At 44.7% G+C, this 143,512-nt stretch overlaps 5 protein-coding genes across 9 annotated transcripts; 3 read left to right on the top strand and 2 right to left on the bottom strand.

The window, feature by feature from the left end:
- Positions 1 to 22,948: 22,948 nt before the first annotated feature.
- Gpr83 (G protein-coupled receptor 83) lies at positions 22,949 to 31,970 on the bottom strand. 2 transcript variants are annotated; one of them, XM_038324512.1, is made up of 4 exons: positions 31,587 to 31,970; positions 27,098 to 27,223; positions 25,121 to 25,254; positions 22,949 to 23,573 (listed from the first exon to the last, which is right to left on the bottom strand). In XM_038324512.1, exons 1-4 carry the CDS (start codon positions 31,968 to 31,970, stop codon positions 22,949 to 22,951), a joined length of 1,269 nt encoding a protein of 422 aa, XP_038180440.1. The 2 variants fall into 2 exon arrangements, with proteins under 2 accessions (XP_038180440.1, XP_038180441.1); XM_038324513.1 differs by lacking the exon at positions 27,098 to 27,223.
- Positions 31,971 to 50,761: 18,791 nt separating this feature from the next.
- On the bottom strand, positions 50,762 to 100,767 carry Mre11 (MRE11 homolog, double strand break repair nuclease). 3 transcript variants are annotated; one of them, XM_038323752.1, is made up of 20 exons: positions 100,622 to 100,767; positions 99,887 to 99,999; positions 98,369 to 98,501; positions 96,108 to 96,268; positions 91,044 to 91,131; positions 89,694 to 89,835; positions 86,865 to 86,979; positions 83,941 to 84,126; positions 82,648 to 82,819; positions 79,211 to 79,291; positions 78,486 to 78,612; positions 76,390 to 76,493; positions 75,107 to 75,280; positions 71,607 to 71,669; positions 64,773 to 65,007; positions 63,480 to 63,545; positions 60,792 to 60,850; positions 59,522 to 59,586; positions 56,806 to 56,881; positions 50,762 to 53,740 (listed from the first exon to the last, which is right to left on the bottom strand). In XM_038323752.1, the coding sequence occupies exons 2-20, from the start codon at positions 99,904 to 99,906 to the stop codon at positions 53,684 to 53,686; spliced, it is 2,124 nt and encodes a 707-aa protein (XP_038179680.1). In that variant the 5' UTR covers positions 99,907 to 99,999; positions 100,622 to 100,767; the 3' UTR covers positions 50,762 to 53,683. The 3 variants fall into 3 exon arrangements, with proteins under 3 accessions (XP_038179680.1, XP_038179679.1, XP_038179681.1); XM_038323751.1 differs by having other exon boundaries at positions 100,628 to 100,767; XM_038323753.1 differs by lacking the exons at positions 99,887 to 99,999; positions 100,622 to 100,767 and having other exon boundaries at positions 96,108 to 96,249.
- Positions 100,768 to 100,794: 27 nt separating this feature from the next.
- Positions 100,795 to 104,870, top strand: Ankrd49 (ankyrin repeat domain 49). Of its 2 annotated transcripts, none has more exons than XM_038322984.1 (3): positions 100,795 to 100,908; positions 102,745 to 103,091; positions 104,100 to 104,870. In XM_038322984.1, exons 2-3 carry the CDS (start codon positions 102,834 to 102,836, stop codon positions 104,559 to 104,561), a joined length of 720 nt encoding a protein of 239 aa, XP_038178912.1. In that variant the 5' UTR covers positions 100,795 to 100,908; positions 102,745 to 102,833; the 3' UTR covers positions 104,562 to 104,870. The 2 variants fall into 2 exon arrangements, with proteins under 2 accessions (XP_038178912.1, XP_038178914.1); XM_038322986.1 differs by lacking the exon at positions 100,795 to 100,908 and adding an exon at positions 100,919 to 101,337.
- A 10,053-nt stretch (positions 104,871 to 114,923) lies between these two features.
- Positions 114,924 to 132,201, top strand: C3H11orf97 (chromosome 3 C11orf97 homolog). The gene is made up of 4 exons (XM_038321094.1): positions 114,924 to 115,067; positions 118,007 to 118,111; positions 129,889 to 130,014; positions 132,106 to 132,201. Exons 1-4 carry the CDS (start codon positions 114,944 to 114,946, stop codon positions 132,108 to 132,110), a joined length of 360 nt encoding a protein of 119 aa, XP_038177022.1. The 5' UTR covers positions 114,924 to 114,943; the 3' UTR covers positions 132,111 to 132,201.
- Positions 132,202 to 141,853: 9,652 nt separating this feature from the next.
- Positions 141,854 to 143,155, top strand: Fut4 (fucosyltransferase 4). Its single transcript, XM_038321098.1, has one exon. The coding sequence runs from the start codon at positions 141,854 to 141,856 to the stop codon at positions 143,153 to 143,155; it is 1,302 nt and encodes a 433-aa protein (XP_038177026.1).
- The last annotated feature ends 357 nt before the right edge of the window (positions 143,156 to 143,512 follow it).

Below are 143,512 nucleotides of genomic sequence, written 5' to 3'. Positions count from 1 at the left end.
GAGTATTAATTACTCAGCTGTTAAAAACAATGACATCATGAAATTTGAAGGCAAATGGATGGAACTAGAATAAAAACATCCTGAGCAAGGTAACCCAGACCCAGAAAGACAAACATGGTATGTACTCACTTATAAGTGGACATTAGCTGTTAAGTAAAGGATAACCAGGTTACAATCCACAGACCCAGAGAGGCTAAGTTACAAGGATGGCATAGGAGGAGACACATGGATCTCCTTGGGAAAGGGAAATAGGATCTATTTTGTGGGTGGACTGGGGTTGGCTGGGGATGGGAACAGGAGGAATCAGGGTGGGGAGGGATGGCGGGAGAGTGTACTAGGAGAGACGACTAGAATTGGAGGACCATGTGGAAACCTAGACAGTAGAAACTGCCTGGAGTCTACGAGGGTGACCCTAGAGAGAACTCCTAGTAATGGGGATATGGAGCCTGATCCAGCCATCTTCTATAGCCAGGAAAGGCTGCTGCATGACTGCAACACCAACCCAGCCACAAAACCTTTGACCAACAATCTCTCCTGCCTGCAAGATGTGCTGGGGTAATTAATGGTGGCTCAGAGCCAAACACTAGGCTGAACTAGGGAAACCCCAAGGAAGAGGGAGAACAAGGATTATAGGAGCCAGAGAGGTGGAGGACACCACAAGACAACACACAGTATCAACCAAGCTTGGCTCAGAGGGACTTAGAGACTGAAGTGACAATCATGGACCCTGTAAGGGTCTGAACTAGGTCCCCTGAATATGCCTTATGCTTGTGTACCTGGGGGTTCATGTGGGACTCCTAACAGCAGGAGTGGGGTGTCTCTGACTCTTTTACCCACTCTTGGAATCCTTTTCCTCCTACTGGGTTGCCTCATCCAACCTTGATAGGAGGGTTTGTACCTAGTCTCATTGTAACTTATCTGCTATGTTCAGTTGATACCTCTGGGAGGCCTCTTCTTCTTCTTCTTCTTCTTCTTCTTCTCCTCCTCCTCCTCCTCCTCCTCCTCCTCCTCCTCCTCCTCCTCCTCCTCCTCCTCCTCCTCCTCCTCCTCTTCTTCTTCTTCTTCTTCTTCTTCTTCTTCTTCTTCTTCTTCTTCTTCTGGATGGTAGTCTCCACAGGCCTTGGCCAGCATGGGAGACAGAATGGTGCTTTTGCTTCTGATGTGTGTGTGTGTGTTGGGGGGGGGTAATCAAAACAGATCTTGGCTCCTCAGCATGTGACCAAGAGATGGGATTTGAACTTAACTTTAGGAGCCATCAGGTCAAGGACAGCATCCGTCCATGCCCACTGCACAGGTCAGGGTCTATGCTTCTTAGCATTACCAGCATGCTCTGTAGGAATGGTCATCACCCCTAGTTGACTTGGCTGCTCTCTAAACCAACAAGCTCCAAGCTTGAAAAAAAAAAAGCCCTAAGAATTTCCACACAAAGAGAAAATTAAATACTTGAGAAAAATAAAGCCTCCTGGGGTTGTGAAAAATGATTGCATTTTGAGTGTGCAATGCTTGTCTCTCAGCTGGTGATACTGTTTTGGAAAGGCTGTGCAGCTTTTTGGAGGTGGGGCCGAGCTAGGGAAGGGTGGAGCGGTTCAGTGTACAGCCACACTCTGTCTGGCCTCTCTCTTCTTCCTGGCTGCTGATGACATCAACCAGTCATCTCAACCTGCTGCTGCACTCACTGCACCATCAGTCTGCTCCTGCACCATGGTGGATCCTCTCCCCTCAAACCATGAGCCAAAATAATCCCTTTCTCTCTTAAGCTCCTTCTTGTCCAGTGTTTGGCACGATAATGAAGCCTAATAACCAGTATAGAGTGGGGAACCCTTTGGCACTACGCTGGGCACAGCTGGCTTCCTCAGTTTATTTGGGTTTATTTGCCTTCTCCTTTTATGAACAAAGTCAACGGTCTTCTATCGATAAAGACCACATCTATGACACAACTCCCGCCATAGTGCAAGCACTTCTGTTTGCTTTAGTCCTTCAGCAGCTCCGGGGTGCAGAGAGCGACATCGAGGAATCCATCTGGCTGCACACAGACTAGAGCAGGTTGTGATGAAGGCGAGCCTCCTCTTGTCTGGTCCTAGCAGAGCAGGATGCCCACCCTGCCATCTCCTGCCTCTCCTGATTCCTTGAGACACAGGAAGAGACACATGGCTAGCTGTTGCTTCTCCAAGGAGGACTACTCCCAGAGGAGCACACCCAAGGACAAAGAGGCTCACTGTCCCTGAGGAAGCAATTCCAGGCCTTCAGACTTTACCCAGGGACTGCTCTGAGCAGCCTCCTCTCTGCAGAATAGAATTGCTTCTTGCTGTATTTTCCATTCACTGCTTCCTGTTGAGTTTAGTTGGAAAATTAAAACAAATGAAATTAAAGTGTTATTTTAAAATCTTACATCTCCATCCTTCATCAAAAACAATCCCCCTTTCTCTCAACCCTGGCAACAGAAATTCATTTCTTCCCTCCAAGAGAATCCCCAATTGGTAGAAATAAAATGTACTTTTGAATAACAAAATAAAATTTATTCATTGCTCAAAAACCATTTTTTTTCCTCAGGGATAATTCATGGAAAATGGTCTATCATGCTTTCCTGGTGGCTGGCTCCCTGTGTGTATGGTTTTTGCATTGCTGTTTCTATTTTCCCACATGCTAAAGTTGGAGGGTATTGCCACATTCAATGGCCCCCCCAGATATGTTTTTTTCTAGTTCTGGGGTGATCTACAGCCAACTAGTCACAAATAAATTTTCAGTATGAATTTTTCGTTATTTTACTTTCAAAGACAAGAAAAACAAACTGCCCTGTCTCACTGACATTAGGCAGTAGATCCTTGACATTTTTTAAAGGCTGCTGCCAAGCCTTTGACAAACCTCTGCCGCTAATACGTAAAAACATCCACACTGCTTCCTGATTGCCCTCCAAATCATACTCGATCAAAGGGCACGCTTCCTGTCTGCAAGCCCCTCATGAATTCTCATTCTGCCTAAATTGAATGCCTTGTCAACGTCACAAATTAGAGACCTTTCTGGCGTTCCCCACTTTAACTTGGGCTTCTAGTCTCTGGCCAGGCAAGTTGACTTCCTCTTGGAAGTCAGCACAGATGCTGCTTGCCCACGTTCTCAAAAAGGGTCCATCGAAACAAATGGTGGGAATGTGATGAATGAAAGGGGAACATTAGACAAATTGTTCATGAGACTACCCATTACCAGACAAATTGTGATGCTCACAAATTCATCTGTTGGAGCCCTCTCTTCCAGAGTGACTGATGATGGGCCTTTAGGGAGGTTAATTATGCTGAAGTCATGAGGTAAACCATAGACAGAAAGGACTAGCGTCCTAATAGGAAGAGGCAGAGGCACAGGTTCTGTTGAGGAATGTCATATGAGGACACAGACACATGCCTACAAGCCAGGAAGAGAGGCCTCATCAGACACCAGCTCTTATAGCTTCCTCTTGGACTTCTGGCCCCCAAAACCATAAAAAAAAACTTCCATTGCTCGAGCCCTTTGGTGTCTCATCAGCCAGAGCAGGCTAATCTAATATCACTAAACTTTTTACCAAGATCACTTAACCAACAGAAATGAGAAGTAGAGAAAGTTTGAGAAACAGGTTTTAAAAAAATGAGGAAATGGAGGAGGAGCTATTAGCAAGCTAGCTCAGGATTTCTTTTCCAGAACAATTTCAGATTTTAGTAAAATTGGGTGGAAAATATGAAGATCTCTTATGCACCACTGTACACACACACACACACACACACACACACACACACACACGAGTCCACCATCATCAGCATCCCAGTCTACATAGTTCTTTTGCTCCAGTTGATGAGCCTGCATAGACATGTCATTACCTGCTAAATCCATAGGTTTTATTCTTGGTGGTGTACATTCTATGGGTTTGGACAAGTGTATACTGTTATAGTATCCTGTACATCTTGATTCAAGCATGGAAATAAGACAGCCTCTGAGCAATGTAAAAATCTAAGCCAACCTTATCATTAGAAATGAGGCCAAATGCATGGTGGTCCAGTATGCACAGCCCAAGTGAAAATAATCTTAAAGCTTCATTCAAATCGATGAATAAAGGAAGGTTTGGGTCAGATAAATCCTTCCAAGGTAATGAGTAAAAGTCAGGGAAACAGGCAACAGAGGGAGCTAATCTGATTATAGCCGATTACTGCTCACTAGAGCAGTGGTTCTCAACCTGTGGGTCCCCATCCCACAGGGGTCTAATGATCTTTTCACAGGGGTCACACATCAGATATCCTACATATCAAATATTTATATTATAATTCATAGCAGTAGCAAAATTGCAGTTATGAAGTAGCAATAAAAATAATTTTACAGTTGGGGGTCAGTACATCATGAGGAACTGTATAAAAGGGTCGCAGCATTAAGAAGGTTGAGAACCACTGCTATAGAGAAATGCCAGGCAACAGAAGCCACCCTGAGATGACCTACCCACTGCAATTAGCAGAAGAGCAAAAAGGCCACTATTATAAATACTCAAATAATTTAAAGGAAATGTGTTTATTAACAGATGGATGATTCTGCAGCAAAGCAGAAATTAATTTGAAATCTCAAATGGGAAAAGTGGGATTTACATAATGGTGACTTAGAGCCGTCAGGCCATTCCTCTAGAGAAACGATGACTTGCAGAGCACAGCTGAGTGACCAACAGAGGGTTGGGCTGGGTGCGGTGGGGCAGGATTGCAGACCCAACACTCAGCAGGGTAAGGCTGGGGTGCTGATGGAGCTATTGGAGAGAGCCTGGGCCCAGGCAGTGCTCACATCCCCAGTAGGCCAATTAAAGCTACAAGTAACACCAGATAAAGGAGATTTATTCAGTCGGGCCAGATAGTTGAAAGGGAAATTTCAGAAGACAGAAGATTGCAGAAGGACCCAAACCCTCAGCTTACCATTAAAATGTGCCAACAGCAGAAACCTCCAGGGGCCAGGCTCGACGGAGGAGGAGCTAGGAGCTGAAAATTTTAAGCAGAGAAGTCTCAGTGTTGATGGAGGATTCCCATTGGCTAATAAAGAAACTGCCTGGCCCATTTGATTGGCCAGCCCTTAGGTGGGTGGAGTAGACAGAACAGGAAGAAGGAAGTGAGGTAGATGGCTCAGTCAGATGCCACACCTCTCCTAAGTTAGGCAGACCACCGTGCCTCTCCTGAGAGAGAGATGCCAGATGCGATGAAGCTCCAGCCCAAGATGGACACACGCTAGAATCTACCTGGTAAGGCACCACTTTGTGGTGCTACACAGATTATTAGATATGGGTTAGTCAAGATGTGAGTAAGAGGCTGGAAGTAATGGGCCAGGCAGTATTTAAAAGAATACAATTTGTGTGATGTTATTTCGCGTGTAAAGCTAACCATGCGGAAGCCGAGCTGGGCGAAAAGCAGGCCCGCAGATATCCACTACAGAATGGCACCCAACGTGGATAACTGAATCCACAGAAAACCTGAGAAAGCTTGGGAAAGAATAGAGTAAAGCATGTTTTCTTGATAGCAGCAATTTCTCGGATCTGAGCAAGCTCTCTTATCTAAGAGAGGCTTCCTGACTCAGCTTTAGCTGCAAAACCCTGCAGCTCTTTTAAGAGGTCCTGCTACAAAACACTTAAATGCTGTTGATGAAAATCAACTGCATGCTTTTCGGTTTTCAGCCATAGCAGGAAAAAAGCTGTGTCGTTTTAAAATGCCGGCTTTCTGGGCCGTCCTGCCAGGGCAAACTCTGACTCTTTCAAGCAGGCGGTCCTGACTATGGAGCTTTTGAGTGTTGTTTAACACTGTTGCAGCTTGCTTGCTGGCAGGGACCTTGAACCGCCAAAGAGTTGTGGTACCTCTGCCATGAGGCTGGAAAGCTAGGGAATGGGCTGGATCTAGCCGCCAAAGTCACGGCTTTAGTCCTACTGATATTGTTTGGTAAAGTAAAGACTCATGTAGTCAGAAAGAGAGATATACAGTAAAAGAAAAATTCAAAGTCGAAGAAAATGGAAGTAGTTTGTTGTGGTATACACCTTTAATCCCAACACTTGGGAGGCAGAAGTGGATTGACCTCTGTGACTTCAAGGTGTGGTGCATACACCTTTAATCTGAATGCCTGGGAGGCAGAGACAGACAGATCTCTGTGAGTTCAAGGTGTGGTAGCAGACACCTTTAATCCCAGCACTTGGGAAGCAGAGACGTGGATCTCTGTGAGTTCAAGGACAGCCTGGTCTAAAGAGTTATTCCAGGACAAAGATATGCAGAGAACGTGTCTCAAAAAATAAAAGTAAAAATAAACGAAATAGAGGTTAAAATAAAGCCGCACAAAGATGGAAAATACACAGAGAATCTTGATACTGTATGCTATTATGCTCTTTTGAATTGTTTGAATGCTGAGGAAGGAGCAACAGCTGCTAAAAGATATTTGTTTACAAATGCTGCTGAACTAATCCAAGAAAGATATCTTGAAAATACCTTGACTTTAGAATTTGGATCTAAGGATATGATACTTTGGAAAAGAGATTCTTCTTTTATTTTTACAGAAAATGAGACCCGTTGGATTGCTTATATCCCAATATGGTATGATAGACCACGTCCTCCTGAAAGGTTGCAGTGAACACCTTCAGAAAATTACTTCACCCAACTGATGACTGAGATGAACCTGGCACACGTTACACCATGAAGATCTGATTAACAGCGCCCCCATTCAGCAGGAAGCAGTTTGGAGAGAAATAACTGCGCCCATGTTCCCAAATATTGTTTATAAATGTTTTTTTTTACATTTAAAGGGGGATATGATATGGAGATGAATAATTTGCATTGATATGGATTTTGCTTTAGTGATTTAAATTTAAGGTAAATTTGTCATATGTATGTGTATTTCTGATACTGATTAATGTATTGTGATTGTGTAGTTCATTTAAAAATGTAATGTATATAGGTTGTTAATGGATAGTTATCAATAATATTAAAACCTGTAGTTATGTTAGTTAGATTTTCTAGCTATATAGAGATATTTTAAGTTACATAGGCATTCTTCATATCTTTCAAAGACTACAGAATATCATATTTTAGATGTTTTAATAACTTAGGACTGTTCATGACAATGAGACATGTCTGCTCCTGGCAGCACCAATCTACTTCAAGAAGATGATGGGCATCGAAGAGGATCCTTATGGAGTTTGATAGCCACTTGGGCAAGAAACTGCTCTTGCCTGGACTGTTGGCATAAACTGGACACGAAGAACCCACAGAGAGAGGACTAAATATGAGATGATCTTTTGGGGTTCCTGATTCAAGAAAGAGTCTGCGAGACATTCTGAAGGACACAGCAGATAGTGAATGAACTGCCTTCGAAAATTCCTGCTGCATAGAAATGTCTGATGGATATTTATGGGCCTGTAGGCCGAAGATTGATGCCCCAACAGTACAAAAGAACTTTGGGTGACTGTCCAGGCAGCGAGATGTCTCTGTCATTTCTAGAGTTTGGAAGTTGCTTATTTCTTGTTTACTTAGGTAATATTATATCCTTCTGGAGTCTTTGATGGAGTTGAAAAATAGATAGATAGTTATAGTTTTCCTTAGTTATGATAAAAGATAAAGTAGATATAAATATTATAACTAATTCTTACTTGATAACTGTTTTGTTATATGTAATTTTACTATGTTAAAGTTAAAGCCTTTTTTTTTTTAAACAGAAAAAGGGGAAATGATGGAGGATTCCCATTGGCTAATAAAGAAACTGCCTGGCCCATTTGATTGGCCAGCCCTTAGGTGGGTGGAGTAGACAGAACAGGAAGAAGGAAGTGAGGTAGATGGCTCAGTCAGATGCCACACCTCTCCTAAGTTAGGCAGACCACCGTGCCTCTCCTGAGAGAGAGATGCCAGATGCGATGAAGCTCCAGCCCAAGATGGACACACGCTAGAATCTACCTGGTAAGGCACCACTTTGTGGTGCTACACAGATTATTAGATATGGGTTAGTCAAGATGTGAGTAAGAGGCTGGAAGTAATGGGCCAGGCAGTATTTAAAAGAATACAATTTGTGTGATGTTATTTCGCGTGTAAAGCTAACCATGCGGAAGCCGAGCTGGGCGAAAAGCAGGCCCGCAGATATCCACTACACAGTGTCCTAAGGCAGCAGAACTCCACTGAATCCTGTCTCTTCTGCAGATAGCAATTACTATTCATGGTACCATATTAGTTAATTATCCTTTTTACAGAAAGAGAGAAAAAGAGATGCCAGCCAAGAATTAGGTATGTTCCACCACAACAAATCATGCTTTGGTCCTTGTGGCCGCAAACAGGGTTCATCTCAAAACATGTCCTTATCATTCTTAAACCACAGTGAATGTGGTGAATCATGTCCATAGAACAAAGGAGAAAATCAAACAGGTGTGGCCACTGACAAAAGCCATTTAACACAATTCATGACCCAGAAGAAATGAAGGGGACACCCTTAGTGAGAGAGAAGGTGTCTAGGACAATATCAGGCTCAGTAGTGAAAGACGGAATCCTTTGGCCACACATAAGAAACAACTCAGGAAAACCCATGATAGGGCCACTGTGAGTGCGTGTCTAATTCTGGTCCAGAGAGCATAGGAGGTTGAGTGAATTCTGACCCATTGCTTTGGTGATGAAACAAGAAGAAAGTCATCTCAGTGAAGATTGTCCAATTAGGGTCTATCAGTAAACATCGGTTCCATGGACAGAGAGCAGAGCCCAAACTGGATTGGGGTAAAGTCTAGGGGATCTTGTTTGTGGAAAGGATTCCTAGTGAACCAGAGGCTGAGGAACAGTGTTCCAGGGACCCAAATGTTTCTTTTCTGCCTGTGCATAAAGAGGCCTCTGCAGGAGTCTCTAAAGAGTCACCCAAAATATCCACAAAATATCTATCTGCCCACAGCAGAGAGGATGAAGTCACCCCATCACATAAGAGCCCTATCTCTCTTCCCCCTCTTTGACTCATTTTTGATTAGGGATCCAAGAGGGAACAGTCAAGAGTATGCTGAAGAGTGTAAGAGGAGAAACCAATTACATCCATGATCCAGAGGGTGGGAGGCCTCTGCTGCAGGCATCAGCAAGGGAAGGACACTTGGCTGAGGATGAGAATCACAGAGTTGCTTCTTACCCTCAGCGTTTTAATTTCTGAACTTCAACATTTGAAACTATATATTTGCCTTACTATTTACTTAAGAATAAGAATAGCAACCGTGCTTACAACATGAAAAATACTGTGCATTAAAGAAAATATTGATAAGTCAGACTTTGTTAGGAGCTAACATTTCTGCTTTGCAAAGGCCGTTAACGGAATGATCGTCTGATAATGGGTCAGAGCTGAGAACCTCAGGATGAGCTCATGTGAGACATGGGTGCAGAAATGCTCATAGCTAGTGCTGTGCCAGCTAGAGGCCTTAGAAGCAATGACATCCTAGTAGGAAAGGGCACACCTAGCATGTCAATAATTGATGCCTACAATTTTCTTCCAATCAATGGAGCCAGTCCTCCTAGGAAAATAGATAATTCTAGGCAAAGGCAAGAAACATGCAAGATGAGTCATGAGCATACCGCAGTTTCAGAGATCAGCAAAATTCTAAAGCTGATCCGAAAAGCCACATCCCAACCTAGACCAATGGAAGCATGCCAAGCCGACCTGGGGCCTAGGAGAAGAGTTCTAGAAAAGTCTACAGCTACTTAAAATGAATGAAGCAGCATTGCTACAACCAAACAGAAAACAGCTGCACTGTCTCTGGAGAGGCAGCGATGAGGACGTAGAAGAGATGACTCTTCCAGGAAGCGGAGTTGTAACTAATGCTGCAGCTGCTTTATCTTCTAGGAGGAGGAGGGTAACTGGTGCTACTTCCTGTGCACTGTGCCTAGTAATTCCCTTAAAGAGACACTGTAGGACGGATGGGACAGAACGAACACTGCTGTCTCAGTCACTGTTGTTCTGCTGGGAAAACACACGACAGCTTCTATAAAGGAAAGCATTTACTTGGGGTCTTGCCTACAATTCCGGAAGGTTAGTCTGTTATCATCATGGCAGGGAGCTGGCGGGCAGAAGGGCAGAGTGCTGGAGCAGTAGCTGAAAGTCACACGTCCCCATCCTCAGGCAGTGGGCGGGGTGGGTGGGGGCTGGAGTGGAAGTTTGAAACAAGGATGTGTCCTCCTCCAACAAGGCTACACTTCCTATATTATGGTGTTTTCTTTGAATTTTTGACTGTGAAGGGGCTAAGTTCAGAGAGATATTTCATTGTATAGGCTGCTAAGCTAAACTAGCATGTATATTATAAAGGTATCTTGTTTTCAAAATTTGGGTCTAAGGATATGTTGCTTTGGAAAAGAGGTTCTTCTTTGTTTACACAGAAGATGAGAACTTGTGGATTTCTTCCAAATTAATGTGGTGTGATGGACCAAAACCCCCTGAAGGTCGCCTTGTGTTGTAAGGAGAGGGCCACTTGTTCATTCCGGCTGCCCAGCTAGCTTAGCCCTGAAATAACAACACAGAAACTGTATTAATTAAATCACTGTTTGGCCCATTATCTCTAGCCTCTTATTGGCTAATTCTCACCCCTTGATTTAACCCATATCTATTAATCTGTATATTGCCACATGGCAGTGGCTTACTGAGAGAGATTCTAACCAGCATCCATCTGAGGCAGAGGATCCACGGCTTCTCCATGACTCTGATTTCTTTCTCCCAGCATTCAGTTCTGCCTCCCTGCCTACCTAAGTTCTGTCCTATCACCAGGCCACAACCTCATGGTGATGCACATATTAATAGAAATGGGTAAATTAATATGTAAGAGCTAGCCAATAAGACGCTAGAGCTAGCAGGCCAAGCAATGATTTATTTAACACAATTTCTGTGTGATTATTTTGGAGCTAAGCGACCAGGAACTAACTAGCAGCCTCCTCCAACATGACTAAGCTGTTGCAAGAAATAAAGGGGGGAAATATGATCATTAATCAAGGAAAGGAAAGCGAAAGTATAGACATAGTTCACAAATGAACTGTGTAGCAAGGGGCTGAAGATGGTACAGCAGGTAGAGAGCACTTGCTGCTCTTGTACAGGCCCAGAGTCCAGTTCCCAGCACCCATACTGGGCATCTTATCACAGCCTGTAAATCCAACTCCAGAGAGCTATGATGCCTCTGGCCTCAGTACCTCTCCTCTTACACACACGCACATAGCACATACATGCAGGCACATGCATACACATAGGCACATACACAAAAATCTTAAATAGATATGTAGCTATACTAGGAATATGAAAAATTATTTAAATTTTAAAAAACAAATAAGGGGACTGGAATCAGGTAAAGAAACTGAATTAAAATATTATTAAAAATTACAGAGGATGCAACATGGAAACAAACAAAAATGGAAAGCATGACGAAGAAGCAAGACATCAGAGAGGATCTGGCTGTGCTAGTGAACCAGCACCTGGAGGGAGGGAGGCAGGAGGATCGTGAGTTCAAGGTTATCCCAGGCTGCAAATGGAGTCTGAGGCTAGCTTGGGGTATATGAGTCTCTGCCTTTGAAAACTAAAGAACAATAAAACAAACAAGAAAAGAAACGATGAAGATCTAATACAATACAGAAAATAACAAGAGCTACAGAAAAAGAAAAAAACAAGAAGAGCTAATATTTGAGGTGATGTTATCAAGTGAGTTTGAAGAATTTATTAGAAAAGACAAATCCTCAGCGTGGAGGATTAAACAGAGTTCTAAACCAAATAAACTGAAGCAAATAACATACTTAGCAGCAGAAGTCCAAAATGCCAAAGATAAAGAGATAAATAAATAAATAGAAGAAGAGCTGCCTGCGAGGAAGCTGGCAGACATGGTGCATGAAATAAGCCTGGCACAGAAGTAAAGCTACAGCTTGCTGTCCCTCATATGTGGCATCTAAACACTGGACTCACAGCTGCAGGGCACCGAGTGGTGACTGGTGAGGGACACAGGGATGTGAGAGAAATGTGATGTCCATTAAAGGGGGCAGAAGTCCATGCCAGGGTGAAAACACCTGGAGACCTGTCACACAGCATGGTGACGACAGTTAGTACCAGCATACTATGGCCCTACGGACCCGAGACCTGTTAAAACAGTAGACAGTAAAGAAAGACTCACCACACACAACTGATATCTGTGTGAGGCCGTATCTACATTTTGGTCGATTATCTTCAAATAAGACTGGAAAATTTAAAAAACAAAGTAACATAAAACACTCCTACAAACGAAGACCCCTCAAGCAGCAGACCCTTGTCACAAACACCTAGCAGCCAGAAGCAGCACTATCAAGTCCTCTCAGTGATAAGGATAAGTAACATTCAGCCTCACTGTGATTCCTGTGTGGCAGATTTCCGCTGTTATAACAAAGTCCCTGAGATGGTCAGCTTACAGGAACAAACTCATTTTAACTGAGTTCAGTCCATTGCTGGCTGGCCTGTGGCCGTCAGCCTGTAGTGAAGCTGTACATCAAGTTAGGGGTGGGACACGGTGTGGAGCAGAGCAAAGGGAGAGCAAGAGAAGGAAGGGACCGGGTGCCCCATGTTCCCAATGACCTAACTTCTGTCCGCTAGGCCCTACCTCCTAAAGGTCCCACTTCCAGAGAGTTACCTGAATCACTAGGGTCAACCCTTTGACACATGATCTGGAGACACGGATGGAAACTATAGCATATTAAACTGTCGTTCCAGAATGAAAAGCTCTCCTCCTTCTGGAGCAAGGGTCTTGCTATGACCTGAGGTAGCCTTGAGCTCTCTTTGCAGCCCAGGTTTGCCTTGAAATAAAAACCTTTCTACCTCCCTTTCCCAAATGCTAGGATTCCAGGCATCTGTTACTGTGCCCGCTAAGTCTTAAGCTCCCAAAGAAATTACTTTCTATCTATCTCTGTCCTGTCAAATGTATCAGACCAGTTTATCTGATGCTCAGTCCCACTTCTTTCTTATTCTATAGAAGCCAGAACTACAAAACAAAGCAAAATCCCAGACCCTGTGTTCTGACTCGTCATACGCATGCCGTGTTCTGGAATGGGGACAGTCATGAGGTTTAGAGGGCAAAGTGAGATGTAGAAAGGCAATGCTGTGTTCAGGTCAGTGAGTTCTTCCTGCAGACGGAACCTGCATCACGCACGGCAGCTGTGACAGAGGCTCGCTCTCCAAGAGCTGAGTGTTGGTCAAGCAACGCAGTAACCGAGCACATCTCCGCAAGATGCTTCTGCCTGTGTAGCTTCCAAACCTCATTTTCCCATAATCCCGGAAGTCCTGTGACTTCTCTGAGACCCTGTGACAAATAGCTTTCAGATTTCAACTTTCAAGAGCATTGTGTTATAGCTTTCCCGTGCTGTGATAAAATACCCATGAAAGATAATTTAAGGAGAAAATATTTTGGCTTATGCTTGCAGTGCCTCTCCCCAGACCTCCACCATGGCCACTTGGTTCTGTTGCTTTGTAACATGTAGTGGGGCTGAACCAGGAGCCCATCGTAGAGAGAGCTGCTCCCCTCTTGCTATCTGAAGCTAACAGTACATGTACAGCCCACACTCTTCAAGACTGTGCCCTTAGTGGCATTCTTTGTCCAAATGCCCCCCCCCCCCAGTGTCTTCTGCCTCCCTGTGTTACATTCAGTTGTGGACACACTGCAGGCTTAATCCATCATAAGATCTGAGCACTCATAACCTAGTGTAACCTGGAGACATCGCTGCCCAGAGGACCAAACCTCCACCACAAGTCAGTCTTCAGGGCCAACGCACCCAAGGGGTGTGTGTGTGTGTGTGTGTGTGTGTGTGTGTGTGTCCCACAGCAAAACCACTGGTCACAACAGATTTGTTTCCCAGGTGGAAACAGCCTATAAACTTTCAAGAAAATGCATCTGCAGTTGCTTTCTTTCATGGTTTAGAAGATTGAGGAACAGGATGGTACTGCTGGATGAGAAGGCACTGGTACCCACGGCACAAAGAGTAAGCAGCATTCCTTCTGACTGATTGTATTTCTGAGGTCATGGGAGCAGGAGAACTGGGCTCCCATGTACTCCCTGTGTGCCCATGAGTCTGTTCTGGGATCGGCTTCCAAGCTGCCCAGAATAACTGAAATACTAAACAACTGATTCCAAGCGTGAGAGCAGTTGGCACCAGGTTGAAGTCCTTGAAGTCCCTGCTTTCTTGAAAACAATGAGCCAATGCCACAACACATCCTTGAAGAACCACAGAAGCTAGTTAGTGCCAATATCCGTTTTTGAGTAGCGTAGAGAGAAAGGAAAGCATCAGGTTTTGCAGCAGGAGCTAATGGAACCCTATACTGGTAGGCAGGACTATGGTCCTCCCCCAAATGCCCACCTTTCAATGTCTAGGTCCTGAGTGCATGTCAGGATGAGGGGAGTTATATTCGTAAATAGATTTAAGATTTGGAGTGTCCTGGATTGCCCAGGTGGGTGGAATACAATCACACAACCCTGAAAACTGGTGAGGGGGGATCTCAAAAAGAGTCCAAGGGAAATGTGGTCACAGAAACAGCTCAGACGCAATGCTGTTGGCTTCAAAGTTGGAGGAAGGAAGTCAAGGGCAATGCATGTGGCCCCTTGAAGCTCTCAAGCCCAGGAGGCCTCGCCCAGGACCAGCAGAAAACAGCGTTCCATGCAGCCCTGGAAAGCAATTTTGTTGTGTAAGCCACTAAGACTGTGGTGACTTGTTATAGCAGTAATCTAAAACTAATTCAAATGCCTTCAAAATTGCAAGAGAAAATGATTTTAATGCATTACCTAAATTCAGACACACTACTGATTATGAATTTGAGCCCATTTTCAGACAAATAAGGTCTGAAAAAATATGAGCTCCTAAGCACCTTTTCTTGGGGGAAGATGTAGCCTTTCGAAATAAGGGAACAGACCAAGAGAGAGGACCCTAGAAGCTGTTGGGCTTACCTGGTAGCAGGTAGCAAAGCGGCCCTCAAGAGCAGATGAGGGTGTAGAGAATAAGCCTGTCAGGGTGGGGACTTGAAGATGCCATGGGAGGTCTGATGGCACAACATAGGCCAGGGGGAGAGTTGGTATAACTTTCATGAAGCTCACATCACACAGTGCGATTTTAATACTGTGAAAGATGGGGGAGAGTTAGGCACAGAAGTCAAGAGCAGAGGCCAACTTCAACTCCAAGTGAGAAGAAAAAGATGATTGCCTGTCCTTTCGTCATGACAGTGAGCTCTCCTTGCCTATCAAAAACAGTTGTACTAATTCTTTGAGAATTCCATACCTCCCTACACCTCCCTCTAACTTTTTCTGTAAATCATCGAATCCAGTTTGTACTGCCCATGTACTCCTGGACGTGGGGCCATGCCTGGAGCAGGGTCGACCAACCAGGGCTCACACTCTTTAAGAAAGTCAGTCCTCACTCTCCCTCACCAGCTGTCAGTCACTAACAACTCCTCAGCTAGGGGCGGGACTTCCTGACTCCCTCCCCCTCCACATGGGGATTCTGTCAGGCCAGCTCCTGCACAAGGATTTCATCTGAACAGCTGCCCCACTGAGCCTGGGAAACCCCTGTTCCTATGCAGTCTGCCACCTCCGGGTCTCCCAACCTCTCAGGCTCCTCTTCTGAGAAGATCCCTGGGCTTTAGGAGAAAGGGTGAGGTTGATCTAAATATTATAATGATCCAGATACTGGTGTAACCTGATTGGAAAGAACAGGGTAGAAAAGTGAAGGCCTGGGCTGTTGAAGGAGGAGGCTGCTTGTTGGTTCCCGGCCACCCAGCTAGCTTAGATCTGAAATAATCACACAGAAACTGTATTAATTAAATCACTGCTTAGCCCATTAGCTCTAACTTCTTATTGGCTAACTCTTACATATTAATTTAACCCGTTTCTATTAATCTATGTATTGCCACGTGGCAGTGGCTTACCGGGGAAAGTTTCGGCATGTCTGTCTCCTGCAGCTCCATGGCGTCTCCCTGGCTCCACCCTCTTTCTCCCAGCATACAGCCTAGCTTTCCCTGCCTAGTTCTGTTCATCCCTGCCATAGGCTCAAAGAAGTTCTTTATTCATTAACCAATAAAAGCAACACATAGACAGAAGGACCTCACACAACACTGGGCCTCTGGCTCTCTGTCTTCACTGTCTTGCTGTTTGGGCCTTTTATTGTGGGTTTAATGGTGTGCAAGACACAGGGTCCTAACTAGATTAATTGCTGTTCTTGGTCTTCACACTGTAAGCAGGAGTCCAGTGTGACCTGCTCTTTGCTATCTGGTTAGTGACTTAATTAATTACTTTTAATACTATGATACCCGACTGCCCTAAACCAAAGCAAACACCTAGAGGAGAGCCCATATCTAATGCTGTGGTCCATGTCCTGTCCTGAGACCAGCTCTTCACCCCAACTATGATACTCAATGTGACGATACTCTGGTGCCTTTACTGTCTCCTCATATGCAAACTGAGCATCTTAATTCTTGACCAATCTGACAGCGTTCCCTGCTGGACTGGAAGCAGGCATATTGTAGAGGTTGTTGAAACCAACCACTTTGCCCCTTCATAGCTGTCTGTGAGACTGTTTGCAACAACTCAGGAAGAGACTCAGCCCAGGCTTTTCTCACATTAAATACCACTGCTTTGTACCATTTTTTTTCCTCTCTTCCCTTGCTACAACTTGAAATTGGCCCCAGAGGGTACGTGGAGATGCTAAAGATGTTAATGACTGGTCTCTGGCAGCATGATTCTGCTACCTTCAGGCTCCACTCTGAGACAAGCCTGCATCCTCAGTAAGCCTTCTCAGATTCCTGAGGCCAGGCAGCCATGGTGGGCTCTGCATTAGTTAGTTAGTTACTTTGCTTGTTGATGTTGCTGGATGCTTGACACAGTAGCTTGAGGTTTGTTTGGGCTCATGATTTCAGGATATAGCCCATTATGTAGAGAAGGCAGAGCGGCACATCGCTCCATGGTGGTGAGAGCGGCTTACTCATATCTCAGTGGATTGGGAAGCAGAGAAGCGAATGCTGGCCCTCCACTAGCTTCTCCTTTCCTCTCTTCAATCAGTCCAGCCACCCTCTCCGGCCTGATGGAGGAGTGTCTATGTGTTACTTTCATTATTAATAAAGATACTGCCTTGGCCCTTTGAGAGACAGAAAATTAGGTAGGCAGAGTAGACAAAATAGAATTGTGGGAAAAAGGAAGCAGAGTTGGGGAGACACTTCAGGCAGTCGCCATGCTTCTCCTCTCTGAGATGGATGCAGGTTAAGACCTCTCCTGGTAAGCCACCCCTCGTGGTGCTATATCAATTACTAAATATGGGTTAGAGCAAGATATGAGAATCAACCAATAAGAAACTACAGATAACGGGCCAGGGGCCAGGCAGTATTTAAATGAATACAGTTTCCGTGTAATTATTTTGGGTAAAGCTAGCCGGGTGGCAGGACACAGCCCGCCGCTCCTTCTACAGATTGGCGCTCCAATGTGGTGACTAAATCCACTTAAAAACCTGATAGGGCTTTAAATAAAGGAGAGAGAAAGTTTAACACAGCTTTTTGCTGTTTGCTGGCGTGCCACAGAGAAATTTCCCTGACTCAGCCGCCATAACAGGAAAAAACCTGTGCAGTTTTAAAAACGCAGCTTCCTGCACTGTGCCGCCAGCACGAACTCTGGCTATAAAGCATTTCAATGGCTTTTATGGGACTGAATGTTTGTGTTCCCGCGTGGGATCGGAAGGAGAGTGCGCTGAGTGGCTCAGAGCTCCCCGCCTGCACCTGGGCAGATGGCGGAATCAGGCTTAGGCAAGCAGGAGAGCATGGCGGATTTCTGCCACCATACAGAGAGATGTTTCCAGGCTGTGCGGTGCTCTGCATGTCAGATTTTATTGTAACTTGGATGAAAAGAATTTCTGTGCTGCACGATCAGTCTCAGAGTTAAAATGCTGAGTGCGGCTCCTACCTGGTGGCCCCAGAGCTAGCACAAAATGGTACATCCTCCATTTTGAAATTGGAGAGAGGTGGAGCCAACATTCAGAGCAGCCCTCGGCTCTGCAGCTCAGAGGCACAAGTGGCTCCACCATGTTGGACTGGGCGTAGCAAACCTGCAGTTCCTGTTTTTGACCCAGGAATGTCACAGCTTAGATTCTTAAGTGCTTAGTGATTTAAAGGTGCAAATCAAAAGTGCTCCTGGATAGTAAAAAAATTACAGATTCACAATAGGACAGATTCAGATATAAAAGACATTTAAATGGATCACAATGTTGGATGAATGTACGTAGGCTTGAGAGAGAGAAGAAAAAATATAAAGAATAAAGTTAATGCCTTTAAAAAAAGGTAAAGTCTTTAAAGAGACAGAATAAAGTAAAGTGATAGAGTAAAAATAAGCCACGTAAAAATGGAAAATTCACAGAGAGTCTGGATTATGTATTTTATTGTGTTTTCTTTGAAATTTTTGACTGTAAAGGAGCTAAATACAGAGAGACATTTCATTATATGGGCTGCCAGGCTAGACCAGAATGGACATCTTAACGGTATGACTTCAGAATTTGGATCTAAGAACATGATGCTTTGGAAAAGAGGGTCTTCTTTTGTTTTCACAGAGGACGACACAGTGTGGATTGCTTCTATCTCAATATGGTATGATAGACCACACCCTCCTGAAAGGTTGCTGTGAACATCTTCAAAAAATTACTTCACTCTACTGCCGACTGAGATGAACCTGGCACACAGGTTACACCATGAAAGATCTGATTAACAGCGCCCCCACTCAGCAGGAAGCAGTTTGGAAAGAATAAACTGCGCCCATATTCCCAAATATTGTTTATAAATGTTCTTTTACATTTAAAGGGGGAGATGATATAGATATGAATAATTTGCATTGGTATAGATTTTTAGGTCAATTTTGTTATATGTATATGCATTTCTGCTCTTGATTAAGGTATTGTGATTATGTAGTTCATTTAAGAATGTAATGTATAATTAGGAAATATAGGTTGTTAATGGATAATCATCGATAATAGTCAAGCTTATAGTCATGTTAGTTAGATTTTCTAGACATATAGAGATATATTTTAGTTAAATAGACATTCAAAGGCTACAGAATATGGCATTTAATGTTTTAATAACTTAAGGTTTTCATGATGAGACACATCTGCTCCTGGCAGCACCATCTACTTCAAGAGGAAGATGGGCATCGAAGAGGCTATTTATGGAGTTTGTTAGCCATTTGGGCAAGAAACTGCTCTTGCCTGGATTATTGCATAAACTGGACACAGAGAACCCTCAGAGAGAGGACTGCTGAACTCGCCTAAAGGTGAGATGATCTTTCTGGGTTCCTGATTCATTAAAGAGTCTGCGAGACATTCTACAGGACACAGCAGAAAATGACTGAACTGTCTTTGGAATTTCCTGCTTCATGGAAATGTCTGCTGGACACTATGGGCCTGTAGGCTGAAGATGGATGCCCCAACGGTACAGAGGAACTTTGGGTGACTGTCCAGGCAGGGAATTGTCTCTGTCATTTCTAGAATTTGAAAGTTGCATATTTCTTGTTTACTTAGGTAATATTATATCCTTCTGGAGTCTTTGATGGACTTGAAGAATAAATAGATAGTTATAGCTTTCCTTAGTTATGATAAAAGATAAAATAGATTTAGATATTGTAACTGTAATTCTTGCTTGATGACTCTTTTGTTACATGTAATTTTACTATGTTAAAGTTAAAGCCTTTCTTTTTTGTTTAAACAGAAAAAGGGGAAATGATGGAGGAGTGTCTATGTGTTACTTTCATTATTAATAAAGATACTGCCTTGGCCCTTTAAGAGACAGAAAATTAGGTAGGCAGAGTAGACAGAACAGAATTGTGGGAAAAAGGAAGCAGAGTTGGGGAGAAGCTTCAGGCAGTCGCCATAGTGAGTCGCCATGCTTCTCCTCTCTGAGATGGACGCAGGTTAAGACCTCTCCTGGTAAGCCACCCCTCGTGGTGCTATATAAATTACTAAATATGGGTTAAAGCAAGATATGAGAATCAACCAATAAGAAGCTACAGATAACGGGCCAGGGGCCACGCAGTATTTAAATGAATACAGTTTCCGTGTAATTATTTTGGGTAAAGCTAGCCGGGTGGCAGGACACAGCCTGCCACTCCTTCTACACCGGCCCACACAATGTATTATGCTGCTCACCTCAGAGTGGGTCTTCCTTCCATGGTAAATTCTCTCTGGAAGACCCTCATTGATACACCCAGAGACCCAAGATGGTTATTGACCTTGGCAGCTTGCCAGGGTCTTATGGGTACCAGCAGCATTGGGATGACTCTTGCCAGGTCTATGCCCTGGAGACAGTGGTGCCATGCTGCCTGACCCCTTACTCAAGTATTTCCCAAACTATGTAAATCAAGCCCTAGTTTTTAGGGTTGCTAATGTATTTCGCCCCCCCCCCATAAAACCTTGCTATTAAAATAACTGGAGAATATGAGATCAAAATGAAAACACGGGCTTCTTTTCTAAAGTTTCACAGAACTTGACCTCCTAGATGGTGATACTTTTCAGTTTAGATTGTTGTCTTCAGAAAGTTATCTACGTTTGCTGAGCCTCAGTTTCCTTCTCTGAGACACAGAAATACTGATATCCATCCACCCCATAGATTGCAGGGAGCGAGTGACCATGAGCTTGAAGCCCCTGCCATCCGCTGCCTGAGGAAGGGTCCACACATCCGAGTTCCTATCTCTTTCGTCTTTGGCTTTTCTCTTCTAGGTCATCAGGTCCCCGTCATTGACCTCTGTCTTTAAAACTGACCATAACCGTCACATGAGGCGGCACCAGGGTGTTTCTCTGTAGTGGAACCCCAGGCCTTGTACAGCGTCAGTCACAGCATGCCCAGGGGAAGCTGTCTCCTGGTGCTGCCACTGCGAGCAGGCTCCTGCCGCAGCTCTGTATCCTTCTCAGTCACCAGAGACAAACGTTGCTTGGGGTCCAAGCATACATCACAGATGTACCACCCCCAAAGAGGGCAGGGCAGCTCCTGCCAAAGAGTCAAGAGTCTCTCTACTCTTTCCGCTATCTCCGCGCCCAGGCTTCCTAAGCTAAAGGTCTGCGCTTTGCATTGAAATCTCCTTGTACTCTTCATGTAATCCATGCCAATCCCCGTTTTTAAGGTAACCAACTGTGACACGGTCACCCATCCAAGAAACACAGCCGGCACACGGAGGAGAGATTTTACTGAGCTAAGAGAGATTTACAATGAAGCACACTTTACAGCAGATTGGAAAAACTCAGGCTTCACAAAGATAGCGCTCACGATTACCAGGCACGTTTGCTCAGAAGCACACAGGGACCCAGGACATGGAGCAGATGGGTGCCAACAGGAGACCCAGACACAAGGGCTGACTCTGTGATGTGGCGCTATCTTGAACTGCCCGCAGGGAGGTATGACTAAAGTTTTTCCCACAGTTCCCAGGGAAAGACACTCTGTAAGTCCCTGTGGTCTGTCCTCGGGCTCGAACATATCCTGACTCTCTCCAGCTCTTGGAAATTTTCTAGCATTCTCATGAATAGACTAGTTTAAGAAATTCCCCTCACTCACTACAGGGAAGCAGCTACAACCAAGTTGTGCTTGGGTTAGCAACTGAGATTTCTAAATGAGTCTTGGATGAGACCTTCCTCTCTCAGACCTCAGTCCCCCACTCAGCTCCACAAAGGTGGAGCATTCGCTTGTCTCTGAGACCTCTCTGCGACGAGATGGGAATCCGAACTAAGCACAACAGCCACAGAGCTGCCCTGGGTCTGGGGGGTAGATTCTGTCCCACCTGACACGTCACTCTCTGGGTGACACTGAGCCACTGAAAACACATGCAAGATGATGAGAAAACTGGCTATCTGGAATGAGATTTCTCTGACAAATGGGCCCTTAAGGAATAGAGCTGCTTTAAGAAGCCCGTAGGTTTTTGGAAAATGACACATGAATTTTTCAGGTGCTGTTGACAGGGAATCTTGTTTCAGGAATTGGTGTGAAAAAAAATTTCATCTTTCAGACAACAAAGAGAAATGTCCTGTCTAGACGGCTCAGGCAGATGAGGTGTCAAAGCACAATTATTCCAGCTCATTGGAAAGCAAGTTCCCTCATTGCCCGTGAAAGCAGAACCCTCTCTCATTTCCGGGGGCTGGGGGAAGGGGTCCTACCTCCCAGGTCCTTGTACTGCTCCTTTTGATGGTTACCGCCTAGTTGAGGGCCAGGCCCCACCCACCATTGGCTGCAAGATGGAGCCAGCCTTTAGCTTGCCCTCCCCTCTTCTCTTCAGTTATGCTAAGGGACCCCACTCATCATGTTCAGGAGTACTGTGACGTACCTCCGTTTCTTGCTAATTATTAAAGTCTAAATGGACACATGGAGTTCATAATTTTAAAGCTACACACACAGAGGGCAAAGTTACAAATTCACAGCACACCAATAGGCATTTTTTACAAATTGATAGGCTAACAGGGTGGTCTTAATTCATTTCTGTACTTCTCTGAACTTTGAAAAATGGTAATAATAAATAATTTCTCTTTATTTTAAGAAGCCAAATGGGTCCTGTCTGGTCATGGATCTAGTCACGGCCATTGAAGAAATGATATTACGCTTGGTCCAGTGACTTCCTGAAAGCTTTTGTGCCATTCTTCCTGGCTAGTGAAGCTGTTTCCTGGACACGTGGATCAAGCCCACCAATAGCTCAGGTCTCCCGTGGGTGTTCAGTAATGGGAGGGCAAGGTGGCAGGTGCTGGGCGACTGGGGGTGGACTGAGTCAGCTCCTGTTGGAGCTGAGGGGGCTTTCAGAGCTCTCTGTCAAAGATCTGGGCACAATACCTGTGGCACCTTCTAGGTGGTTTGCACATCAGATTGCGTGGAGTGAGGGGGGGTGCTGGACAGGTTTCTAGGAACCCAAGCATCTCACTGCTTCTGTGGGACTTTCCAACACTGAGTATCGAGTCATTTGTGAGCGGACAGAGCCCTCCCCCACCTCGCCCTGCTTCCCCTAACTCATGGCCACAATGGGCTCCATGGAGGACAGATCTGTCTTCCCAGACTGGATCTGGGTAGAGGGCAGGTGGTGACTGGCTAGCGGAGCCCTCCGCCCCTGGCTCTTCTCTGTCCACGCTACCCTGAAGGAAGGAACTGGAGAGGGCAGCCTGTCTTCCTGAGGCTTGGGCGGCCTCTGGCACATTCTCAGCAAGGCCTTGAGCTCCACCCGGAAGCTCTCGTTGAGCCAGCAGTAGATGAAAGGGTTGTAGCAGGTGCTGCTCATGGCAAACCAGTGGAAGGCAAAGTAGAGGGCGTTGTTGGTGTGGATGGCCTTGCTGGAGAGCAGGAGGACGTAGCAGTTGAGGGGGAACCAGCAGAGGGCGAAGAGGACCACCACAAGCACCAGCATCTTCACGGTCGTCTTCTTCTTGCGCCGCAGGGCCAGGTACTGCTCCGTGGTCACGTCGCCAATGGTGCTGCACAGCCACAGCTTCTTGGCCACGCGGGCATAGGCCACTGAGATGATGAAGAGGGGGAGGAGGTAGAGCAGGATGAAGGTGGCCAGGTCCAGGTACTTCCAGAAGAGGTCAGCTGGCTCTGGGAAGTCCGGCAGGCAGAGGGAGCGCACAATGTCCTCGCTGGACCAAGAGGGAGGGAAAGCGTAAGATGGGGACGGGGCAGACTGTGAGTGGGAAGATCAGTATTTCCACTTCGTCCCTATCCCGGGCTGAGCACATCTGCTACGGATGTTTTGACACTGTGGCCTAATCATCTCATCATGCTTCGGTCTCCCCACAAGGCAGGGCCTCTAACAAAGGTAGGAAGACTCCAGACTCTGTGTTTCCTGAACCTAGCGTCATGCCTTGCACATAGTGGGCCCCGCAGAATAAATGAATGGATGAATCAATGGGCGTGGAAGGAAAAAAGGAAGGAAGGAAGGAAGGAAGGAAGGAAGGAAACAGCAGTATTTCTGCGCAGAAAGTCAGCTCCTTCTTGAGGAAATCTTAGAGTCCCCTTTGTACTCAGTTCTCATCCCAAAGGGAAACCCATGAATCATTAAAACAGATGGAGGTAGGGAGACTATGTGGGAAGCAGGCCTCTAGCGTCTCTGTGGCTTATTAGCTTTTCACACAGTCTAGGAAGACACTGAAGGAGGGGGCAGCTGATTCCCAGGGAACTAGCTGAGCCCAATCAAAGCCCCACCCCACCCCACCCCTGAGCTCATGGTCTGCGCCTATGAACGCAGGGGTGTGGTGTGGAGGTAGTGAGTTAGGTGTTCAACTCAGATCTCAAACGCTAGCTTTCCTCCACTGAGTCTGCATGGAGACAGGCTATAAGGAAGTAGATCGTAGTTTTTAAAGAGAGTGTGGGAAAGAAGGAGTTGCTGATGGGGACCAAGCTGGGTCTTGGCAAAGACACCTGTCTCAGAATCGTGCCTCAGAAGCTGATGCTCATGCTTGTTTTGTTTCTAAGTTCTGCGAGACTTGGAATCTTGCTCATTTAAAACAAGGCAGAGGGAGCCCCATCTCTGTCTGTGTGAGCACAGGCCTCCTGGAGACAGAGTGGAGACCATCTCTGTCTGTGTGAACCAGTGCCTCCTGGTGGCAGAGTGGAGACCATCTCTGTCTGTGTGAGCACAGGCCTCCTGGTGACAGAGTGGAGACCATCTCTGTCTGTGTGAACCAGTGCCTCCTGGTGACAGAGTGGAGACCATCTCTGTCTGTGTGAACCAGTGCCTCCTGGTGACAGAGTGGAGACCATCTCTGTCTGTGTGAACCAGTGCCTCCTGGTGACAGAGTGGAGACCATCTCTGTCTGTGTGAGCACAGGCCTCCTGGTGACAGAGTGGAGACCATCTCTGTCTGTGTGAACCAGTGCCTTCTGGTGGCAGAAGCTGATTAACAGCTGTCTTGTCCCTGCAAACAGGCTAAAGAGTAAGGCAGAGCTAACATTGAAAAGAGCACAGGGAAAACAACAGAGAGACTAGGCATGGGCTGAGAGATGGTAAGAAGGACCCAGTGAGGCCATAGGCAGTGAGGAGGTGTACCTACAGCTACCAGGAAGAGTCGTATCCAGGGGGCTCTGGCTGATTCCCTGTGACTGTGGTCCAGGTCCATTCTGGAGGTCAGTAGGTTACAACCTCCCCTGAGCCCCAGGCTGCTCCCACTGACACTGACATGTCTCACCTGTACTTGAAGGTAAACAGTTTCTGGCAGATGGCATGTGGCAGCGAGAAGAAGGTGGCCATGACCCAGATGACAGCAATATAGATGACGCCCTTGGTGATGGAGATCCGCGGCTTCAGGGGATGCATGATGACCTGGAAAACAAGCAAGGGTGTCTCCGCTGACGTTGGAAGCAGGCAAGAAGCCAGGCGGCCCCTGAGCTGTCTCCGCTGAAGTCACAAGCAGGTAAGAATCCAGGGGGCCCCTGAGCTGCACCCTGCAGCTGAGCATTGAAGGGAGCTCACTCTGACCTCAGTTCAGCTCCAGGGGGTCACATGGACTCTGTGACTCCTGGCAGTCCCAGGGCCTCTTGCAAGTGAGGAGAGCAGGGTAGGGGTGAGGGGAGGGTGCAAACCTGGTAGAAGGGACCCCAGGCTCAGATCCACCTCCTGGAGATCAGTGGTTCCAGGCCCTGGATGATATGGCAGGTTCTGACCATGAGGGGTAATCTCTTGTCATCCACTGCAGAAGTGGATTTGATAGCACCTATTAAAGCCATTACTAAATTCCAACACAGACTGGCTTCCATGCATCTTGGAATTGATATTGTGTGGCAGCCAATCAACTCTTCTAAGAGGCTTAAATAAAGATGGACATTAACAGCGTTTCCATTTGAGATTGGGTCCTGTGGCAGAGGTACCCCAGAGCTCTGATGGAATTAGTAGGGGTTGACCAGAGGTAGCTGTGTGCAGACTTTTCTCAGCTGACTTTGATGCCTTTGTACTGTGTGAAGTCTTGATTCTAACATTTTAACATGATCATGGCATTTTGGAAATAGAAAGAGCTCAAATTTGGACAGTCCATGTCTCTTCTGATGTGCAAACCCCTTCAAGTACATCCTTACAAAGCTGTCATCCAGAGGCACTTAGATGTGGCTGGTGACATGAGACGCTGTGGGCCATTTATTCCTCCAAGAAAATCATTCCTCACAGTGTACGATGCTTTTAGTGTGGGTCTTTGAAATCATTTTTCCGTTGGCCCTTATGCATCTCAGATCATCTCCAAGCAAACCTTGATTCTCTCTGCCCTAGAGATACTGGCCTCGTGAGTCTGCTTAAATTATCAGAGAGCAGGACAGTCTAGCGGTCAGAGCATGGCTTGGAGCCAGACAGATGTTGACCCTCATTTTAGCTTGGTCATATGATCATGGGAGGGCTGTGTATGTTCATTTCTTAACCTGTTTCCTGACATAACATGAAGAAGAAGAAGAAGAAGAAGAAGAAGAGGAAGAGGAAGAGGAAGAGGAAGAGGAAGAAGAGAAAGAAGAAGAAGAAGGAAGGAGGGAGCAAAAGTAGAAGAGGCAGCACAAAATAATTTGATGGTTGGCGTCACCACGACAGGAGAAACTGTGTTAAAGGGTCACAGCATTAGGAAGGTTGAGAACCACTGAATAATCAGCAATATGTGCTCATGAATTGTAGAGTTAACAAGTACCTGGCCCTTCCTAAATGGATGCCCTTGGGTCCTCTTTGAGTGCCTACCACCCATGGGCATTACCCCACATACTCACTCCTGTGCTACCACATCCTACTTGCTCCTGCCTTCGGGACACCCTGGTTTGTGTTCCTCCTACACAGTCTGGGCCAGAGACTCCATCTCCCACTTGAAAGCTTTCTCCGACCTGTAGTTACTTGCTTCTTCCTTTCCATCTGTAATTTTCTGGGTTTGATTTTCTACCACTAAAATAATTCATTAAATTTAGAGATGGGAAATGCCAGCAGTGAGTCTTCACTTTGACAACAAAGGGGAAATAACCTTTTGCAACTACCAAAGGGTTTAATATCCCTTGTGTCCTTGCCGGAATTGATCAACAAGGAGACCAGTGCACAGGCTGACAGCTGGGATGAATGAGTCACTGTCGTGATGAGAGCTTTCCCTACAGACACCAGGCAGGCACAGTCAGAGGGGGAGGATGGTGCCAGGAGTGGGTGACCTCACCTGGTGACGGTCCACAGCAATGGCTGTCAGTGTCAGTGCTGAGACGTGCAGAGAACAGTACTGGGCGAAGCGGCTGACATGGCACATTCCCTTCCCAAACACCCATGTGCTGTTTACAAAGCGAACCTGTGGGTAGAATACAGATGTCAGGGGTGAACGGGGTGCATACAGATGTCAGGGGTGAACGGGGTGCATACAGATGTCAGGGGTGAACGGGGTGGATACAGATGTCAGGGGTGAACGGGGTGCATACAGTTGTCAGGGGTGGATGGGATGGGTACAGGCATCAGGGGTGGGCAAGATGGATAGGACACAGACGTCAGGGATAGACAGAGTGGATAGAATACAGATGTTGAGGTGGACAGGATGGGTAGATTACAGACATTAGGGGTGGACAGGATGGATAGAATGCAGACATCAGGGATGGACAGATTAGCTGCAGATGCCAGGGTGGATAGACCTTGACTGATACCCAGCTCAAACTCAGTGGTCTCTGAAGAGCATCTCTTCAGGAGGTCTCTCAGCTCTCCCAGTCAAGAATCTTCCAGCTACCGTGCCATAGCACACAGCACATGACTTTCCCCAACATAACCCATTCTTGATCATTGAGTTCACCAAACCCGAATCATGGCCCTGGACCATCAGGGTCAGAAGAGCTTGGGAAAAGTGCGGGCTCGGGAGGCTAGCCTTTCCACAACTATTCATTGCTGTGCAGCCTTAGCCGATAAACTCTGTTAACCTCAGTTTTCCCTTTTGCAAAAAAAAAAAAAAAAATGGTTTCAGAATTCTTACCTGAAAGGCTTATTGCAAAATCTGTAAAGATGGGGGAAATTGCCCAGCAAATTGTTAGGAGGTAATTATTAGAAATTGGAAGCTGACATTTTGAAGTGTAATAAAATTCTTGGCTGAATGGAACCTGGTCTAACAGGGAAACATCTCCAGAAAGTCACAATATAGCATTTTGACTGTGCTTAGAAGGGGTATGTGTGCGTGTGCACGTGCGTGCGTGCGTGAGTGCGTGTGTGCGTGTGTGTGTGTGTGTGTATGTGTGTGTGTGTGCGTGCGTGCGTGAGTGCGTGTGTGTGTGTGTGTGTGTGTGTGTGTGTGTGTGTGTGTATAAAGGATCCGACACAGAGTCACACACAGTGTGAAGCGATCCACCACTGAGCTACATTCAGCCTCATGTGCATGACGATCTTGCAGCTGACCACCTGAGTGGAGACACCTGGAAAGGTGAAGGTTAGGGTGGGGAGAAACGGGACCCTTGGGGGAGACAAGGTCCTCCTTCAGCAGCATGCAAGGCTGTGTGCTCACTCAGGCCTGGAGCAGCCCCTGTGAGGAATGTCTTGGCCAGGAGAGATGGAGCATCTGTTCTGACCAAGGCACATCTGATCCAGGAGGGGACTGAATGTAGAGCGTACGCCCTAGAGGGTCAGACACAGGGCAAATAGGTCACCTGGTGGGAGTGGAGTGGGCAAGGGAAGAGATCGACAGCCAAGACAGGCGTTCTCTCACGACTTGGATTGACAGAGTTTGCCACTTGCTGCGGTCACCTTAGTGGACTGGTAGGTGTAAGGCAGATCCGAGGACAGGCTAGCCTTGACAGATACACAGGTATGCCTCTAATTGGTATCTGAGGAGCATCCCCTCCGGAGGCTTCTTAGCCCTCCCAGCCAAGGAATATTACAGGCACTGTGCTGAAGTATGGACCACTGGGTTTTCCCCAGCACAGCCGATTTGTTCCCACTCTGGGATCTCCGAGTCTTCTCTCCTGCACCTGTGAAGCAGGCTCACACTTTCACATATGAAAATCATGCCTGGTAGAAAGCCGATGTAGAGTGTGTACAACATGCCATATTTAGCCAGCACCTTAGCCTCTGAACTGCCGTTCTGACTACATAGGACATATTTAAGGTGAGCAAGGACTCACATATGTGGAGCCTAGGACAGTGGCCAACAACTTTGGATAAGGGTCTGTTGGGAAATGAGGAGTGGATGTTTGCCTGGCATGTGTACAGGAAAGTTGGGTCAAGTTTGGCTACCTCCCCTCAGGGAGACAGAAGACCCTATGCTCTGGAGGAGTCATTGAGGTTACAAAGCAGGCCATCTTCAGCCCCTCTGCCTCACACCCACAATCAGCAAGTGAGCAAACCTAAACCTCTGGTGGGACACCACCCCTTCCTACCTCCCAGAAACTCCCCGCTCTTGATCTTGCCCCCCATGGGATCAGGCGGAACATGGCTGCTGACATGTGGGACTCACCCAGATGAAGACAGATGCTTCAGGAGGCCCCAGGCCTGACACACTTGGCCCAGCCTCTCTTTCCAGCCCACCCCACCTTCCCTTGCCCACTCTGATGTGTCTTTGGTTCCTGCACCTCCACCTTCACCCCGTCACTCGGCGTTCTTGCAACACAAGGTGCACTTCAGTGGCTCCTCCTTCGGGCTGTTCCTGCTCCCTCTGCACTGTGTGTACTGGTCATTCATTTCCACACAGGAGACCGTGCTCTTGTACAACTGTTGAAATGTCACAGCCTGTGCAGAGTCTCCTTTGACCTCTGCTGAGTCAGGATGAAGGCCCGCCTCCTCCAGACCCCACTGCACTGTCTGCATGCCTCTGTCATGGGAACTACAAGCAAGTGTTTATTATTGTCTCAGTGATCTGAGAGCCAGTCTTCATGCTGACTGCAGTAAACGGGCTGGGAAGAGGGGCCCAGGAGGAGGTTACTGTCACCAAGCAGTCAAAGGCAATGCCTCCCCCCAGTGAGAAGGCAGAGGGATTTGAAGATCCCAATTCTCACCACCTGTGTGCAAAAAGCAACACCCTGGAAGCTCTACAGGAGCTTGGACTGGGGAGGTTCCATGGGTCAGGTTCAAAGCCAGGCTGTTCTATTTGTCATGTAGGAAGGGCAGAGTCCCTTCTCACAGGAGGTTCCTGGGTCATTCAGCTCTCAGCTGTCACTGCTTCTTTGTCCCTTCATGTCTATGTACATCCGACCCTGCAGCCCGCCTCTGAACAACAGCGACAAGGCCCTGAAACCTTGCAGCTCTCATCCGAGACCCACCCCAGCTTGCCCTTTCTCTAATAAGAAGGCAAGGGAGGACACGGAGAGCCAAGATGCAGCGTTTCTAAGGATCAGCAAGGCACAGAGCATTATTGGGATGCCTTCATGTCCTTGGTCAGTGCCTAGGGGACCCTGAGTGGCCACCGATCGAGCGACTGGTTAGTATAGGCTGAGGGAAGTTGGTGTCTCAGAGCGGTGGAAGCAGAACATGAGTCAGGAGTCCCCACTCCCACTGGCGACTTAGTGCACACACCAGGGAACGTGAGTGAAAGGAATCAGTTCTCCTGGCTCTGCAGGTGGCCGTGGACAAGACCTGGGTTTCTGTGCCTTGGTTTCCTTATCATATTATGTGAATATGCTCTCAGAATGGAGAGAGAATGGGAATGTTTTGAAGATGGAAAATGTGGAAGGACATCACATGGACCAGTGGTTGCAATGATCCATCTTTTTCTGTCTTCATTTGTATGTGAGATAATAGATGGGTAGATATAGATAGATAGATAGATAGATAGATAGATAGATAGATAGATAGATAGATAGATAGATAGATAGACATTCTGCTTGGCTAGTAACTCTAATAACACATTATTCCATACATTGAAAGGGATGCAACTCTGCTGTAGAGATGAGCTGTCTGTCACTGGGGTTGCTCAGCCACACCCTCACTATTTCAAACCGTTCATAAACTCCCTGGTCACTAAGGGACAGAGCAGCACCTCTGCTGAGGAGCAGAGGCTCAGAGAGGGAGCCACTTGCTTACCCTGTGCAAATGTCCCACACCCCAGGCTCCAGGCCACCTTCATGCTATTCCCTCCCAGAACAAGCATCCAACAGGGCCTCCCCATCAAGCCACCAAGGGAACACAGCTGAACCCACCAGCATCCAGAAATATGCTTCAGACTCCATTAACAATTGACAGCTGCTGCTCAGACAACCCACCCAGCGGCACTGGGAATGGGTGAGAGGCAGGCTCTGCACAGGCAGACTTGAGGGACAAGAAGTGACCCAATAGCCTCTGCTAACATTTCAGGGACCCGATTTACTGTTTGCTCATTTCAAATGCCTGTGATCAGGGAAGTCACACAATGAATGGGCAATCCTTTAGAGCCAGCTGCAGACACTTGACTCATCGAATCAGTGCTTCCAGCTGCAGAAACTCTGGCCTGGAAAGAAAGAGGGAAAAGAAAGAAGGGGAGACAGAGGAGGAAGGAATATTGAGGAATGACAGGAAAGAAAAGACTCTCAAAGATTAGCACATGAAGACAAAATAAAAGCTGATGTGACTGAGGATAGGAGGTGGAAGGAGGAGGGTGAGGACCTGGAGGTGGCGAGGACCTGGAAGAGACAGAGTGACAGGAGGAGAGAGAGTAGAGAGAATAGACCCATGCGTCAGGAAAAGAGAAGCCCGGGAGGGCCTATCCTTACCAAAGTGAATGGCGTGTTGAGCAACGTGATCATGATGTCTGCCACTGCCAGGTTGACGATGAAGAGGCTGGTGGCAGAATGCATGCGCTGATTCTTGAAGATGACATGACAGACTAGGACATTGCCGAAGAGCGAGAAGACAATGATGAACGAGTAGGCCACGATAAGAAGGGCCTTCACCGTGGGGTTCTGGGACTCGGCCCCATAGCGTCTCCTGCCCACGAAGTTCTGCCAGTCGGAGAAAGTGTAGTTGGTCCAGAAGTTCGAAGCATTGGTCCCGGTCAGGGATGCTTCCATACTCGGATGCTCAGTGACGACCTGCGGTTGCTCGGTGCCTAGCACCGAGGACAGGAGAAAGAGCAGCAGGACAGGAGGGATCATCATGCCCAGCCACCGCGGTTCTGGACGCAAGGGTCGGACTCCCCGCCGGCTCGGTGCGTGAAGGCTGGGCGCGGGACGCTCAGCTACCGGGCTACAGGAGTGCGCAAGGCAAAAGGAACCAGGGCGCGAGGGGCGCGGAGCACAGAAGGAGCCCCGACCTCGGAGAAACCTGGACCACGCCGGGTCCCGACTGGAAAGGCCACGGAGATCCGCAGGGAGTCGGGACCGCAGAGGAAACTCCTGAATGCAGAGGAACTCGGATCGTGCTGACTGCCAGCCGCCTCTGTCACCCCAGCCCTCGGTGGCGCTCGCCCGTTCTCGCAGCACTTTTATACCTCTGCTCCCGCAGCGGCCAGTGCGCCTCCGCCTATAGGGCTGTGCAGCGTCTCTTGGCTCCCGTGACGCGCTCAGCTCCAGCCTCCTCTCTCCCGGCTTGCGGCACCGCAGTCCCCAGCGCAGCCTGTGCTGGCCCCTCAGCACTGCAGCCGGGACTCGGACCGCCCTCCCTCACGCTCGCCAGCTTTCTTTCTGTACAGTAAATCAGGGAATCAGTAAGCAGCCTTAGGGACTATTTGGGGTCACACTGCAAGGCCGGGTTTGTGCAGTCCAAGGATCCACCACGTTGGTTTCCACCTGATCTGTAGCCTTGGCACATTCCCAATACTGAGGTGATTCCTGATCCAGGTGGATCCTGGGATGCGGCAAATCCTGAAATAGACCTGGAATATTTCCTCTCTAGCTAAACCTCAGACTCACTGCAGGCTTAGTCAAGGCCTGTTGGGAATGTGACATGGTTGCTGATGTCTTTAAAGGAAACTTCAAACACTTCTTGATACACCCAAGAAGCAGAAGGAATAGCGTTTGGCTCTCCTCTGGAAAATAGTTGCTTCGCTACCATAGAGTTCCAGAAGCTGCCCTCTCTCAACCATCCTCCTGCTTCTCCCGTGAGACTTTTTGAATTTTGTTTAAAAAAATTATAGTTAGCACACAAAGTAGCGGTTCGCTGTGTGGTTCGCATGGGTATATATTGTTCTACTTCAGTCCAATTCTTTTCCTGGCTTCTCACCCCTCTTTCCGGTCCCCTTCCTCTGGCAAAATATTTCTTCTTCAGGCTACACATGTTTTGATTGGCTCTCTGGTTCCTCACTGTCCCTCCATGAGCTACCCAAACTTGATAGACAACCCTCAGCTCCTCATTCTGTCAGTGAACCCCTGGAGATTTTCTAGTGTTGTCTAACTCTGGTGAGCAATCTTCAGGCTGAGACTGGAATACAGACGTCTCCAACACAGGTGCACTCGGGGTTTTCACTTGGACCCTGAAAAGCAGGCCCCTCTCAACAAGACTTCAGCCGTCTCTCACCGTGGACCTTTTCCAGGGGCAGTGAGGGTTACCCTGTGCACTCACTGTGGCTGCAGGGACACAGACCAAACTCTCTTGCTGAAAAGCAATTTGAAATGGGTCTATTAAATGTCATCATCGTAAAATACAAGACGCACTTCCCTGGGTTGGAGAGAGTCCGGTAAGTCTTTCCGTGGTGACCGACACTTAGGAGACAGTCACAGCAGAGGCAGAAGTGGCGGGATGGAGTTCTCCATGGGAACCATGCGCTCCCAGACATGGAGGAGATCAGCGCTGTGATACAGGTGGTGACTGCAGCCAGGAAGAGAGGGCAGGGACCCAAACCTAAGGGTGTGCTGGGATAGGAACAATTCCCTTGAGAGTGACAGCAACGAGTGTAGAACGTGACATGATCTGATCCGCATTTTTCAAAGAGCGCTTCAGCTAGTGGGACATGCGTGTGAAAGGCTGTGGCTTGAAGCAAGGTTGTCCAAGTGACCTGGGAGTGGAGTTGTCATTTGGCCCTCAAGGTGCTGGCAAGGGGACGAAAAAGGATGACAGATTGAGGGAGGAATCAGGATGACTGTCAGATTTTCAATTTGGTTGAAGCCCAACACAAAACCCATCAAGGAGGGGTGGAGGGATGGCTTAGTTGTTAAGAGCGCTGGCTGCTTTTCCAGAGGACTTGAGTTCAATTCCCAGCAACCAAATGGTGGCTCACACCATCTGTAGTGGGACCCAATGCCCTCTTCTGGCACAAAGTTGAGCCATATGCAGATAGAGCACCCATATACATACATGGATAAATAAATCTTTAAAAAAAATAGTAAAGATGTTTAGAAAATAAAGACGCCTCCTTTCCTCTCAAGCTTCCTTGGAATCTTAGCCCAAATTTCTTCATTATTTTATCAGAAAGTTCCAGAAAAATGTCCTCATTTTCACACTGCATTGACCTTCTAAGCCACTGAATTTGGGAGTAGCATGGTGAGAGGAGGGGCCTCCCAGCTCTGCAGATGAAGCTTGTAGGTCCTACAGGGTTAGCAGGTTAGAACAGGGGGGCTGTGTATTTGATCACAAGGGAAAGCATCAGACAGAATAAGTAACAAATGCTTGGTCAAAGCGGGTTTGAGAAGCAGAAGGCCCTGGGTAAGTCAATTTTGGTGCTGGGAGACAGAAGCTGCACTCTTGTGCTCCAGAGAGATAGGATATATTGAGGATGCCAAGAGCAGGCCAAGCCATTTCCTCTTCCTTAAGTAGACAGTCTGCACACAGCTAGGTGGGGCCCCGGAGCACTCCAGGGTCCCTAGCACAGCAGCACAGTTTACCCTGGCTTTTACCAAAGTGAGAGCTTCCCTTGCCTAACTCCACACCAAGGCTGAGTTACTCCAGCGTCCTTCAAAGGCTTATTTGCTAATCTGTAAATCACCACCACATTGCGATTAGGGGGATACAGGAACTGTTCTTACAGAAGGAGCCAACTCCGCTTGTGCATTCTGAATAAAGAAAGTCGAGGATGTGTGTGTGTGTGCAGTTGGAATGTGAAAAGGGCCCTTAGACTGCTACATCTCTAGTCATAATTGCACAAACATGCCCAAGTGCAGAGTCTAGGGTTCACTTCAAGCTGTCTTGAAGAGTCATGGGCCATCACTTTGCACGCATGTTTCGACAACAGCTTACATGACACCACACAATGCTTCAAAAGAGGTGTTTCTAAATTATAACAATAAAAGCATTAGAAAGAGAAAACAATAAAAAAATTTTAAAAAGAGTTTTTGGAGAACCACATTGTGGTGGTTTGAATAAGAATGGCCTCCAATTCAAAATATATTTGAATAGCTGGTCATCAGGGAGTGGCACTACTTGAGAGGGATTAGGTGTATCCTTATTGGAATAGGTATGGCACTGTTGAAGGAAGAATGTTGCTAAGGGTGGGCTTTGAGGTTCCAAAAGCCCAAGCCAACCCCAGTGTCTCTCTCTTCCTGCTGTTTGCAGGCCCAGATGTAGAACTCTCAGCTCCTGCTCCAGAACCATGTCCCCACCACGATGGCAATGAACTAAGCGTCTGAAACTGTAAACATGCCCCAAGTAAATGCTCTCCTTTACTGTGCTCATAGTGTCTCTTCACAGCAATACAACCTGAAGACTAAAGTTGGTATCAGGAGTGGGGCTGGCAGGCTTGCTGTGACAAGCTTGACCATGCTGCTTGTTGGTAGAATGTGGACTTTGGATTAGGAAAGCAACTGAAAACTTTAAGCAGAGCTAAATGGGCCATACTAGTAGGAGTGTGGAAGACAGTGGTGCTGGGAGAAATGTGGATTATGATGACCTAACTCGAGGGGTTCCAGAGAATACTAGGAAGTGGTTTACAGACTAGTCTTATGATATTTTGGCAAAGAAAGTGGCTGTTTCTCTCTCTTGTCCTAAAAATCTTCCTGAGTCTAAACTGAAAAGTTCTGGGTTATTGGTATTTGCAGAGGAGATTTCAAGACAGCCTAGCATTGGCTCTGTCATGAGGTTATTAGTGATCTCTTATGTAGATGTATAATGACAAAGAGCAAGCCGAGCAAGGAAAAATACAAAATACACAGTTTGGGGAGAAAAGGAGCACCTGGAAGTGCAATAGAGCTAAGTCTAGAGCTCAAAGAGGTAAAGTTTAAAGAAAAGCCTGATGCCAAATGGAATAAAGAGAGTGGTAACCTCAGGGCAGGACTCCACCCAGTAAGTTTCCAACTTCCAAAAGGAATTTAAATAAAGCTTAAAGACTGAGGAAAATGATTAATGACAGAAAACTTATGCTGATATATTTCAAGGAGGAGGGCCACATTTCAGCCCCAGCAAGCACCAGAACTTGGTAGCTTCAGACATGTAGTTTTGGCTTTAGAATCAAGAATACAAGGAAGGGGCTGTGGAATCTCCCTTTGAGGCTAAGGAAAGCTACTGAGGCCAGGCATCTGTCCGGGGTGCCCCTGCACAAAGACTTAGAGAGGCCATTGCCTGAAGCTGGGAAAGCGAAGCCTGGATCGTGTTGGAGACTCCAGGATGTTGGAGATGCCAGACCTGTGAAGGCCTGCCAAGGAGAGCTGCTAGCAGGGAGCAGAACCAGCCCAGGAGAGAGAAGCATGCTGTAGCCAGCACAGTTGAAAGGCGTTAGAGACCTAAAGATCTCTTTGGCATCAGATATGAGATGCAGACTTTGGAGTTTGCACAGCTGGTTTTCAGTCTTGGTTTTGTTCATTATTTCCTCACTATGCTCCCTTTTGGAATGGTAGTAAATATTCTATGCCATTGTATGTCAGAAGTATGTTATCGGATTTTTTATTTTGATTTTACTGGGAGTTACAGTTAAGAGATTGCCATGAGCCTCAGAAGAGACTTTGAACTTCAAACTTTTAAACAGTGTTGAGATGGTTATAGACTATGGGGACTTTTGAAGTTGGACTGAATGAATTTTTGCATTATGATATGGCTACAAGCCTATGGGGCCAGAGGGTAGAATGTGGTAGTTTGAATAAGAATGGCCAACATAGGCTCATATGTTTGAATGCTTTGTCATCAGGGAGTGACACTACTTGAGAGGGACTAGGGGGTGGGCCTTTTGGAGTAGAAGTATGTCACTGAGGGAGGCTTAAGGGTTTTAAAAGCCCATGTCAGATCCAGTGACTCTTTCCTCCTGTTGCTTGTAGATCTAAGAACTCTCAGCTATTTTCCAACAGCATGCCTGCCTGCATACCACCATGCTCCCTGCCATAATAACATGGACTAAATCTCTGAAATTGTAAGCAAGCCCCAATTGAATGCTTTCCTTTATAAGAATTGCATGGTGTCTTTTCACTGACTAAGACAACATCAGTACTGCCAAGGATATCATGATGCCTCTTCAACATCAATGCCTTACTAAAAAACTCAGGTTTAAACTAACAACACTATTCCCAGATTCATCCCATATCAATTGGTGCAAAGGAAAGCACAAGCAATCAGCATGGTTCCAGGTGTGTGACAGTGACCTGGTTTGTCTATGTTGATGGATTAGAACCCACTAGAGGGACAAAATCATCATGGTGTCTGTGTCTGTGAACTTATGTGTGGATATGAAAGGATATGTCTTAGTTACTTGTTTATTGGTGTGATAAAACAGTATGGCCAAGGCAATTTATGTAAGAAACTTTTAATTTGGCTTCATTTCAGAGGGTTAGAGTCCATGATGATGGACCAAAAGCTGAGAGCTCACATCTTGATGCACAGCCACAAGGCAGAGAAACATATTTCAAAGCCTGCCCCCAGTGATACACCTATTTCTCCCCAACCAGTTCCACCAACTGGAGACTAATTGTTCAAATATATGAGTATATAGAAGTCATTCACACTCAAACCACCACAGGAGACTTACTGTACTGGCTCACACCACTAGAAGTGAAGCAAGAACCTGAATAGCTGCTTAGTGCAAGAAGCTAGAAGCCTCAAAATACAGGAACCGATGGTATAGCTCAGTACGAAGCTGAAGACCTAGGACGGTCTGAAGACGTGCTGTCTGGAGTCTGCAGTGAAAGGCTGAAGAAGTGAGTCTTATGTCCTTAGTGATGGCTGTGGACCAGACACGCTCACTCAGGAAGAGTCCTTACACCTGCTGCCTGACATCCTCTTGTAGTTCTATCCATCTGGGTGGTCCAGCCTAATGAATGGCCCTACCCACATGCAGGCCTTTCCACATCAGGTCTGCAGCCATTTCAGTCCTCCCCGGAAACAGCACCACAGACACACTCACCAGTGTGCATCTTCTGATCCAATCAAGATGACAATCATGATTACCCACCACAGGTGATAACATTCTTGAAAAGGAACCAAATAAGCCGGAAAGACCAAGTTCTGCTGAATAAATGCTCAAATATATGCAAAAAAGTTAAATAACCCCCTGACAAGTAAGTCACTGGGACAAGATTATAGGAGTATACCTAGCATATGGAAAAGGAAGTATACTTAAGGCCTGCCTATAGTTTGTGAATCCAAATTGAACTGGTTGTGGTTAGAACATTCCACTTGGGGTGAGTCTTAGTTGGCATGGAGATTGCTCCATAGACCAAACTGGTCTCACACGTGTGGGAGATGCTTCTTCCTCTGCCTCCTGAGTGTTATAATTCCATATGTGTGCCTTCACACTCAGCATTAATCTGTGATATAGTAATATATAAAACTTTGTAGGTGTATGAATGGTGCATGTGGGAGGGGGGTTAAGGGTGCCATGGCATATGTGTACAGGGCAAAGGACAACCCTGAAGAGTTGGTTCCATCCTTCCACCTTTACTTGGGTCCTAGGGATAGAACTCAAGTCACCAGGGTTGCATGACAGGCATCTTTACACACGCAACCACCTCACAAGACCACTCTCCACTTCTATGTGTAAGTTTTATAAATGGTGGCATGACTCTTGAGCCAACTCCCGTCAAACTACCTACTCAGTAAAGTAGCATAAGCCGTATACATCCACAGCATGGGCCGGTAGTTTCCAGGGTACTGTCACCCATGATCTGTAGTAGGAGCCCGCGTGTTCGTTCCCAGCTGCTCAGCCCCAAAATAATCACACATAACTGTTTGGCCAATAGCTTAAGCATATTTCTGGCTAACTCATATCTTAAATTAACCCATCTCTATTAATCTGTGTATCACCACGAGGCTGTGGCTTACTGGGTAAAATTCCAGTGTCTGTCTCTGGCGGGGCTACATGGTGTCTCACTGACTCTGTCTTCTTTCTCCACCTAGCTTAGTTCTGCCTTGCTATAGGTCCAAAGCATTCCTTATTAATCAATGGTAATCACAGAATACAGAGGAGAATGCCACGATTGACTTCTCTTGATTCAAACCTAACTTTGGGTAACCCTGGGCACCTCTATTGATTTAGCATTCCATCACTCACCAAGACTCAAGACCTGTATCCCATTGGCCATCTCTCTGCAAAGCCCAGACCTGTATTTCACACTGATAGCTGACTGGCCATTTTCCCCTGAAATACTCGTTCTCTTAGCAAGAAGCTGCAAACTAGACTCATCCTCTCCATCCTTCCCTTACTTTCTAATAAACCCTCCCTTCTCCAATCTAATCGAGTGAGAATTTAGGGTTAACTGCATCTCATCTGTTTCCTGATGCACTTGAAAATGCTGTTTCTACCCCATGACCATTGCCTCTGCCACTCAAGAGCCAGAGACAACCTTGTTCATTTTGCATGTGTGCAAGTGTGTGTGCATATTTGTATACATGTGAGCACATGTATGGGGGCCAGAAGACAACCTTAGGTGTCATTCTTCTGGCTCTATTCACCTTGGTTTTTGAGACAGGACCTTCTTTCTCTGGGACCAGGAACTCACCGAATAGGCTACTTAAACAACAAGTCTCCAGGTCTCCTGTGGTGAGAACAACCAACCTTTCTATGTGAGTTCTGGGGCGCTCACATCCTCACACTTCCATGAGCACTTTGCCAGCTGAGTCATCTCTGTGATCCAATTCCTCTCTTCTTCAAGAGCCAGTTTTAATGTGGCCTCTTCACTGAAACCCCTTTCCCACCAGATCCGAAGGACAGTAGGGGAGAGCCCCCAAATTACCCTGTATGATGATGCTAACACAGTAGGGGGGGGGGCCCAAATCACCCTGTATGATAACGCTAACACAAGATCTCATCTCTTAGTTCCTTTCCTTGTTGTTATCTTGCTGTTGCTACACATCTGTTTTCCCACTACACAGTTAGTTTCCTCAGGACAAGAACTGCCTTATTCCTAATACCACATTCAGTGCAGAACCCAGGTGGAGCATATCCCAAGGCAGGCTGGGTACCAGGATGCAAACTATCATTTCTGATATTTCATCTGTCGTGCAGGATCCTGTACATTAAGGACTCAGCAGTTAAGAGAACATGTTGCCTATATAAGAGGACCAGAATTCAAATCCAAGCACCTATAAAAGCTGTGAATGTCTGGCACCCCAGAATGGGGGGATGGAGACAGGAGGATGGCTGGGGAGCTGGGAATTACTGGCTGCCAGCTTAGACAAAACAAACAAACAAACAAACAAACAAACTATCAAGCAAGAAGTTAACCATGAGTTCCAGGTTCAGTGAAAGATACTGCTTTAAAGGAGTAAGGTAGAATGGCAGAGGACATCTGGCTTTTTGTTGAAGCCTCCATGATTATGTATGAATGTGTGCATATGCCATATACACGTACACTCCATACATGCATACACCACATGCATATACCTCACAATACATCATACACACTTGTACATAAAAAAGCTAAAGAGCTCATAAACTTCCACTTTCTATAAATGACTATTTTCGGAATCTGTTGCTAGTTAATGCTCGGACATTTCTTCACCTGATCTTGGATGGAGCAAAGACACAGCCCCTCTAAGGCCCCGGAACTGGGGTTGCAAGGAATTACAAATTTCAAGCTGACTGAATATTTTTTCAGCATATGCTCTAATTTTATGCTAATTGCCATTGAGCTATTTTTCTGCTTCAGTTATTCCTGCTGTGTGCTTTGTTTCAAATAAAACCTTCTGAATGTGAAAGAGGATAATTAACCAGGATTTTTAAGCTGCTTGAGTAATATTGCGTTTTTCAGAGGAAGAATAGCGATTAAAGTGTTTTTAAAAATGCCAAATCAAAATTTTGTTAAAGCTCTTTCTAGGTGGGGCTAGAATGAGTCAGTGGGATTGCTATCAATCCCAAGACCTATGTTCAGCTTGGGGTTCTATTCCTACAAGTTGTTACCCGACCTTCCTGTGTCTCTCTCTCTCTCTCTCTCTCTCTCTCTCTCTCTCTCTCTCTCTCTCTCTCTCTGAACAAATGTAATTTTAAAAATAAAACATTTTAAGAAGATGTTCTAGAAATCACCCGTGGATTGGGAGATGTGCAGCCATCCCCTGAAGATGAAGCTATAACTGTCATTCGAAAGTTGCTTTTGAAAAAATGCTTTAATAAGACTTTTAAAAACTACCATTTGGGGGCATTAATTCTGAGTTCCAGGAAGCAAAACTTGTCTTTTTTCACATTCATTTTTATAAGACTCATGCTATGACAAAGACTAATTCCAACAATTAGACTTAGAACCCTGCTCACGGGCAGTGGACTGGCAATGGCCACTATGGGCTTGGAGTCTAATGGCCACGGTTCAGAGTTAGGAGAGGTTCACCACGCAGCAAACGTGCAGATCAGAATGTGAGTCAGATTCTGGCCCGCCAGGCAGACTATTCCAAAAATTCACTTGACATTTTGAAAGATTGTGATTAAGGGTAGAGTAATAAAATATAATTTAAATTATGTGAGAAAAACAACCATACCACTTAGATGACACCTAGTGGCTTAATTGCTAAATAAAAATTCTGAACATCAAGTGAGTTACACAAAGCTCCTGGACCGCAGGCTGGGCTCACCCTGCCCTCTCCTCCTGGACCCAGCTAGACTTGCCCTGCTCTCTCCTCCACACCAGCCTTGTTATATAGTGTAGCAGCTGGCTCTATGTGGCTTCTCTCACAGCTTTCTTAAGGGCAGGCACCCGCTCCTGCCTTTTATACCATAACTTTGCTTGATGCCTGGCACGGAGTCAGCTCTTACTAAACACTTAATTCAAGAATACAAGAAAACACAGACGCTGTTAAAAGAAAAGCATGCAAAGTGTCCAGAGAAACTCAGCAGAGCTGCTAACTTCACTCTCCCTCCTTGAGAGCAGACGGTGTTTGGCAGGAAGCATCCTCTCTGCAAGCCTCTGTTGTCTGTGTACTAAAAGCCTCTTTTTCCTACATATAAATAGAATTTATGAAAAAAAAAGAAAACCCCAAGAAATACCACCAAAGTTGATAAAACAATCCCAGGGCTGGAGAGATGGCCCAGTGGCTGAGGGCATGGCTGCACTGGGGAAGACAAGTCCACTCTCCAGCATCCGTTCCTCTGTAACTCAGCTCCAGGGGACAGTGGTGCCCTCTGTGTCCTCCCCAGGCACCTGCACTCAGGTGCACACTTAATTTAAGTCACCACAGTCTTATCACTAATATCTGGTGCTCTTTTAATGTTTTTTTACATATACTAGAAATGTAATTTTATCAGTTTTATATCAGAGTTAAATTATTCTTAAGCATTCTCCCCATTACCAAGTTTTTCTCAAAGGTTTTAATTAAAAAAATAAAAAGAAATTAAAATTTTCTTTTAAATGGCTGGGTAAGCAGACAGTGCACACCTTTAATCCCAGCACTTGGGAAGTAGAGGCTGGTGTATCTTTGTGAGTTCAAGACCAGTCTGGTCTACAGGGCTAGCTCCAGGACAGCCAGGGCTACTCAGGGAAACCCTGTGTCAAAAAAAAAAAAATGGCTAGACAGTATTTTTATCTTGTGAAATACTGCAGCATAATGTAGTTTTCACTGTAATAAATAATCCTTGGCAATGTTTTTATACAATCTCTCTAGACTTGTTATATGAAGGCACACATTTCTCTTCCAGTTTCATTCATTTTCTTCCCACTGGTCTAGATCAGAGGATGGGACAGAGTCCAAAACACAGAATTCTAGGTAAGGGAGATGAAATGTTCTACGGCAATAACTTGTTCAATTGCCTGGTAGGAGGCTACACACACACACACACACACACACACACACACATTCTTTCATATTCCCAGCAGTAGCAGTGTAGGAAGGGGGAGGCTGCTCACTCATAAAATAACCACACAGAAACTGTATTAGTTAAATCACTGCTTGGCCCATTAGCTCTAGCTTCTTATTGACTAACTCTTACATATTTAACCAATCTCCATTATTTTATTATGAGGCTCATTGCCTACCAGCAAGGTTTCAGCATGTCTGTCTCCGATGGCAGCTCCATGGCTTCTCCTTTGACTCTGCCTTCTTTCTCCCAGCATTCAATTTAGTTTTCCCTGCTTACCTAAGTTTTACCCTATCATGGGCTCAAGACAGCTTCTTTATTAACCAGTGGTATTCACAGCATACAGAGGGGAATCCCACATCACAGCAGGAGAGAATGCCTCATTCACTTACCCTACCCAATACTTCATCATTGCCTGATTCAGCAAAATGCACTGTAACAGGATGCTTTTATTGATTCCAGGCTCTAAAATCCTTCCTCACCCATAAGCTAATGGTGAGATAGCTAGTCAGTGAGACCTGGGTGTTCGCCTTCCAGTAATTAGAGTTGTGTGATTCATCCAAGTCAGTTTTGAAGTACTACTTCCCCTTAGTGAATAAAAATACCCACCTTAGTGGGCTTTGTGGTGATCTAGCGCAGGCCTGGCTCAAAGGAAAAACACAGAAAAGGTTTTAGTTGTTTAGACTAAAAGCTGAGGCTCACTGATTGGTATTTTCCTAGTGCTTGGGGCACAGCTGGTATTCAACACTGAAGAACAAAACTGTACATTCATTTTTCTTAGTTACAGTTTCTATTGCTGTAAAGAGACACCACTGAACCACTGACAGCGGCGACTCTTAAAAAAGAAAACACTTCATTAGGGCTGGCTTACACTTCAGAGGTTCAGTTCATAATCATCATGGTGGAATAAGATGGCATGCAGGCAGATATGGTGCTAGAGAAGCTCAGAGCTGCATGATTCTCAGTCAACAGGAAGTAAACGATTACACTGGGCATAGCTTGAACATAGAAGACCTCAAAGCCCAGCCTACAGTGACCGACACACTTCCTCCAATAAGGCTATACCTACTCCAACAAAGCACACCTCCTAATACTGCAACTCACTTTGGGGGTCTTTTTCTTTCAAACTACCACATTCATATTATGGTTTGCATCTGAAATGTCTCCCAGAAGCTCCTGTGTGGAAGGCGTGGTTCCAATGCAACATGTGACCCAAGGTGAGGTCTTTGAGTTTCTAGGATTGGGAGAGATCCATCTTCATCAATGGATTAACCACTGGTGGCTTCAAATCTTCATGGGAGATGGTAGAAATTCTAGGAGGTAGGGCCTAGTTACAGGAGATAGGACCCTGAGGGACAGACCCATGGAGGATATTTTGTCCCTAGCCTTTTCAGTCACCATGAAATGAGAATTTCCCCATCACACAAAGTTCCATGTTTTGCCTCTAAAGAGGCCTAAAACAATGGAGCCAGTGGGCCATGGGTTCCAGGCCCAGAAGCTATGAGGGAAAATAAACTTTTCTTCCTTCATATTTTGTAGTGGGATGCTCACAGACAAGCAAAGCTGATGTGCTAAAGTTGAATTTCACTGTTGACAAAGTCCTAGACTGGCTAGCTATTTGCATTTCCAGTCTTGTTTCACCTTCATACCCTTTTGTTATTCAGCCAAGCAATGCAACGAGTTGTTATTAAGTCTTTGAATACAACCTCAAACCAAGACTAATACTTCATATCCAAGAGTTTGACCTAAAGGGATGAGGTAGCCATCCACAAACACACACATTTACTGTTAATCCCAAAGACAGGAGGGAAGGGAGCACTGACCCAAATCATCATGGCCAAACTAATTTGAGCAAGTGATTAATTAAAGCAAGTCTTTTTATTCATGTGCACAGGCTGCCTCCCTGTAAGGTGGGGTTCAAGAGGTCAGCACTGGATATGAGAAAGACAAGGTTTTTATAGCTCATGGGTAAAGAGGTTTCCAATGGAAGATTTGGTGGGCAAAACAGGTGAGGTTACAGAAGTAGAATCATAAGGCTAATTAGTTAGTCCTAATGATCTCCTGAAACAAAGACATAGTTGCAAGATGGGCATAACAAGGTAGTCATAACAACAGGTAGTCATAGCAACCTTTTTGAAACAAAGGTATGGTTGCAAAATGGTTATAAACAACTTTTGAAACAAAGACATGCTTGCCATTTCTGGAACAGGCAGTTCAGAACCATTTGTGGTTAAGGTTACAGGTGGGAGATTCTTGAGAAGCAGAGGTTTAACATGTACAGGAATGAACCTAGTTTGTCTTTACTTGAAGATGGCTTTTAAGCCTAAAATGGAGGCAGGCTGGTTCTTTAGAATCCTACATGCTTCTAGCTCTTTTTAGGTCTTGTAGAATATCACACATTTTAATATCTAGGGGAAAACCAATAAATGTAATTTGAAGAGAAAAACAAATCACAGAAACATCCTGTGGAAAAATTACCATTAAATACATTTTTAGTGGACAGGCACATGAAGTAATCTCAAGAATCCCTCAGACCTTACCAATTACAGACTCTAAACCAGCTGGATGCTGCTTACATCTTCAACACTTGTGAGACCTTGAAGAGATCACCAGTGGTTCCAGTTCAGTGTTTAATATGAAGCCCGTATCATCTGAAACACCCTTCTCCAAGACACAGCCCTCTCCTGATTCACCTTAAATGGGCCAGGCTCTGCCATTAGACAGGACTCAAAGGAGCTTTTTCTTTTCTGCATAGTTTCTGTTCAAATTTACTTTTGGATTTGAGGCTAATGTTTTTTGTTATAAGTCATGATAGGTTATGGTACAAACCTCAGTGGACTGGAGGAAGTGCAGCCATTCGGAAAGAACGGAACTGGTGCGGTAGCAATGTCTGTAGCAAAGCTTTTAGTCTAAGGCTGGCAGGGCTGCATCATGAGACTTTATTCCAGAAGTGGGCTGGGGATATGGAAAGAGCTAGCTGAGAAGCATGAATCTGAGTCCTGACTACACAAACAATGTGACCATCAGCCTCAAGTTCTTGCCCTTAAGCTTCTTCTGCCATGATGGACTGTATATACTCTCAACAATGGGTCACACTAAACCCTTCCATCTTCAAGGTGCCCTGAGTCAGATATTTATCAGGGAAAAAAGTAACTGATACATCAAAGTTTCAAAAGAACAGGGGAGGACAGCAATGCTTCACACAGCTGGAGGGGAGGACAGCAATGCTTCACACAGCTGGAGGGGAGGACAGCAATGCTTCACACAGCTGGAGGGAAGGATGCAATGCTTCACACAGCTGGAAGGAGGGAGGATACAATGCTTCACACAGCTGGAGGGGAGGGAAGATGCAATGCTTCACACAGCTGGAAGGAAGCATGCAATGCTTCACACAGCTGGAAGGAAGCATGCAATGCTTCACACAGCTGGAGGGAGGGAGGATACAATGTTTCACACAGCTGGAGGAAGGGGGGTTGCAATGCTTCACACAGCTTGAGGGAGAGACGATGGAAAGCTTCACACAGCTGGAGGGAGGGATGATGGACTGCTTCGCACAGCTGGAGGGGGGGGCAGAATGCAATGCTTCACATAGCTGGAGGGAGGGAAGTCCGACAAGATGTGGCTATGAGAAACTACATAATTCTCTCACCTGGGCTGTGTTTCTAACAGGCAAATGAACATTAGCTGGTCATGGGCCGGGCAGCGTTTCAGAGGGAAATGGATAGAGCCCAGTTGGGAAGGAATGCTGCTAAGCCCACACTGCCAGCTTTAGCCCTGGAAACACACTATCTTCTCTGTCAAAGGAAATGTCTAGTAAACCCTGGGAACAAAACCAAGGCTTAAATTAAGCCAACTGCAATTGTCAATAGCTATGAACCATAATAAAACTGAAATGCATGAGATTTTGTTAAAACCTTGTATTAGGTCACAGTAGTACAGTAATTATTAAATGTATTTGAAAATGTAGAGTCTAGAAGTCCCAAAGTAGCTTTTAAGAACAAAAACAAAAGTAGCAAAGAGTAGTCTTTCAGTTAAGCACTCATTATAAAACCACATCAGTTAACTGTAATTAATTTCCTACAGCCCGTGGAGAAGGAACAGCATTTTCAAGCATGAGTGTGTATAGGCACGCGATAATAACTGAGACAGGCCAGCAGCACACAGGAAAGCGTGGCCCTCTCGACAGACAGCGCCGGTGAGCCATCTTTATGTGCAATAGAATGAATGAAGCATGATCCCTTCCTCACACCACACATAAAAACCAATTCCCAGTTAAAAAACAGAATGTAAAAAGCAAACTTTAGATAGACTCCTAGTAGGCAAATAAAAGAATCGTGGCTTTACGGTAGGGAGGGTATCCTAAAATAGAATGTATAATAAGATCCAACTATGGTGTTAAGTTGTAAAGAAGTAGGAACAAGAGATAAACCTGATTATATTAAACATGAATTATTAGGGGCTGCTAAGATGGATCGCCAGGTAACAAGCCTGACAACCTGGGTTCAATGTCCAGGACTCTCACGTAGGAGAGAACCAACTTCTGAAACCTGTGCTTGGACTTCTGTGTATACAGGAATAGGCCAGGGCTTTCTGAAACGGCTCTCAGAACATAGAAAATATTCCCGAGAACTGATAAATGTGATTATGAGAAAAAGTAATACTCTAAAACATGTTTGGCATCTTTAGCCATCAAGGAAATACAAACTAAAAGGGCTTTCTGATTCCATCTCAACCAGTCACAACGGCCACTACCAAGACAAGAAACGTGGACGAGCGTGTGGGAAAGGGAGCCCTCACTCACGGCTGGCGGAGTGCAGACTGTGCAGCACTGCAGCGCTTAGCGGAGGACTCTCATGGCCAGCTGTGGTCCAGAGACTCCTGAACATTCGTGTCCATTGGTCCACAGTCAGTAGCCAGGGAAGAAATCAGCCCGGGGTCTATCAGCAGATGAATGGATAACAAAAAATTTTATCAGCTGTAATTTTTTCAGCTGGAAAAAAAAACAATTATGACATTTATAGAAAAATGATGTAACTGGAAACCACTGTTGAGTGAAATAGGTCAGAAAAACAGCTGCGTTTTCTCTCATGTTGAAGCTATATTGAAAGGTGTGGGGCATGGGCATATTTGTGTCTGTATATACATGTGTGTAGATCATGCCTAGACAGGATATTAGAAGGGAGGAAGAAATCTTCAGTGAAGAGAAATCGGGCAATGGAATACACATGTTAAGAAGGCTTTAGGGACTACAGGGAAGGAGGGGGCAGTGGGGAAGAACAAGTGAGAACGCAGGGTAACGACATAGATGAAATTCCTCACCCTGCAGCCTAGGAAAACAATGAACTATAGAAGTAAGCAGCTGTGTGGCGCGCGCGGCCCAGGTCCACACTGATGACACCTTCAGCCCTTTAGAGTCAAGTGAGGTGGTGGGCTGGCATAGACTCATAACCCTTGCAATTGGCAACTCTGTGAGGGAAATTCAAGAAACATCAAAAGCTCTTGGAGTACCATTTCAAAAAAATAAATATGAAAAATCAGGAAAAGCATAAGATTATCAACAATATTAATATACTTTTATATCAAATGGAAACTAAGATCTCCCCCAAATGGACAAAAATGTGACTGAGCAAACTCCTGAGAAAAGCAGAAATGGCCCAGACACTTAGCATGCTCACTCGTGAGAATCAAGACATGGCTGTACCGAGAGCTGTACATTCGCCACTGTCGGATGGGTTACAAACTAAGAACATTGTTAAAGACTGGGAGACGAAGGGCACACACAGCCTCACATGGCTGCTGTAGCCTCTGTAATGGGAATTCGGCAATACGGGGCAAAACAATATCTGCATTTATTCTTCAATTAAGGGACCGAACTTCTAAGAACTTTCACTAAAGTAACTTCAAAACCTGTGAATACACTAACACAACACTAACATTTATAACGATAAGAATCAGAGCTATCAAAAAGCACAAACCAAGGATAATAAAATAAACTACTGGTATTTAAAATCAAGTGTATAGCCAAAGCTATAAAAGTAGGAAGATCTGTATAAGAAGCAATTTCCAGGGCATAATACTCAGAGCAAAAAAAGGTTTCAGTTATAGCAAAAATCTGTGCACTAAAGGGAAAAAGATAAAATAACTAATTATTTTGGGAAAAATATAGAAAAGGCAAACTATAATGGAGCTAGTTAATGACAACAGGTCATAGGCCAGCAGAAAGGGGTAAGGAAGACCTGAGTATATATTCAGTGGTTCAGAAATTGAGAAGTATGCTAATGTTTTTATAAAGCCAAAAAATAAAATGAAACCCTACAGAGAGGGAACTCCTGGGGGCAGCAGCTGTAAGTGTATGCAGACTGCAGGCCCACGCCACTGTCTCACAGAGGAGACATCCTTGCTTCCTGAGAGAGCCCCAATGGAGGGGACCGGAAAGTAAGTGGAAGGCTACAACCGACTCCGCAAAGATCAAAGATAAGTCATGCGTGCATCTATGTGTGCATATATCTGTAGATAAGTCATACACGCACCTACACACACACACACACACACACACACACGCACGCACGCACGCACGCACGCACGCACACACGGATCTACCTGTAATCATACGTGCACCTGTGTAAGGATATATCTGTAACACTCACATAGATAATAAAATAAAAAAATTTAAATTAAACTTCAATGAGGGATTAAATTCATTATTCTCAACAACTTTTTATAAAATAAATATTTCAAAAAATTTTAGGGGGCTAAAGTATAACTCAGTGGTAGAGTCTGTGGCAGACCCTGAGCTCCAACCTGAACAAAACCACAGTAATAATGTTTTAAAACTATCACGTGGGATTAAGCACAGTGCAAAGCTTAGGGATCAACGTGAGAAGCCACTGGAGTTTCCAGGGGTGAGGGGCAGGCTAATTTGTTTCAGGTAAGCACTTAGTGTAGAACACACACTTGAGTCATATTCAAGAGAGAAGCAGCTGCGAGTCTCACCCTACTAGCTACGCCCGTCCTTGCTTGTATTTCCTGACTCCAGGAAACGTGCCAAGTCAGGTATCTGCCACCAGCACTTCAAGCGCATTCACAAGTAGGGGACACTAAAGACTGTGCCATGGGAAATACTCCCTTTCAAACAGGCTGGAGCAGGCATGAAAGCAAACAGGCCTGTGGCAGTTCAGCTGTATTAGAGCTGCACAGGAGCTGACAGGACAAAGCGAGAGAACCGACGCCCCACTGCGGCTACCTGACTGCGCAGTGCCCAGGGCCCTCAGGTGCCACACATCGCACCCTTTCATTTGACACAGACTGGACAGAGGCCCTTAAATCACCTGCTGGAAATAGTGTGGCTCGTCCTTAGAGCAGGCAATGATATAGAGGTTAACAAGGCAGATGTGGAAAAACCAGGACTCCAAGATGAGACGTAGGCTTGGCAGGAGGTCTCTAGAACATCTGGCTGGAGGGTGGGTGCCTAACCATGTGCCTAACGGCCAACAGGTGGTAGCTGAAGAGAGGGACACAGTGAAACATACATTTTGGTATGATTTCAATGTCTGCACATCAGAGAGCGTAATGAGATCTAGTAAGCCGCAAGGACACTCCTAACAGCAACAGCCAGTTATGCGCCGGCTTCACAAAGAACAAACTAAAATTGTGGTAGTATCAGGTCCAACACACATTACGTTCAATATGACTGAAAGGAAGACAAGCAAGGGTGAAATGTGGGTACTTTTCATTCAATAAAAATAAATCTTTATTATATAATTCTTTTTGTAATTTTTGTTTTTCCAGACAGGATTTCTTGGTATAACAACCCTGACTGTCCTAGAACTCTCTCTGTAAAGCAGGCTGGCCTTGAACTCACAGGGATCCACCTGCCTCACCTCCCAAGTGCTGGAATTAAAGGTGTGCACCATCGCCACCCAGCTTCTTTATAATGTTAGCTCTTAAAGGCCTCAAAACACAACCTGGACTTAAATGTCTGACAGATACAAAAAAAGGTTATCAGCTCAGTTTAGAGGAAATGCTCTTTCTAAACAGTCTACCTTAGAAACTTTTTTTATCATGCCAGGAGACCATTTTTACTCAATTTTTCCAGTGAAGGATTTTTTTCCTTTATGAAGGCATCCATTCTTCTTAAACCTTTACATATACAATTCATCAAATGAGCCATTCTATGTAATGGGTGGAAACAGGTAAAATCCAACCTGCACACACAATCAAGGATAATGACAGCTTTGCTGCATAGACTCCCAATCATTGCAGAACTCAGAGATTCGCTGTGGAAACAGAAGCATCCCGTGCAGCTGGAGTGCTCTGTCTGCCCTGCAGCCACGCTGCTTCCCAGTGCCAATCGCACCCCACCGGCTCCTCCAAGGTCTCACTTCACAGTTTAAGGCACAGCTTTTCTATAAGTTTGTTATCAGCAATTTTAAAAGTTCATGAAAATAAGTTTTCTACGTTCCTGAACTGAACCTTACCTGCCTAGAGGTTTGACTTGTCAGTAGCTAGAGGCACCGTGCATTCTCCACAGGTACCCACAAGAAACACTGCCAGGGAGAGATGGACTCTTTGGTTAGCATAAAGAACAGAGGTCTTCCTTCGTCGAGGGCCTATCACATCCTACAAGAGCAAATGGAGTGCTCAAAAATCATCTGGAAGTCTGTTGGGAGCCAGGCGGTTCCAAGGCATTCTCAAAGGACAAAGCAAGCCTTGCTGCGTGTCCTTGCCCAGGGGCAGACTCGGCAAGGTCTAGGCTGGAGCTGGGACCAGGTCCCTGAAGGAATCAAGGTTTCAGTTCCTGGGAACTTATCTTTTCCCTCTGAAGAGTGAGGAGTGTCCATTCCAAGGCTGCTGCTCCTCAGTCTGAGGCACCTGAGCTAGCCTGTGCTCCCCTTGTGCAGCATGGCTTAATTAGCTTCTTGCTGATTCAGCTCACTGTATGATAGGCTTTCAGCTGTGTCCCATCTTCTCCCAACAGACTGGATAGAAGATGCACTTCTTAATAAACTTGCTTGGCATAAAGACACAGCTTTGCAAGACTTCCTGAGTCCAACTCTCCTATCACCTTTATTTTCTGAACCCCTTTGTACTTACTATACTGCTAGGGTGTGATGCATGCTGCTACATGAACAGTGTCCAGGGCTCTCCCTGCCGGGGCCTCACTCCCCTAGCAGCCATCAACATCATATCATACCCTTAACCAAGGTTGTCAACAGCAGAAAAGCCTCACTAACCTTGCCTGCAGGGAGTTTCGTGAGCAAATCCTCATGGTCACTCACCTAGAAACATCTCACTGGCACAGGAGACAAGCCAGCAGCTGCCCACACTCAGTGTGAGGCAGTACCACCTCCCAACTAGTCCCCCCACACTCCTCTCCACTCCACTCCACTCAAATCCAAGAATACCTTGCATTTAAAGTGATGGAGATGTAGGACCTCACAGGCCAGGCCTCTGGCAATCCTGTGCTCCCACATGACGGAGCATGTTCTAAGCAGCTCATGAGTGCTGCACTGGGATTCCAACTCGGACCACTTCAAGACACTGTGGTCCAGAGGCACTGCCGTCAGCTGCCGGGCTCCAATACTCGGTGAGTTCCATACAGGATTAATTTGATGGTCATGAACACTGGTGTCTATGAAGAACGCCAGGGTGCTGTGCCAAGAGGACCCACATGTTCTCAAGGAATGACTGAACACACTAGCCTTATGAAACAAAAAGGAGCAGCAGCGGTCTTTAGCGTGTGGATGAGGGAATGAGACTATTTAACTCAACTCTGAAGAGGAAATGTTTTTATTTCCTTCCTAAAACAAATATGAAAATATAAACTTGACATAAGCTATTTCAATTAGTTTTTGAATTGTCTATTTGGAGATGTTTTGTAGCAACCAAAGCCACAATAAGGCATTTGAGAGAGCCTGGCATTGGTACTGGGTGGCTGTATTTTAGTATGTCAGCCTGACCCAACCACAAAGGTCAGCTGGCTGTCCTGCCTTAAAAAAAGCTTTTCAATATTTTTAAGACAGAACATTCTCTAACCCTTTTCTACCTGATGGGTATATGAGAGAGAAAAAGAAAATGACACAGATCAATACTGCTCAATGGGAACAGAACCTGAATCTGTGCTACAGTGTGAACTAGAAATAAATGTACTTAACAAAGACCTTTACTAACTATTGAAACACAAAGCCCTTCTAGCCCGATTCTTAGTGGCTGATCCTCTAGTGCTGAATTCCACACGCGGTGACAAACATGGGCTTAGGCTGCCCCAAAAAAGGCCTTGCTTTCAGAGATCCAAGAAATAGTTACGACACGAAGGAGCCAGGTTTGCGCGCTCTCTCATCAACTCTGCTAGCTATGGCACAGTCTCTGATCACAAGGCAGCACAGAAGAATGCAAGGTTTTTCTCTAATCTGCACTCAAGAAGAGCATTTTAGCAAAACTCTTACAAGCACTAAACAATTCTGTCAGCAAGTTAAGGTTCTCAACATGGCAGCACATCCCCAGACAGCGCTAACAGCCAGATTAAAGACAACAGAGAGCAGCATCTCCTTACCACTAAGCTAGGAAATGGCTTAATGGACTCCCATTCAGGAAGCAATACTTTAAAGTATAAACCTTATACACTAGTATACTTTTCAGACTCCTTGTGAACAGCACAGTTAAAACATCTTCAGCTGTAGTGACGGCATGCAGGGCTTTGATTTCTTCCTGGATCATGATGCTCATGTTCCACTGAAAACATTATCTGCGGTTTCTTCTCAGAGAACTACTGCTCATGAAAGGGTCATCGTCATCGTCCTGAAATGACACAAATGTTATGCTATGCCAGCCACCATTCATCCTGTTGAGCCAAGACAGAAATTCTTATAATGCAAAATAGCATCAGGGAAATCACATTTATTTCACCTATTTCCTCTGACACTGTAAAATGTAAATGCTCAAGCCAATTCTCTGTGCATTATAATAAAAATCTACCAGGTCTTGTGTGAGAATGCATGTATCTATAAAATACAATGCATATAGTTCTCCCAGTAACAAACCTTAATAAAGGCAAACAAAGTATAGGAACCAGGACAGACACTATTCAAGTCATTTCTATTCCATTTGTGAAGTTTTCTCATGTGCATGATTTTGTTCTTACTGTTATGTGTATGCAAACACATGCATGGCTGTGTGTCCTGTCAGGACAACTTCATGGAACTGGGTTTCTCCACCCACCCTCTGTGGGCTCCAGGCTCGCGCAGCAGCGGCTCCGCCCACTGATGTCTCGCTGGCCTCAGTTACACTCATCACCATGTTCGCCTTCTTGGATGTTCAGCCAAGAAACAGGAGTCCCAGGGGAAAGCCCCAAGTCTGAAGCGCCGTGATTCCTGTTTCCTGTCACCCACTTCCTGACAGAGTACATTGCTGTCAGCCCAATGGAGAAAAGAGCTGAGCAAAGCGGTCTTTCAGCTTTTGCAGGAAAAAGTATGTGATATATTCCCGGTGTTCCCAGGCCAATAGGATGTAGGCTACAAGCATGGTAAGAATAAATATAAATATCAGACATTAACTAAGAATTTAGTGAGAATAAAACACCTGAAAAGATGGAGCTGGAGAGATGGCTCAGAAGTGGAGAGCTGAGGTGAGAGAGTCACATGTTCAAGGCCTGTCTAAACTACAGAGAGAGTTCAAAGCCTTGGTAACTGTGTGAGGCTCTGTCTCAAGGGAAAGAGAAAAAAAATGCTGGAGTTATAGCTCAGTGGTTGAGAGCTTGCCTAGCATATGCCAGACCCAGGGTTCAAATCCAGTCATAAGGCAAAAACAGCTAGCAAGCCTTACATAAAGCCTGATTATATAATCTGATGAAAGATATCACTAGATGGATTGTACTCTATAGCTACGTATTCGAAAGATAAGTGTTTATAAATTTGTTTCCATTAGGATGTTAGTAAAAGCAAGTGGTTATTTAGTATTAGACTTATGACATTAACAAATCCATGTCTGAAGTTCTGTAGTGAGAAACGGATGCCTTGAGGATCACAAATTTAACTGTTTGGCTGATTCACTTTCTCTACTACCAAAGGCAGGCCTTGTTAAAGACACAGAAATGAAAGCTGGCAATGTGCCTCCAGTTCTTCTCCCTAGTTAAATGCAAAAGAATACACATACATTTTCTTTTCTTCTGTGTGTATGTATTTTTGTGCTCAAATGCATCTGCTCATAAGCCCTGGAGTTCACACATCCCCACAGCCCAGGACTGGGATTACAGGTATGTGAGTGTCGGACATCGGGTCTCAGGTCCTCATGCTTGGGCACCAGGCCATGAGGCCATCCTCTCATCCCTTGGTATACTCATTTCCAACTGCTACCCACGGAGAGCAGATGTGTGTCTTGGTGCTGGAGAATTGTCTGTAATCTGTCAATCATGTTATAAACGCTGATTGGCCAGGCAGGAAATATAGGTGGGAAAACCAGACAGGAAGTAGAAATGATGTAATGAAAACAAGAAAACTCCGGGAAGGAGGAAGTTGATTCCTCCCACTCCTGCCCAGACCACCAAAGCAGCAGGATGTGATCTGCCCCACTGAAAAAAAGGTACTGAGCCACATGGCTAACATAGATCAAAAAAATGGGTTAATTAAGATGTGAGAGTTAGCCAATGAGAGGTTAGAGCTAATGGGCCAATCAGCTTTGTAACTTATAGAGATCTCTGTTAATTCTTTGGGGCTTGCCGGCTGTGGGGTACCAGGCGGGACAGAAACCCAAACAATCAGGCCTGGCTCCCGTTCATTGTTACAGTGTCTGCTTCCCACTGGCAGCAACATGCTACCATTCAATGGGAAGACGAACTCACAGCCAAGGTGCAGCAAGCCTGGCAAGCAATTGCAAACCCGCAGCTAAGACACAAGGAACACGACAGCAGCAGAAGAGCAGATGCTTTGAACAGAAAGTCAAGGTGCACACATACATCATGGACGAACACTAAGAGTGGTTTGCAAGTGGGATACAGCAACCACACAAAATTCATTGGGAAGTCCATGACACAGGGATGTACAGCAGACACAGTCATAGAAGAGGGAACACAGTAGTGAATGCCAGGGGCTGGGGACAGAAGTAAGGAAACTGGAACGTGTTTAAGGGACACACGGTTTTGCAAGAAAAAAAAGTTCTTAAGGTCTGTTTTACAACACAAATTCTATTCAATACTAGCAAGCTTCATTTAAAATGGCTAAGATGTGATTTTTATGTGTTCTCACTAAATTGTATTTTTTTTTAAAAAAAATAAAAACTAAATGAAAGTAAAGAGAGGCTCAACAAAAATATCTACAAAGCCTGCGGAGGTTCAAGGGGCAGCCATGTGGAACAGGAGAGGCCAGGGTCTGTGTTTCACAGCTATGCCCCTCTGCACTAAATAACAGACAAACACAGGAGAGGCACGTGCACTTCCTCCCACTCCTTGTGAGTTAAAGCCGGTGAGAGCTAGGAAGAGACCAACACTGTCCTTGCTGAGTACCTGTGCCGAGGTAGCATCTGTCCAGGGTATGAAACACAGTAGGCACAGGGAGCATTTCACCAGGGTAACCTGAAGAGCCCTACACTAGCATCACCCCACTCTCCAAACATGAACAGCAGAAGCTAACAGAAAAAACCAACCCAGCTCTGATTCCATTAATGGGACAAATGAGAGCAGAGAGAACTTTGTGTTTTAAAAACCCGCAGGCCTTTATCAGTAATTACACTGATGGGCACTTATGATTTTCAGCATGACAGGTCCCAGCTATCATGGAGTCTAAAAATAGAACCTGCAATACTTAGTGAGTGCTCCCCACTTACGTCTCTACACGGTTAAGATAAGAAAACACCAATGACATGACTATTACCTCATCTGACTCAAAGTCAACCCCCTTGGCAGTCTGGCTCTGGGACATCCGTTTGCTAGATGCTGTGCCCAGCCACCTGAGGAAGAGAGAAACACCAAGTGTGAATGAGAACATTAGAAAAATGCACTCCTAGTTACGTGTTCAAACCCACAGCAACCGCTGAGTACAAACAACACACGGCTCCCTTCCCTCTGATATCTATAGTAATTTTATGTATCTGTGTGCACTAAGGGATAATACACTACATATAAGAACTGTGTTTGCATCCTACAAGCTGTTTCTCTACAGTAAACACTGTCTAATAAAAAACAAAACCTTGATGGTGAGAAAACCAATTCCTAGGTATGCTACCCCCTTCGCACCTAAATTTCTTCATCTGTCAAATCGGGAAATGTTTATTTTTTTAAAGAGCTATATGCTTAAGCACCAGCCCACGGTCTGACGTGTTAGCACCACCCAGGCGCTGATGCACGTCACTTCTCTGGGACCGCTCCCTCCACAGCTGCAGAGGATCGTGGGACAAGCCCACCGCTCCGCAAAGCATCTCTGCCACAGCCCACAGCACTTGCTCTTTCCCATAAGCACTCACAACCAAGGGACTGAATCACAACTGTCACACAAAATTACGAACTAATTCAATCATCCTTAATGCAGCTGTAGGCGTTCAATCCCTTCTAGGACAATTTAAGTCACCTAAGTCTGCAGCCTTATCAAAATCTGCAATGTACCATCAGACCTAATAGAATGTGAAAACAGTAAGTATTAAAATACAAAAGAAAAAGGGGCTACAGATTATTTTCTTTAAAAAAAAATACATACATGATGTATGAGCACCACATGGATCCTCTTGGAAGTAAAGTCACAAATGACTCACGAGTGAGCCAGCGTGTGGATGCGAGGTGCTGCCAAGGGCGCCAAGGGCACTGAACTGCTGAGCTATCTTTCCAGCCCCTTAAGCATCTTCTTAAGTAGAAATTTTTATTTATTAAGTTTTTAATTTAATTAAAATTAAACAGTATTTAAGTAAACAGTATCTGCCCAAAATGTTAATACATAAAAGAAAACAGTGATTCAAAATAGTTTAATAAATATTCCAAGTGAGTCAATCAGGGACTCCAGAACTAAGTAAGTCTACATCAGCCACTTAAGTATGCTAGAGTAAGTTCATGCCAGTCAGGTAAGTACTCCAAAGTAGGTCTGTCAGCACATATGTATTCAGAATAGGTCCAGCCACATCAGTAATACAGGGGAAGTCCTGCCAGACACACAACACTCCAGAGTGAGTCAGTCAAACACACAAGTATTCCAGAGTAATTCTGCAACAGCCAACATGAATACTAGAAGTCCAGCCAGACACAAAACTACTCCAGAGGAAGTCCAGACATAGAAGAACTTTAGAGCAGTGGTTCTCAACCTTCCTCCTTTAATATAGTTCTTCATGTTGTGGTGACCTCTAACCAATAAATCTCTCATTGTTATGTCATAACTATAATTATGCTACTGTTATTAATCATAATGTAAATATCTGATATGAACCCAAAGAGGTTGTGATTCACAGGTTGAGAACCACTACTCTACAGGCAGTCTAGCCAGGCATACAAGTACTCTAGAGGAAGTCCAGTCAGACACAAGAGTACTCTAGAGGAAGTCCAGTCAGACACATAGTACTCTAGAGGAAGTCCAGTCAGACACACAGTACTCTAGAGGAAGTCCAGTCAGACACACAGTACTCTAGAGGAAGTCCAGTCAGACACACAGTACTCTAGAGGAAGTCCAGTCAGACACAAAAGTACTCTAGAGGAAGTCCAGTCAGACACAAAAGTACTCTAGAGGAAGTCCAGTCAGACACATAGTACTCTAGAGGAAGTCCAGTCAGACACAAAAGTACTCTAGAGGAAGTCCAGTCAGACACATAGTACTCTAGAGGAAGTCCAGTCAGACACAAAAGTACTCTAGAGGAAGTCCAGTCAGACACATAGTACTCTAGAGGAAGTCCAGTCAGACACATAGTACTCTAGAGGAAGTCCAGTCAGACACGAAAGTACTCTAAAGGAAGTCCAGTCAGACACATAGTACTCTAGAGGAAGTCCGGTCAGACACAAAAGTACTCTAGAGGAAGTCCAGTCAGACACACAGTACTCTAGAGGAAGTCCAGTCAGACACATAGTACTCTAGAGGAAGTCTAGTCAGATACATAGTACTCTAGAGTAAGTCCAGTCAAACACATAGTACTCTTAGAGGAAGTCCAGTCAAACACACAGTACTCTAGAGGAAGTCCAGTCAGACACAGAAGTACTCTAGAGGAAGTCCAGTCAGACACAGAAGTACTCTAGAAAAAGTCTAGTCAGACACAGAAGTACTCCAAAGTTGCTACTACCCTCTTCACGTGTTTGGCACAGCCCTGTGTACAGAAAGCACAGAAAAATTTATATAGTGAACAACAAAGCCAAAATCTAGAATTAACAAAAGCATTCTCTATTACCAAGGAGACAATCTTTCAAGAAGAAAAGAGCTCGGTAATACAGACAAGGGGACATGAATCACAGTCTGTTTTTCAGAAGAAATATAGCAATGCTGAATCATTCTATTTTTCATCTACATACCCTGCTAGATGAAAAGAATTCTATTCATCCTCTCTGGCATAGAAAGATGTACTGCCATAGAACTCTGAATCATTGTTGCTTTGGTTTTTGAAGGAGGTAGGTCCCAGGCTTACCTCTGATCAGTCTTGGAACTGGTAGGAAAAATGTCATCTTCATCAGACTCATCCACCTCAATAGTCTACAGAAGGGAGGAAACAAGCAACAGGTTCATCCCAACATCTGAATTAAGTAACGAAATATGAAGACACACATGTAGATATGTGTAGAGGCAAACTACATAAACTCAGCCATGTGTGCAGCTCAGCGGTAGAGCAACTGTCTCGCCATGGGGTCTGATCTCCAGCTCTGGGAGAACAAGGGAAGCCCAGGCTGACTTCCACCAAGTTCCCTCTCCCTTCACGAAAGGTATTTACTGCTCCAAGCCCACTCTCTTCTGGCAGTTACCGAGCCAGGGCCCCTAAAGGACACAGGATGCTGAATGACAAACACAAGTGCTAAGGCACCCCTGCCCAGCAGCTTTCTTCCTAGGTTCTGAAAATAGATGGACCTTCAGTGTTTCAGCTCCAAGATTTTCCTAAGTAGCCCAGGCTAGTTTCAAACTTGCAATCTTCTGGTTTCTGTCCGTTGAGTGCCAAGATTACTGATTTGTGCTACCAAGTCCTCCTCTCAGCGCCAACGTTAAATAAGGCATCAGATCAGGAAGTAGCACATAGGTAGGCATTGAGTGTTAAGAGCCAACAAAGCTGTACGTCATCCTATCATGTTCTGTGTTTTGTGTTATTGTGACACTTGACAGGCATGTGCTATGCTTTCCCCTAACTAAAGTCAGATGAGGAAGGAGCCAAGGACCACACTCCAGAAAAGCAGCATGCAGTGTCGAGAGCTCTGCCACACGCTGTGCAGGGCACAGGAAGTGCCTTCATCAAGCACAGCTGCCTGGCATAGGAAGAAGAGCCCTTGCCTGGGTCGTAGGATACAGGGACTCTGAGAGTGAGACAGCCACCAGACCCATTCTGAATTCTCTTCCAGAATCCCAGGGGCAGCAAGGCCATGTTAAATGTGTAACAGGACACAAGGAACCCAACACTTCGGTCTTTAGTCCACACAGCTATGAAAAGAGCATCTCCACGCCAGGAACACACCTCTGTGTCAGGGTTTAAAAGTCAGGCCTTTCGGTCAGCACTGCTGCCCTTGAAAATGCTACCATACCACAGAACTAATGAACTTTTAATAACGTGAACCACTGGGCTTTGTTGTTGGCTCTAAAAGAGCCTAAATAATAATCAAGATCTCCCTAGAGTTGACTTTCACACTTTGTTCCCATTAGGAAGTCCATAACTCAGAAACAGATTATTAAAATCAAATCTCTAGCAGTTTTCTTACCTCTGAGTAATTCTTAGTGGCAATGTTTCTGGAAGGCTGCTGTCGAGTAGATCTGAAAGCTAGCATAAAAAAGATGAAATGCCTGTTACATAGTTCTTAAATAACTCAAAAGCTCTACTCACTTTTCAGCTGGAGGATTTTAAAGCCCTAGCTAATAAAACCTGGAATGATCGATTGGAAAACCATTTCTGCATTCTGGAATCTGAAAAGCTGTGAGACTATGTACACTTGAAGCACCAGAGCCCACCTATTCATCTCCCATTTTCCCAGCGTGTTCTAATACAGTACCAAGCAGAATGCGCCCACATGCTTGCATTAGGAATGCTTTATAAGACACCCGGATGGCGAAGTCTTGTCCCTCAGTCAAGTGACCTGCACCAGCCCTCCTGCCCTGCCAGCCCCACAGCTGTGCAGGCTCCCCAGGCCTCACAAGCTCTCACTCCTCTCCCCTGTGGCTACACTGGGCACATGAGAACACACCAGAGGGGAATTCTACAAATCATGTAACTTTGACACACTGATAAAAACTTTCCTTATACCCTTACATTTTGCTTTATAGAAACCTGAGGTCTGGCTAACCTGTCTCCTTGTCACGTGAAATAGAAACACTAGCCCAGCACCTGGCTGAGGTTTGTTTTCTCCTCAGCACTGTCACGTGCTAACACCAACCACAGTTTCTTCAAGACAACCTCCACTCTAAGGGGGCAAAGGCAGAAATTAAAAAGCCAAGGATTCCTTCGAGCGGGGTCTTTCTACGCAGCCCAACGTTATTACTGCTCAAGCTTCCCACCTCACGTTCCTGTGCTGTCTGAGAGGAAGGTGAAAGGCAGACACCCAGGTTCCATCTGCTCTCTAATTCACACCCCACCCTTTCTGGAAAAACAGGGCAATGAACAGAAAGCTGGCGAGCATAGTGATTTCAGAGAATGCTCTGTTGGTACTTACTAACAACCCCAAATCCTGAGGTCCTGGAAATCAAGAAATCTTTCTTTAGATTCCTAGTGGACAGCAAAATGATGAGGGAATGCTTATGAAGCCAGGTAGCGTGTATCAGAAGACACACTGCTTTGTAATGAAGGCCAAGTGCTTTGGTAATTCAGGGGTCTGGTTTGGGAGCTGGGCCCCTTCTGACTATCTAGCTAGCAACCACTGCCAAGTTACTTGGCTTATCCAAGTCTTAATTTCTTCACCTAGAAAACAGTGCCAATATTTCATGTAGAAAACTGCTTAAAGGATAAAAAGGTGCTTATGCAAATTGCTTTGGCAAGTGCCTGGCAGGAAGCAGCACCCATCCACAGAGCTCTTTAGCATGAAAATGAGCGGAGTGGCTCGGGCAGTAAATCACACAGAAAGGCAGTGGCCATGGTGTTTTTTATCTGCTCAGTCGCCATCCTCTGCTGACTAACTTCAGTGGAGGAACATCTTGCTGTCAATTCTTATTTATGGCATGTAATCTTTTCCCAACAGTACACAATCTTGTGTTCTATAGAGCTCACCTAGTTTCACCTGCCCACTGCTCTGCCTACCGTGGACATCTAGAAGTACAATTTCAATGATGCATCTTCCTGGGTGCTGACAGTCAGCACCTCCAGGTAAAAACACCATATGCATATATGTATGTAACAATCAATGAAAAAAGAATTTGAAAGAACATGAAGAGGTATGGGGAGGGTTTGGAGAGAGGAAAGGAAATGATACAATTATATTATAACAAAAAATAAAAGAAATAATTGAAAAGACCATGAAAGATAGAAATATGAAGGGGGAAACCCTCACCAACTTAATGCAATAAAAACGTCTTGTGTATCTATGCTAAAATATCAGTCATGTCTAGAGAACAAAGGAGACTAATGGGAACGAGGAGGTGACAAGGGGTTGGAGGGTGGGGATGTGCTGATCACCCAGACAAGAGTTCCAGAGCACAGCAGAGTATTTTCTAGACACAATGAAACACCTCTATGAGCTCAGAGAATACTAAACAGGATAGAGAAGAACACCATATTTAGATTTCATCTGGCAAAACTGCACAAGACCAGAGACAGCAAGCTGAGGGAAGCGGATACTTTAGACAAAGACAACTAGTTTAACTAACGGCTGACACCCTAACAACAGCGGAAACGGCAAGAGTCTCTAATTAATTAAGCTGAGCACACACTCAAGCACTCTTTTTATGTCCCTGTTTCCTTTTTTATAATAGTAATAATATTTTCTAAGAGCCTACTGATGCAGCCGGCATTGGGATCTAATTGTTTTATCAGCCAGATTTATTACCACAGCTTTGTCCCTCGTATACACTGAGGAGGTCCCAGCCATTCCATCAGGTAGCTAATCTCTGCCACACGCTTCTCTCATCCTGGCACACCCTCGCTGCCCTCATTTCTCTGTATCTGGGAATCTCTCTGCAGAAGATAGCAATTCCTTAAAAAAGTTAGGAAGCGCCAGTAACTCTGATGTATGGAAAGATTTCTCAGTTTTTTGTTTTGTTTTCTCAGTAGTTTAGAGATCTATAGGGTTTGGCGCATGCAAGGCCACAGCTCTTCTGCAAAGCCGCGTCTGCAGCCCTAAGAAACATCTCTGTGAAGTAATTTACTGACTGCAGGGAATGCAATACAAGTGAGAGTTAGTAGTGAGGCACCTCTCGCCTTTTCCGGGCTGGGACTCAAATGTGTCCCTACCGTCTGTACTCACCATCTAGAATGGACATATTCCTAGTCGTTGAGCATCTGCCCCGTGTAGCCGTCTCCAGCCCAGTGTCTGCAAACAGAATCAGAAGGTCAGTAACAGTCTCTTGGCAGCTAAGTGAGCACACGCAGGAAGAAAAGTTCAGTAAACCACACAGAAAGCCAGCAGTGTAGGGGAAGGAGACCTAGAGACTGAGAATCAGATTTCAGACTATGCTTGGTCACACTGGTCCTCCATTACAGCTTGAGAACACACACTCTAAACATAAAAATGATAAAAAAAAAATAATAACGGACAGATTCTTCAGAGCTCTTTCTGCTTGTTTGTTTTTGAGATGGGTCTCTCTGTGTAGCCCTAGCTGTCCTGGAACTCGCTCTGTAGACCATGCTGACCTCAAACCCACAGAAATCCACCTGCCTCTGCCTCCCAAGCACTAGGATTAAAGGTGTGCGCCACCACACCCAGCTCTTCAGATGGTACCACAATTTATGTTACCAGCTCATGTTCTCACAGATAAAATATTTTTTAAAAAGTTTCTTTTATATTTATGTATTTTTATATATGAATGTGCTTATGTAAGTTTGTGTACGCAGGATCCTGCAGAGCAGAAAAGGACATAGGATGCCCTGGAACTGCAGTTACAGACAGCTGTGAGCTGCCATGTAGGTGTTGGGAACTGAACCCAGGTCACCTAGAAAAGCAGCCAGTGCTCTTAGTCCCTGAGCCATCTCTCCAGTGCTGTCCTTATTCCATAAGGACAACTTAGAACTGCCTCTAGTGGCAGATTTATGGGCCACACCGGAAGTCCCTGGGTAGCCATGTTCTGTCACCTGGCCCATCCCAGAGCCACAGTGCCAGCGACGGCAGCTCTGCTGTGACTGCCCTTGCACATAAGGGTTGAGAGGAGCCTCCACTTTCAAACAAGCTCATGGAGACTGCGAGCATGTAAGCATTGTGTCTTCTGGTGGCTGCAATATTTTTATATATCTTCATGATCTGGAGCTGCGATTTTCCTTCCTTCGTTCACATCCGTGAGCGAATACACACAAGGGAAGTGCACAGTAAGTTGTGAGTCACAGCTTACAAACAACTAAAGCCCTGCGTCCATGTGGCAGTCACCATTCACCTGAGTCAAGGGTGCATGTCACAGCTACCTATGACACATCACAAAAAGAAGTCACCAAAGAATTGTTTTAGAAACAAAAGCTCCTAATTCAATTCAGACCAAAGGACACAAATTGCAACTTTTCTTCTAGCTTTGCAAATCTTAAGTATTGAGAGACAAAGATGAGTGCTGACCTCGGCCCCTCTGAGACCTTCCTCTTGGTGCTGTGCTCTGCCCTCTGCCTCCTCTGCGCCCGCGGCCTCGGCCCCGGCCTCTGCTAGGCACTGCTGACAGGCTGTCATCCGAGTCATTTGCTGCCGAGTCATTTGCTGTCATCTGTTCCATTATATCGAAACTCGGGTCATCCGCGCTGAAGGCTGAGGCGGAGTTCTCTGACTGCGATCTGAGGGCCCGGGCCCTGCTCATGGCCTGTGCAACAGGGACAGCACATCAGTGCACATCAGGAGAAGCAGCATCCTACCCCCCACTCATGCAGTCACATGGACATTCACCAACCCACTCATACTGTATGCCAGACAAGTGTAAAAGGGCTGGTCTGCCAGTCAAGTTCAAAGACCTGTACCTGAACTACAACCTGCAGGAGACCTCGTACAAGGGTCACCAAGAAACTCAGTTTTGTGGTCAGCACTTTCAGAATCAAGTGCTGAAGACTGCTCCTTACCCTATACAATGTTTATAAAAAAGACATGAGCTTCTTTTTTACAATGAGCTCAGAAGGAGAGAGGGAGGAGGAGGAGGAGAAGGAAGAAGAGGAGGAGGAGGAGGAGGAAGAAGAGGACGAAAAGAAAAACTTGCAAAATAGCTCTTATCTCTGAGCGATGAAATTTTAGGGTTCATTTATTTTCTTTCATATTTTTGAATAACATTTTCCCTAAATTAATACCTTTATTCTCAGAAAAACATGAATAATAAGTAACCTTATAAATTGTTACAAAAAGGCTTCTAAGAAAGAATTAACATCTTAGAACCAAGAATACACTTTCTTCATTTTATAAGAATCATTTAGAAAAGACAAATTTGAGATTTAACCAAACATTCTACTTCTAAAATGAATAGATTTTTCATTAATGATAGAATGTAAGCAAGCTATGCTCAGGTATCTTCACTGGATCCGACAAAAATGGAAGAAAGGGAACAAACCCCAAACAGGTTTTTAATAAAGTAGCAAACAATTCACACCCACGAGCACTGCCTCTGAGGAGCGGTTAGAAATACAGGCATCTACGAGGTGGAGAAGCGAGAAGCTGCAAGTGCGGAGACGCAGCTCCCACAATTGCAACAAACTGTCTTTCTTACCCAAAAAACAACTCATGAGCCTAAGAGTAGCAGACCAGAGGATTCCTGTGCTCCAATAGGACACCACAGGCAAGGAGAGGAAGGACTAAATGATACGGGAAGAAGCAGGCAGAGTAAGAGTGAGTGGTGGGTGAAGCTGCAAGATATGGGGTAGGAAGGGAATAGGTTAATTCAGTTTCTAAAAAGTTAGGAAAGGACTCAGGAGATGGCTGAGTCAAAGCGCCTGTCTAGCAAGCATTAGCATCTGAGTTGAAGCCCCAACAACCATGCAAAGGCCATGCAGTGATCCACACTTAAGAGTCCAGCACTGGGAAGGCCAAGAAGGGACGATCACTAGGGACTCAAGGTGAGCTCCAGGACAGCAAGTCATGCAGTCTTGAGGGGAGCGGGGTGGGAGGGAGTGGCTAGGAAGAAGGCTTGCTTGGTAAAGTATGAAGCATGAAGAGCTGAGTTTGGGTCTCCAGAACCCACATAAAAAGCTGGGTGCTACTGCAGGTGTCTAGTATCACAGGACTGGGGAAAAGGCAGACAATCTTGGGAGCTTGCTAGCCCAGCAATCAGTGCAATCAGTGAGCTCGAGGTTCAGTAAGAGACCCTGTCTCAAAACATCAGGCAGGGACTCATAAAGAACACTCCATGTTGAGCCCTGGCTTCCACATGCAGCACCGAGAAAAGACATCCAAGACTGTCCTCTGCACACATGTCCACAGGTGCACACACAATGCCAAGATAAATAGGTGACTCATATGCAAGTCTTGAAAACAACCCAAAGAGACCCAAGAAAAAAACAAATGACATCAACAGTCTAATTATCCAAAAAAGTTTTGAGAAAATTAATTGAAAACACCATCCAGGAGCTGGAAAGATGGCTCAGAGGTTAAGTGTGCTAGCTGTTGTTGAGGACCTGGGTTAGGTTCACAGCACCCACAAGGTACTTCACAACTGTCATTAGCTCCATTTTCAGGTAGCAAAACTCCCTCTTGTGGCTTACCTGGATACCAGACAAGATTGTGATTCACAGACATACATGCTGGCCAAACTCCCATACACATAAAGTTAAAAAGACAAACAAAATACCACCATCCAGACAACAAGAAAGTTTAACAGGTGAGCCAGTCAAATTTCCAAATATAGTGATATTTTATTTATGCTTCAACAAATAAACTTGCCTAAAGATTAGAAGGGCAAAGATAACCCACTAGAGGTCAGGCAGTACTGGCACACACCTTTAATCCCAGGATTTGGGAGATAGAGGCAGGTGGCACTCTGTGAGTTCAAGGCCACCCTGGGCTACACAAAATCAATGCTAAAATAAATCCAAGTGGTGGTGACTGACAGACACCTTTAATCCTAGTACTAGGGAGTCACACCTTTAATCCCAGCACTAGATGGAATATAAAATGGGAGGAGAGAGAGGTTCAGGCTGCTTAGTCTGCCAAATCTGTGGTTGCCTAGCCTTGGTAGAGGCAAGACTTCTCTTGGCTGCTTTGCTTTTCTGGTTTTTGGGTTGAACCCCAATATCTGACTCTGGGTTTTTATTATTTATGCTACAGAACAGAACTCATTGGTATTTCAGCAGTGCTGAAGCACAGAACAAGTACCCAATTCTCCCAAAGCCAGCCCAACAGGATGCAGACACAGCACTGAATATATAAAGAGAAAACAACAGAACCGTGCTTATGAAAACAGCAGAGCCCAGGAATACCTGCAAGATCGGCCATATAACTAGCAGGATTTACAGAATGACAGTAGGACTGCCAACATAGGGCATACATTAATACAACCCACATGAACAGAAGGCAAAGAGGAAGTCCCATATTCTCCTCCCTAGATGCCAAAAAGCTTTAACTTTCCACTAGTGCTGATTTAAGCCAACAGTCTTCAGAACAGGTGAATATTTATTCTACATGTCAAAAAATACTAAGTATGAAAGGGGAAGGAGAGAGGAAGAAGGGGGGGGAGAAAAGGGGAAAGGAGAGGGAGTTACCCTCCACCCCACTATAAGCAGGTGCTCCATATGAATACTCTAAAAACATTTTAAAAAAACTGTTCACTGGGGATTTAGGTCAGGCGTATAGCACTTGACTAGCATATGTGAAGACCCAGGTTCAATACTCAGCTCCAGGAAAGGGGGTGGGGAATGCTCACTGTTAAGAAAAGAATCATGAATCAAACACATCAAGTATCAAGAAAGAAAGCCTTGCCCCTGAGATGCACAAATATCAAATCTATAGTAAGACAACATGATGAGAGGGCCCTGGGGAACATACACACAAGGATATCAGTGATTAGAAGGCAAGCTAGTACCACACCTCTAAAGTAGCAGCGATGGCCAACAGCATCTAAAACCCTGAAGTCTGACTATGATGCTTATTTTTGAGTGACCACCTATCTTTTCCAAATTTTCTTTTTCTAAATACCATCTTTATTTTCATTTTTTTAAAAATATTATAGCCAGTGTTCTAATTTACCATTTCTGTGCAACAGCTTGGAATTTACTGACTCTAGGATTTATTTTTCATCTCAAACTAAAACTCTACCCATTTTGTACCCTCAAGTCCCTGGGGTCCCCTGTTCTGCTTCATTCCTGACTAAATAGCACAGTATGGCATACAGATGAAATACTACATTGTCCATTTGAATCTGGCTCTTTCCCACTCAGTGTGCATTCAGACTTCATGCATATTGAACATGTGTTAGACTGTAATGATATGCTAATATTCCCTTGCAGGAGGATATATATCCATGGGCTATAGATAGACCCTGGCTGTGTCTAACTTGGCTACTGTCAATCATACTCTAAAAGCACTAGCATATGAGCATCCACTTGATATTCTACTTCCGATCCCTTGGCTGTATACTTAAGCTGGTGTGTATGAGGACCAGACAGTAATCCTGAGTCTCATCGCTCTCAGGAGAGGTCATATTGCTCTCTCACCCAGGGGCACCAGGGCCTCCTACCAGGAGGTACAGGGTTCCAAGCTTTTCACATGGGTGCCAACACTCACACCTGTTCTTTCCTGTATGTACCCCCATTTTCTGTCTCTGGGTTTTATTCTTGCTTCTCAAATGTGTGTGCCATGGTTCTGCATTATGAATACTTAGAATCCTAAGTGCCGATGGAGCACTTGAAAACCTTTAAAAAATGTATCCAAGGCTTTTATCCATTTTTAAGTTGCTGTTATTGTTGAATTTTTAGAAGCCTTTTTAACGCAATGTAGACACCAACTCCTTGAATGTATAATTCATAAGTATTTCCTCCCACCCTGTGAATCCTTTCACTCTGGATGGGTTCAGCATCACATTTTGAAAGGGTGTACCTATCCCGTCTAAATTCAGACAGGACCTAAGATTTTATAAGCCAGAGAATCAAGGACTGTGTGCCAGACTAAGAATAGCCTTATATTGCAGTGTGTAGGATGGAGGTCATGGCAGCCTTAAACCTAATCTTTCCTGGTCCTGGTCATGTATTTCCAAGTTACCTTGTGCCTACAGAAATACCTGAGTTTCCCCTGTGAACAAGAAGCTCTACAGGATGCATTTCCCCTCTAACTGAAAGAACTTCCGTTTGTCTGTTAAAACAACTGAAGCATGGCACCAGAATCCATTCTGAGCTCAGAGGCGCTGACAAAGCTGTGAGTTTCATCTCGGGAAAGTGTCAACTCTATAACTCAAGTCCTAAGTAGGACAGGCTGAAACTGAAATCCCTGTCAGAACCCTACAGAATTCTGGAAGTGCTTACTGCTATGGTTTAATATGCTTTTCAGATTTCATCCACAAAGTCACACATATCGACAGTAAGGTCATTGTCTCATGAGGTCAGGCCCTCATGAACCAATTAATCTACTCATGGGATTGATGGATTCCTAAGTTACACAGGAAGTGGCTCTGTCAGGAAAGAAAGCCAGCACACCAACTGCCCGTGTCGTGCCATCTGACACATCAGAACACTACAGGAAGACTCTCGTTACCTGCTAGTTCCATGTTCTCCAGCCTGCCCAGCTTCTAGTACAATAAGCTCAAAATTTTCTATCCTTCTAAACTATCTGGTCTCAGGCATTTTGATATGGTAACTGAAAACAGACTAAAAAGCCCAGGAAACCTTGTTATCTGCAAATGTAAAAATATAGCTAAGCTTTAAGTTTATTCCTCTGAAGGACTCCCATTTGACACGTTACATTCCCATATAAAGATTCACAATCTCTTTTACTTATTGATTTTTGATGGTGATAGGGATGAATCCCACACCTTAACACGTGTTAGGCAGGCACTCAACCACCGACCTACGCCCTCAGTCTCAGCTCTTATAAGAAACTAAGGTTAGTGGCTTCAATCCCAAAGGACTCAATGTAAAAAGTATTTTTATTATATGTTCAGTTAAAAGGGCTAACCAAAATTAATCAGATGATCTAAGAATTTTTCTAAGAGTCTTTCTAGCACGTTCCTTTCTATTTTAAAAGCACCTTGTAAGATGAATGTTGGGAGATGTGAACCCCCAAATCCTGAATTTCTGGTGAACAACTTGTAATGCTTGCAGCTGCTCTGAGCATGAAACCCTCAGGAGTTCCTGATGGCAGAGGAGTGGTTTCTGGTGGGTTTGGCTGGGGTGTGGCTATCAGCTAAGGATCCCTATATAAGCTGCCGCTGGACACAATAAAGGGGGCATTCCTCCTTCAAGGATGACCCGTGTCTCTGTCTGTGTATCCTTGTGTGTTTAAATCTCCAGCCCCTTGCCCGAGGCTTGCGAATGGTCCAGTGTGCAGCCGCAGCACTACAGGCGTAGTACCATAGTACACAGTCCAGGCGTGCGCTACAGATGAATACAAATGGGATAAATGTAAGTGAACCAACCCTAATCAGTTGTTTTTTCCTTTACATTTCAGAACACAGCCTACAAAAAGCACAGCAGGTGCATCTAGGCACATGACTTGCGCTCACAAGTTTTCCGGTTTCAGCTATTCAGTGGCTATGAATAATCCTATGGAACCCTGAGAAGACACTGGCTGGCACCAAGTCAAGACTTCGAGGCAGAAATATGTTCAAATTCCAGTATCACCATATGACCCTGAATCCAGTCTCAGTGTCCTCAATTTGTAAAATAGGACCTGATAGTGCAAGCATAGAAGCTATCAAAATAATTTAATAAATACCTTCTCTACCCACACCTCAGCTACTGCTCAGGAAACTCTTGGGGTCACACACCAGACCTCTTTCATACTTGTACTCCTAGAAAAACGCATGATGCTCACCACAGCAGCCACAGAAACTGCCAACTGAAAGTAATCTAGAGAAAACCCCAGGAGTCAATAACATGTGAGACAAACATAAAACAATGACAGTAATACACACAACCAGAAAACAAGAATGTGCATTTCAATTCTGATTTCAACAAGCACCAGGCAGAGGACCGGAGCTTCAATAAGCAGTTTCAAATCTTCTCTTCCTGACATCTAGGAGACTAAGGATTTCAGCATTCTAACTCAGAAATAATTCTAGTGTTATTTTCATTACTGAGGACTCTCTGTGAATCTGCCTACCACATTTACAACTATATTTCAACAAGAGCAGGAGGCAGAACAGCAAGGACAGCCACATGCTTACGGTCACTCATGAGAGCTGGACTCAAATTAACCACTGTCCAAATAAACCCACTGGCTCTTCTGGTTCACAAACCAAACTACGGACACAGCACACTATAGCCAAAAAATTACCTCTCGAACTTCATCGTCTTCTTCATTGGTATTTCTCTGTCTGCTTTCTCTGAAACGCCGGACCTAGATCACAATAAAGAAAGTCAGACACCGTGTGTTCTCACAGCAGAGCCACCCAGAGCACTGGTGGCAGAAGAACAGAGTCATGGTAACGTGATGGTTTCGTGATATAGATATGAATAATCTGCATTGGTATGGATTTTAAGGTCAATTTTGTTATGTGTATATGTATTTCTGATCTTGATTAAGGTATTATGATAGTGTAGTTCATTTAAAAATGTAATGTATAATTAGGAAATATAGGTTGTTAATGAATAATCATCGATAATAGTCAAGCTTATAGTTATGTTAGATTTTCTAGATATATAGAGATATATTTCACTTAGATAAGTATTCCTAATATCTTTCAAAGACTACAGAATATGGCATTTAATGTTTTAATAACTTCGGGTTTTTCATGACAATGAGACATGTCTGCTCCTGGCAGCACCAATCTACTTCAAAAGAAAGATGGGCATCGAAGAGGATCCTTATGGAGTTTGATAGCCATTTGGGCAAGAAACTGCTCTTGCCTGGACTGTTGCATAAACTGGACACAGAGAACCCATAGAGAGAGGACTGCTGAACTTGCCTAAATGTGAGATGATTCTTTGGGGTTCCTGACTTATGTCTGTGAGACATTCTGCAGGACACAGCAGATACTGACTGAACTGCCTTTGAAATTTCCTGCTTCATGGAAATGTCTGCTGGAAACTATGGACCTGTAGGCCGAAGATGGATGCCCCAACGGTACAGAGAAACTTTGGGTGACTGTCCAGGCAGCAAAATGTCTCTGTGATTTCTAGAGTTTTGTAAGTTGCTTACTTCTCATTTACTTAGGTAATATTATATCCTTCTGGAGTCTTCAATGGAGTTGAAGAATAAATAGTTATAGTTTTCCTTAGTTATGATAAAAGATAAAGTAGATATAAATATTGTAACTGTAATTCTTGCTTGATAACTATTTTGTTATATGTAATTTTACTACGTAAAGTGAAACCCTTTCTTTTTTGTTTAAACAGAAAAAAGGGGAAATGATGGAGGATTCTCATTGGCCAATAAACAAACTGCCTTGGTTTTTTTTGATAGGGCAGGATTTAGATAGGTGGAGTAGACAGAACAGGAAGAAGGAAGTGAGGTAGATGGCTCAGACAATTGCCCTGCCTCTCCTCTCTGGGACAGACTGCCGTGCCTCTCCTCAGGGAAACAGATGCGATGAAGCCAGCCACCAGGTCAGACAATGTTGAATCTTTCCCGGTAAGACACCACTCGTGGTGTTACACAGATTGTTAGATATGGGTTAGTCAAGATGTGAGTAAGAGGCTGAAACTAATGGGCCAGACAGTATTTAAAAGAATACAGTTTCCGTGTAATTATTTTGGGGCATAAACTCGCCAGGCGGCCAGGAACCGGGCAGGATGAAAAGCAGACCTGCCCGCAGCTCATCACCACAGTTTTGTGGTCTGTGCCACCGAAAGACTGAAGCAACCATTAGAACTCTAGTGGGAGAGCAGCACAGGGAATGGGTGCTTTGCTTGGGAGATCTGTTCACTGTACACAGGGAAAAGACAGCAAGGAAAGGAAAGGCTTGGGAGAGACTTGTAAAAAGTCACCACCAAAGCCAAGAAGCTGGATGAAATTAGAAAGTGGGTAGGTAGATGTAGAGGCCCAAGGACTGAGCCCTGGAGAGTCCAGCTTAAGAGGATGGAGAGATAAAGTTACCAGGAAAGAAAATTCTCCATTAAGGACAGAAGAAAGCAGGCCTCAAGTATGGAATCATGTAAGACCTGCAAGTTAAAAATGTCTCAGGAGCAGACAAAACATCACAGGAGACCTTGACGAGGGCAGTTTCACTCCACTAGAACCTTGGTTCAAACCAGCATGGGAGCCAGGCATGGTGGTACACATCTTTAATCTCAGCACTCGGGAGGAGGCAGAAGCAAGTGGATACCTATGAATTCTAGGCCAGTCTGGTCTACATAGTGAGTTCTAGGACAGCCAAGGCCACATAGAGACCCTGTCTTTAGAAGAAAAAAGACACAGTAAGGCATGGTGCCCTGGGTACCAAAACACTGTCATTCACAGATAACACAGGTGCAGGAGGCAAACTAGGGGGCAATGAGGCAAACGCTAGATGCATTTTAATCCTCACAACCGCGGAGATTCTGTTATTTTACAGATAAGGCACAAAGAGCCTAGAGAATGCAAGGGGCAGCACACAAATGATAAGGCTTTCGACTCTGAGCGGACAATGTGGTCCAGAGGCCATACTCTCGGCTACCATGACACAGAGACACACACGGTGCAGCTAAGGAGTCAGTATCACTGAAGACAAAACGACAACTCCAGCACATTCCAACGTGCAGCTCTACATCCTACAGTCCTGAAACATTGTACTGAAAATACTTTTCCACATCTTTCAAACGCACATTTTGTTTGTTTGAGACAGGGTCTATGCAGTCTAGGCTGGACTGAAAATCATTATGTATTGAGGATGACCTCGAACTCCTGATCTTCCTACATCCACCATCTAAACACCAGGGTTATGAGCATGCATAGCACCTGACTAAAATCCTAGTAATTAATAGCTATAAAAACGTCTAGGTTGTCTACATGACAGTGCTCAATGAAACTGAGTTTCCCAACTATTATGCACTGAGGACAGCACTAGCGGGACCTACTCTGTGCACTAGTTTTATCTGACTGTCGTCTTAGGACACACCCTGGGACCGCACTAAGGAAAGGACCTCCTCAGACCCCACAGTGCCCACAGCCGTGCTGCTTGCATGAAGCTCCTCCAGCAGGGCACTTACTGCCAGCTTTCTTAAGTCAAATTTGACAAATAAAATCCATGTAATATTAATGGTCTTGGTTAACTGTGATTAAATACTGTGTCCTCAAGCTTGCTAGACATTTATACTTCCTTATGAATTCCCTTTTCATGTCTTTTGTTCATGGCTCTACTGAAATGTTTAATATTTTTCTAAAGCTCACATTTTATTTGAGTCTTTTAATATTATATTGAAAGTGTTAGTCTTTTCTTTTGTACATTCATAAATATTTTCTCCACATTCATACCCTTTAATTTTGCTTTTTGACATGCCAACATTTAAATTTCAATGTAGTCCAATGGAAGGAAGCTTTTTCTCTGTCGCTCCTTGATATGCGGAGGGAAAACATGCTCCAGGTAAGACTCAAAACTCAATCAAAACGAATGAAAAGGGCGAGACAGCAGCAATTCTTATGCTGCCAAGCGTTACTCCGCAGCGCTCTCAGGAGCTCAGAAAGACACTTTCTCAGGACAGAACAACCTTTACTCAGCATCTGCCATGTGTCAAACTCCTCCGGGTGCTGCTAGACACAGTCTAATTTACTCCTCATTTTAATAGATTAAAAAAACCAAACTAATCAGACTTAAACAGTCAATCAAAACCAAACAAAACACAACATCAGCAGCTCACCTCTTCGTCAATCTTGTCTTCCAGAGCATCGATGTGGCGTTCCTTCAGAAAGCGCTGTGTTTTCTCCAGCTGGTACTTCACTAACTCTTCAATGGCATCCTTTTCTTCCTTATCCACAAACTCCTGAACTGCTTCCCCCATCCCTCTTTCTGTCAGCAGTGAGAGCTGAACATTCTGCAGGAGGAAACACGTGCTGTTAGGTGCACAAGTGCTATGTTCCTCAGCCAGGGACTCCCCAAGAAGGAAAACACAGTCTCTTATGGAAACGGATGCACTGGGGTCAGCAGGCAGCACTTAGCCAAGGGCCAGAAAAATGGGAGAGGAGTCAAAGAGAGTTGTAACTTCAGGGGTCTGAAAGGCTGTGACAGTACCCAGAAAAAGCCATGAACGATGACTGGAAACAAGGTGAAGCCATTGGGGGAGGGGAGATAATGGTTGTGAAATTTTTGCCATCTCACTCTGGGCCTTGTGACTGTTTTATGGTGAAGAAGTCTGAGGCTACAGATGGTACTGAGGGTCCTCATCACCTGCTATAAACTATGGAAATTGTTGGGGGTGCTCCAGGTAGAAGAGGGAGGCCCAGCTGGGAAATGGACCAAGATGCAACACGTGTGCATGGACAAAGGAGACCCAGCCAGGATATTTGAGAACTGCGAGAGACTGAGGAAGGTTAAGAAACAGACTCTCCCTACATGGCCCTCCGACACCTGGTTTTTAGGCCAGAGAGAACAGAGCCATTTCTGACCTACACAGTTGCCAGGTAGCAGATTTGTGTGTGTGTGTGGAGGGGGGGTTGTTTTGTTTTGTTTGTTTTGTTTTTCGAGACAGGGTTTCTCTGTAGCTTTGGCTGTCCTGGAACTAGCTCTTGTAAACCAGGCTGGTCTCGAACTCACAGAGATCCGCCTGCCTCTGCCTCCCAAGTGCTGGGATTAAAGGCGTGCGCCACCACCGCCCGGCTCAGATTTGTGTTTTTTAAAATAAATGCAACTAAAGAAGTTCAAGTAGTTTTACTAGCACATGGTTGTTTAGGTTTAAAAAAAAAGTAACTAAATTAAAAACTACATTCAAACATAAGCTAAAAATCTCAGATCAAGACTTACAACAAAGACAGGCAAGCCACACACTAGTGAGTCTGGCAAAAGACAGCAGCAGTGCGCAGAGAACACTCTAGTGTACTGGCTACTGCAGAGCCACCAGGGAGTCACTTCACATATGAACTATGCACACACCACACTAAAATCTGCTGTTGGCCATTCTTAAAGCCATAAGCGGTAAGGAACTACCTTCTCCGCGGTCTGGAAATACTGCTTCACCAAGTCTTCTACTCGGAGTGTTGTTCCTTCTGAAGCAGGTTTTGTGATGAGCTTCCCAAAGTTGATCTCCTCACCTACAGAAAGGGGCCAGGGAGAAACAGCTAGGCTCTCACCAACACTTCGGGGGTGCCACATAAATTTTGAAGCAAAAAAAAAAAAAAAAAAAAGCCTCAAATTTGCTAATAGCCTTGATGTCATCTGGAGTTTATTTCTTTTTCCACATAGTCCATATACATTCTCCCCATCTTTAAGGACCATGGCTATGGTCACTGTTCTAAGACTCTCCCCAGACCCCACATACCCTTTCAGGAAGTACGAGTCAAAACACTCCCCAAGAACAGAGATATTACTCGCTTCTTCCACGGATGACAGAAAAGTGGTGGGCAGAGCTTCCAGGGCCCACGATAAAGCACAGCAGTACCCAAAAGAGCCACTGATGTCACCACCACACACCCACCCCAGTTCAAATACAGGAAGCCAGTTTCAACCACAGTGCCTCTTACAGACTGGTAAGAGAAATGTTATTGACTCTCAGCCCTGAGCACCTGTCAGCACTCTGTGAGAACGGTAACAGGAGTATGATTAACACACTTCTGCTGACTTCCTGAGGGCAGTCAACAGAAGGCAGCAGAAATGCAGCAGTGCCACTGATGGTGGAGACAAGCCCAGTTCACGGCATCTCCTGCCGGTGGACAAACACGCTGTGAGCTCCAAGGACATTGACACTACTTTTAATTACCAGGACTGCTCTGCACTGGCCAGACCCTATGTGAAGGCCATTCACAAAACAACTGCAGCTTTGCAAAGAAGCAGTCTCAACAGTAGACAATTATTAACTTATACAATGTCACATATGTAATAAGTGGCCAAAATAAGAGATTTTCAGTTAAGACATATCCGGGTGGCATCATATCTACCACACAACTCAAATTTAAATTAAAAAGTATTCCCAGGCCATTCTACTAGGGATAAAACACAAACAGGGTAAGGTTTTTGTCAAGGAATCAATAAGAGGTGACAGATTAAAATTCACATCCAGAACCCAGCTCTTGCACGTGCCTTTCTGAGTCCTACGGCAGCATGATACGGCCTACACGTCAATATCTGAAAGATGGCTTCAGGCTGAAGTCACAGCATTCATAAATTACTTTTTAAAAAATTTTGCTAATTTTTTTTTCTCAATGTGCATGAAAATGTACCATGTATTAGCAGTGCTTGGAGGCCAGATGAGGATACTGCATCTCCTGGAACTGCAGTTATAGACAATACTGAGTCACCATGTGGGTGCTGGGAATTGAACCTGTATCCTCTAGAAGAACAGCCAGTGCTCTTAACCGCCGAGTCATCTCTCCCAATCCATCATTCTTATTTTCGTCCACTGCTGGAAATCTTACTAGTTATAAAGGGTAGGGCCTCTATAACGAGCATGACTGATATTTCTTATGAAAAAGCGTTATTCAGTTAATGACTTTGTTTTATAGTTAACAGGAGGACACTAAGTGTCTATAAAATTTAAATACTCAATCATCAAAAATACCAAACTACAGAACACTTTTGACTTCAAGTATGGTCTTCCTGAAGCAATGTATACACTAAGTCAAAATACTTAAAACTGCAAAAGTTGAAAGCATGTTCTGTCAACTCATGGCAGGAAAGGTGTGCTGTCAACGACAGATGCCTCGGCCTGTGAGTGCTGTGACTAGCACCACAGTTTGAAAGGCTGTGTTTGCAAACAAAGCCTTCATTCATCCCCACTGCTTTATAGACTGAACACAGCTGGGTAGGACAGTGCAAGCCTGCAGACCCAGCACTCAGGATGCTGGGGAGGGATCTGGAGTGTGAAGCCACACTGGGCTACAGCAAGACCTTATCTCCAGAAGGAAATAAAACATAATCAGAAAATACTCCAAATGCTCATTTTGAGAAGATAAAATATTCCCTTACCATTTTTTGTCTAACATTACAAATACTAAAATGTCTACTACTATCTTCATTTATTTTACCAAAGACTGATTTGCACAAATCCTGCTAGAGCATTCTTTAACTTTTTTAAGTAACCAGCTTACCTGTTTTTCCCTTTTGTTCCCTGTGCCTGAAAAAGTGGATGACATCTCTGGGGTTAGCAACCCGATCCACAAACTTCTGGCTAAAGCGAAGAACATTGAAAGGTTCAAAGCCTCCACTGTAGTCCACCTGGAAAGACAGGAAACAGTGCCAATTTTTGAGAAATACAGGTTTGTTTGGGGTTTTTTTTTGGCATCTAAAGTATTTATATCAATCTAAAAGCTCAATACTTTTACATTTGCAAATTCATGTTCTATGTTAAAGATCACGATGATGCTAAACCATTTGTCTTATTGACAGAATAACACTCAGAAGGTGAAGTTTACACAAACAATTCCTGTTCAAGACAATAGAGCAATGCCATCCCCGCATGCTGAAATGTTCTCTATCTCCTGTGAGAGCCTAGGCACACAGCATGGGTACTATCTGAAAACAAGGTGATACTTTCGCTGTTCTTTTCTTTAGCCAGAAGTTTGTGGTTGGGGTGCCCAGAGTGGAGCAAGGGAGCTGAGCAAGGACAGATCATTTAGGAAATGACAGCAACCATGAATAAAGTAGCAAACCTACAAAACTCACCTGAGATGGGATCAAGCCTCAGGCCTTCCCACTTCTGCCTCTGCTGGCGCCGACTCTATGCTAAGCATTTAACTTACTACTTTTCAGAAAAGTATGTGAAGTCTGTGTTACTATGAAAACTAGTACGGTTTAATTAGCACAAAGGACCTACCCGTAGTCGTATGAGAGGCTTCTCTGGCTGTAGAGAATTCCCTAGCCGCTCCCGCTCAGCATTTTCAAGCATTTCTTCAATCTCAAAATAAAAACGGCAAGTGTTCAATTTTGTGTAAATTGGCTGACATAGTTTATAATACTGCTGCTGACTGACCAGCCTAACTCCATCTTACAGATGGAAGCCGTTCTGTTATGAGGTCAGAACAAGTTCATTATTATTTGCTGCAAAATTCAAGTTGTCCATGCTTTATTTAACCTGTTTCTGGAATTTGCCATGCTTCCCACCCTATGGAGCTGATTCATACCTTGAATATATCCTGATTAAGATCAGATGTTCTGCCAAATAATTTTAAAATATTCTGCCAAGTTCCTACATAACCAAACGTCTGGAAATCCTCCATCCCTTGAAAACCCCCTCATATTTTGGGGACTATATAAACCCTACCCTCTCCTGTGTTCAATTCTGATTTTCAAACCTCACTTTAGGGAGATAGCCCTATCTGACAGAACATAAATCTTGCTTAATTTGGCCAAGGAATTTGGGTAATGGTCTTTATTCTCATGGGTGGGATTAGCAGCACAGAATTCTGCACAGCATCTCCACAGCGCCTTGACTTCCCATCTCACCAATAACATCTTTTAAACACACCTTGTGGTGCCTACACCATCCCTTAATATTTTTCTTTTGCAAACATTCTCAGCAATTTTTCCATCTCTAATGTAACTCCTTCACAAGAAAATCTACAACACTGATTCTGTTCCAATTTCTAATCATGTTTCAACACGGGTTCCCTTGCCTTAACTTTAAACCAAATAAATCAAGGTTTCCAGTGGCATCACATAGACTCTGCAGAAACCTTTGAATGTTTACTTGGAAAAGTTCAAGTAAACAAGATGAGTGTTTCCAATATCTGAAGTTGCCTCATGCTATACCAGGTCAAGCTTATAAAATCTCAGAGATCCAAAAGCAAAATCACTTGTCCTACATGGCTCCAGAGAGCACGAAGGTGCAAGAGGGTAATCCCAACACATCTTCCTAACGGCTGCAGCTGATTGTCAGCCTGAGCTCTTCTCCGAGTCTGAGATTTTCTAAAGCTGCCCTGCTCTCCCTGCCTTCACATGCCCCATCCTGGGATTACGGCTTGTAGCACCATGCTTGGCTCCTCAGCAAGAATATCTGGTGCTGCTGCCATAGCACATGCAGACACAGAGACTTGAAAAGTAGGTAGCACAACTGAGAAAGTGGCATTCAATGTCTTACAGTCTACAGTCACCTGCGCTGGTGACTATGCTACTGGATACAGAGACCTTCAAGGAGATCTGCTTGGCCAAGTCTCAGTTCAGTGAGCATGCATGGAGCACCCACCAGCCAGACAGCAGCACAGAAAAGCTGGGAAGCTGGACATGGCAGCACAAGTGAATCCCCACATTCCAGAGGCTCAAAGACTGAGAGTTTGAATTATCAGAGTGAGCTCCAGGCCAGTTTAACAACAGAACAAGGCTGTCTCAAAAGACAACAAAACTTAACAAGTGGCTCTGTCCTCACAGTGTGACAACAATGTAATACGGACTGTATCAGAAAGCCCAAAATTATGCACTGCATGATTTCCTGCTGCTAGCAACCACTCTCCTCTCTGGATTCTTATAACTCTCCTTAAGGGTGGGGCATGCTGGAAACCTGGCACCTGAGAGGGACAGGCAGGAGGTTCACAGCAGAACCACATTCCAGAATACCCAGGCCTCGTGCTAAGAACCTGTCTCAAAAAAAGAAAAGCAAAAAGCCGGGCAGTGGTGGCGCACGCTTTTAATCCCAGCACTCGGAGGCAGAGGCAAACGGATCTCTGTGAGTTCGAGGCCAGCCTGGTCTACAAGAGCTAGTTCCAGGACAGGCTCCAAAGCCACAGAGAAACCCTGTCTCAAAAAACCAAAAAAAAAAAAAAAAAAAAAAAAAAAAAAGAAAACGCCAGGAAAAACCTGGAATTTGGAACAGGGGTTGCAGTGCAGCTCAACCAGTGTGAGTTAAACCCTCAGAGGACATTTCACAGCCTGTGTATCACGACTGCAGGGAAAGGGATTGTGATTTTATATCAACTTGACAATGTTAGAGTAATCTGAGAAAGGGAACCTCAAACAGAGAAGTCTACACTCCTAGTCAGCCGAGTCAGAGAAGCCAGTCACCGTGGAACCTGCACACACTAAAGCTTTTCAGGTCCCACACAAGCCACACACGTTGCTCCTGCAGCTGTGACACTGGCCAGTTGCCTAATCTGAGGTACAGGCTAGCCCACTCAATGGTAGAAACAACTGCATAAAGAATATCATCTGCATAGCCCTGGAGTCAATTCCTGAAAATAACAACAAGGAAGAGGGGGAAACAAAGGAAGAAAGAGCAAATGGGAGGCAGAACCTAACCACACACAGCACTGTGAATGGATTAATGACAGCTTTCGACACAGCACATAGCAGCATTAGGTACGGATCATGACCATCACTATCCCCATTTCCGACCTTACACGAGACCAAAAGTAAAGCCAAAGCTGACAGAGTGTGGACTGAGCATGTCAGCATGTGAGGCTAGCAAGCTGCCCGTTTACATGTGATAAAATGCGCAGCCCAACTACAGCAGGGCACCCAGAAGCTCCACAGAGGCTGAGAAAGGGAGGGAGTCTTATTTGGAGTAGCTTTCAGGGTGGGAGGTGTGCAATGGAGATAGGAAGCGTGGGACTGTAGCATCCTCCCAGCTCCAAAGTCAGGGTCTTCACAAGGAAGATGAACCAACTGTAACAAGGATGAAAGTGAGGAAACTGGATGTGTATGCTCCAAAGAAGTTCTGGGAGAGTTAACTAGCTTCTCTACATCTAGCATCCTTCTATGTAAAAAAAAAAAAAGTCTTTGCAACTAAATATTCAGCCCCCAAAATCCATTTGTATTTCCCTCTCTAAGGCCCAGCAACACTGAAAAAGAGGTGCAGAAACCTGTGAGAGCCAGAAGATAAGAATGGCTACAAGACATCACCTGTGGGCACGACACTGCAACCATGAACTCACTGCAGCCGCATCTGGCTGCACAAGACCAACTACTGGACACCGATGGGTTCTGGAGAAGGGGCAGTCATCTTCAATCATGTACTCACTGATGCCAGGCCCAGGGAGCTGGCCCTGTTTAAATCCCATGACTCACAAAACAGACACAAAAATGGAAAAGATGTCTTCGTGAGGAGAGGGGGGGCTTCAACGGTGCAAGGGAGAGAAGGGGGACGTTATATACATGTATGAACTTGTCAAAGAACAAATTTAATCTAAATAATTACACTTAAAAAAACAAAAAGACTTTGGCCTCATTTCCTGAGCGCCAGTGGTGTTGCAGCTTCATAGGTCCCTCTGCTCAGCGGTTTCTCAGACAACTCAGACCTCACAGCTGTGCTCAGAAAGTTACCTTCTCCAAGCAGAAGCTCTGGATGGCTTGGGTCACTTTAGGGTTGTCAGGGTTGAACAGGCTTGGGTGGTTAGCCAGAACCACATCCTCCATGAAGAACTGCCGAACTGTGCAGAGAAGCAGCTTCTGCATGTTCATCTTCCTCCCTTTAACGCGCAGCAGGCCCACGTGTCTATACAGAGGAACCAAGAGCTCAGGCATAGACATCCTCAGGAAGATGGATGCATCAAAGCTAGCAACCAGGTTTGGGGCACATGCCTGTGATCCCAGAACCCAGGGACTGAGGCAGGAAGATAGCAAGTTAGAGGCTAGCTGTGATCCCTTCACAGACAAATAAAAGGCTCCATTTTTCACTTAGTAATTATAAAAGAATACTCTTAAAAATACATGTTTCTGTTAATTTAATTTTTTATAGTAGAAAATGGCAAGCATTCTTCTTCATAAGAATAAAATGTACTCTTCCATCATCTCCTGTCTGAGCAGATACAACTTCATAACGAAACAAACCTGACAAAAGTAAAATAAAATGCTAAGCAGATCATGACAGAGCCACAGGGAAAACCACAAGTACACATTCCACTGCCATGCTCCTTATACCACATTACCATAACCATCAGAATCTCAGTGGGACCACTGGGTGAGACCTTCTATAGAAGCTCAGTTTAGGTTGTTGGCATTTTGTGAACTTACAGAAAAACCATTTCCCCATTTTATTGTGGGTAAAGAAACGCATGCACAGCAAAGTTAGAACTTTGGTAGGGAGCCCGTTTTACCCAATTCTTGGATTCTACTGTGAGGCATTTTATTAAATTAATTTTAATTAATACCAAACTACCTACTTTTTAGTAGTCAAAGTGAACAACAGTTATCTGTACTACTTCTCTTAAAGCAGCAAGTGCTTGTTTGTTTGATTTTTTCACTTTTTTATTTACCTAGGAATAAATGAGATGAGATGGGGGGGAACCTTCAAAACCAAGAAAACAGTGTAACTACAAAACTCAACCTTCACACACAAAGTGACTTGCAGGGGAAGAGAGACGGCTCAGTGAGTTAAGCACTTGTCTGCAAGCCTGAGATCTGAGTTTGATCCTCGAACCCAAGCCAACTGGAAGAAAACTGGTTCCATGGCATATGCGCATCCTCACACCTCCCTCCCTCCCTCTTTCACACACACAGTAACGAATGAAATCTGAAACTAAGCGAGCTATTCTCTGCTGTCAAACCATGGATGTGGGGTAACCAGCCTACAGCATGGATTTCTTAAGAACTGACTTAGAATATGTAAGTACTCACTTCTTCACAGCTTCTCCAGGGGAAAGGGAAGTCACCACTGAGCTTCCAGGCTGAGACACATAGAAGAGCTGCTGCTCATTTTTGGTTGGGCCAATTTTACACTCGTGTTCATGGCCCCAGATAACGAGGTCAATGAAGTCATCCAAAAACTGCTCTGGGATGAAGTTGGTACTCCCATGTTTACTCCTACACCAAGATTTAAGAGCAGAACATAAGTTCATAGCAGTAAGGGAGCATTTCATCTTAGGTCTACACAGATCTACATATATCATGTCAGAAACTGCCCAAGGGATGGGTGCGGGAGAATTGTCGGTAATCTGTCAATCATGTTTTAAATAAAACGCTGATTGGCCAGGCAGAAAATATAGGCGGGAAAACCAGACAGGAAGTAGAAATAATGTAATGAGAACAGGAGAACTCTGGGAAGGAGGAAGTTGATTCCTCCCACTCCTGCCCAGACCACCGAAGCAGCAGGATGTGATCTGCCTCACTGAAAAAGGTACTAAGCCACATGGCTAACATAGATCAGAAAAATGGGTTAATCAAGATATGAGAGTTAGCCAGTGAGAGGCTAGAGCTAATGGGCCAATCAGCTTTGTAACTTATAGAGATCTCTGTGTTATTTCTTTGGGGCTTGCCGGCTGTGGGGTACCAGGCGGGACAGAAACCCCAACAAACAAGCAGGCTTGGCCCCCTCATGTTATAGATGTGTATTCTATTGAATTTCAGAGCACAGGTTTATAAATTTGCAGGATATGATCAAACCAGAGGCCTGACTGGAAGCACGAGGAAGCCAGGTCTGCACTGGAAGGAGATGGCAGAGTTAACAGAGAGAATAGTCTACTTTGGGCAAGTCAGGAAAACCAGCTCTGTCTACCGCAAACCCACAAGTGGTCCTGATTGCACACCCCACGAAGCAGACATATTTTAAAAACTGAGTTAAATCTAAACTTGTGATAAAGAACACACTCCTAAGTGTGTTCAGTGATGCTTAACTTCTACTGGCTATAGAAAGAAGGAATAGGGACCAGAGAGATAGCTTAGTGGTTAACAGCACTGGCTGCTCTTCCAGAGGACCCAGGTCCAATTCCCAGCACACACATGGCAGCTCACGACTGTCTGTAAATCCAGTTCCAGGGTATCTGATGCCAATGTACATAAAATAAAGTTAAATAAATTTTTTAAAAGGAAGGAATAAGGTGGTTATTTTAGAAGAAAACACTAAAGTACAATGACCTTATCTGAAGGCTGTGCTTTTAGAATGAGCAGCCTCTGTGAGGAAGGATCCACCTGAGAGGACAGAGTGCCCTGCAGGGAAGAGCAGGCAGTGAGGGTACTATAGAGAGAACAGCAAGGAAAACTGCAGCTACCCTCAGGGAAGATGGAAAGCAAAGTTAAGAAAGCCGAGGGCCTTTGTGCTTCGTATGTCTTTGTGTGAGTCAAGTATGCAGGGTGTGAGGAAAAGCAGGACACACTCAAACATAGCACGATGCCATGGTGCCTTCATAGAGCACACAACCCAGCTTGCTGAGAGACTAAAAAGTCTCTTGCTAGCTTCAGTATCCCTCCTTCTGCAACAAGAACCAAGCTGGTCACTATAAAGTGGAAATAAGTCAAATGGAAAGGGTGCCTGGCACACACCCAACTGAGCAATCCTGTGGGAAACAAGGTATTCATATACTCAGAAAACATCTTCCCCCAACACTAACTTCAAAAGAGAAAGTGGGAACTGCACTGAGGGGCAAGCTGTGGTCTACTTGATCACACAGGAGTATCACCATCTTCTGCAGTGAGCTGTCACACACCAACCCTCAACAGGCTTAATCTTTTGGAATAATGGGTTTTTCCTCCACCTTTCCCTGTGCAGCGCAAGGTGAGGCAAAAAAGGGAATGCTCGGCAGTTCATTTGAGGAACCCTCGCATCCCAAAACACACTTGAGACCGTTACAGACTCCTAAATCTACCTCCTGAAGCCTTGCACTGACCCAACACTCAGCCTAAATGCATTCAAATACACTGCATGGTCAGGCCCAAATCCTGGAGTCTTCTTCAGCTCTGTCTCTCTCCCCTTCCAGCTTCCTGAACTCATTCCTACCACCTCACCTTACTTTTACACTGTAGCGATCACAGGACACACCACGCTTCCTCTGGCTTCTCTTCCTCCCAATCCATCATGAACTCTACCAACAGAATAAACTACCTACAACCATTAGCAAAAGACAACTGATCTAGGCCAGGTGTGGTGGCGCACACTTTTAATCACAGCACTCGGGAGGCAGAGGCAGGAGGAGTGCCAGGACAGCCAGAGCTGCTACACAGAGATACCCTGTCTTGTAAAAACAAACAACAAAGCAAACAGCTGCTCTAGCTATGTTTCTGGAAAGGCGTTCACACACACTGAGATGTGTAGGGAAAGTACTCACTGCATCAAACTTTATAAAGCAAAAAATGTGAAATAAAATGTTCACTAACAGAAGAAAACTACAACTACAGATCAGTAACAGGAAGGATAAAATTCAGTAATGTAATATTAAACACTCACTTACTGTCCGTGACACACAGCGATTCCTGACATACTAAGTATCTTCTATGGATAATACAGTCCACAGTAAAGCACATGGAATGATTAATTCACAACCCAAATAATGTTTCCTAAGGGATATGAGGAAGCAGATGGGATGCTACAGGAATGGCACTGGTCCACGCTTCAGTGTCTGTTAGGGTCACTCTTGTGTCTTGCCTATTCTGGGCACACACTCTTTCACAGTTATTAATCTTCATGAACTGGCTTCAGTCTGAAGTCGCACAAAGCAGTGTGACTCCTCCTGAACCCATGCTGGTGATGTGAAGCAGTCAGGCCTGTACTAAAGTCCTGCACATACAGATCTTGAGAACCTCGGTGCTTTACTTCAGAGTATTTTTACCTGTTCTGATGGATCACAAATAAGTTAAACCACGAGTTCTCATCTTCCTTCGGTCTCAGCATGGTCACTTTTTTATTGACAAACATCCGATAGAGCCTTTCATCTGGAATGGACCCTGGGGAGGGACACAACACTATTTTAAACTTGTTTTCCTACTGTGGACATCAATAATAAACAGGCTTTACTTCTAAATTATGCATTTCTCAAAGGACTACATTTTTCTGTTCAGATGTGTATCTGAATTCTGGAATCACATGTATAAATGGTATTACTAACAAGTGCCCCAGGTTCACGTACAACAGCACTCAGTCGCATTCAAAGAACACTTTCCACTTTGGAAATCAGGGTAGCATGCAGAGAGAAATGAGTGAATCTCCTGTGCCTGCATTCCCACTAGGATGTCGAGCAGCACCACCGCCAGCCCTTCACTACGGATGTAAACGTGCTTCTCAGCTATGATACACCACACAGCACGCACAGAAATGAACACTAAAAGGGATGAGATTTTCTAAAACACGTTTTAAAGTGTAATACTACTATATATACTGAGTTTGTGCTTTTTAATAATTTAATGATTTTAAATAATTCTTCCCATATGCAGAGGTTTGTCTTGGTCTGGGTAGAAGACACCAAGAAAACAGTACTAAGTTGTCATCATTATGTTAAGAGGAAAGGCCAAGACATGAACACAGAGAATAACTGTGGAGCTGGAGAGGGTTAACCAAGGCTGCTACTTCACATTAACAAGAGAAGAAGAGCCAGTGACTGGACGCACAGAGACATCTGGATGTACAGAGGAGATAGGGAGTGGACACAGGTCGGGCAAGCCCAGCATACAAGGCTGTGCTGGCAGGAAAACCTGAATGTAAAGCACTACATATGTTGGTAAAACCTGAAGACACAGGCTGAGGGAAGGGTAACTGCTGAGTATGTTGTCAATGTGAGGGAACATGTGTTGCTCCAACACCCACAGGTATAAGAACTGTGGGGCGCACAGGGACAATAGGCTCCAGATGGGCATCACTGAAGGGAGATGGTGGAGGTGGGACTCTGAGAACTTGAGCACAAAGCATATTCTTTAGGTTTAGGATGGAGCAGACACCAGTTAAGGAGGACAGAATAGGATGGATAGCTCGAGAGGAAAATGGATCACTGAAGGGGCTGCCCCAGATAACAGTGAAGACACAGTTCATTGTAAGAGCAAGCCATTTTTCTGGAGATACAATGCCCAATACTGCAGACACTAAAACTGCTAATGGCTTTTTAAAATTGTCTATCCTCTTCATGTTCTATCTCAGATTCAGACATAAAGCACAAGAAATGGACTTTACATATTATTTCTAGCTTCAAAAATACTTGAGATACAGGGGCTGATGAAACGGATCAATGGTTAAGAGCACTGACTGCTCTTCCAGAGGACCTAGGGCTACATTCCCAGCACCCACATGGCAGCTCACAACAGTTTGTAACTCCAGTTCCAGAGACTCTAACACCATTATACCAATGCACATAAAAATAAATTTTAAAATACAAAAATGTATTTGAAATATAAAATATACAGAAACTTTTAAATGTATTCCTTAAAAACAGAGTTTAGTTTTTCATTCATGTATAATAAAGTCTAGCAAAAAGGTGTTCCTACAGAAAACTAAAGAAAAGGAAAACAGAAGCCAGGAGTAGTTGTGCACATTTTTAATCCCAGCACTCAGGAGGCACAGGCAGGTAGATCTCTGAGTCTGAGGCCAGCCTGGTCAAAAGAATAATTCCAGAACAGCTAGCGCTACATAGTGAGACCCCTGCCTTGAAGAAACCAAAACAAACAAAAAAACAAATTAAAAAGAAAAAAAGAAATGGAAAACAATGGCACTAACAAAGCAAAGTGTGTGTGTGTGTGTGAGAGAGAGAGTGTGTGAGTGTGTGTGTGTGTGTGTGTGTGTGAGTGTGTGTGTGTATGTGTGTGTGTGTGAGCATTGAGCATGCCCATGAGATGGGCAGGCTGAGACAGAGGTCAACCTTGAGTGTCCTTCTTGGGTGCCATCCACCTGACTTTGAGGACAGAGCCTCCAACTGGTCTGTAGTTTCCTGATCTGGCTATGCTGGCTGCCCAGTGAGCCAAAAGGATTTTCCCTTCTTTACTTCCCCAGTGCTGGGATTACAAGCACATAATAGCACACCCAGGGTAAAGCAGATTTCTGAATCTGCTTTAATAATAAGATGTCAGTTGTAGAATAGACGCATATGTGAGCCACTAATGCATGAGATATATAAATAATTTTCTACCAGTCACATTGAAACAAGTAAAATAGCAAAATTAATTTTAACGTATATAATCTGTTACTACTGGGTCTTCCTATCTCTTATGTCTAGTGTATCACAACTCAGAGTAGCCAGATTTCAGTCTCACAAACCAAAAAGGCCAGTGCCACTGTACTAGACAGGATGCTCTGACCTCCAGTAGACTTCGATGATACCAAAACGCAGTTCTGCTAAAGAGCATGCCCTTCTATCATCCAGCTTTATAAAAGTGACTCTAAAGAAAAGTCCAAAACAATAGGACGGAAGCAGAGTTTTGTTTGTTGTTGTTTTCTGCCAAAACTGCCATTAAGTATGAATAGCTACTGGTCCTTAGAAATACCAAAACTATTTTCACCAGAGCATTCCACCATCTTTTAGAGTTATCAGTAAGGAATAATCACAATTGTCTGACTTCTCCCTCTTTGAAAGTTCCTTGGGTCCACACCAGCTCTAAAACTGTATTTGCAGACTCTTCACACAATTATTGACTGAAGGGGACAATGGAATCCCATCTGACCTAAGGCCATCACCTACCTAGGCCGTACAGAGCGAGTTTCGTGCTTCCTTTCTGCAGCAGAACTGGACTAATGTCAATCTTCTCCACAGACATTGACCGTCCAAAGTGATTCACAAACCCAGCACAGCTTAAAATATCCAGGGCACAGAGGGCATCTGCCTGTACAAAAGGTTTAAAGAGCATTGAGTTTGACCCCAGAAAAGGATTGTCTGGGTGAGAACCATCCCACCGGTCTACGGTCTGGGTGATCACCACACTCCCACATCAAAAGCACACTCTGTAGACTACAGGATAAGTGTGTCTTACTCACAAAACTTGGGATCAAAGTGCTTTCAGATTTAGGGTTTTCTTGACTTTAGAATGTTTGTGCAGATCTTACACCAGGTGAGAATTCCAAGGTGAAAATCCAAAACCTAAAATGATCTAAAACCAAAAACTTCTGCAGCTCAACTATGAGGTTTTCTTTTTGTGGCACTTTTAGCTTAATACTTTTTGAATTAAGGACACTCAACCCTTAATTACAAAAACAAATCACAGCAATGTCTTCTGAAAACAAAGTCCCAATGGTAAGCAGCTGCTCCCTTCTTCCAGCCACAGACCCCCAACAGCGGCTAAAAGCGTACAGCAGAGCAACGCTGGTATCTCATCAGTATCATGATGCCCTGGCCACTGAATCCAACATCAGCGGTGAAGTAAGTGCCTTGGAATCAAATGGAGTTTTGTTTTTTGGTGGGTACATATATGACCATAGACTTATCAAGTGACAGGAGAAAACACAAAGGTACTTTGTATTGGGATGTCCAGTGTTCCATATCAAACAGGGAATAAAATAATTGAATCTAGATTTAAAAATACTAAAGAAAAAGATCATTTTTTTTTTTACAGTGAGAATCCAGGAGATCAAGGATGCTGAGGAGCTCTAGGTAGGCAGTCACCCCTACTCCCAGCTAGTCACTGTTAGCAAAACTCCGAAGAAACAAAAGCAAGGCCCCAGCAGGCCCTGGATCAGTGGCTACTCCAGCTACTTACAGGCTGAGGTGGGATCACAAAGTCAAGGCCAGCTTGGGTAACTTACGAGATCTTGTCTCGAAATACAGTAAAAAGAGGGCTGGGGAAGGTAGAGTTGCCACCTGGCATGTGTCAGGCCCTGGTTTCCACCCTCAGTACTGCAAAGAAAAAAACAGCACAGCTCTCTCCTACAAGAATTCTTACTCCACATTCAAAATCAAACAAAGAAATCTAAAAACGTAAACAATAATAAATTGACTTCATTGCTCAATCTGACTGCAAATTATTAAAGAAAAAAGGGATGCTGCTTTACACTAATCCAATGTCATTCTGAAGATTCCAACAAAGTGTGTAGTTACCCCTGTGGGATCATCATGGTTGCCATGGATACTAAACACCGGAATGGAAATGTTGAGATTGCCATCTTGATAGTTCACCCATGGAAACCTTGAAAGAAAACAAAGTGAAAGTCTCTGTAAGGGATAAAGCTGTTTCCCTAAAACGTTCCTTCCAAGCGGTTATGCACTAGGCAACTACAAACACTTGTCTGCAGACAATCCTAGTCAGTGCAGGAAATAAACTGCTAAATTAAAAAGTTTGAAAGTATAAAGTGTATGAATATCTAAGAACAGACAGCTGATAACTGGGAAGTTAACAGGCCTCTAAAATGTCTAACTGTTGTATAAGGCTTCTCCTGATAGCTCGGAGGAGGGGAGAAAACAATCCGGGCTCATATAGCGGTGTTGCTGCTCAGGGTTTTGGAATCCAAAACACCAAGAACATAGCCTATCACCAGCTCCATTGCCTTCCCATTTGTGATTTAGTCCCTGTCCATCCCTTCCCCCAGCCATCAGGCTCCTCTTCTCTGTGACAGTAGGGTGAGCCATTTCTATTATGGCTCTCAAAAATTTTATCTATGATAAAAGTACATTTTTTCCTTCTTACATGGTAAGACAATATGGCTTTCTGTCCCTGCTTAACCTACTTTGAACTCTTTCTACAGAAATCTTGTATGCAAAGAGCTCCCTTCAGTTTTTGCCAGCTGCATGGCTTACTGCCCAAAGCTGAAGCAGGTCCTCACCACTTAGACTCTGTCTGGTCTTGTTTTCCAAGTGATACCACAGTGAGTATGTACCAGAGATTGTTCCTCAACCTCAGCCACATGGTTTTAATCAATCCTTTCAATCTACACCAGCGGGTCTGAACTAGGCCATAGCTCTAATTAGCTAAGGATCTTTTAAGAAATCATTGCCCATGCCACACTCCAAGAGACTCAGCAGTTGGCATGGAGACTGGACATGAGTACCTGGGAGTCCTAGGTAACTGCAATGTGTACCGAGGACCGAGAACTGTCTGCCTATCCAGTGTCCATGAGAAAAACACTTCAGCCAGCTCATCTGATGCCTTAGCAATGAGACAGCCACTCTCAACAGGCATTAGCGCTGTTTCCATTTCTGTGCAGTATGTATACTCTCTGCCTAAATTTTATAAACTAATGGACTTCCTTAATCAACAGAAGGAAATATTCATTTAAAAAGCAGCCTTTAATTTCTATTGAGTTGCAAGTACTCTTCCTCAGTGAATATGATTTTTAAGTTTGCTCTGGAATTCTTTCAGTGTAACTATATTTAAGAAGACAAAGGTATCAATCTTTTTTTTTCTATCTCCTGTGATTTTTACATGACATCTCAAATAAATTCAAACCACAAATAGTTGGTATGAATTGTATGAAAGAGTGGGTAGCTGATTAGTGGGAAGTTAACAGGTCTCTAAGATTTAAAATCTTTGTAGAAGTCAATCTTTACAGCAAGGAAAGAGATGCTTTTATAGAGTCCTCTACCTACAGACTTTCTTTCATACTTAATAATTCCTCATAGAACTTTCACTGAATAACGGGTATTTTCCCCAAGGTGTGAGCTCTCACCTCCATTGAAGACTGCCTTTCTTTTACCTGAGGCTCTTTCTGGAGTTCCTAGTCTGTGCCACCTCTCTGTCAGTTCAAGAGTCACATTTTTAATTACTTATAACCTGATCAGGCTACTTGATCTTTCCTTATTTCATAATTTCCCTTCTGTGTCTGTCCATTTTTCCCATATGACATAAGAAAACCAGAACAGGAAAGAACCAGAATGCAATGGAAAGAGATGAAGTAAAGTTAGTGTTCATATCAAAATAGAGAGTAAAGGGGGCTGGAGAGATGGCTCAGAGGTTAAGAGCACTGGCTGCTCTTCCAGAGGTCCTGAGTTCAATTCCCAGCAACCACATGGTGGCTCACAACCATCTGTACTGAGATCTGGAGCCTTTCTCTGGTGTGCGGGCATACATCGAGGCAGAATGTTGTATACATAATAAATAAATAAATAAATCTTTTTTTTAAAAAATAGAGAGTAAAAAGATGAAAGCATTGAGGGAAAAAAAATAGGAAACTATTGTTTGAAAAAGTAACAGAGTCTGGCGGTGGTGGCGTACACCTTTAATCCCAGCACTCAGGAGGAGAGGCAGGCAGATCTCTGAGTTCAAGACCAGCCTGTTTACAGAGTGAGTTCCAGGACAGGCTCCTGTCTCGAAAAACCAAAAATAGAAAAGAAAAAGAAAAAGTAACAGAATTTCTGAAAATAAGACAGGTGGGGGGGGCACACACTTTGAATCACAGCACTTGGGAAGCAGAGGAAGTCAGATCCCTGTGAGTTCAAATCCAGCCTGGTCTACATAGTGAGATCCAGGCCAGCCAAAAGTATATAGTGAGACCCTGTCTCAAACGGGGGGAGGGGGGGTAAAAATGAATTTCCTAAAATTGCTAAAAAAAAAAATTCTTAGATTAAAACAGAGGAAATGCTGGGAACACGGCTCAGCAGTAAAGTGAGCCTGGCATGGGAGGTCGTGGAGCAACCCCAGCACCACTGCAGGAACAAGTGGACAGTAATGCGTATGATGAAACCCAAGCAGATACAGAATTCAACCCACAGCTAAAGGCTGAGGATAACAAATGCCTCAGTCACCCGAGTGCTTTCTTCAGGCTGAAGACTACTCTAGGCAGTTTTCTTGCTAACTCAATCTCCATAACTTATGTACCTAGCACGAGTAAGGAAATGACGTAGTCATGTGACCATTAAATGGCAGAGCCATGCTCTAAAGTGAAATTATCCAGAATCTATGCTCTTTGGGAACTGGGGAGACAGGCCAGACAGTGCCTGAAGTTGATGCATGCCCACACAATCCTCCTGCCTCTGTCTCCAAAATGATGAAATTATGTGCGAGCATAACCACATCCAAGGAATCCATGTTTTTAACCACCATGCTTCACTGGCTTTCCAACAATTAAACTAACAACAGATTCAACAGCAATAAAAATAAATAAATAAGTAAGTAGGAACTCATCACTCACATATGCCTAAAGAGAAACGACTTCAGGCTGGGCGGTGGTGGCGCACACCTTTAATCCCAGCAATTGGGAGGCAGAGGCAGGCGGATCTGAGTTCGAGGCCAGCATGGTCTATAAGACCTAGTTTCAGGACAGGCCTCAAAGCTACAGAAACTCTGTCTCGAAAAATGAGAGAGAGCGAGAGCAAGAGCGAGAGAGCGAGAGAGAGAGCAAGAGAGAGAAAGGACTTCAGAGAGCAGGTACTCATGCACGGTAGTGCACACCTGTAATCATAGTTAGCAGAGACAATGAGGCAAGAAATCATGAGTCTGAGGCCCACAGGGATATATAGAAAGAAGCTATGGAAAATAAAGGGGCTAAGGAAGGAGCTCAGTGACAAATACCTGTGAATACTCGGACATTCCTCCCTCCAGAGGTGGATTTTAACCCTCTCCCATTGAGTATGGGCTGCCTTAGGGACCCACTCCTAACCAAGGGCAATGGAAAGAAAAACAGCTTTGCATTGGAGAAACCTGAAGACATCTTAGCCTAATGACCAAGGTCAACAACATCAGTGAAGTCTTGGAGAGGTCATGTACATCTAAGACAAGGCTATCAGAAAAGCCCTTCGCTTCAGTGATGGTCTTCCCTAGCCCACAATCCCTGTCCAAAAGAAACAAGAGAGAAAAGCAAATGAGAGGTGGTCTACAAACACTAGTCAGTCGGTACCAGGGCCATCAAAGACAAGGAAAGAAGAGAATCTGACAGCATGATGACAAAGAACACATTTCACTAAAATATACTGTGGTGTCCGTACAGTACTGAAAAAGAAGACAATGACTTGGGCTGGGGATATAGCTCAGAGGTAGAGTATCTGCTTAATACACATAAGGCCTGGGGTTCCAGCCCCAACGTAGGCAGGTTTAAAAAAAAAAAAAGATATCTTTACTATATAATGCTCTAGATTACTATAAGGCCTCCATCAAAACTATATCTGGCCACAACAACAAACCATAAGCACAGCCAAAAGAAAATGACTGGGGAAAAGCCTAAGCCTTTTACTAAGCCTAAAAAATGGCTTAGTAACTAGCATATGTAAGTAACTTGCACACATCATGTCAAAAAATATATTAAAAAAAAAAAAACACTACCGAGCAGTGGTGGCACACACCTTTTATTTCAGCACCTGGGAGGCAGAGGCAGGTGGGTCTCTTCAAATTCAAGGCCAGCCTGGGCTATTCCAGAGAAACCTGTCTGGGAGGGAGGAAGGGAAAGAGGAAGGAAGGGAGGGAGAGAGAGAGAGAGAGAGAGAGAAAGAACAAAGTTTTAAAGTAGAAAAAACAAAAGCAAACAAACTCCGGAAGAAAACGAAGAGGATGAGAGATGTAAGAATAAACTGAGGTCCAACATTAGTTCAGAAATACAAATTGTTGGGCAGTGGTGGCACACGCCTTTAATCCCAGCACTCGGAGGCAGAGGCACGTGGATCTCTGTGAGTTCGAGGCCAGCCTGGCCTACAAGAGCTCGTTCCAGGACAGGCACCAAAGCTACAGAGAAAAAAAAAAAAAGAAAGAAAGAAAGAAATACAAATTAACAATATACAGAAAATTCAAAGAACTGCATCTGCTATGAAAACTGCCTAGAATAAAGGCAAAAGAGCGAAGAGATAATATGTTGGTTTCATCAACATGACGCATCTAGAGTAACCCGGGAAGTCTCAGTGAAGGACTGTCTACTGGCCTACGAGCATGCCTGTGGAAATGTTCTTGTTCATGGTAGCTGTTAAGGGAAGCCAGACCACTCGGAGCTAGCTGAGCAGTAAGCACACATGTATTCATTCTCTCTCTGCTCGACTGTGGAAGCAACTAACTGCTTGAAGTTCCTGCCTTGGTGTTCCCAGAACGGTGGGCTGTAACCTGGCATTGTAATTCAAATAAACCCTTTTCTCTTCAAGTTTCTTTGTGGGTTATTTTGTTAGAGCAATAAGAAGCAGAACACAGATTTATCTATTATGCAGAAACCACGCCCAAGGAAACCTTTCCTCAAACGGAAGTGTACTTACCTACTGAACCCAAAGTTGACTGACTGGTCACTGAGTATCTCAAACTGCACAGGGCGGTCACCCATACAATACTTCCTAAGCAACTCCAAGCAGCTGTGCAGGGTTTTCCTTGAGGGCTTGTTTTCATGGAAAAGATCACCACCTAACAAAATAAAATCCACCTAATCAACAGAAAACAGTGTTATAATTGGTAAGTTTAAGGTAAAAATTATTTAAAGCACAGAAGAGATAGAAAAAAGATTTCATAAAAAAAAAAAAAGATGTGGTCACTTAAGGCCTCCCCTTTCAGAGACCAGCCTTGGCAACATAACTGCTCGATTTTTAAAAATGGGAGAGAACAGCCTAGTGGTGTAGTTTGGCCTGCCATGGATGATATCCATGGTTCAATCACAGTACAAAGACATGGAGATAAACAGAATGGAACAAAGATTGCTAGCTTTAATAATTCAGAAGACACTGAAACACAGATCTCTATGGCTGCACTAGTCAAAGGAACTTTAGTAAATCATATTCAGGTTCAGCTTTAATGAGAGACTCTCAAAAAATAGGGTAGAAAGAACTGAGAAAGACATCTAACATCAACTGCTGGCCTCTGCATGCACACACGAACACATATACCAACATGCAATGTGCCTTGGCATGTGTGAGCACACACACTCCCAAGCCTCTCTCCCTCCCTCCACCAGAGCTTTAAAATATCAAAGAATGTCAGGCAGTGGTGGCTCGTGCCTCTAATCCCAGCACTCACGAGGCAGGGGCAGGTAGATCTGAGTTCAAGGCCAGCCTGGTCTACAGAATAAATTCCAGGCCAGCCAGGCCGAGGTAGAGAAACCCTGTCTTGAGGGGTGGGAGAGGTGGGGAATCAAGGAACAAAGAAACAAAATAAAAATAGCTGGATAACAAGGGTCTGTATACAAGAAAACTTAAAAGTCAAGAATTTAGATTTTAAAATAAATAGTAAATACAGAAAAAAAATCTGAAAGACAAATATAATACACACTTGGACAGGCCTCCTGAAGTTTCTCTCACCTCAGGGAAAGAATCAGCTAAAACCAGCACATTCATCCAATTTCTAAGAGTCCTAGAGCTGCCTATATCCTTTCAAGGTGCAAATTACAGAGTTTGAATCCACTGGGGAAGACCAAAGAGTTAATCTAAACTTAGATTAAAATTCAATGAATTTCTTACTGCTAGCAGGACGACGACCTTAGAACCAAATTGAGAGCATGTCACAGCATAAAGGGTTAGAGGAAGGGCACCTAAAGGTGAGCATTAGATCACCTCTCTTCAGCAGGCTCCAAAGCTGCTTGGAACAACTGCTTTCCTCCCCTTCACTGTCTCTCACTCCCATCACACAGGACAGAGGACACTGCTTTGCCCCCTTTTCCAGCGGCTTACAAAAGCCAGAGCAAGCACGTGACTATCTCGGCAGGCACACCGCTCTTTCAGTCTTAGGTCACAACTGGAACATCATTCTGGGGAGGACACAGGCGCTAGGAGCCCCTGGGAATTTTAGGGCAAAGATCAACAACCAGGGGTGACTGGTACAGAGCTCAGCTTTCTTAGGTATTACTAAGCAACAGAAAGACTTCGCTGTCACAGAATCTCTCCCACAGGGGAGCACAAGTAAGTGATGGGTAAACAACTTAGTCATTTTACATGAGGTCATTATAAAAAAGCAGCATAATGTCAGAGTGCTCGGAGGTGTAAAGAAAACCTCTTCAAAAAGGTAAAATATGGTGACAAGTGTCTATAAGTCAGCATTTAGGAGGGGAGGACCAGAATTTCAAGGTTGCCCTTAGCAGTGACTTTGAGGCCAACTTAAACTACATGAATGAGAATCACAACAGGTTAGTGCATCGTTAAATACCCCATGTTTCTAAATTTGAAGGTTATTTGCCAAGGCAATTCCTGCTCCAATTATGAAGACAAAGTACTCAAATTCTTAAGCCGGGCGGTGGTGGCACACGCCTTTAATCCCAGCACTCGGGAGGCAGAGGCAGGCGGATCTCTGTGAGTTCGAGACCAGCCTGGTCTACAAGAGCTAGTTCCAGGACAGGCTCCAAAGCCACAGAGAAACCATGTCTCGAAAAACCAAAAAAAAAAAAAAAAAAAAAAAAATACTCAAATTCTTAAGTATATTGACATTTAGCCAGAAAGCGTGAGTGCATGAGGTCATGCAGTCAACTCTAACTTAACAGAAATGAGGCTGCTACCCAAGGAAGTACAGAAGAGCACACACAAATGCAACCAAAGCTCACTTCATTTTCCAGGGCAAGTCTTAAAATTTCATCAAACGTCACAAATGTATCATTTCCTCTAACTGCATCCTTCTCCATAAATCCAAGGTGAATATCAGTGGCAACCAGGATCTTAAATGTGTCTTCATCGTCACTGCATGAAAAAACAAAATTCAATGCGATTCATTAAAAGGATATTCAAGCAAACAGAGACCTAAACATAAAATAAATTAATAGCAACTATAAAGCAAATCATTTTCTAGCCTTAGACGTGGCATGAAAGTTTGCAGTACTTAACAGGTCTTTAACGTCATGGCTCTCCACTTCGATTAAACACAGAGCAAAAGTGAGTGACATTTGTAGGTGTCTGCTATAAAAATTCATAGCCTTGATACAAACAGTTTTATACACTCTCAGATCTGTTCCCCACTTTGCTAAACAAAAAACCAAAGGCTTTGCTCCCTTGCTATTATCTGACTGTACATTTTTCTCAAAAAGTCATTTAAAAGTCTTCCTCTAAATTTAAGAGATTTTATACAAATATAGTAGTTGCTTACATTCCAAACCCTGAAAATATCTGCTGACTCTGCTCTTTACACAGTTTTTCAATAATAAATTTGACCTTGTCACAAAACAGAACTGTTCAAATCCAAATGAAATTTGATAAAGGTGTTTCCATGAACAGCAGCTTAACTGTTATTAACACTCACTAAATTTAGCATTAAGTTTAGTTCTTTACGATACTTTCATAGTTTAGATGTAATCTCAGTCCCCACAGGGAAAAAGGCAGGCAAAGTCACTATCTCTGGAAAACAAGAAGGCCAGACACAGAGATAACCCACTCACTACACTGGCAGGAGAATCAAGACAAGAGAGCATAAAAAAGTCAGGCTCTCTTCACTGGACCACTAGGAATCCAAAGTGTACTCTGTACGCAACTCCACAACTCAGAAGCTCCACCAGCTGCATGCAAGGGGTCATGGATGCCCCACAAACTTCTCAGCTCACAGCTACACCCTTCCAGAGTGTGTGTATTTTCACATAAATTCTCTCAGACCTCAAAGGAGCATTATTATTCTAGCTAAGCAAACAAAAAACCAAACAAGGCGAGTCCAGGAAATTGCTGACCTTCCTAACACCACACAGCTAGTTCTGATGGAGAACTTGAAACCAGAGGGGAAGATTCCACCCATGTTCAAGCACCCACACCTAACTTCTAGAGTTCTTTTATTGATTTCCATTTCATTCAAATTCATTCTAATTTACTCAATATTAAAGCAACTTCCTCTAAAAGATTACTTATAGACTTAAGAGTTTAAAACAAACCAGAAGTGAGTTTTCCTGCATGGCCAGGTAATTGCTTACCACACTCCTCTACAGCTCCCAACTATCTCTCTGCTTAGAAGTGTACAGGACTAGCTTTTAAGCACGTCAGGCATGTTTTTGGTGACATTCTATTCATTATCAAGTTTTGTTGCTGTTTTTGTTAAAGTGTCCAGTTTTCTCTTAAGATCGTCACAGTTAATGAGTCAGTCTTACAGTGGATCTGTGGGGCTCATTTTTACGGTAGAGCTCTTCTGGGGCCAGGTTCCTCTCCAAGTACGCTGGGGGTCTGTGTTCAGGTATGTCAGAGAAGTCACCCGATCCAAATTCTAAAGATAAATATCAAAACACACATTTTATAATGGTTGCACATATTTCACCAACGGGAGTTCAGTTGCAGGGTAGGCTTCTTAAACAAGCACTGGCAATTTTGGGAAAGACTAGTTTTCATCTTCAACACTTACTGTAATTGTTTCATGACCTAAAGGTTAAGTCACATCCTCGAATGAGGCCCTAACAGCAGTATCATGACTACTTCTCTCCTGCCTTCCTCATGAGATTGGGTAGTAAATCCCTGGGCAGAGAGGATCAGACGTAATTCTTTGCGTGCATACATTTAAGCTACACTACCTAGGGCTTTGGAGAAGAGGCCACCACATACACTGAACATTAACAGGGCTTTAATGGAGCAGCCGACATTTAAAGCCAGAATAAATAACCAAACACGTGGTCTGCGTGGAACGACTCTCAGAGCCAAGGTGACAGAGTAGTGACTGCGAAAGCGGCGCTGCCACCGCGGACGACCCTCCACCCGAGGGGCTCCGGGCCGGAACGCAGAGCCCGCACCCCTCCCGGTCCACCCGGCCCACCCGGCCCTTCTTCCTCAACGGCCCCAGGCGCTAGGGGGTTCCGCCGTGAACCCCCACGCAAAAAGAGTGAGGCCTAGGTTACCCCAACCTGGACTCGTCAGAGCCCACCGGCGAGACCACGGATCATCTCCGGCTCGGGGGAAACAGAGCGGGAATGCCCAGAACCAGAACACCGCGAGCAGAATCCTGAATTAGGCGCGGGACAGCCGCCGCCGTACTTCTCGCGAGACTCACTGGTGACGCCGGCGTCACATGTCCTCCTTGCTCTCTCATTGACTAAAGAATGGCTCCGCCCCCACAAGGAGCCAATCATTGTCAGCGGAGGGGAGAACCCGGAAGCGATGCTCTCGGTGAGGTTCTCGGTGGAAGGTGAGGCGAGCGTCCGGAGCGGCGGGGCGGGCGGCCGTGGGTGGCGGGCCACGTCGTAGGTAGCGCCGAGGCAGCCTCTTCGGTGTGGGAATCGGAAGCCCTCCCGCTAGACCGGAGAGAGGCCTCTCTTCCCTCTTCCCCTGACGAGCGCCCCAGGATCCCCGGTCACCACTTGTGCCTTACTTTGTGTGCTGATAGAACCGTGAAGAGAGTGGAGTAAAAATAATGTGGAACGTTGAACTAAATCAGACCCCGGAAGGTCCTGATGCTGATGCAAGGCAACTCGTCTTAAACTGTCAGAGTCTTAGCGCAGTCCTCTGAAATGGGACAGGGGGCTCCATCTCACTGAGATGAGAATTGGAACAGTTCGTATCTCTCTAAAATGGAGTGTTGCCTTTAAGTTAGGGAACGCCCTATTCCTCCATAATGGTATGCATAAAGTTTCATGCCTTAAATCAGGAGATACATTTGGGTTTTATTTTTAAATATACTAAGACAGTTATATGTAGCTTACATCTGGAACGGTAAAGTCAGAGTTAATATGAGTTTTCATAACGAAAGGTGTGGGAAGGAGGCTGAGATCTGTGCTGTGATGTTTTGGTATTGACATGTTAAGCATTGGCGTGACATAGTAATTTTAGAAAATAGTTTTAAAATGAAAGGAAACCTTGAAAACTGCAAGAAAATAGTTCTGATCGCGCTCTTAAAAAATGACAGACCGATCAGACCTTAGAAACGTCAGTGGGATTTTTATATTTTACAATACAGCTATAGACCCTAGGACGTTGCTGGTCATGATTTTGGTGCTCTTGTCACTAGTAATGAAGCTTACTAGGACTTTATTCATGTGTTCAGAATGGTGAACACATAAAATTAAGTAGAAAAAACCATGAGGAGTATGTATAACTGATGAGTCCTTAGAGGCCATTCAAAGCAAAGTTAAATGATAGGTCTTAAATTTAATGATACAAATAGTTCTTAATGGAGGTTACATACAAACGGCACAAAAATCTGAGCCGAAGATGGCCTATCCTTCAAAGGTTGATGGCAGAACAATGTAAGACATAGCACCTAAAAGAATAGACAGAGAAATATAATCGGCTCAACAGAGAATGAAAGTTGTAACATTTGAAATTAGCAATGAAAAATGGCAAAGTTCAAAAAATATAGTTAAACTGATAAATGGTTTTCAACGTACTTCTCGTTTTCTTAATTGAGTCTTACATTCTGGTTAACTCTTTAAGCTGATGTCAGTTTATAAAGTAATATGGCAGGCTACCAGATTAAACATCTCTGCCCACAGGAAAACTCTAATCTTTTAGTACTGGGTGAATTACAATCCTTCTGTGTACTGAATGTACCTATACTCCATCTGTCTTAACATACCTAAATTAATAGATTAAAATTAAGATAGTTATTACCACTTACATAGTAAAAAAAACATTTTTTATAAAAGATAAAAACTATAAATGAGGGCTGGAGAAATGGCTCGGCGGTTAAGAGCACTGACTGCTCTTCCAGAGGACCGGGGTTCAATTCCCAGCACCCACATGGCAGCTCACAACTGTCTGAAAATCCAGTTCTATGGGATCTGACACCTTCACACCAATGAACATAAAATAAAGATAAATAAATCATAAAAAAATTTTAAAAAAACTATAAATGATCATAGAGAACAACAGAAACTTCTGAAGTCCAGTAGTTAATAAATCTAATGGGTTTTAGGAGCGAACACCAAAGACAGTATGACAATTTATCTGTCTTGTTTGCAAGGTTGGTATCCTGTTGATGATGCCTAGTTACCAGTGTCTAACATTGTTGTGTTTGTGTTTTCAGATCGGAACGACCAAACAATGCAGATGTAATCTGTCTATAGAAAGACTGTCCCCTAGTGCTTGAAATGCTTTTTTAGAATAGTAGCAAAAATGGAAAAAGAAAAAGTAAGGGATGAGGAAACACCAGACCCAGAAAACTCTTTGGACTTTTCTGAACAGTTTAATCAGCTTGAATTGTTGGAAACCCATGGACACCTGATTCCCACTGGTACGCAGAGTCTCTGGGTAGGCGATTCTGATGAAGAGGAGGAACAAGAAGAAAAACACGAAGAATGGTATCAATTGCAAGAGAAAAAAATGGAAAAAGATCCAAGCAAATTGCTTCTTTGGGCTGCTGAAAAAAATCGGGTAAAAAAAGAAACCATTATATAGTTGGAAAAGCATTTGGTTTGGAGCCCAGATACCTGGTCCTGACCTCTGTATCTTTGAGCATAGTCGATCATTTCTGGTCCTTTTAATTTCTTGTCTTTAAAAATAGCAGCTTAATACTTTTCTCATTTATGTAGGAATGTCAAATGAAATAGTACATATGAAAATGTACAGTACATTATACACTGACTAGATGTCGGGAGGTTTGGGGGTAATTATAAACAACCCTCTAATTAAATCACTAGGATCACTCCACAGGTGAGTATTGCTAAGGATGGGTAGGTGGAAATTAACGTAGATGACTGGTCCATCAAGTGTCTTACTGCTCTATTTACTCCTCACAAAGTCCTACGAGGAAGGCCAGGCAGATTTGTCATCCAAACATAGTACCCCAAAATCAGTTCTTCCCTCTTGACCATTTGTGCTTAGTTTGCAAAGTCCTCCCATGTGTGTCAGTAAACTGAAAGCTGAGAGGGTTTTACACTCTATGATTCTTTTCAATCCCAAAGCACAATGTATTCTGTCAGAGGTCCTTGATGCCCAGCAACATGACATGTCTCTGAGCTTGTCTGGAGGAACTGAGCTCTTCAGTCTCTAGGCTGCTTTAGCATCACTTTATTCTGCTGTTAAAAGGGTTTGTTTGTTTTTTGTTCCTATGCCATGTAGATTGATATACTGTTATAGGAAAGTTAGGTTTGCTTTACAGGTGAAATAGAAAATACAGTTAAACCTTTTGTTCATCTAGGGTCAAAGCATTGGACAATAAGCATTTATTAGAGTGGGTTAAATGTGTGGTGTGATATTCAGAGAGTCAGATTCTTGAGATGCACCAGAATGCAATGGGCTGTAACTTGTTCATTAATCAGTTACTGTCTCCTCCTTTAGGGAGAATCTTAAAGTCTAAAGCCACTGGATGATGTAATTGCCTTTGTCGATTGTTTTGCTTTGAGTTGGACTTTTTTAAAGTTCTCTTCCTTTTTTCCTTAGCTTGCTACGGTGCAGAGGCTACTTTCTGAGAAGGCCACTGAAGTGAACACTAGGGACGAAGATGAGTACACCCCTCTTCACCGAGCAGCCTACAGTGGACACTTAGATATTGTTCGTGAGCTGGTGGCTCAGGGGGCAGATGTTCATGCAGTGACTGTGGATGGCTGGACACCACTACACAGTGCTTGTAAATGGAATAACACCAGGGTGGCCTCCTTCTTACTTCAGCACGATGCAGACATCAATGCCCAAACAAAAGGCCTCTTGACCCCTTTGCACCTTGCTGCTGGGAATAGAGACAGCAGGGACACCCTAGAACTCCTCCTGATGAATCGCTACATCAAACCAGGGCTGAAAAACAACTCTCAAGAAACCGCTTCCGATATTGCCAGGAGGACAAGCGTCTATCACTACCTCTTTAAAATCGTGGAAGACTGTACCAACTCTTCACCTTCGTCTTAATGGCTCCAGTCATTTTCTTAAGCTTCAAAGTACCAGTGCCTCCTATGTATGAGATGTAAAATATCCCCATATACAGAGAGCAGATGTCTCACTACAGAAATTTTGTTGGATGAATCACAGTTTTCTTTCAAGTGACCTGCTTGACCTTGGTGTCAAAATGTATTTGAGAGGTGTTTGGATGCAGCTGTGGTGAATGCCATAGAGCTTGTGATTTTTATCAGAGGTAATTTTAACTGGACATGGGTAATAGAGAAGCTAAGGATATTTTTTTGGTGCTGATCCAAGAGAAAAGTATTTTTAAATATCCTATACCCTGGGTCTTTGTTCAGTGTTTAACATATTGACTTGTATTTTTATAAGCTAAGATAACTCCAAATTTTCATCTTCAACATACTGGTGCAGTTCCGCTGTCTTCTCTGCATCTCCAGTTGCTTTCATTCTAACAAGAAACACTAACAAATTTGTGACTTACATCTTCGTAAGTTCAAAAAATAGTGAACCATTTAGGTGTATTTTTAGGCCATTCTGAGGAAAGCAGGGAGATGTTTAATCCTTGAATGTTTTACACTGCCTCCCCCACCACATTCCTCATAATCCTGTGGACAGTCCTACCTCACCCTCGTCAACCCAGGTGACCCTTATTGTTATGGCCAGTCAGTGTCACTTTGACATGCACAAAACTGTACCTTGGTCCAAGAGATTAAAACTGCCCTCCGAAGGGTTCGCCCGTCTCTCTCTCCCTGATGGTTTGGGCACTACTTACCTAGACTTAGTGAGTTCCAGGAAATGTCCACCACTACCCCTCAGCCCTCATTTTCTATAAGCCATGACAAAGGCAAAGGAGCACAGAATTGCAACAGTGAGGGGTGATTATCATAGGGGACCCGAACAACAAGTGGCTCAGGCTTTCTTACAAAAACCAAACAACAAGAGAGGAAATATGGGTAGTGGCACAGCATAAACAGAGTAGAACTCTGACCGTGCAGAAGGTGTGAGTTCTTCTTTAACTGGCATAGAACTGCACTGGATCTGTGGCACGTTTGTTCAAGTTCAAGCTGCATTAACTTTTCTCTTCCTGGTGCCTGCAACATAGTTTGTGATGGACTCCCTAGCCCCTCTGTATTCCCAAAGGGTCTTCTCACCACGAGAACTCGAGTCCAAGGGAAAGACGAGGGGCTCATCCTCACTGTCAGCTTAGATTCACCCAGCAGTTGGCCTCTAGTGTGTCTGGAAGGGAGTTAATAGAAAGGTTTAACTGAAGAGAGACTGCGTGTCCAGGTGTGGGTGGCACCGTCACATGGGCTCAAGTCCCAGATTAAATAAAAAGGAGAAAGCAAGCTAAGAACCAGCGTTTGTGTCTGCTTTCTCACTGGGTACAGTGACAGCTACTTCACACACACTGCCTTGCCTTCCCTACCACAGTGACTGCCTCTTACACCATAACACTCAAGTGTTTGGTCACAGCGAGAAGAAAAACGGCTGTCCTTTCCAATGTCATTTGTAAATGTCGACCTAATTGGTCTTTTGGGCCAACCCACATAAGTCAGTCAACTGAGATTCAACAGTGGTTTAATCAGGTGTGTGTGGAGCTGAAGGGAGGAGTCGTGTGAAGAGCATGGCTGCTCTTCCAGAAAATCCAGATTCAGTGTCCAGCACCCACACAGAGACTCACAACCATCGGTAACTCCAGTTTAGGGAGTGAAAACCCTGTGCTGGTTTCCATGGGCATCGTATTGAACCATGTGGTGCACAGACATGCAGAGAAAACACCCATATATATATATATATATATATATATATATATGTAAAATAATTATCTTTAAGTATATGTATATATAACAATTTATTAGAACAATATTGGATTATCTCTTGAAAACTAATAGCTGAATTGAATTATATGACAGTCTCAAAAATTAGGATAACTTCAGAAGATCTAGGATAACTTCAAAAGATAGGGGGCTTAAATGTGCCCTTGTTCTTAGTGTCTGATGCAAGGGCTTTGGAAGGAAGTGGAAGGCAGCTTTCTTTTCAGCCTGTCTGAGAAAGCAATAGAAAAGTGACAGAATGAACACATCTCAGTAGACTCAAGCAAGGCTGCATAGTTACCTGACGGTCAAGGAGCCTTTGACACTAGCATTATTTGGAAATGGGCTATGTATCTGCCTTTGTGTTGCCTTACTGTGTAAATATGGGGCCAAAGAAGCCTCTATGTTTAATGTTGGCTTTTTAAGAGAGTTCTGTGTAACCCAACTGGCTGTCGAGCCAGGGATGACAAACTGGTCCTGCCTCCACACTTTCCTTATTCCTAATAGGGAGCTGGCCTGACTGCTCCTGACAGAGAGCAGTGGGCATACAGACATCCATTCTGCTTGTTATATGCTTAAAAGAGAAGTCACGTCGTTATTATTTAGTGGAAAAAATTCATAGGTCCACAGCAAAACTAGCTGAGGTTGCCTTTCCAAGTCTGACAGTTCCAGAGAGCCTACCAGCCCACAGCCTAGCACAGTGATGTGATTTGTGGAGTTCTTTACTAGAGATCTGAGGGCACTACTTGTAGGTGATGGTATCCCACTACCATGGTAAAGAGGATTACAAGAAGCCTAGAGGCTGCCTGAGACAGCTCTCTTGTCAAAATCAAAGATTGGCAGTCACTCATGCACACGAGGAGAGATGATTGATAGTCTGACAGGTAGGTTACAGGCAATCGGCACCCTACCTGAAATGGCTCTAGGAAATGTGGAGCTGGCTATTCTCATCGGTGATGCCTTTAGGGGATGTGCATTTGCAGGATTCCTAGATGAATGTGTATGACAGAATACCTTCTCTAAATCAACTTGAGATCTGTTAAAGTTCAGCAGACAGAAAAGATTCAGTACGGACAATTGGCGATTTTAATTCCTGGAAACTTTCCTTTAAAACCTCAAAATTTTACCTCTGAGAACCTAAGTAGGGCATCGAAGTCAATGCTATTTGCATAGACACGTAAGCCTCATAAGTAAAGATTTTTCTCCCTAAGAGTCATAATAAACTAAAGAAAATGACATTAATTTTTAAGAAAATATATATGCAAACCAACACATCTAAAATGCTCATTTCAACATGAGATACATATTTAAAACCTGATAGCTCAGTTGATTAGGGCTTTGCCACCAAGCCTGAGAACCTAAGTCTGGTTCCTAAGTTTAGTGGCAGGAGAAAACTGACCTCTACAGGCTGTTCTCTGTCCCCCAACACATGCACATGGCACACACACATGAATGAATGGATGAAGAGATACAAATGCTATTTTTAAATTGAGATATTTTGCGTTTTATCATACATTTTCAAAGTATAGTGTGTTTTATAGCACATCTTGATTCACACTAGCCACACATGAGTGCTGGCTGCTGTGTGGAACAGACAGGTCTAGGTGCCCGACAATCCCGAGAGCAATGGGTGGCTTGTAACCCCACAGGAGTCACATGTCAGATACAGTAGCAAAATTACAGTTATAAAGTAGCAATAAAATAATTTTATGGTTGGGGTCATCACAACATGAGGGACTGTATTAAAAGGTCACAGCATTGGTGAACCACTGCCCTGGAAACTTTGCAGGGTAAATGGACAAACCTGAGATTAAGCCCTGATTGCCACTTACGTGTGACTTCAGTCCCTTTACCCTGTTGAGATGTTGCAGGGGATACATGCCATGTAAAGAAAGTACTTATTCATTACATTGTAGTTGCTGCTGCCAGTATTTCAGGAAGACATGCCTTGCCAGCCTGGGCATTTGTACCCTTGGAGACTGACGATAGTTCTTTCTCACTATAGTTTTCTCTCACACATTTCCAGTAAAATGAGCAGCATAGAGCTTTTTTCAATAATTCAAGCAACTGGACTTTTAAAAAAATCCTACCCCAGTTTCAAAGGCTCCAGCTATGTATCAAAGGTTTCTTCAACAGAAAAATTGGAATAAGCAAAATAAGAAAAATTAAGGAATAAAAAAATTAAAGGAAATAATTACAAGGACTGGAGAGAAATGAGATTCTGAGAGAAAATGTACCTATGGGGAAATGCCAGGTCTTGAATGGGTTATGACGCATTCTGCTTGCGTCTTCCTGAAGCACCCCAAATTAGTTGCCTCATTTCCCCCCTTTTTTAGGATGGGTTCCTGTTCACACTGAGCAAATGAGAAAAAATCCATAAAAGCATTCATTTCTGGTTCATCATTTTATCCATTGAAAATGCGGGTTCATTTAGCATCCTCATTGTGGACCTAATGACATGGCCGCTTCCTCCTGCCCATCTCATCACTGCAGCGAGATTTGTTGGTTCGAAATCGGCTTACTGAAAGGACCAGCTCCCACAGTCCAAACGCAACCTCATTTGTTTCGCTTTCCTTCCTTTGTAAGTACAGCGGGCTGGCTCAGCATTTCATCTCTGAGAGGCATTGTAGTCGAAACTGGAAACACTGGAGAATTATACTGAGCTCAGGAAGGACACGGACCCTTCGAGATGCCATGAGCTCCAGTTTCACACATAACTACCCTAACGGGAGAGTTTCATAATAAAAACAGGTTCTGAGAAGGTGGCTCAGAGGGTACCCGCATCCTGTGCAAACAAAAGGAGCTGAGTTTGGATCCCCAGAATCAGCATAAAAGTAGCATAATGGTACACAGCTGTCACCCCACACTAGTGGCAGGGTCAGCATGGGCCCGGAGCTCACCGTGGCCAGTCTAGCAGGGTCCCTGAGCTCACCGTGGCCAGTCTAGCAGGGTCCCTGAGCTCACCGTGGCCAGTCTAGCAGGGTCCCTGAGCTCACCGTGGCTAGTCTAGCGGAAAGGCTGTCTCTAAATTAAGAGAGACACTGCTTCAAAAGCTCAGGTAGAGCATGGTACAAGAATATATCCAAACTTGACTAATTGGACAAGGTCACATGCATGCACACAAAAAAAGTCCTTTCTGGGCCTGGAGAGATGGCTCAGAGGTTAAGAGCACTGACTGCTCTTCCAGAGGTCCTGAGTTCAATTCCCTGCAACCACATGGTGGCTCACAACCATCTGGTTGTGAGATCTGGTGCCCTCCTCTGGCGTGCAGGCATACATCGAGGCAGAATGTTGTATACAATAAATAAATCTAAAAAAAAAAAAGAGGCCTTTCTTTCCTAGGTTGCTTTTTGTCAGGATATTTTGTCATGGCAACAGAAATAAACTTAGGACAACCATTTTATACTTTAAAAATTAGTAATCATTGATTAGAGTTTAGATTTCTTATATTTCATTGCTGAACTCATTTAAATACATTCAAACACAAAGCTAAAATATATAGGAAAAGAGACCTGCCCAGCACGAGGTATTATTTGGGAGAAAATATTCCCTACTCCTAATTTTGGTATCTAGAAAATTTAAGTCAAATGAGTTTAGTTTTAGAAAATTCTAATTTCTGCGGTTCATTGGAGATCATAGCTACATATGATTTTGAATAGTTTGCATGATGGAAATGCAAATTTTACTATATAGCTGAACAAAGTTGCAATGAATTTTCTAGACCTGTCTTTTCAAAAAGGAAAGCTAAAATATTAACTGACTTTAAGTATATATTACTAGTTAGTCTGCTAGTACACAGAACGGAATCTATACCCTTTAACATCATCTTACAGTCGGTTGAAGACATAGAAAATCAGGAAAAATGCATTTACTTGTAAAGGTTTAGTAGGTATATTTTAAGATTTAATTTTATTTCACAATTGTATATGTGTGTGTGAGGGTGACTGCCCAAAGAGCCAGAAGAAGCCAGAAGCATGTGTCAGGTCCCCTGCAGGTTTGACAGTTGTGTCACTGACTGAGGTGAGTGCTGGGGACAGAGCAGGATACATTCTAAACACCTGAGCCCTCTCTCCCAGCACCTAGACTTTAAACATGGATGCCCTGGAACCACATGCGAAACACACATTTTATGTAGGTCACAGATGTGTTAATTTTATCTCTACCCTACTTCCATTTAAAATTCCATGCTATTTATCTTCTATGTAAAAAATTCCCCCTTTGTCTTAGTTGTTATGAGAAGAACATTTATCATAAGACTTGCCATCTTAAATTTTAAGATTATGAACAGAAGAGTGTCAACACCCACAGGCACAGTGCTGCCCAATAGACATCCAGAACACAGACATTTTCATAACCGATGCGCTATGCACAGTGAATGTCTCTCCTCCCCATTTCCCTCTATGTCCCACCCTGGAAACTTCCTTCCTGCCCCGCACCAATGAGCTTACTTCTTTTAACCACCTCACATAAGTACAACTACACAGTAAGAAGGCAATTTCACTTTGTGGCATAGAAACACAAAGAAGTAAAAGTCACTGTAGTGAAACCAGTTGGTGATTTACTGACCTGGTTTCAAGATTAGTAACAGAACAGCAGTGGGGGATTAGTGGAAGGCAGCCACCGACAGATAAAGCCGGAATACATCCAGATGAGGTAACAAGTTGACTTTTTTCCTTCAAATGAGTATTTCTCTGGGGGGGGGGGAGGTGGAAGAACTCACTTGTAGACAGCAGGACAAATCCTAGATTTGCCTAGCAACATGGTCAACAGTTGGGTTGCAGAATGGCTGGACGGGAATCTCATGGCTGGTTGGAACTTTCTACCTGTTGATGATGGCAGTATTTAGGCAGGCTTGACTTTCAAAAGTTATTTGCTTCCACAGTCCTTTGAGCAGGATATAGGTCTTGTACAGAAAGCATATTGTAATCACATATGTTTCTTTAAATGGTTTTGTGAGACAGACCCTCCTATAGGCCAGGTTGGCTTGACCTCATGGTTGTCTGCTTCTGCCCACAGAGAGGGCTGGGATTGCAGGTATGAGCCACCAACCCCGTTTTCAGTAAGGATGATTTCTGCAGGTAGACATCCAAGAATGACTAATTTTGTCCTTTTATTTTTTTATAGCAAGTAGGATACATGATGACCTCTTCCAAATTCTAAAAAGTATATTTTCTTGGAGGCTTTTTGGGATCTTGTAAGTTACCAAATAACTTCATTTTACCAATTCACTGGAGTTTTAAAATCCCAGGCAAAAAAGCCCTTCTAAGGAGAAGTGTCCCCATTAACAGACAGATGAGGGCATTAAGGCAATTGTCCCCCAAATTTAATCCACTTGGAAACATCTAATGAATTTGAAATGATGGCTACTTACTATAGAAGGATTGGCGGAGTCTGAAACTAACTTAGACAGTAGGAACTGAGCTGAGACACTGAAGCAAGTATAGGAAAACTCTCTGAAGAAACGCAACAGCAGGAAGCCCCCCCCCCCCATTACTTCATCAGTGTTCAAAACCTAAGCAAACAGGTAAGAGCTCTTGAGATTTGTTGTAAAACTAAAGAATCAAACATACAATGTTAAATATATCCACCTAGATTTATACTTACTACTATTGTCATGTAATTTAACATATTAACTTCGATAATACAATAGCATTTTTTTGCTAAAGACTGAGTACATTCAGGTTGTGTGTGTGTGTGTGTGTGTGTGTGTGTGTGTGTGCCTGCGCACATGCACGTGCGCAGGCGCACACTATTAGATTAAGTCTTTGGTTTTGTCTCCACCTAGTGGCCATTTTGGTCTTTTTCATTAAACTACAAAGACACCATTTTTCATTAAACTATCAAGTACCCCATTTTTACAGCTAAAATAGCATATTGTATACTTTTTAACCAATAATTTATACACAAAAGAATTTGAAGTGGCATACACATACATATCGTGATTGGAAATTTTAAAAGGCAAAGCCATAGAAGAGAAAAGAAATAAACTACCCAAGTTAACGCAGCTACTGCAACCAAAAATTTACCTCCAGGTTTTTGATGTTGGGGAAAAGAGGAAGCAAGAATTGTGTGATTCCTTATTATTTAATCAAATAAACGACATTGTTTTTTATGAGTAAAATTTCAAACAAGCTTTTGTTTTATAACTAAAATATGCTTAATTGTTAACTTGTGGAGATATACCATACACACAACAAAATTTAGAAACCTTGACAAACTATACAAAATGTACAAACCTTGCAGCTACCCTCAGATCAAGGTGCAGAATATAGTTGGGGGTCCCTAAAACCTGCTTTACACCCCTCAGTGTTTCCTTAAAGCTAGCCACTATTTTTACCTCATCGTCTACTTAATTTTTACTATACCATTGAATAATTTACAATGTACAACATCATATCTGTGGAATTCTCCCACATTTCTACATAAAGGAGTTTGCGCTTTTACCTTGTGATATTCTAAGAACACAATGATTAACAACCTTGTTTCTAATTCCTTTACTGGTCTTTGGTGCTCTGGTGAATGGTGTCACTGGGAGCACTCTACTGTGTAGCTTTGGTGCCCTGCTCCCCAGTTTAGTACATGTCTGATGTTAGGGCTGTGATATTAGAACATTCCTCTTTAATAAAAGCAGGAAAAACAGCTCTTCAAATTAGTCACATAAATTTACACTTTCATTTTTGACAAACTCTCAATGTGCTCCCCCAACTGGTCACAGACAATCCTGCCTAAACCTCCCTGGCCAGCTTAGCTGGCATCCAACAGTAAAGGATGAGAGCCCAGCGGCCATGAGCCCTCCTACGGTTGCTACTGTTGCGGAACCTGTTTCCTGTTTGGTGGTTTAGCAACCAGGCTAGCGTGGGGGAGGTAACAGCTTCTTGATAGCCGCTTCCATTGTTTGGCCCGGTGACAAACGTGTGGGACAGTGTCTCAGTGTCTGTCAGTCAGCTGTTGGGATCTCGTCTGTCGTGCGTTCATTTGTCTGTCTTTCCCCCATGCTCCACTGAGTTCCTTACCCTACTCACAGTGATCTCTGAGACTTCTTTATGGGTCCTGATTATTTATTAGCTAGTGTGTTTCAAAAATGTTCTCCCAGTCTGTGACTTAACCCCCCACGTTCTTAACAGTGACTTTAATCAAGAGATTATCTTAATTTTTATGTTCTCTAACTTAATGTTTTCTTTTGATGTATGCCTTTTATTGCTTACATAGGAAATTGTTCCCAACACCTAGGTGGTGACCATGTTTGATACCACCTAGAAGCCTTGGCCTTCCCTTTACAACTATGACCATCTAATTTGCTGCTTGTGTTCACTATACGCCAGAAGTCAAGGTTCAGGGTTTTTTTTTTTTTTTTTTACAGATGCACATCCAATTTATATAACACCGTGCCCAGAAGGTTCTTCTCTCTCAGTTGCACCCCACACCCACTTTTATTTATATCTGGTGCTTATACATGATTAAGTCAGTTTCGAGACTATTCTATCCCACCAATGTGGTTTAATGGTTACAAACACGAAGTTAACAACTAAGAATAAAAGCGGGCTGGGTGTTGGTGGCACACAAACTCGGGAGGCAGAGGCAAGCGAATGTCTTGGGTGCAAGAAATGGCAGGTGTGCAGCGCACACGTGTGCAAAGGTTTGTTCTGGAATTTAAAGATGGAAGACGGGCGTGGTGGCACTCATCCTTAACCACAGCACTTGGGAGGAAGGTGGACCTCTTGTGAGTTCAAGGTCAACTTAGTCTACAAAGAGAATTCCAAGGTGGCTAGGGCTACACAGAGAATCCCTGCCTCAAACAAACAAACAAAGAAGAAAACAACAAAAAACGGAAGAATAAAAGTGGTTGCAACTGGTATTCAGTGAAGACAGACATATTGGGGTGGGGGGTTGGAGGCGGGGCCGGGGGCCGGTGGAGTGTATCCTGAATTTGTTAAAAGCCTTATCGAACTGTTTAACTTTCTAAAAAAGTAATGCAACTTTTTAATGACTTAAAAAAAACGGAGATAACCGCTGCTTCAAACAAACTCAATTTTCTGACTCATTTTTCCAATTCTGTAGGTTCGTCACTTGTAAAATCGATGACTTTGTGCGCTGACAGAGACCGTGAGTATCGAAGTCGTAAACTACAATTGTTTAGAAATTTACAGCTCCTAAATTGTGAAATCAGAGTAGGGAATCAGCGGTCCCGGGCCTGTGGCCCATCCCAGCACTCTTCCTTCCCTGTCGGAGCTGGTGACCAATTCTTGGGGCTTTGGAGCAGACTTTGCTGAGTCATACCCCAGTTTTGTGGCCTTGGACACTTTCCGAAAACTTTGTGACTCTCGGTTTCCCGGTCACACAACGGAAGCACCTCTCTTGAGAAGCTGGGTCCTTTGAGTGGGTCTGTATCTAAGGAGTCGCAGCGCCTGACTGCACGCGGTGTGTCGCTGTCACTCGGGTCCTAGGAGAAGTTAGCAGAGCCCTGGAGGCCCGGAGCATCCGCGGTCACTATGGCAACCTCAGACGCTTCGCGTTCCAGAGCAGCCGGTGGCGGAGTTGAGAGGCCTGGTGGGCCTGGGCCCGGGAGACCCCAGTGGCATGAGGAGGCAGGAGGCGCTGGTGGTGACGGCAGGGTCGGCAGCGGAGGCGGGCCGCGACGGGGAGCAGCCTAGGCCCCCAGGGCTGGGTCGTACCGGCGGCCCCCAAGAGCCCCGCCAACCATGTAAGTTCAGCTCCAGTTTCAGGCTGTGGCCGTGGGGCCCTGGGGCTGTGGGGATAGTGACAAGGCTGAGGACCCCAGGGAGGAACTGGATGGAGACCTGACGATTTCTAGGGAAGGGGTTGAGAGCCGCTGTTTGGCAAAGACAGAGATAAAGACACTGGCAGAAAGCACCCCGAATCTCTTCAGGCCAAGGGTGTAGAAGGAAGTCTTTTCCCCTTCATCACGGACTCCTGAACCCAAGCACTGGATATCAACTTCAGCTGAGATGGTTCATAAAGACATTGATTTTTAAAGGGACCGTGCGCGCACTAACACAGCTGTCAGGAAGGATGGGTGAGAACAGGGCCTAGGAGGACTGCGAGCAGCTTCCCAGGTGCTGCTCAGAGCCTCTTTGATTGCCTCTCTGGTGAGGGAGCCTCCAGAAGCTCTGGCTAATCCCCAGAGGCAATCAAGGAGGGGGGTGTCATTCCCCAGGTTCCATCCAAGTTTTATTGCTGATCTGGAAGCTTTTCTGCAGGACAGGCTAGACTGGCTGAACGACTGTCTGACTGGCTGGCCAGTGAGTTACAAGGATCAATATGCATGCCACCACACCAGGCTTTTCTTACCATAAAATATAAACAGTTTATTCTCACCCACAGGTAACTGTGAGAAAAAGAAACACAAGATGCTTAGGTTAAAAAAAAATCAGTATCAACTGTTATTAGAAGTCAACAAGCCTGCCAAACCTTACTCCAAAGCAAAGCCCAGAACTACAGGGGTCTCTGCAGCCCTCCCCCCTCCCCCACTGTCCTGCACATGACAGCTTGTTAACCAAATCAGTGGAGCAAATCTTTTCTCTGCCTTCTCCGGTCCCTCTCCCTCCCACCTGCCCTTTCTCCTTCCACCGTTTGCTCTGTGGATTCCCTGACTGCCACACCACAGTCTGCCAATGAGCAGGCAGTTCTCTCTGTGCTACAGTATCGACTTAGCCTCCTTCCCTGTCAAGCCATTTCCTGTGAAGGTCATGGTTCTTCAGAGAAAGTCTAAACAGGATAAAGTAAGGCTGCTTTCTACTCCCATGACCCCCGACCTTTAGGAAACAAGAATGAGAACCCAGACGTGTCTGGTTGTACCTTTTCTGAGTCCTCACCATCAGAAGTGGGGCAGGGTTACTACCCAAAGAGCTTGTCACCTTTGGACAAGTACACTTCTGCTCTCTGTTGGTTAACCGGGAACGAGAGGAGATGCCTGCCATATCTTTGTGAGATTAACCTCCAATCTTAAATATCTAAAGACTTTGCTTGAGTTCTCTACGGCTCCTTGAGTTGTGACAGGAAGCCCTTGTTCTCTGGTGGTTGAAAGGCTGTGTGGACAGACGGGTATGCAGCAGCCCGGTGCTGTTCTACCTCAACACACATCCGCTGTCCATCTTTTATGCCAAACTCGGCTCTAATATTCCAGCGGGTGGAACAGAAGGACTTCTGCCTTTATGTATTGATGGCTGGCTTTAAGAGACAGATATTAAGCCACCATTACACAGTAATTGTATGCAAATATGCAAGTGAAACAATAAATGAATCAAATGAGGAAAGAAAGGCTACTAGGCAAAAAAAAAAAAAAGAAAAAAAAAGAAAAAAGAAAAAAACAGTTCTAGGCTGCAGAGCAGGGAACGCTTCTCCAGGAACTGAATGCAGTAAAGCAAGAAGGGCAGTTACTTCAGCAAAAACTCAGGAGAGAGACTGGTCAGGGAGAGGGGTCATGCAAAGGTGGGGTCAGGTGGACTGGCGATGGGGCGCTGAGCACGGAGAAGCCAACAGTGAAGTCAGTCTGAAGACACATCCCAGGTCCTTTTAGGGTTCTGTTCTCTGGAGAGAGCAGAAAGAATTGCCGCAAGGCACCGGGGACAAAGGCCAGTCCTGGGCTGGGGCAGCAGTGAAAGATGGGGCTAGCCTTAGAGGCCACAGAAAGTCTTGGACCTTAATCTGTGGTTAATGTCTATGGATCTAATCTCTTGCTTATTTTCAGATTAATTTTATTATTTGTTAGTGTGTGTGTGTGCGCATGTGTGTGTGCATGTGAGACCACAGAGTCCAGAAGAGGGCACTGGGTCCTGGGGAGCTGGAGTTCCAGCTGTGAGCCTCCCTGTGGGTGTCAGAAACAGAATGGCAGTTCTCTGCAGGAGCAGCAAGCACTTGGTTGCTGAGTCATCAGTTGTAGTCTTAGGAAGGAAAGCTAGGGATGCCACAGAGGTGAGACTAGGGAGGCTGCCTTAACACTTGCTGTGCAAGCATGAGAAGACTGAAACCTGTCCTCTCACCTCCACATACATGCTGGAGCATATTGATGTTATACACACACTCGCACATGCACGCGTGCGCGCACACACACACACACACACACACACACACACGCACGCACACACACACACATATCTGGACTGTAAGATCCAGACACAGATCTGTCTTACCCTTTGCTCTGTCCTCGTCCCCAAAGGAAATGTCAGAAACAGAGTAGGTCTTTAACCAGCAGTCACATGGTGGTACATGCCTGTAATCGCAACACCAGGAGGCTGAGGCAAGATTGTTTCAGGTTCTACAGAAGGCTGGGAAACACAGGAGGACTTTGTCCCAAAACAAAGCCAACATCCAGCCCCAGACCCTTTCCTTCTTAATAATTGAAAGTTCACAGAGGTAATGAGAATGTTTCATATATTTCCTCATCATACCCAAGAGAGAACCCTGAAGCTTACTCCACACCCTCAGGAATTACATGGAAGTATGAAGTTCTCCAAAGCAGAAGTTGTGACAAAAGAGATCATCCCAAGAAGGAGTCTGCAGGGCAAGCTGTCTGCTGTCTCTCAGGGACGACATGCCAGTTTTCAGAAAGCTATTCATATAGGAATAACTGCTGGAAGGCTGGGCAGGGTTAGTGATGAGTAATTGTGAATGCCTTTCCAGGGAAGACGTTTTTATACTGTGAGCCCCATAGGAGAATCAAGGAGGTTTTGGAAGAAGAACTTTCCATCAAGAGGGATGAGTGCCATGTGAAAAGCCCACCTGCAGGTAATCTTAGCCACAAGGAAGTACGTTTGCTAAGTAACTATAAGTTTGTTTATTTGATGGCAGGGTGGTTAATTTATTTGTGATGAAATGATAACTTACATCAAGAGAAGAATGTTCCTGGGAAATCATAAAACTTTTTTTTTGCCTCTGTCCAAATATAGCACTATGTAGTGGAAAGTGAATTAGATCTTCAATATATGTTTTGCTGTCCATACTTGTGAATGGTGTTCTTTCTAATTAATAGTAAGTAAGTAGAACGTTTGCACAAGCCTGGGACACACAGTAACATCTTCAGATCATCAACACTGATTTGCAGGAGGAACAGCTGTTCCCAAATGTTACATTGTTTCGCTTACCCAGCAGCTTGTTAAAGCAGCTTCCTGGCGGGGAAGCCTTGAGTACCAAGTTCCCAGGTGATTGGCATTACTCCTCAGAGACCTCCCTGCCAGCACTGTTCCAGCAGTGTGAGCCACTGAACTAGGTCAGATCTCCCAGGGATCTCATTTTAGAAAAACACAGTTCATGAGTGATGCAACTGGTCACTGATAGCTCTCGGCATAGTTCATGTGATGCCCACACTTCCTCACAGACATCATTCTCAGATGACTGGTGTTGTTCTTTTAAAAAAAATAGCTATAAAGTCCCAGGCGGCAGCTGTAGGCAGGCAGTGGACTCTGGGAGCAGCCAGTCCCAAGGCAGAGACTCGCGGGTCCCAAGCGGGTAGCCCAAGATCCCCGGGCGGTTCATGAGCCGTGGCTCATCCCGGGCAAGCTGGTCCCGCTACGCGAGCGGGGAGAGACAGCTCATGGCAGGTTTGGATATTTGGCGGGTAAAAGGCACACAGACACAGTAGGAAGGCGTAGAACTGGACATTTATTACTTAGAGGAGAGAAAGAGAGAGAGAAAGAGAGAGAGAAGGAGAAGAGAAAGGACAGAGAGAGAGAGAGACAGAGACAGAGAGACACACGTGCACACGCCAAGGGATAGGAAAAGAGATTCAGGATGGCAGCAAGAGGGGTGGGGGGGGTCGCTGGGAGTGGGTGTGGCTTGCCCCTTAAAGGGCCAACCAAAAGAATAACAACTGGCACCACGTGTCCATGATTCCTTTTCAGCCAGGATCACTGAGAGACTGTTTCCAGCCTTTCAAATAATCAGGTTTTCATTACAATGTTAATGGGGTCCTGAATTTGCTAGAGGAAATACCTAGGTCAGCAAGGTGGGGTAAAGCATCTGCTGTGAAGGAAAGCCTATTGACCTTGGAAGTTCAGTCCCTGGAACCCACAATCCCTAAAGTTCCTGCATGGTCCTGGTGTACAATACCCTGACAAAAGTGACGTCAGCGGAGGAGGCTTACGTAACTCTCAGTTCTGAGTCAGTTCACAGTGAGGACATCAAGGCAGGACTTGAAGCAGCTAGACACATCCACAGTCAAGAGCACAGAGAAAACGCATGCATGCATGCCCACTGCTCTGCTTGTCCTCTGTAATTTAGTCTAGGACCCTAAGCCCAGGGGATGATGTTTCCCAGTATGTGGCTGGGTCTTTGCATGTCAACTAGCATAATCAAGACAATCTCCCACCAACGTAAAATCAGGTCAACCTGATTTTAACAATCCCTCATTGAGACTCTTCTAGGCGATTCTAGGTTGTGTAGAGTTGACAATTAGAGCTAATCATTACACCATATAAAGGTGGAGAGAGGACCGACTCCACAAGCTGTCCTGTGCTCCGCATGCATGCTGCAGACATACACCCATCGTGCACACATACCATACCAATAAAAAAGTAAAGTAAATGACAGAATCATGAAACTCGGGCTCCAGGGTTCAGAGACCTGGTTGTCGTCTGGGTGGACTGTTCTGGGAGGTGGGGCCCAGTCCCTTTAGGAGTTTCTAAGGAGATTCTGGCAACCTTAAGGCGTATCATCCAGACTCCAGCCCATTTATGTTTCTAAGTGGCCATAGTGTTTACTTTGGGACTGACTGTATCACCAATGACACAGCGCATCTTCAAGAAAAGCTTGATGTCTACTCTCCATAGATGTAGAATGACCTGCCCAGCCTATGTGCACTATGTTCTTGGTGACTAAGCAACTTTTTCCCGAGTCATTATAATAGTTTGGATTCAGCTTCATTGTTTTTAAGGACCACATAGAAGCTAAACAACATATTTGCCATTCTCTTAGGAGGAACAAGTGTTTATCTTTCTTACGGAGTGCATTTGACTGTGAGACAGCCTAAGAGAAAAGGAAATAAATACTCATTTTTCTCAGTATTTTCAAATATTCACTTAGCATTCTGCTGTCTGGGTTGCATTTTTATAGCACCCAACAGAGGGCACCCAAAGGTATTATTTTACCTAGAAAACTCTCTGAATGTTTTAAGGGGCACCTCCAGGATAGGGAACTAGCACCCAGAGAGGGTGACAAACTCTTCCTGCCTGGCAGCAGTGTGGGCAGCCCCTAACTAGCCACTGGGCCTTCTAGCAGGGAGTGCAGGGTCACTGGTCTTTAAATTCCCGACCACAGCCGTAGCTACTCCTTCCCAAAGACACACATCGCCACAACAGCCCAGATTCTGCATCCAGCTTCCAAGTGTGCAGTAGGAGCTCTCTGTGGACACTGGGTGAGTGCACGTGGCAGGTTGCCTCGAGCCGGTGCTCATCCTTTGGTCCTCCTCCTCCTTGTTGTAAGTACACTGTGGTCCCCGAGAGTTTAGAAACATTTCCAGATAGCACATAACTTCTGACGGCCAAGGCCTGTGGCTCGTCACCGTGCAGCCGCTCAGTGGTGTGTGGCATATGCGTCTACTCCTTTTTTCCCTCTGAAAGCTTCAAGATGGTCTCGAGGACAACAAGCCCCACTCCCCTGGCTCTGCTCCTTTCTCTTTTGCCACCTTTTCTCCCTAACTTCCTATCTCTGCTTGGCCTCCATAATATGAATAACTCACCCACCCATCCCCCTTTTTTCAAGGCAGGCTCTCTCTATGTAATTCTGGCTGTCCTGGAACTCTCTGTGTAGCCCAGGCCTGGCCTCAAGCTCTCTGAGATCCTCCTGCCACAGCTTCTTGTGTGAGCCACTTCGCTCATCATTCCGATCTTTTTCTCCGTCTCTTACATATGACCCTACAATGAGAACCACCCCAAAACGTACCATTTCTAGCTTTTCTCTTTCCCTTCTCATCCCTTGGAGCCTGCTTGACTTTGCAAATGGATGTCTGGTTGCATTGGTGGGATAGTGGTGAGCGTGACTGCTTTCCAGGTCTGATTGACCTCCCTGAGTTAACACGCCCTGAAGAGAGCTCTCATTTTGTACGCAGACAACTTTTTTTTTTTTTTTTTTTTTTTGGTTTTTCGAGACAGGGTTTCTCTGCAGCTTTTTTAGAGCCTGGCCTGGAACTATCTCTTGTAGACCAGGCTGGCCTCGAACTCACAGAGATCCGCCTGCCTCTGCCTCCCGAGTGCTGGGATTAAAGGCGTGCGCCACCACCACCCGGCCGCAGACAACTTTTTAACCCACGCTTCAGGGGCTTCCCACATCAAGAAATATCTCACAGTCCACTTACCTGATTAGGGCAGCATTTAGAAGGCAGGTCCTCAAGCTCCATTCCAGATGGCTGGCTGAGTCTGCTCACTCTGGTGTGGAAGAGCCCCAAGTTTCCCCATCTGCGCCCTTCACACCTCCATCTTCTTCCTCCCCATTTCTAGCTCAGCAACAGTATTTGTAGCTACTTCCACTGTGGTCTCCTCAGTCTGTTCTCCAAGACGAAGCATGCCATCTGCACACTCAAACCTCTACAGTGTCTTTTTACTGTTCAAAATTAAATTCTATCAATTGGGAGGAAGAGGCAGGAGGATCAGCAAGTGAAGGGCATCTTTGGCTATATCACAAGTTCAAGGCCAACCTGGACTAAAGAATGCCCATCTCAAAAAGCTGAAACAAGCAAACACTGGAGTCAGTCACATTCTCCTGCTCACGAGGTCCTGAGAGATTTTTAGGAGGTCTACATTTATGCAGTGAGTGGCAGACTCGGACTCCAAATTCAAGTCTGTCTCCAAACCTATTGTCTTTCTACTCAGGATGGTATCTCTGGTGACACACAGTCAAGCCCAGCAGGGGTTGGGCCATCCTCACTGACTGAGAGTTCCATGTTTAATGTGCCTGATGGTTCTTCTCCAGACTCCATGATGCCAAGCTATCCTGGCTTTCTCCCTGGAACACCTTGTTGTTGTTCCTTAAGAACTCTTGCTCCCCACTTTGCCCAACCTTTGAGTTATCCAGGATGATGCCTACCATCTTCGAATCTTGTCCCGTTAGCATTAGCTCTCTCTGAGTTCCTCCACTGTGTTCTTACTAGAACACCTGACCTTCCCGCCTCTAGGCCACACCTGACCTTCACGTCTCTAGGACACACCTGAACTTCATGTCTCTAGGACACACCTGACCTTCCTGTCTCTAGGCTCACTGTATCCTGAGTGTCTCTTAAACACTCAGGATCAGCCAAGTCTAGAACAAAACTTTTCCCCTTAACCCCACCCCACCTGACCAGTTCACTCCTCCCCCTGCATCAGGATTCACCAAATGACAGGGCCGCTCCAAATCCCCTCTCTGCAGGCAGCCATAACTTATATCTAACAAAGCTTAGTTTGGATTAAGATCTCAAATCATTGACCATATGCCAAGTTTACCCTTCAAATATTCTATTTTTCTCTGTAGCATATACTTTATAAGAACCAGTTGTCAACATTAAAAAAGTCAGGCCCATGCCTGTAATCCAAATACTTTATTTTATTTTATTGATATTTATTGAGCTCTACATTTTTTCTCTGCTCCCCTCCCTGGCTCTCGCCTCTCCCCTTCAATCCTCCCCCAAGGTCCCCATGCTCCCAATTTACTCAGGAGATCTTGTCTTTTCTATTTTCTACTTCCCATGTAGATTAGATCTATTTAAGTCTCTCTCAGTGTCCGTATTGTTGTCTAAGTTCTCTGGGATTGTGGTTTGTAGGCTAGCTTTTTTTGCTTTATGTTTAAAAACCACTTATGAGTGAGTACATGTGATAATTGTCTTTCTGTGTCTGGGTTACCTCACTCAAAATAATGTTTTCTAGCTCCATCCATTTTCCTGCAAAATTCAAACTGTCATTATTTTTTTCTGCTGTGTAGTACTCCATTGTGTAAATGTACCACATTTTTCTCATCCATTCTTCGATCGAGGGCATTTAGGTTGTTTCCAGGTTCTGGCTATGACAAACAATGCTGCTATGAACAGAGTTGAGCACATGTTCTTGTGGCATGATTGAGCATCCTTTGGATATATACCCAAAAGTGGTATTACTGGGTCTTGAGGAAGGTTGTTTCCTAATTTCCTGAGAAATTGCCAAACTGACATCCAAAGGGATTATATCAGCTTGCATTCCCACCAGCAATGCAGAAATATTCCCTTTTCCCCACAACCTCTCCAGCATAAGTTGTCATCAGTGTTTTTGATCTTGGCCATTCTTACAGGTGTTAAGATGGAATCTCAGAGTTGTTTTGATTTGCATTTCTCTGATGACTAAGGATGTTGAACATTTCCTTAAGTTTTTTCAGCCATTTTAGATTCCTCTGTTGAGAGTTCTCTGTTTAGGCCTGTACTCCATTTTTTTTATTGGATTATGTGATCTTTTGGTGTTCAATTTCTTGAGTTCTTTGTAGATTTTGGAGATCAGACCTCTGTGTGATGTGAGGTTAGTGAAGATCTTTTCCTATTCTATGGGCTGTTGTTTTGTCTTGTTGACAGTGTCCTTTGCTTTACAGAAGCTTTTCAGTTTCAGGAGGGGTCCCACTTATTAATTATGTCTCTCAGTGTGTGTGCTGCTGGGGTTATATTTAGGAAGTGGTTCCCTGTGCCAATGCGTTCAAGTGTACTTCCCACTTTCTCTTCTATGAGGTTCAGTGTGGCTGGCTTTATGTTGAGGTCTTTAATCCATTTGGACTTGAGTTTTGTGCATGATGATAGATATGGGTCTATTTTCATTTTTCTACATGTTGATATCCAGTTATGCCAGAACCACTTGTTAAATGTGCTTTCTTTTTTCCATTTGATATTTTTTGCTTCTTTATCAAAGGTCAGGTGTTTGAAGATGTGTGGATTAATATCCGGGTCTTCTATTCAGTTCCATTGGTCCTCCTGTCTGTTCTTATGCCAATACCAGGCTGTTTTCAGTATTGTAGCTCTGTAGTAGAGTTTGAAGTCAGGGATTGTGATGCCTCCAGAAGTTCTTTTATTACACATGATTGTTTTGGCTATCCTGGGTTTTTTGCTTTTCCAAATGAAGTTGAGTACCATTCTTTCGAAGTCTTTGAAGAATTTTGCTGGGATTTTGATGGGCATTGCATTGAATCTGTAGATTGCTTTTGGTAAAATTGCCATTTTTACTATGTTAATTCTGCCTACCCAAGAGCATGGAAGGTCTTTCCACTTTCTGGTGTCTTCAATTTCTTTCTTCAAAGATTTAAAATTCTTGTCATACAAGTCTTCCACTTGTTTGGCTAGAGTTACTCTGAGATATTTTATGCTATCTGTGGCTATTGTGAAGGGTGTTGATTCCCTGATTTCTTCCCCAGCCCTTTTATCATCTGTGGACAGGAGGGCTACTGATTTTTTTGAGTTCATCTTGTATCCTGCTACATTGCTGAAAGTGTTTATGAGTTGTAGAAGTTGTAGAATTTTTGGGATCACTTATGTAAAATATTTTCCTGTGACTAATATGAAATGTCATTCTTTGTCTCTTTTGACTGATTTTAGCTTGAAGTCCATTTTGCTAGATATTAGCATAGCTACACCTGCTTGTATCTTAGGTCCATTTGATTGGTATTTTTTCCCCAAACTTTTACTCTGAGACGATGTCTGTCTTTGAGGTTGAGATGCATTTCTTGTATGCAGAAGAGGGATGAATTCTGTTTTTGTATCCAATCTGTTAGCCTGTGACTTTTTATAGGTGAGTTGAGTCCATTTACATTAAGGGATATTAATGTCCAGTGTTGCTATCTCCTGTTAATTTAGTTTTAATTATTGGTGATGTTAATTTGTGCATTTTTTTCTTCTTTGGGATTTGCTGTAATGAAATCAATGTGTGTGTGTTTTTGTTGGTATAGCCACCTTCCTTGGTTTGGAGTTTTCCTTCTAGTATTTTGTGTAGGGCTGGGTTTGTGACTAGGTATTGGTGAAATCTAGATTTGTCATGGAATATCTTTTTTGTCCTTCTATGGTGATCAGCAGTTTTGCTGGGTATAGTAGTATGGGCTGGCATCTGTGATCTCTTAATATCTGCATAATGTTTGACCATGACCTTCTGGCTTTCATTGTCTCCACTGAGAAATCAGGTGTAATTCTGATAGGTCTACCTTTATATGTTACTTGGCCTTTTTCCTTTGCAGCTCTTAATATTCTTTCTTTACTCTGTATGTTTAGTGTTTTGATTATTATGTGGTGAGAGGACTTTTTTGGATCTAGTCTATTTGGTGTTCTGTAAGCTTCGTGTATCTTCATAGGCATATCTTTCTTTAGGTAGGGAAAGTTTTCTTCTATGATTTTGTTAAATTTTCTGTGCCTTTGAGTTGAATTTCTCCTTCTTCTATACCTATTATTCTAAGATTTTGCCTTTTATGGTGTCCCATATTTCATGAATATTTTGGGTTAAGATTTTGTTAGATTTAATGTTTTCTTTAACTGACACGTCTATTTTTTCTATTGCATCTTCAGTGCTTGAGATTCTCTCTTCCATTTCTTATATTCTGTTGTTCATGCTTGCATTTGTGGTTCCTGATCTTTTTCTCATGATTTCTGCTTTTATAATTTCTTCGGCTTGTGTTTTCTTTATTTTTTCCTATCTCAGTTTTTAAGTCCTGAATAGTTTCTTTTATATGTTTGAGTTCTTTTTCTTGGTTTTCTTTAAGTGATTTGTTGATATCTTCCTATTTTTGTTTGTTTTTTCCTCCATTTCTTTAAGGAAATTTCTCATTTCATCTTTAAGAATTTCAAACATTCTCTTGAGATTATTTTTTAGATAATTTTCTTCTGGTTCATCCATATTTGGTTGTTCAGGTCTTGCTTTTGTAGGATCTTTAGGTTTTACTGGTGTTGTGTTGCTCTTTGTGGAGTAGTGTGTGATCTTACCTTTTCTACTCATCTTTTCCTCTAATAGGTGTGGTTGGGGCTGCCTGAGATTCTGTTGAATAATCTTCTAGGTGCCAGTGAATCCACAGCTCAGATGGTTGTTCCTCATGGTACAGTCAGTGTCACAGTTCTAGTTACACGGTTGGTTATTCCTGTTCCTGGTGGTAACGCATTGCTTTTGTGCTTTGGTCTGCTCCCTTGGAGTGTGCTGTATCAAGCTTACTTTGGCCTAGGCTGCTGGCTTTGATCTGTTTCTGTAAATCTTGGTCTGGATCTCCTTCTGCAGAAGTCCCTGGCTTGGAGTTGGACCTGTTGTGGTGGAGATCGCTGACTCTGGATCTGGTCGCTGGCTCAGTCCTGATCTGTCCATGTACCTGGACTGGGTTTGCTCCTGGTGGAGCTTGTTCTAATCCAAATACTTGAGTGGAAGCCATGATAATTAAGGAGTTCAAGTCATCCTTGGCTACACAGAGGGTTTAAGGCCAGCTTGTGTTATATTAGACCCTGTCTTAAGCAACCAGAAAAGGTGGGCTGGAGAGATGGCTCAGCTGAAAAGAGCACTGCCTTCTCCTCCTGAAGACCAGGGTTCTATTCTTGACACCCACATGGCAGCTCACAGCTGTCTGTTACTCCTGTTCCAGGGAATCTGGACCCTGTAGGCAAAATACCAATACATATGAAGTAAAAATAAATATTGTTTAAAAAAAAGAAGGAAAATAACTGAAAAGGGGGCTGGGTATACAATTCAGTCATAGAGAACTTGCCTAAAATACACAAGGTCCTGCCTGGGTTTGTTCCTCTGCCCCCCAAAGTCCTCTCAGATCTGTGTATCTACAATGTATACAATGTAACCCCTTGGGTTGGTTACATACCAACTGGCAGGCCAAGGGCCTAGAAGTCACTGAGCAAAAATTACAGTCACTTGAAGTTTTGCTTTCCCTGGTCAAAGCTCTGAACATGTTTACACAGGGAAGTATGGCTCCACGGCCTGCCAGGCCTCTCACTCATCACTCAGTCCACACACAGCCAAGAGGATCAAAAACAAACTTTTAAAGATAAGTTTAAGTTCCCCGTAAAATCAACCTGGAGACTGGCTAGATTCTCTAGGGGTTAGGGAAAGCATGCGTGGTTTTATATTTTTAAATTTAGAATAAAAATGCACAGAAAAAGGTCTCTGAATTGGAATGATCAAGGACCCAAGGAAAGAAAAGATCTCTAAGAGGTTCTAGGACAGGATTTGAGTCTCTAGTGCCTGCTGCTCTTTTCCCTTACTATCGGGTGTCCCAACTCTGAGGCCTTCCTGGCTCTGCCCTGCCTTGCCATCCTGCTACCTTCTTAAAGGTGCCTGCATGCCTGGAACACAGAGAGGTCACTTCCCCCAAGAGGGGAGCTGCCTCTCAGGCCCTCAGCGACTTGTTCTTCTCTAGTACTTCAGCTCTGGTAACCTCTTCACCCAAGTGTCTTATCAGACACAGTGTTGTCAAAAGCTTCTCTCTCAGCCCTCATGGTTGAAAGCAGTGATCACTTACGCACAACTGTATTTAACTGTATTTCACTTTGAAGTTTTAACTACTTCCTAGCATTTGAGTGTATATTTTGAGTGTTTTCTGTTCAGCTGTAACCTTCAGTGCTCCTCTAGGTGGATCAGGAAGACCGGAGCCAAAGCTGGCTGGTGAACACTTTGCTATCCAGTTTGCTGTAGCTGTCTGCAGAAGCCTGGCTCTAGAGCCTACACTGCTGTCTACCTGCTAGGGTCCCCGCGCTGCCGCAGCCCCATAGGGCAAATCGCGAGCTGTCTTCACCTGCATTTGGGAGCAGCGGCTGGGAGGAGCAGCTCTCTAGACAGGACAGAAGTGGAAACTGGCTTGAGAGGGAGGAGAACCGTTTTAGTTTTGTAAGATCTCAGCAGGAGGCGATTGTGAGTCTTCCTTTAAGGACCTAGAGAAAGGACGACACTCATCTTGATTGGCGGCTTCAGCTACACACACACACACACACACACACACACACACACCCTGCCAGCTGCCCTCCAGCTGCAGCCCTGGAGTCTGAGTTCACCCTCAGACAGCAAAGTCACTGTCCTTGTGAAGACGATAGCAACCGTTAATTGAACACAAAGCACTCTGGGTCCATTTCATCCACATCCGAGAAGAGCCTTCCAAGGTGGTATTACTAGGTCCACTTCAAATCTAAGGAACTAGACACAGTGGGTTAAAACAACTTGCCCAGGGCTTACGGATGGTGATGGGAGAGCTGGGCCTGAAGCCGCACTCTGTTCTGAGCCCAGAGATTGCGCTCCTTCCTAGCCATTACTTACAGCAGAACCTTTTATGGAGGGACCAAGTGTCACGAGAGTGTCAGTGAGACTACTCTGGGTGGGAAGCCCTGGGTCTGTGAAGAGTATTCAGCACTACAATTTACATGCTCAAAATCAGACCAAGAAGCCATAGCAGCTCACCTGAGCTCACTGACTCAAGTCAGCCTGGTCTGCGCCTCCCTCTGTAATTAAATTGACTTAGTCAGGGTTGCTGTCGCATCAGGGCAGGAGCTGATGCGAGGCTGTGGAGGGATGGGCTTGCTGGCTTACTCAGTGTGCTTTCTCATAAGCCCCAGAGCCACCTGCTCAAGTTTGGCACCACCCACAGTGAGTTGGGCCCTCCCTCACCTATCACCAATCAAGAAAATTCCCCCACAGGCCAACCTAGTGGTGGCATCTTCTCGGTCGAGGTTCCTCTTTCCAGATGACAGGCTGTGTCACACTGATATAGAAGTAACCAGCACAGTGGTTAAGGAAATCCCTAAACCGATGATTTAGGATAGATTCAAGCACAAAGCACTGATAACGCTTTGGCATGTACTGAGGTGCAGACATCCTTTTCAGGATTCCAGACCTCCTACCACCTGCCAGGTGACAGTGCAGACACCATTTCCCAGGGGCTCAACACTCTAACAGCAGGAGCCAGTGAGCGGCCATGGATTTTAAGACACACCTGGAACTTTAAGACACACCTGGCTGATGGCTTTTAAGAGATTCTTCAGTCTTGTAAATGGTTTTCTTTTCTTTCTTTTTTTTTTTTTTTTTTGTTTTTTCAAGTGGGTTTCTCTGTGTAGCCCTGGCTATTCCTAGAACTCGCTCTGTAGACCAACCTGGCCTCAAACTTATAGAGATCTGCCTGCCTCTACCTCCTGAGTGTTGGGATTAAAGGCGTGTGCCACTGCCTGGCTGTGAATGGTTTCCTCACCTTTGGAAATATTTCTTCTTATTGAAGGAATTAAATTAGAATCAGATATGGAAAACCGAATAATATGCAGAATTTGTTTTTATTTATTCTTGATTCTTTTGTTCTGCAATATATGTTACTGTATTGACTTTTTGTGTCTTTGTGGAGACTCGAGCTTAACAGCATATTGTGGTTTAATTCCACGCAGTAATAGATGGATGCAGGAAATGTATTAAAGATTAAAAAGATGAGAAAGACCTAGGGCAGCTTGATTAAGTCAAATATGCCTTTACCCAATGAATTGAAAGCATAATCCTCAAGGAAAAGACTTTTAAAATGCTTCGCGCTGGGAAGGGAACGCACCGCTCACTCTCGCTGCCTTGTCTGTAACATGTTCACAGTGGCCCTGGATGGAATTTGGAGCATTAAGAGGAACCTGCCTGTGGGAGGCACGATGCCAGGACAGCAGAGCAGAAACAGTTCACTCCCCCAAGCCAAGTACTACTCGAGGCATGGAGGACTGAGAAGTAAGACCCTGCACCCTGGACTCCCACGGATGCCCCAACAAGTGGCCCAGGGCTAAGAACCCCAGCTGAGTTGGCCTCCCCAGCTTGCTTCTGTCAGGTCACACTTTGTCACCCTGGGACTCAAGCAGTCCAACTAAGAAGCACACCTCTACAGACACCAGAGAGTTCACACCTAGGCTTACACGTCTATTTTCTTTACTTCTTACGCACAAGAGTTTCTTGTATACAGCCAGACCCTCAGGGAGGAATCATGTGCTTTCCTTTCTTCTAAATGTGATGAAGGGAAGGTGGGGGAATTAAGGAGGGATGGGCAAGTCTCCTGTATGCATCCCTCAGTGTCTCCTTATTCTTGGCACATGTCAACTGTGGTGTGCTCTTCAGAAGACAGAAGCTTGGAGACAAGCCGTGCTTATTCTCACTTTCCCAGTGTCTGTGTGTCACATATCTGCTGCAGAGTATGGGAGAGACAGGGCTATTGACACGGGAGCAATGCACAGCTAGTGTGGGGACCACGGAGCTGGCACAAGAATTCTGAACATCTGTCTATACTTGGGAGGGGACCCCGGGTGAAAATAGCAGCACACAGAAGCCAAGCATGGTGTCCTTTCCCCCCTTTCCTTTCCTTCTTTTCTTTTCTTTCTTTTTAAAGATAATCTAGAGGGGTGTGTGTGTGTGTGTGTGTGTGTATGTGTTTGCTAAGTGCCCACAGAGGTCAGAGGTCAGAAACCTGATTAGCTGTTTTGGAGCTTGAGTTAAAGGCATTTTATGATGTAGCTGCTGGGATCCAGACTTTGGTCCTAGATTAGACGAGTGCACACTCTTACTCTCTGAGTCGGCCCCAGTGTCTGTGCTCTTGACTGGGAGAGGAATCATCCTAGCAATTGCTCTAAACACCATTGTTTCCGATTCCTAGCATTTTATTTAAGCATTACACCAACAGTAAGGAATAGACATAATCTACCTTTCAGATGAGGACACCAAGGCACAGACAGGCTGAAGAATTCACCCAGTCTACTTAGCTATTAAGTGGCAGTGCTTGCTTTGAATCCAGGAAGCTCATCTCCAGAGCCCATGCCCTCCACCATGAAGTGCTCCTGTGCCCGGAGCCCAAACACTGGGATATCTACTGATCCTAAGTGTGGGCACAGCACAAGTGCCACAAAAGCGGAGGCTGGGGAAGGACTTGTGGGACATGAACGATGCAGGTGCTGAGAACTGAGACATAAGATTAAAGGACAGAAATCAAATGAGAGAGCCATGGAACATGGGTTGGCAATAATAAAGCAGTTGCCATTGCTTACCACATGCAGGGCAGGACAGCAAGCAGTTCCCATAGCTGTACAGCTCACACGCGAGGCAGGACAGCAGGCACCCATGGCTGCACAGCCCACACACAGGGCAGGACAGCAGGCACCCATGGCTGTACGGCTCACACACGGGGCAGGACAGCAGGCACCCATGGCTGTACGGCTCACGTGATCAAAAGTTGAGGATGATAAGCTCCACCTCCCTGGTAAAAATCTTGGTGATAGGAAGGACATGGTGATGCCTGCTCTGAGAGCTAGTGGAGTGGAAATCACCAGCCTATGCCCCTCTGACTTCCAAAACTGTGCCGTAACCACTGGCCATCCTTACAGAGATTCTGGTCACTGGACAACAGGGTGGAACCATCAGATCACACAGTTGTGGTTAACCAGGCTCAAATGCCAGGGCTGTGGCAAGGCAGTATTAGATTCTGGGAGGTGAGTCCATTTACAACCTGCAGAAAAATCAATGCCTATGAATATGTTCTATTACCATTGGTTATTAAAGAATGGCTTAGTAGAGTAAAGCTAAGCAGGAATCTGAACAGAGGTATAGAGAGAAAGTAGGAGGAGTCAGGGAGATGCCAGGTAGCTGGTAAGCGGGTCTCAGGGGCTGAACCGTGGTTTCCTGGTTATAAGGACGCACGTGGCTTTCCCATTCTGCTCTGCATGTGAACCACTATGAGAATTCAATCTAACCAAACTTAGATTGAAATGGGGTTAGAATTAAAGATCATCTCCCCAAGTAAACGCATTTGCTCACCTCATGCTCTTTTTCTCACTCTAGGATAAGATGGACACCTTCCACAGAGATGGGCCTGGCATTCTCCTAATGGCCAAAGACAGAAGAATCTCAAGCTTGTTTCTCAATTTAAGATGTATGGAAAAAGTTTCTTAGTCTGTAATACCAATATATAAATCATTCCAAAGCCACAAAATACTATTGGGGAAATGTGCTAAGAAAAATATACTCGTTTTTAGATTTCACAGTTGAGATGTATTAGGCGTCCTCTGCGTATTCTATTCAATGAATGAAACAAAGGCACAGCTCTTCTTCATTTCAAATTAAACATTATAAAGCGGAAACTTTACCTATAGTGTAATGGTTAACCCGTTTCCTGTGTGGTATAGAGGTGATCCGGACGTGGCTGACACGGAGCAGAACACACAGTACCTCCTGAGTAGTTAATGAATGACCAGTCAAAGAGCTTTGGCCAAAGACAGTTATTTCTTACAGCTCAGTAGAGGGTATTGTTTCTTTAGAATCTGCTTATTAAATAGTAAGGAGCAGGCTATCTATCTATTACAGATACATGAATAAGTTATATATATGTATATATATATATATTATGAGTTTAAAAAGAAAAAAAGAAGAAAAACCCTTCCACTCATTTCATAGAAGCATAAACATAGTATGGAAAATTGGAAGATAAAGAAATGTGAAGGAAGGCAGGAGAGATGGCTCAGCCATCGGGAGCACTTGCTTCTCTTACAGACAATCCAACACTCCCACAGTGGCTCATAACTGTAATTCCAGTTCCATAGAATCTGACACCCTCTTCTGGCCTCTGAGGCCACTACAAACATGTGATACATAAACATACATGCAGGCATGACATCTACACACATACAGTAAAAATAAATCTAAAAAACTAAAATAAAAAAATGTAAGGAGGGTGGTGATGACACATGCCTTCAATCCCATAAAGAACTGCAAAGGAGCCCTGGGCTGGAGCTAGGGAGCTAGAGTCCTTGTCTTGCATGCCTGAAGCCCTGGTTTTGTGGTACGGTGCTTGAGAGGTGGAGGCAGGAGAGCCAGAAGTTAAAGGTCACTCTTGCCTACATAGTGGGTTTGAGGACAGCATGAGCTACAAGAGGTTAACCCAAACAACAGCACAAACACAAAGGAAAATGTAAGTGAGCTGTCAGGTTATGAGCAGCACACTGATATGTCGTATTCCTTTTCTTCTATGCTTATTTCCTTACTTGTCTGACATCATTCTGTACAGCAGTGATTCTCAACCTGTGGGTCATGACCCCTTTATAGGGATCAAATGACCCTTCCCCAGGGGTCACACATCAGGTAGCTTGCATGTCAGATACCTACATTATGATTCATTACAGTAGATCTACAGTTCTGAAGTAGCAACAAAGCTAATTTTATGGTTGGAAGTCATCACAACAAGAGCAGCTGCACCAAAGGGCTGCAGTGTTCGGAAGGTTGAGAGTCACCGCACTAGAGCATAGACGTTGATTATCCTTAACAATGCAGCAATGCATCATGAATAACTGCACAAGAATGCATATAGGGCTGGATGTGGTTATTCCAGCCTGTAATCTTAGGACTTGGGGGCTAAGACAGGAGGACTGCCAAGAAATGGAGGCTTGCTTAGGCTCCATGGTGAACTCTAGTCCAGCGCAGCTACAGAGGAAGACCTCTCAAAACGACAGCACATTGTACTTAATTTATTCATGTGTTAGGCTGCTTGCTAGGTATTTGGACTTTCCCAGTTTTTTAATCAGGTATCATTGTGCTTTGTCTGACAGTAAAGATTCTGTCTCTCTGTTTTCCAGGATTAGCTGTGTGGTCTCTCCTGTCCCCTCCCACCCAAACATAAGCTAACTTAAGCCCACTCAGTTCCCATTCTCAAATTCAGCTCTGTTTCTAGTGGAATGAAGTGAACTCACTGGTGTGCCCTGCCCCTGCTGAAAAATCCACACTGTGAAACAGTGTCTCGAGTCAAGAACCAACCTTTCCCAGACTTAATACAAAATTTTCCATTTAGTTAAAGCATCCTGAATGAGGTATGTGTGTGAGAGAGACAGGGGGTGGGTGTGGGTGTGTTTGCAGCCACCACCATGTTCCGGAACTATCCATCACTCATTACTTCAAAAACAGCACCGTGAGCCAGAAGCTGAAACCCAAAGACTGCATCTTACAGTCAAGAAACCCCAGAAACTACTTAGACTTAGGGTAAAGCACCCACTAACCCTACAGATATAAAATCTCCAGCTGCCTACTTTCTTCCCATCCATCCCCCTCTCTGTGAGCGTGTGCAGGTAGAGAGAAGACACGCTGACTCAGTCACCCAGTAGGCTTGACACCCTGCTCCTACTTAGGTTCCCAAAGTGACTTTATAAACACGCTCAGAGATTTCCATTCTCACCGCGCACTTACTAATAAACAAGCCACCCCACCTCACCCCACACCATGAGTTTCCAGGTTTGTTGCCTGCCCTGATCTGCCTCTAATGCTGGCAACCCAGAGCTCCAGGCGTTGCCCCCTGTCTTCCGTCCTTATGACTCCAGGGCCAGACTGCTTTTGCAGCTAAATACTGGACTTATGACCCTGCCTCATTTCTCAGGCAGACACATAGGCTTTCCATGTCACCATCATTTCTAATATCAAGTCACAAAGCCACCTCAATACCCAGCACTTGGGTGAGTTTAAGAATTATGATTTGAGCTGGGTGGTGGTGACGCATGCCTTTAATCCTAGTACTCGGAAGGCAGAGATAGGCGAATCTCTGAGTCTGAGGCCAGAGCAAGTTCCAGGACAGGCTCCAAAGTTACAGAGAGAAACACTGTCTCAAAAAACCAAAAAGGAAAAGAAATGTGATTTGATGCAGGCTGGTTTCTAACACACACACACACACACCCCACAGGGAAGTGGAGGTCAAACAAATGCTTAGTGGACACAATGGTACACGAAACAAGCCTATTCCTGGAGCAACCAGTTTGTCAGGATTCTAGATCATTTAAGAATTGAAATGACCAAACACGGAAAAAGAGAATGGCATTTGACTATACCAGGTGCTAGAGGTGGGGGTGGGAGGAGCATAGCTAATCAACAGGAACTAGGGATATGACTCAGACAATAAACTGTTTGCTTTGTAAGCATGGGAGTCTGAGTTCAGATTCTAGGTACCTACATAAGAGCTGGTCGCTGAGGTATGTGTCTGTAACACTAGTGGAGACAGGAAGATCCCGGGAACTCACTGGCTAGTCAGTCTAGTTAATCTATGAGTTCTAGGTCCAGTGAGGACTTTGTCTCAATAACTAAGGTGGAGCGAGACCCGGGAAGACACTTGTTATGCCCTTTTGTCTCTGCACACTCACACATGTGCACCTGCACGCACACATGCACAGACCACAGAATACACTGTCACCGCTACCACCAAAGTTAAAACTTTGCGTGTGCAGGGAGAGTTAGTTTTGTAGAGCCATTGAGCATAGATAGCTACAGACAACACTATTGTCTCATATGCTTAAAAGCCTGTTACAAGTGAAAACTTCTTGTTAAGTGTTCTTACCACAATAAGAATAAATCTGGAAAAAAATCACAAGGGACTAAAATTCTGATTCAACCTCATTGTGTATGGACAGGGTTCATTGGCTGGTGGACTTCCCTGTGTTTTGAAACTGAAGGACCTCTCAGCTGCCTTTAGCTTTGCCTATTTTAATTACAGTTCTTGCCTACAGCCTGTGCGTAGCCAAAGAGCTTCCTTCTAATTTACAGTTCCTCATTTCGTCTCTGTAACTAAAGCAGAGAAAAGGTGGCTCTGGCCTACTGCCTCCTGCATATGGAATATGCTTTCTTTTATCCCAGAAGTATTGTTTGACCACCTGACAACCCTTGCTGAGATGGCTGGAAAGGAAGATGAGCACACATTGAGACAAGTGCCTAATAAATATCTAGCCAGGCAAAATGGCATGCCTGTACACCCGCTACTTGGGAGGGTGGGGTGAGAGGGTGGCTTAGGCAGCAATAAAAAGACACCCCATTTCAAATCAAGTTCAAATCACAAAACAATATTGATCAGCGTTGAAGTAATGCAAGAGTCAGGGTAACCAAGGAAATTCCCAGGGTGGCAGAGTTACTGAGGAGTAAGCCACGCATGACTTCTGAGGTCAACCCTTCAGACTCCTGCATGGAATTTCTCTATGAAAGAGGTGACACTGTGTGCTGGGAGGGCAGATATTTCTGTGTTTAGTTACACCCATGTGCTTGGCACCTAGCTGGCTTATGCAAATTTGCAAGCTGAATGCTCAGAAAATGTTTTCCCCCCTTGCCAAGGAGCTGTCTGCATTTATTCTGCCATTGTCTGTATTATACAATACAATTTATAGGTCTGCCATCTTGTTTGCTTTAATCCAACAGGGACCTGCTGATATCTAAGTGGCAGGGCCCCTTTCAGAGGAAGGACCACAGGAGTGGGTGTGATGGAGCCTGAGAGGGATGAGTTCATCAAGGAGAATCATCTGACTTAGTGGAGGGCGTATTGTCCCATTCTCTTCCCTGATGTATGCTCTGGGTCTGTGGGGAGCTGGAGGTCTGATGACAAGAAGAGGAGGCTAGCTGAGACCCAGACCCCCATCTGCAGAGCGCCAGATAGGTGGGTGTCCAGGTGAGGGGCTAGCCACCTTGTAGGACAGTGCAAGATCCGATGACGAGCAGATACCACAGTAAGACCAAGTCAGGTTGGTCTGCATTCCTGCAACAGAATTTGTGCCAGTTCAAGAAGACTTGGGTTGAACGAACACTGCTGATTATTAGAGTTTGCCAGTCATTATCATCTTTGTCCATCACGTAGGAGGCACACGTGTAATCCTAGCCAACACCTTATAGTTTAAAGCCTTTCACATTATTGGAACACCTGCAGAAATTGAACTAGTATCTCATGCGGTACAAAATTAATAGCAATATTATGCCAGGCAGTGGTAGCTCACGCCTTTAATCTCAGCACTCGGGAGGCAGAGGCAGGTAGACCTCCGTGAGTTCAAGGTCAGCATGGTCTACAAGAGCTAGTTCCAGGACAGGCTCCAAAACTACAGAGAAACCCTGTCTCAAAAAACAAAGAAAGAAAATTAATAGCAATGCTCATTCATTTATTTGATAAGTATTCGTTAGGGCCAAGCCATAGGTGTTTATGATGTTAAAATAATTTCTTTCTCATTAAGAATTTCATGACATTACATACTACATAGTATATGTTACAGAATTGCATGGCATTACATACTACATAGTATATGTTACAGAATTGCATGGCATTACATACTACATAATCTATGTTACAGTTGGCTAACAGAGATAGATGCTCATAATAGAATTACTTTCCCATCAATCAGGAAAATGTTTCTTAATCTATATTCTCCAAGTCCTTATATATATAGTGTGATGTTTTGAATAAAAAGTCTCTCCATAGACTCATGTATTTGAACACTTGAGTCCCAGGTGGTGACACTGTTTGGAGAGGTTTAGGAGGTGTGACTTATTGGAGAAGTATGTCTCTGAAGGTGACTTTGACAATTTAAAGGCTCTGGTAATTTCCGATTTTCTCTCTCCTTCACACTTGTGCTTGAAGAGTGAGCTCTCAGCCTCCACTCCTGCTGCCACGATGAGCCCCTCTCCTTCTGGACCCTAAACCCATAGAAGCCCTTCTTTTAAAAGATGCCTTTTAAAAGCTTTTACAAAAACGTAACTAAGATTCCCAGTAGTGATGAGCTTCAGAGATATTCCCATCTATCCCCACCAAAGTGCACTGACCTGGAAGGTACACCCCCTTTCTCCTCGCCTCGAACTCGAGGGTGTATACACCAGGCATGGGCAAACACAGGCCCACCTTGCTGAGTCCAGGGAGAATCTCAACACATCTCTGTGTGGCACCTTCCCAGGACTCTGGTTCCTCAAAGGTGGCTGGGCTTCTGCTCCCTTCCCAGTCAGAGCAACTTTGCTCTGAGTGAGTCCTGTATCCCACATCCCATTGTGATTGCGAAGGAGCTGTGTGGAAGAACACAGAGGCAAATGGTTGGGATGGTGAGAACTCTGCAAGTATTTCTGATTTAGCCTTAAATTTCCCTATCTCCATTGTTCTGAACACTCAAAACCCTTGCAAGTCAAGAAAGAGTATACTTAGAACATGTGTGCATGAAGCTGGCAACTATGAGTTAAAGGCAACAAATCCTTACATTGACTGTAACAACAAGGCTAGTGAAATGGTTCATTTGAATAAAAAAAGAAAAGCACACGTATTCATCTTATTTTCCTATCAAGAATGTAATGGGGCAAGGGCTAGATGGCTTGGGGACTGCTACTCAAGTATGCAAAGTTCAGATTGCTGTGTAGGATTATAGGACTGATGTAGAGCCAAAGTAAGTAGGTGGGTCTGCAATCCCAGTATGCACGATTCAAGATGGTAGAAGAAGGGCTCCTGGGAGCCTTGCAGGTCAGCTGGCCTGATGCATATATGAGGTGGGGAACAAAAGATCCACTTCAAACAAGGTGGAAAGCAAAGGCCTGTACCCAGGGTTGCCCTCTGACCTGTCATATGCTTGCTTGCATACATATATACGCACACATACACCACACTCACATGTGCATACACATATACATCATACACACCTATAAGCACACATACCACGACCACCACCACCAACAGCAATAGAAGGTATAATGGGGCAGAGGAGAGTAAGCTATGGGTCGATGCTCATCCTAAGCAGTTCCTAACAACCTTTAACAATTTTCTCTCCATACCCACTTCCCCAGTTAGATAAATAAAAAAATGTGTGCTTGAAACAGGAAATGGCCCTGACTGATTGCCTCACCTGCCACACCTGCTCACGGGCCCTTCCCCGTTAGGATAAGCACATAACTTACAACATAATCACGGATATAAAACTGGACTTTGAACTGCCTCTTTCTCCCTTCAGAAAAGCAACTCAAGGTGCCTTACATCCGACTAACGAATATCAGCACTTTTGAGAGCAGCCCGACTCTCAGAGTTTAGGGACAGACTGAGGAGTCAGAACATATTCTGGGGCTTCCACAGGAAGTGCCATCTCTCTCTGGTGGGTTTACACTAAGGTAGTCTTAGGAAGAACTAGGTTGGTCTTAGCTCAGATTATCTCCAGATGGGTGTGGTGGCATACACCTGTAACCCCAACACTTGTAGGTGGAGGAAGGAGAATCAGGCTTGGCTGCCCAGTGAACTGAGACCAGCCTGGGCTCCATGGGACCCTACCTCAAAATTCAAAACAGAAACAAACAGGAAAGTCCAGTGAACTATTTCCATGAAGGAAAAACAGAAGAACGAATTTGAACTTAGGATTTAGAGTTGCTGGTGCCTTTCCCGCAGAGCCTGGTCCTATGTGACACTGGATGCAAGCAGCAGGCAGCCCTTGCATGCTCTGAACTGATTCCCTCCACTTGACCAAAAGCCCTCTTCTGTAGCTGACCTGGCTGCTGTCTTTATGCAGACAATTGAAAGGTGTTCCTTGTACAAGTCGCTCCTTGTTTCTGAATCAGAACGATTCCCAGGGAGATTGAGCTCATTTAGTTCAGTCTCTTCATCTAGTAAAGTCTCTCACATCCGGGAGAAGGCACATTTTTGTCTAACTCACATCCCTTCCCTCTTATTATTTTTAAGAAACTACTTTCTACCCATTTTTGTTCCATGTAATTTGAGATGGGGTCATTTCTAGATCTTTTGTCTTGAGAAGGTTCTAGAAGGAGTCCTTATCTCCTGGCCATTGATGGATGAACGTACATTTTGTCTGGGCTACATCAGTCTTAGTGACCTAATTGAATGAGTTTGAATTCTAATTAACACACGTCTATCGTTTTTCACTGAAAGCTTATGGTGTGTCTTAAGGTCACAGTAAGCCATTCCCACAGTCACTTTCTCACAGAGAACAGATACTGACAGATGATTTCAGCCATACACTAAGAGCCCCCATTCACCCATTTGTCCATCAGTGGGTAGTCACTGAGGTGATGCCAACTGCTAGGTGATTAGTTTGGTGCTGTGGTTATGACTGAAGCAGTCACCATTCCATCCCCATAAAACAGCACACACATGGGCACACCAAGGGGGTAATTTACACTGAAGAGGTATCCAGAAAGACTTCCCAAGAAGTACCTAGAGTACCTTCCTAGAGTACCGCTTAAGTGCCTTTTCTATGCTCTGCCTCATCCTCACAGATGCGGATATCTAGCTGTAACCACCTAGGTACACGTGACAAATTAGCGCAGCCTTAACTTGGGTGCAAGAACATTTATCACGAACATAGAACATTTATTCATTATTTTATAGTCCCAAGTATTTTGCACTACCTTCCTGGGAGTAGAAATTATTTCTAAGTGCTTAAAAACAGTGAATCTTCATTCATGCAGCTATTCATCCTCAGCTCCGTAGCACAGGGAACGCTGTTGGCCTGCAGTTGTGCGGGGGGAGGGGGGGGGGAGGAGAACCGAGTTCCTATAGCTCACCGGGTTCTGCGTGATTGAAGTTACATGACTCAAGGGCTATACAAAAGCTGTCCAGTCAACTCACATTAGTGGGCATCAAACTTCTTATGCAAATCAGAGTATCTGAAGTTAGAATTAACCTGGGGATGTCTCCCTGCAGCAGTATACTCCACACGCATGTTTGTGACTTGTCTGCTCATATTTTAAAGTTCTTATGTGTCATCCTTACATTGAATATTCACGTTTAGAAATCTGTCTGTTTGGGGAGGGGGGCTGGAGAGATGGGTGGCTCAATGCTTAGGAGCACTTGTTTCTTTCATAGAGTACTGATATGGTGGCTCGCAATCATGGGGATCCCATGCTCTCTTCTGGCTCCGTCGCACCAGGCATGCATGCAGTACACATACAGGCAAAGCATCTATAAACACAGAATTAAATAAACCTAAAAAAATCAGACTGTAAATATATAGGGTGGAGAAATTGAAGCAAACTGAGATTGTTTATTGGGTAAAGTCGTGTGCATGATCCGTTTCAGTGAAATAAACGCCTCAAAATCCTCTCCCCCCCCTTTTCATTTTTTGGTGGGGAGTCAAGGAAAGAATGTATTTCCATAACTCAGATAGCACTTTCGCCTTCTGTACTGTGATGTCTCCTGTAGCTCCCTTTGGAGTGTTTCTAGGACCTGTCACACTGCTCTGAGTCCGTTTCTGACTCCACAGCTGGCCTGTCTTGCAGGTCTCCAAGGTCTGGTCTACAGTCCATTTTCTAGGGCTTGAGCCCTGCTTCCCCCACTCTCATTCTCACCCTCGCCCCCTCCCCCCTCCGCCCGGGGCGTCGCTGGCCAAGCACCGGGCAATACGGAAGGAAGCTGTTTCTGCTCTGAGCTCTGGAGTGCAATCGCATCCTCACACCCGGACCCACCCACCCACACCACCGCCTAGAGACTTCTGGGGACCTCTCAAGTCCACTACTCTGAAAGGTGAGGGCTCAGGTCACCTAGGTGCGGGGACAGCGGACACACTCGCTCCGAGAGGCGCGACCGCGACCCGGGGTGAGGCTCCAATCCGGAGCAGTCGAGGAGCCCAGGAGCCCTTGCTGTGCAAGGGAACCAGCGCAGGCGCAGCAGAAAACGCCCCGGGCCGGGTCCAGCCCTGCAAGTCCGAGGGCGAAGTGTCTGGGAGGGACAGGGTGGCGCCGGGCCAGGCTGTCCGCGGGGCTCACCTCGCGCTGGACCTGGGAGGGGCGCGGCACCGCCCGCGGGCCTGCGGATGCCCCGCCCGTCCCCTCCATGGCCCGGGCCGGTCGCGAGCTGCAGTATGAGAGCCGGTGCCGCCCCTCGCGGTCGGTGGACGCGTGGCGAACCGAGGCGGCGGCTCCTGGGCTCTGCATGGGGACACCAGGGGCCCGGCGACGCGCACGGCGCGGAGGCTGGGGATTACCCCTGAGCTCCTCTGCGCTGGCGGCAACAGGGCTGCTGTGCACCGCGTTGACCGCCTGCATCTGCTGGGGACAGCTGCCACAGCTGCCCTGGGCGTCCCCAGCCCCGCCGCGCCCAGTTAGCGTGCTGCTCTGGTGGGAACCTTTTGCGGGGCGCGGCGGTTACTCCAGGCCTCCCCCTGATTGCAGCCTGCGCTTCAACATCAGCGGCTGCCGCTTGCTCACCGACCGCGCGGCCTACGGGGAAGCTCAAGCAGTGCTGTTCCACCACAGGGATCTGGTGAAGGGACTCCCCGACTGGCCCCCTCCCTGGGGCGCCCAAGTGCGCACGGACCAGACTCTGGAGCTAGGCGTATTCGACGACCATGAGGGAGCGGCGATGCTAGCAGGCGAAGCCATGGAGACTGCAGGCTCTAGACCTCCAGGTCAGCGCTGGGTGTGGATGAACTTCGAATCACCCTCCCATTCCCCTGGGCTGCGAGGCTTGGCTAAGAACCTTTTCAATTGGACTTTGTCCTACCGGGCCGATTCGGATGTCTTCGTGCCCTACGGCTTCCTCTACCCCAGAAGTCACCCAACTGACCAGCCACCAGGCCTGGCCCCCCCGCTGGCCCGCAAGCGGGGCCTGGTGGCCTGGGTTGTGAGCCACTGGGATGAACGCCATGCACGGGTCCGTTATTACCATCAGCTGAGCCGGCATGTGCCTGTGGACGTGTTTGGTCGGGCGGGACCCGGACAGCCAGTGCCAGCTAGCGGACTGCTGCACACTGTGGCCCGCTACAAGTTTTACCTGGCCTTTGAGAACTCGCAGCACGTGGATTACATCACTGAGAAGCTGTGGCGGAATGCCTTCCTGGCCGGGGCCGTGCCAGTGGTGCTAGGTCCTGACCGTGCCAACTATGAGCGCTTTGTGCCTCGTGGTGCCTTCATCCACGTGGATGATTTCCCTAATGCTGCCTCCCTGGCAGCCTACCTGCTCTTTCTTGACCGAAACGTGGCTGTCTATCGCCGCTACTTCCACTGGCGCCGGAGCTATGCTGTGCACATTACCTCCTTCTGGGATGAGCCCTGGTGCCGGACATGCCAAGCTGTGCAGACCTCTGGGGACCAGCCCAAGAGTATCCGCAACTTGGCAGGCTGGTTTGAGCGGTGAGGCCACTCTGCTGTGAATTGACTATATCTCTTCGGCTGAAGTTTTTAAATACCCAATTTTGCTTGATGGGAAAAATATGAGATACCGATTAATTATTTGGCACAAAGATGGGATGGGAAAAATTCCCAGGCCCAAGTGACTTTTTACGGAGAGCTGGGCTGGCTCTTTGTTAAGGGGCAGTGGTGTCCTGGGTGAGGATGGAGGCTCTCTTCCTTACCTGCCATCCATGTGAAGAAGTGGCTTTTCCTTCTGGCCATGCGGCCTCTAAATTCTCTAGCCCACTGTCGCTTGGACCAGAGAGGAGCAGACCACTGGTTTTGAAAGCTGCTGAGTGTGAGATGGTGGGAGGACTGCACC

Source organism: Arvicola amphibius, chromosome 3 (genome assembly GCF_903992535.2).
Source record: "Arvicola amphibius chromosome 3, mArvAmp1.2, whole genome shotgun sequence".
In the NCBI taxonomy this organism is placed as follows: Eukaryota; Metazoa; Chordata; class Mammalia; order Rodentia; family Cricetidae; genus Arvicola; species Arvicola amphibius.
This window is presented reverse-complemented; position numbering and strand designations above follow the sequence as displayed.

What these genes read in the sequence shown, in the direction of transcription:
- C3H11orf97 (XM_038321094.1), top strand. Translation starts at nt 114,944, where the DNA reads ATGAGGAGGCAGGAGGCGCTGGTGGTGACGGCAGGGTCGGCAGCGGAG. An exon ending in CCAAGAGCCCCGCCAACCAT is followed by an intron (nt 115,068 to 118,006) that starts GTAAGTTCAGCT and finishes ATGCCTTTCCAG; the next exon opens with GGAAGACGTTTTTATACTGT. An exon ending in TGTGAAAAGCCCACCTGCAG is followed by an intron (nt 118,112 to 129,888) that starts GTAATCTTAGCC and finishes ACATGTTCACAG; the next exon opens with TGGCCCTGGATGGAATTTGG.
- Fut4 (XM_038321098.1), top strand. Translation starts at nt 141,854, where the DNA reads ATGGCCCGGGCCGGTCGCGAGCTGCAGTATGAGAGCCGGTGCCGCCCC.
- Mre11 (XM_038323752.1), bottom strand. Translation starts at nt 99,906, where the DNA reads ATGAGCCCCACAGATCCACT. An exon ending in ATGAGCCCCACAGATCCACT is followed by an intron (nt 98,502 to 99,886) that starts GTAAGACTGACT and finishes TTTTTCATGCAG; the next exon opens with TGACGATGAAGACACATTTA. An exon ending in GTCAACTTTGGGTTCAGTAG is followed by an intron (nt 91,132 to 96,107) that starts GTAAGTACACTT and finishes TTTTCTTTCAAG; the next exon opens with GTTTCCATGGGTGAACTATC.
- Ankrd49 (XM_038322984.1), top strand. Translation starts at nt 102,834, where the DNA reads ATGGAAAAAGAAAAAGTAAGGGATGAGGAAACACCAGACCCAGAAAAC. An exon ending in GGGCTGCTGAAAAAAATCGG is followed by an intron (nt 103,092 to 104,099) that starts GTAAAAAAAGAA and finishes TTTTTTCCTTAG; the next exon opens with CTTGCTACGGTGCAGAGGCT.
- Gpr83 (XM_038324512.1), bottom strand. Translation starts at nt 31,970, where the DNA reads ATGATGATCCCTCCTGTCCTGCTGCTCTTTCTCCTGTCCTCGGTGCTA. An exon ending in TTGCTGTGGACCGTCACCAG is followed by an intron (nt 25,255 to 27,097) that starts GTGAGGTCACCC and finishes CTTGTTTTCCAG; the next exon opens with GTCATCATGCATCCCCTGAA. An exon ending in CTGTTTACCTTCAAGTACAG is followed by an intron (nt 23,574 to 25,120) that starts GTGAGACATGTC and finishes CTCTTGGTCCAG; the next exon opens with CGAGGACATTGTGCGCTCCC.